The sequence below is a fragment of the Pinus tabuliformis genome, chromosome 1_1 (genome assembly GCF_031772625.1).
Source record: "Pinus tabuliformis cultivar Carrire ecotype Pingquan chromosome 1_1, CPIR1, whole genome shotgun sequence".
In the NCBI taxonomy this organism is placed as follows: domain Eukaryota; kingdom Viridiplantae; phylum Streptophyta; class Pinopsida; order Pinales; family Pinaceae; genus Pinus; species Pinus tabuliformis.
Window position 1 is genome coordinate 340,157,008 of NC_142297.1, and position 144,179 is coordinate 340,301,186.

Genomic DNA, 144,179 nt, shown 5'->3' on the forward strand with positions numbered 1-144,179 from the left:
TTAGAACAACAATAGATTGAGGAAAATTGCTTGGGAAAATTTGCAAAGGAGTTGCAAACTAAGTTCAAATGAGGCAATAGCTTTGAATGTATGTAGCTATCATAAAAGAGGAAAATTTGCAGAGTTTTGAAAGGCTTCTCTCTTCTCTGATGAATTCAATGGATTAAAGACTGTAAGGGAAAATTTTAGAAGGAATGGGGATTATTTTGGCCAAATTACTGAAGTTTTTGCAGTGGAATGTGGCAAAAGGGGAGCAATGCTGAGCTGCTATGGAGTTCTTGTCAGGAATACGAGCTTAAAAACAGTTTTCAATAGTGAAATAGTAAGTGGGCACAAGTTTACACAGTTTCCTTTGAGCTGGAGATTTATCAGTGAATTTTAGGCAGCATTTAGGTGCGGTAGAGTCTTTAATTTGGGAATTTGCAGGTAATCAAGCGAGTGAAATGGAGAAAATGGCGAAAACAGGGGTAAACAGGTGAAAATTAGGCAAACACTTGGTTTTTAGTCGTTGAGGGTGGTCGAGCTGATACAATGGCAGGCAATGGAGCTGAAATCGCAGGCGGTAGCTGCTCAATTTGTTGAATTTGAACTTTGGAGGCAAAATGACATAAAATAACATGCGCAACACTCCCAACTCGGCCAATAAACATGAACTAAAATGGTCGAATTCACATGTTTTTTATAAAAGTTTAGGACTTTGGCTCTTTTCTGTGATGACATCAGCATGATGTCATCGACAGGTACTGGGTACGACAGGGTGACGTGGTAGCTGAATCGGGCGACGACGTGGCAGAGGACATGCTGGCGGGGTAAGGACGCAAGCAGGCGAGGTGGCGGTGACATGAGGCAACGGCAGGTCGAGGCGGAGGTGACGTCATGGTGACATGATATTGACGTCACTAGCGGATGGCGGTTTCTGGTTTCATCCCGCACCACCTTTGGGCATAAGCGGTATCAGGGAGGGGGCCTTCGAACACGCCGGGAGGATGACGGGTGGTGAGGGTACGGCAGGCAAACCGCCCATCCCCCGGAAGCTAACCTTTGACGGATCGGGGCATGAAAATGACCGCCCACTGTTGATCTATGGCTTGGAAGATCGGACGGAGGATGGGGCGGGCGAAGTGACAGTTGGTTAGGCATGGGACCCACCCGAATATAAAATGAAAATGCTCCATGAGGGGGGGTTGAAAACTTAGGTTTATGCGGGTTTATGGGTATGTGGGAGTAAAAAAGTTTAATGTTTAATTAAACATTTAAACACCAAGCCTTTGAAAAATGAATGCGGAGGGGTAGAATGGTAAGATTTTATGAGCGAGGGGCTGGACAATGGTTATTAATTTAACTAGAGGTTAAATTAACTCAGGGTTTAGGATGCGAAAGGGTTCACAATAGTCCCACATGGACTATTATTTCGCAAAACTATGTTACATAACTATAGTGCTATAAGGTAGGATATTTAGTATTTTTTGGTGTTTTTATATGATTTTTTGTAGAATTAGCGGTGGGAACATAGGTTAGGGAGCTATATAATAAAATTAGAAGTTAATATGATTTTGAGGAGTGAAAGTGTAGGGGAGAGGCTAAGTTTATGAAAAGAAAATTAGGCAGATAAATTGAATGGAATGTGGAGAAATGATTTTTACACAAGAAATGTGGCTTCTTTTCATTGAGAAAAGCCAAAACTTGACTTGATATTTTACAAGAATGAGGTGAAAACAGGACTGGTTGGGCAGATCCCAAGGTCCTCAAGGAGTGTTAGTAAGAGACTTTTAGGGGGAGTGAAGGGGAATTAGACATGCTTCCAAAGTTCTGCCACCAAACAAATGCTTTGACACTTCTGTCATTGATGAGACAAGTTTTGTTTGACCATACAAAAAGAGATCAAAACCATGCTTTTGCAACCTCAAACTACCTACCCAGCCTAATACACCTAGCATTTTTTCTTCCTTTTGATTGGGTGCACTAGACTAGCCAACCCTGATTGTCCTCTTTCCTTTTGACTGCCCTCCTATCTGCATCTACCCTTATGTCATCCAAGGACCCAGATTAAGCAGTTGGGCTCCTTATTTTCTCTATCTGTCACTCATCTGCCAAGCTTGAACTGTTTGGATAGATATTCTTTCTCTATTCTACAACAAGCAATTTAAACATGGCATGGTCCAGATTGAACTGTTGGGGCACCCATCAAGTGTAATAACCAACAATACTTGCACATTGTGGACTTGCAAGTAAGATAGTAATGGCATTTTGACTGCCACTTTCCTGGTCTTTCTTTGGGGTTCATTTTTATTTTTCTTTCTGAACAATTTACTCTTTTTGCCCTTTGATTATTCTTTTAGGGCATACCCTCTTTACATTTTTTAATTTTCTCTATCTGTACACAAAATATGGAACCTCTGCAGCTTGGAAAGATGAACATATTTGGCACTTCCACTGTCAATCATAAAAAATGAAACCTATTGGTATAGGAACCTAACAGTGGCTCCACTTGGGGATGGCTTTTCCAGGTGAAAAGCCAATAACAACAGGTTAGATTGACTTATTTTTCAATTCTGGCTGTAGCCTGGAATTTCCTTATCTTGAAGACCAATGATCTGAACCTTTGTATCCTGTATGCAGTCCTTATGTGCTGCTCTGTGCAAAATTACAGCTATGCTTTTGCTGGTTTCTCTGAGTATTTATCATCATCTTTATACTTCCCTAGTGCTTTTCTTGAGATAAACTCAAAATATATATCAAAAGTGATTCAATTCTGTGATTTTTCCTCACAATTTGTTGCATTTGGTTCCTTATCTATCTGCTGTAAATAAAAACTGCTGGAAATACAAATATCTATGTACAATATACAGTTGTGCTATGCTCATCAAAGGGGATCAAAATAATTTTTGAGCATTCTCCCATTGACTGGGCCGTCTTCAGTGTTTGTGCGATCCAAACTCTTCAAAAAATAAGTGTTGTTACCTTGTACAACATGAATAACATAAGGTCCCTTCCACAGGAAATCAAATTTGCCATGCTTCCCTTTATCTTCCCTCCTAGAGTCCCATCTCAGCACTTTGTTTCCTATGAAGAAGTCTTCAGCTTTTGTTCTTTTGTCAAACATCTTTTTCAGCTTTTCTTGTAAAACTTGGGTTCTCTGATATACTTCTTCTCTTGTTTGCTACAAATGAATAGTCTGATTGATCCTTCTCTGCATATCATTAGGTTCTGCTTGTATTTCTTGTAGCAATTTTAACACTGGGATTCCCAAAGATGAAGGGAACCTTGCCTCCAAACCATACACCAATTCATATGGACTTGTACCAATAGATCTTTTAGTGGTCAATCTATCTGCCCACAGTGCATTTACCAGCTTCTTATGCCAGTTCTTTTTATTCTCTTCCAAGACCTTTTTAATGATGTTGATGAGGCTTTTGTTGGAGGACTCAGCTAGGCCATTACCTTGAGGGTAATAAGCTGTGGAATGGCCCAAAGTAATATGGTATTTGTGACAAAATTTGATCATTTTTTTGGATTTGAAAGTAGCAGCGTTGTCTGTAATAATCTTTTCTGGATAGCCAAACCTTGACAAGATATTGGTTTCTAAAAACTGCATGATAATTGAGTCATTGGCTTGCCTACAAGGGATGGCTTCTATCCATTTGGTAAAGTAGTTTGTGGCAGTCAAAATCCACCTATGTTGGCCAAAAGATGAAGGGTGGATTTCACCAATGAAGTCTAAAGCCCATTGTTGAAATGGTCTTTCAGTTGAGATAGGTTTGAGGGGTAGAGGTAATATCTTTCTCTTGCCTTCAAAGATCTGGCATTTATGGCAAGACATTGCAAATTTTTTCACATCAGCAAACAGGGACGGCTAATAAAAACCAGCCCTTAGGATCTTAACACCTCTTGATTTCCAATATAAGTGTCCTCCACAATCTCATGTATGAAATTCCTTGAGAACTTTGTCAGTTTCATTCAATATTAAACAACTAAGCAAAATACCTTCATGATTTTTCCAAAACAAGGCATTGCCTATAATACAAAACTTTGATGCTTTCATTTTTAAGAATCTCTTTTTAGTCCTGGATAACCCTGGAGGAGCTTGTAGGTTTAGCAATACAAAACATATGTCAGCATACCAAGGTGATTGTAGAAAGGCTTGATTGATCTGTGGAGTCGCCATGTCCTGTTCGTTGTCTAGTTGATTGATATCAAGGGTTTGAAAATTGGTTTCAGTCATCAGTTTGGCTAGCCCTTGTCCTTTTATCAGTTTTGTAGGCTTGATTTCGATGTCATACTCTAAGATGTTGGCTATCCAATTGCCCCTTTTACCTTCAATTCCTTCTTGTGTTAAAATGTCTTTTACCACAACATTTGGAACATAGGCAATCGCATGTGAGTACAAAATGTAAACTCTGAAATCTTTGATGGCCTTTACAAGGGCATAAGCTTGTTTTTCCATAATCTGATACTTTAAGGGAGCATCTCTAAGTGCTTTACTGAAGAAAGCAATTGGCTTCTCACACCCTTGGTCATCTTTTTGCAATAGGACAACAACAATTGTATGCTCAGAGGCAAAGGAAAAAATGATGAAATCTCTATCAAACTTGGGGCTTGTGAGAACTGGTGTTTTTTTCAAAGTTGTTTTGATATCCTCAAAGGCTTGTTTAGCTTCCATGGTCCATTTGACTTTAGAATCTTTCTTCAACATATCATTCAACAGTCTTATTAGCTCAGCCAAATTGGGAATGGACCTTCTTAAGAAATTGATCTTTCCTAAAAAAGCTTGCAGTTCTTTGATGTTTCTTGGATGAGGCACTTGAAGGATAGCTTGAATTCTGTCTGGATCAATCCTAATGCCATCTTTTGAAATGATGTGACCTAGGAGCTTGCCTTCTTCTAGGCCAAACAATAATTTCTTTGGGTTTAAAGATATTCCACATTTTCTACAAGTTAAGAACACTTGTCTCAGATGCTTTAAATGTTCTTGGTCAGATTTTGAAAATGGAGTAAGATCATCAAGGTATATTACTAATAAATTATGGATCTCTTTGGCAAAGGCTATATCCATTGCTCTTTGAAATGTGGCACCTGCATTTTTGAGTCCAAAAGGCATTTTGACATATTTGAAGGTTCCCCAAGGTGTTTTAAAGGCAGTTTTGTCTTGATCATCCGGGTGCACTAAGATCTGATTGAATCTTGAGAATCCATCTAACAATGAAATCCTAGAGGCTTCCACTACCCTTTGTAGGATATGATCCATTTTTGGTAAAGGATAGTGGTATTTGAGAGAGACTTTTTTCAAATTTCTTAGATCGACACACAATCTTATCTCTCCCGTTTTCTTCCTAGTAGGTACTAGATTTGACATCCATTCTAAGAACCTGATAGGTTCAATTATTCTAGCTTCATACATACGCTTCACTTCTTTTTCAATTAGGGGAAGGAGGACATGATTCACTCTTCTAAGCTTCTGTTTAAAAGGTTTTTGATTCTCTTTCAAGGGTATAGTATGTTGGATGACCGAATGTTCATAGGACTTGAGGTCCTCATAACTCCAAGCAAACACATCTTGGAATTCCTTAAACAAGTCTATGTATTTCAATTTCTGATCAGCAGGCAAGGTTTTGGAGAGTTTTGCCATTTTGGGATTTTCTGTAGTTCCAATGTTGCAATCTTCCATTTCAGCATTCAATGGTTGCATTTTTGGCTTCCTTGAAATGTAATTTGAATCGAATAAATCCTCCAAAGGGATCAAGCCTATGGGCAGGAAGTTGTCTTTTAGTTCAATTACTTCAGCTTCTGCCTCTGCTATTTCATCAAAATCTGTTTTCTCGAGCTCTTGTACATTTTTTTCATCAAAAGTGGTTGGGTGCAAAATCAGATTTGCTGTTTCAGCTGATGTATTTTGTTTAATTCTGTCTATCTGTTATTGATCATCCACAATACTTGTATCAATGTTAATACTGGAAAATTCCTCTTGCAAAGTCAGGAAATTATTTATTTGTGTGTCACTTTCAAAGACTTGCCAATTCTTGAAATTATCTGGGACAACAGGCCTATGTTTAATTTCAGCAGTAAAATGGTGATTGGGCTCAAATAGAAGCTTGCAAGTGCTAGCAAAGGTTGCCAAGCTATGTGCATGTAAATTGTTATCACTGAAAAGTCTGTTGTAAAATATTTTTTAGCCTAGCTTAAAGACAGGGTGTTTTCGCAGCGCATAAATTCTTTAGCAGTTTCGCAGCGCCATCTGTTTTAGTGATTTCGTAGCGAAAACACTGACCTTGCACTGGCTGCGCTACCAAATTGGGAATTTGTCCGAAACCATTGCCATTTTCACCCAGCTGTCAAGTTTATCAAAATCCATTGGGTTATGCATGAGTACAGGCTTGAAAATAAACAACTCAGACATTCCGATGATGTTCTGGACTCCTATGTAATCTTCAAACTATATGAGAGGCAGTTAATGATGTTCAAGTTATTTATCTGCAGGAACATGCTCAAATGGAAGAGAGAATTGTTTTCCCTACTCTGGAAAGGGCCGAGAGAGGTATCACTGAAGTTGCAAATGATGAACATGCACAAGATTTTCCACTAATGAATGGCATCCGTGGAAGGTTGAAAATATTAACAGTTTTGGAAGTTAGTAGCCCAGATCGTAGTCAAGCTCTACTTAGGCTTTCTGTAAAGCTAAGGACATTACAGGCTCACCGTATGGAACACTGCAATGTTGTTTATAAAAAATCCTCGTCGCACAGACAATCTGATTCTCAATTTGCTGAAGGCTATGCAAACCTTGCCTCTGCCTACCAAGACAGTGGTCATGTGGAAGTTGCTATTAAGAGTTACAAACCAGCCTTGGCGCTACGCCCTGATTTTCTAGAAACTACATGCAATCTTTTGCAATACCATACAGTGTGTATGTAGTTGGGAAGACCGTGAAAGAAAAGTTTACAGAAAGTATTGACGGTGCAGCAAAGATCCAAATCAGTTGAACAGAGATGGAGAGATGTCAAAAGCGGCGTGTTAAGAAGGTAAAGTGAATTTGACATTTGGCAGCTGATGCAACAAATGTCAGATCTGCAATCGCGAAAAGAATCTCACAACTGTCTCTCAAAGGATTTGCGGGAGACACAGCAAAAGCGCATGCAAGAACAAGTCTGGTATAAAGCCCCTAGCTTCTGAATCTCAAACAAAGCCATCAAAGTTAATATCACATAGAGATGAGGATGATACGTTGGAGTATGGAGGAAGGTTTCTAAGTGTTTGACAAAATGGTCAAACGAGAAAAGGTGATCTGGCTGTTATGAGGTGTGCTGTAAGACAAAGACGCAATCCAAAAGAAACCGCAGATTTGACAAGTATCCAATAATTGGTAAATGATATCGACTGCAATACTTATTCAGGCTTGCTGGATATCATTAAACAATGTACCCAAAGCTAAGACAAAGGAACGGGAGGGCATTTGATATTTGGAGTTGCAGGGGTGCAAAGCATGGCTATGGAAATGGCGATCATGCGAAAAATCTCCAGTTCACCCTTGTTTAGGCCCGGATCGGCTATGCTATAAAGAGCTCTGCAATCTACTGTTGCTCTTTCCAACGAGGCCGACTACTCTCGTCTCGAAAAACAAAAGTCCCATGTCACTTGTCCAAAGCAGCTGAATGCTCCACTGGAGGAGGTCGATCCCGAGATTGCGAATATCATAGAACTTGAAAAAATCGATAATGGAAGGGTTTTGAACTTATCCCTTCAGAGAACTTTACTTCATTATCAGTCATGCAGGCTGTAGGATCAGTCATGACCAATAAATACAGTGAAGGCTATCCTGGTGCAAAATACTATGGAGGAAATGAATTCATTGACATGGCAGAGTCGTTATGTCAGAAAAGAGCATTGGAAGCATTTGGTTTGGATCCAGATAAATGGGGAGTTAATGTACAACCCTTGTCAGGCTCTCCAGCTAATTTTCAAGTTTACACTGCTTTGTTGAAGCCCCATGATCGTATCATGGCACTTGATCTTCCACATGGTGGTCATCTGTCTCATGGTTACCAGACCGATACTAAAAAGATCTCAGCAGTTTCAATTTTTTTGAAACAATGCCTTATAGGTTGGATGAATCTACAGGCTATATTGATTATGTCCAGCTGGAGAAAAGTGCAGTCCTATTCAGGCCTAAACTCATGATTGCTGGTGCTAGTGCTTATGCACGCCATTATGACTATGCTCAGATGCGCAAGGTTTGTGACAAGCAAAAGGCTGTGTTGTTGGCGGACATGGCACACATAAATGGACTTGTTGCAGCTGGTGTAGTTCCATCTCCTTTTGAGTTTGCAGATGTAGTGACCACTACTACACACAAGTCACTCCGTGGTCCTCGTGGTGCAATGATATTTTATAGAAAGGGCATCAAAGAAATTAACAAGCAGGGGCAAGAGGTTAAGTATGATTATGAGAAAAAGATTAATGCAGCTGTGTTTCCTGGTCTTCAAGGTGGTCCTCACAATCATACCATAACTGGCTTAGCTGTTGCTCTTAAACAGGCAACTACCTCAGAGTATAAAGCATATCAAGGGCAGGTTCTCAGTAATTGTGCTCATTTTGCTAAGTGTCTAAGTGAAAGAGGTTATGAACTTGTTTATAAGGTTTTGATATTAAAAGTTCGGCAAAGGATCAAAGATGTATTTAGAATGGCAATCTGGACGTCAGCTGAAGAAGACAATGCTTTTTCTTTACCAAGTTTTAGTGCCTACCTTCAGCTATATGTTACCAGCATTGGTTTGGCAATACCACAAGTTCAGCATGCAATTCAAGTTGTTGATAAAGTAAGAGGGATGGAGTGGCCTCCTGATGTGTTACAAGTCTCATTGGATGCCACTGTTGGAAAAAGTGCAGCCATAAGCACAGTGTTAGCAGAAACCAGTGAGGAAGACTGTGCTTTTAAATTACACAGCAGTTTCGTAGCGCGCTACGAAACTGCTGTAGGTGATGTTTTCAATACAGAATAAACAGTTTGACCGGGAATATTAGAAGAGAGATACCTGTACATTAATACAGCCTACACAGCCTACAGCTCATCTGGAGACATGGTATTTGGTAGCAGCGTTCAATAATTTGAGTTATTAAAGTTTGGGAACATGCTGCTACATTTTCGGAGAATGTTGGGAGACAGAGACCGTAAAAACAGAGCACATCTCTTGGTCAATTAATGAGCCATCCACGCAAATAGAATCCAAAGCTAGTTCGTTCAGTGTACTTTCCTTCAAGATACTTCAACCCAAGCAGCAAAGGGACATGTGTCAAGAGCCAGAAAAGCATCATGCTACGAGGAGCAAAGATTTTGGATTTTGATTAAATGAAAACCATTTGTAATTTCAGTTTAGCCATTATGTAATTAATAAATTAGTTATGCACTAGATAGGGATAGTCAATAGCCACCTTCGAGGCTCCCCTCATGCTGGAGGAGGAAGCTCGAGGTGGTTAAGCTTGTTTGCCTATATATGGATCAATCTTGGATGTAGAAAGGGTTGGACATTTTATACAAAAACAGAGTTATTTGGGCCAATGTAAAGACTTGTTACAGTAATATTAAAACAGTGGTTGTTTCTTCTCAAGATTCTCAATGGATTATTTTGTTCAAATATCATGGTGGTGTTTTCTCTTATATGTTCTTTCACAGCCTTGTTATAACATAATCACTCAGAATTCATTTCTAATGCTCTGACTTCCTGTATGTTTGGCAAGCTGTGGTTTGTGTGAGATATGTTTGAACATCTAATGCAAAGAGCCTTGACTTCCATGAAATGACTGTGCTTTTGTTTATTAAATGTGTAAGACTCCATAGCCCAATGAAGACCAATTTGATATGTGTTCAACCATCTTTGTTTTCATGAATTTGTAAAGAGTTAGCCATCTGTTGTTGTGATTGATTTTTATCAAAAGTCTGTGAGAGAGCCCTCTCTGATCAAGGAGGCTAATCCTTGGTCTAAAGTCTGGTTGAAAGAGTTACATGAAATCTTGCTTGGCTGCAGCCCTTAGTACTGATTTTGTGATAACATAAATTATGCTTTCTAGGAATTTTGGTGGGTTAAGATTCTGAGAAGGTTTTAAGTATTTCAATAGCTACCCCTCTGTAAGCCCTCAACCTAAGATTGTTTGTGACAAAATTTCCCTTCATTTGTTGAATAATCAGATCTGAATCACCTAAAATTGAAACTTTGGTTGCTCCTAGAGCTCTGATCAGTTTGAGACCTAGTAAAAGGGCTTCATACTCAGCCATATTGTTTGTACATCTAAAGTTTAATCTATATGCATGACCTTCAGCATGGTCATTTTGCACATTGTGTACCCAAATCCCTGCCCCTGCTCCTAATTTGTTGACAGAGCCATCAAACTCTAAGTATCGTAAGATTTCTTGGCCATGATTAGCCTTAAGAGTTTTAGGAGCTTGTTCAGTGGGCAGATTTGGCTTATATAATTCATGTGATATGTTACTTTCCTTTGTTGTATCAATCACATCAATAGTTTTTTGATCTTGGGGACTAGATTGTTCATCTATGCTTTGTGCTTGTGCTCCTTCTAGGAGTTTGACATAAGTTTTGGGACATATCTCGGCATTATATAGAATGAATGAATCCATGTCGGAATGTGTAGAATAAATGGGGAATTTTTGGGATTTGTCTTGACTGCTAACCACATATTTGATTAGTGTTTCATGGTATAATCTCTTTGGCTATCCAAAGACTAAAATAGTGGCATAGGACATGTCTAGTTGCAAAGATCCTTGGAGTTTTGCACCCCAATATCTGGACAAAAGCATACCGTACTTGGGTGGAATGTCAACTACCACCACATCCATTAAGATTGTCTTAGCTGGATATTGGACTAAGGATACACAAAGGTCTTTGATTAGGCCTAGACACCTGACTTGACTGGAATCAAATGAGGATAAATCTTTGTAGGGCCTTGTGATGTCTAGGTCTAGTCTCTCCATCACAGATTTAGGCATTAGATTGTGGGAAGAACCAGAATCAAACATTGCATTATGCAGCACTTTGTCATGAATGTTTAAGATCACATAGAATGGAGGAATCCCTCCATCAACAGTTTTACCATTGACTTCAAGACTGAAAATTAACTCTGGTTGATCATCAAGAATATTAACTGCATCCCTATTCTCTGGTATTTGCAGTGACCTATTGATTTGTTGTCTGTAAAATTCATGTTTGGCCAATTCAGAAAGAGGAATAACTATTTTCATCTTGCCAATTTATGTTTCTAAGTTAAAAGGTTTTTCTATCTAAATCTTTGTATTATGAGCAGCAAATTTTTCCTTTTCAGCTGAATTTTCAGCGACCTTTTCTTCATCATGAGTGTGGTTTTTAACTAGGTCTGTTTTGGGATTGTTTTTAGGAGAGGTAGTTACGTTTTCTTTTGAGGGATGAAGTATTGATGACTGATCTCTTAAAAGCTGTAGATCTGATATGTCTTCCATAGTAGCTTCTTTTGGATCATAATTCAATTCAACAGGGAGCTTTGTGATGATAGGTTTGTTTTTTGTTTTCTTTGGTTCCTTGATATCTTTTGGCTTGGGAGTGTCAGGGACATCTGTGGTTCTACTTCTCAATTTGTACTGTTTGTGAACCTCATAAACTGCTGCATCATAGCCTTCTCTAGAGTCAAATGATTCTCCGGATTTGGTTTGGAATTGATTGAAATTATGGGCCTCTTGATCTTCTTGTGTTAGAAAGACTTTGTGTTCATCGTCTAAACCCATTAAGTTGATGTGAGGGTCCTCTATTGGTTCACTAGATGTTGAGGCTTCGGCATAGTTTTCTTGAAAGGGAGGTCTGATGTTCTGGTTGGGGCCAACCCTTCCAACATTCCGATTTTGATTTTTTCTAAAGTTTGGGTTTCTTGTTGTGTTACTTTGGTGGCCTTCCCATGATGATTTTCTTTCAATGGTTTCCACTCTATCTCCAAGTCTGTCCATACCTTTGATGATTGCATCCAATTTCTGTTCAAATGTTGAAGACTCTTCTTTAAAAGTTTTTTTTCTTTCAGCTCTTGCTCGGTTTCGTTTAGCAATGAGGTTTGCCTCCACACTGACAGCTATATTCTGCATGTCTGCTAAGGTTTGAGGGGCTCTTTCCCTCAATTGATATGCCATGTTAGAATCAAATCCATCACGGAATTTGATCAAAGCTAAATCAGGTGGAGGTCTTAGATTTTGAGGTATAACATTATAAACATTGTTGAATCTAGCACAATAGTCTAGGACAGATTCCTGTGGGCCTCTTTTTATAGTGTCATACTCTGATAAAATGTGTAGTGGATATTTTTTCTTTTCCCATCTATTGAGGAAGGATTGGTAAAGAGCATCCAAATTGGCTATGGAATTTGCAGCAAGCGCTCTAAACCAAGTTCTTACTTCACCAGTTAGACTTTGGACAAAAATCTTCATTCTTACATCATCATCATCTATTTCATAATTCTCAAAATAATCCTGCATTTTCTTAGTGTGTTGTTGGGCTGTGTAAGATCCAGTAGCATCAAAATATGTGATCTTACTTTGATAATCCTGAGGCAAAGCCCCTGGATTTGTAGGTAGCTGTAAAGGGGCATAACTATTCGCCATATTTATAAGGATAAATGGGACAACAAGAAGAAATGGGAGAGCTGGAACAACAGGGACATTGGTAGAAATATGTGCAGTGGATGGAGGAGTGGAGAATGTGCTTTGGGAAGTGGATGAAGAACTAGGGGAAGCAACAGTGATGTGAGGGTGTACTGAAGCTTTAGCAGGGGTTGGAATATAATGTTGTTAAACTGTTTCAGGACTTGAATCAACAAAATCTTCTTGAACTTCTTGTTTCCTAAGGGTTTTGGGGATCAAGTTAGGGTTTTCAAAAACAGCAGGAGGGTCTGGGTCAGGGTTTGACCTGGTGTACCGAGTTTTCTTCTTTGGAGCCAACTTCTAAATCACTTTTTTGGTATTTTCTAGGAATGTTTTATGATCACAGTTTTTCACAATATTCTACAAGAGTTCCTTTGAAATAGGGGAGGCTTTGGTATTTTCTTTGAATATGTTGAAATGAGGAAAACTAATTAAATATTTGGAACAATTGTCTAAATCCTAAAACTTAGAAAATGGACAGCAGTGGCAAACAGTTATATAGTCCCAAGTGGAGTCGCCAATGATGTTATCACTCAGGTTGTTCCCTACCTCCTGAAGGGAATATGGCCGAGGTAACCACTAACGAATCTTTTAGCTGCAGGTCCTAGCCTACCTGCAACTAGAGAGGGCTCTCTCTTTGTAATTTAGCTTTGTTTTGAAGTATTTTAGGCTAGTTATTATGCACAGGGTTTTGTTTTAAATTTGGTTGGATGATGATTTCAGGCAGAACTGGGATGCAGTCTCAGAACAGTCTAGACTATTGGGCAATGGAGTCAATGATGGTGTACTACTGAAAGTATTTCTTGCGGAAAAGGTAATGCTACAGAGCCAGACAAGCATCTATGGAACAATTCTTCAAATCTGGGAATCAATGGCATGCAATCAGGGAATAGGCAGTCAAGGATCTATCACTATGCTGATAGAGGGAAAATATCAGAATATTATCTAGGAGAAATTAAGATTCCTAAAGAACATTGATAATGAGAGAATCAGTGCAAACATGAGCAATTAAGAATTCATATTTCTGACCAACTCTGAAGAAAACACAGTTAGAAACAGAGATTGAGCAGAGGGTGTATTCAAATAAGTCTTGAGCTATTCTTCTTCTCGATTACTAAGATCATGTAACATAGGTTAATTTTGCAAACACAGAAAGGACAAAACACGGTTTAGGAAAACTTATTCTTCCATTAAACGACACAGGAATTCTGTAGCAGAAAGCAATTCATTACTTTCACATCCAGACAGCGTAGAGACCATGAAATTCACCAGCCATTTGTATTAAAAAGTCTGAAAATTTACAGCGTAGCTCTTAGAGAAAATCACCAACCCCAAATACAATCTATGGGGAGGTATATATACAAAAATAAGATACAAAAGATCTAGATGATGAGTCTTCACGCAATAAAGTACATCACCAACTCTTCCAAGGGAGTAAATGAAGAATTAAATGCTGCAGCAAATATTAGCTTTCTAGCTGTCCATTTTTCAGAAAATTTTGACTTTTTGGACCAACAAATGGCTGTGGCTACGTCTTTAATTTGTGATTTTTTGGGCTTGCTGTTCCAGTGCTTTGCTGAGTCATTGCTTTGACTTGCTCTGCCTGTTGTCTTTATGCTTTGTCTGGTGCCTGCATACTCAACTCTGCTAACCTGTAGTTCTTTGTCTGGTGCCTGCGTACTCAACTCTGCTGAGCTGTAGTTAACTTGTAGCTGACCAAAATCTGAAGCTGAACGAAGAGGAAAAAGACTGAAATTACCTGGGCAAAATTTCCAGCATTGCCTGCCACCAATATTCTCTAGGCAGCTGATGTCTTTGTATATTTATGAGTGTTTCATCAGCTTCTGTGTATTTGTAGAAATTGGGTGGAACCTCAAACAAATGATTAATTTCATGTTCAATGTAAAACAGGCTTTCTAATTTATCATAAAGAGATTGTCTAGAGGGAGGTCCTGCTTCTTCTGAGGAACTTGAAGATGCTGTAATCTGATTTGTAACATAATTGTTCACCCTGGTGGCATATTGTTCAAGGGTCAGTAGTTTTCCATCGTTGGTTTTCAAGCGGGGCAATCCTCTGTTCTGCAATGCTGCAAGCTTCAGCTTGAAATCATCTACTTCTGCCTGCATTTCCTGACACTTTCTTTCCAGACTTTGCACAAAATTTCTTAGGGTCAGCACCTTTTTTGCCATTAGAACAGTATCTGTCCTGTTACTGATGTCTAATGATGCCAACTCCTCTTTGGTATGAGTGTTTAGGAAATGAATCATTTTACTGGCCTGCTTGGGCATATTTCCCAATGTTTCTCTAGCCCTGTGAGTCTCAAATTGGGCTAGACCTATCAATTCTATCTGTTCATGCATGGTTTGGATCGGTTTCCATTGCTCAGTGATTGATTGGCTGATTTTGGCCCACAAAATCTTCTTTATTTCAGCTAGAGTCTTGTCCAAAGTCAGCTCCTTCTCTAAGGTTTTTATTTTTTCATTCAAGGCGTTAATTTCCCTTGTTTTCTCAGCTACCGTCATCTTCGACTTATCGTATTTTTATTCCGGTTTGGCCAACTTTTCCTTGGCCTATTTTATCTCTATTGCCTGACCTTCTAGCACTTTGATAGCTTTCATCATTTCATCCATGCTCATGCTGGATTCGGGTGTTGTTGTTGTTGCTGGGATAATAGGAGGGATCACCGTTGCTTGTGTAGGAGGAATAGTAGCAACAGTTGGAGTTGTTTGAGGTGGCTGGGAGGTCGACTCTCTCTGCTTGCCTTGCATTTCTCTCTCCAACTCTCCCTCCATTTGAATTATTCTCTGGTTCATTTGCATAAGTAGATCCATTGTATCCTTAGCTTCTTTCTCTTGCACGAGTTCTGTTGTTTGTGGGTGCATAGTTGAGGACAGCATCATCTATTTTTTTAGAGCAACAATATCATCTTATTTTTTCTTCATAAGGGCCTTGACACTCTTGGGATTCTTAGGATCATGTCCTAGGTCCACAATAATGTCCTCCAATGTTTTTATTCTGTTGTCTTTGGCTGAGGAGGACATTCTTTCCAAATCTAGCTGAGTATTTTTATTCTTCAAAGATTCCTTCAATTCATGGGCCAACATGGCCTTATCTGCTAGAGTGGCATAGCCCATTTCCCCTGTTTGCTTGTGCAATTCTATTTGGTCCATGGGGTGAATGTCCTTGGCAAGGACCTCTAAATTTTTCTTCACATAATCTGCAGGTGACTGGGGCTGCTATATCTTCGACTTGAAATGGCTAAGAATCATTTTTTGTTCTTTGAAGTCATAAGCTGCCATCAAGCTTTGTTGTTTGGCAGGTGTTGTCTTAAGAAATTGATCATATAATTGTACTCTTAACAGTTCATTCCGAGCTTTAATTTCCATGAAAGCTGATTTGATGCTAGGCGATTGTTTGGTTTTCTGCCTTGAGGAAGATATATCCATACCATGCTGCCTCTCTTGTTCTTGCTGGAATGAGCTGGTAGCTGTTTGCTGACTTGTTTCTCTTCTCGGTCTTTCTATGACTTCTTTAGTAATTTCTTCCTCAACTTGAGGATCCACTCTTTGTCTTTTGGCTTCCGGTTGTTGTGTAGACCCACTAGCAGGTGTGGAGTCTTCTCGGTCTCGCTTCTTGCCTCTTTCTTCATTGGTAGGAGTTTGTAAAGCTGGCACTTGTAGTGCCTCTGTTTGTTGTGGAGGGGCCTGCCCTTGAGCTTGCTCCATTGAAGTGGCAGGCTGTTCTGTGACCATTCCTTGTTCTGTATCCATTGGCTCCTTTCCTTTAGATGTACCTCTTGCTGTTGTAGATGCTTCTTGGGCAGCTTGTGAAGCTGCAACAGTGGATGTGCCCTCTCCATCTTGGTGTTGCAACTTGAATGTTACCTGTTGAAAAGAATCCAAGTCAAGAGTTTTTTCTAAATCTTTGACATTTTGCTCCATAATTTCTTCTCGGGTAAATTCCTCAACTAGTGTCCCTGCCACACACTCATCTTGGTTGGCATATTGTTCTATTTGTGGGATTTTACAATGCTCATAGGCTGTCAGCCTATATTTAACTTTTCTGGCACTGATAAAACCATCCAGGTCATAAGGGACCCACCAGAAACTCCTTTTTAACTTAAATTTCTCCCTCAATATTAGATCAACATCTTGCCAACCTTCTTTCTTGTTCATAATAAAGGGGCCTAGATGGTCTTTAAATTTCAGGCAAGCTTTCTTCTTGGCACTATGAAAATGAGTGAGATCTGAATTGATGAGTTGCCTATAATATTCCAAGGCAAACAATCCCATTGGTACATATCTGGGGAGCCTGTAGGGACAGAGCTCACAGCCGTAGATCCTAATGACAGTGTGATTTTGGTAAAAATACCAATCACCTATTTTGTAATTCTTGGACAACTGCAATATCTTTTACATGTCATAAGATATTCTAGCAGGAGGAGTTCTCATTAGAAGACAAGAGACTAGATAGACAAACTGGTCAATGAACTCACAGTAGGAATATGGAGAGTTTTGGACCTCATGAAAGACTGATGACCAAAAGATAATAGACCTTCTTTCACCCTTTGAATCTAACTTCTTGATGGGACATTGGAAACATTCAAACTGGTAATACATGAACAAATGATAGATATATGATGAATATTTAAAAACTCTCTCCCTATCCAGTTTCACTAGCTGGTCATGTATTTTGTTGGAGATGAATTTGGCATAATTATACTTGACAGCAGGGGGCTGTCCTGGACTATATGCAGACAATAAGACCAGAATGGTTTTATCAATGTGCTCACTTGTTTTGAAGCCTAGTACATAGGAGATCATATCAACTAGCAACTTGCCCACTTCATTGAGATGGACATATAGGAATGGAGGTGGTTCTGTAGGCTGGCGGTCTGCCCTCATGAATGTCTTGGAAATTCTTGCAATCTCAGAGATGGAGAGCTTGGAGCCTTCATCCAACAGGTATTTCATAGAAAAGGGACTAGAAGCTGAGTCTTCTTGAAATTTAGCATTTGGTTGATAGAATCAGGAGTGATATGGAAGACTATGCTCCCAGATGGAGACTTGATAGCTCTCTGAGTTGGATCATAGTTCTTAGCACATAGACGGATAATCTCAGGAAAAATATTAATAGAAGGAAGAAAGTAAAAAGGAAAATTAGATTCCCATATGTCATACATGTCACTGTTGCTCAAAAATCTGTTTCTCAACTGGCAGAAGGTCTGCAAGTGATTCTTGTTCCCTACCAAATCCTGAATGAGTTAATCCTTATCAGCTAGAGGCATTGCTTCATGCTCTTTGTTGGGTGGGTTCATAGGAGTGATGTTTAGAGCTGTTGGAGTGGCCATCTTGAAATTTTTCTGTGCTTGAGCTTGGAATAATGTTTAGAACAACAACGATTGAGGAAAACTGCTTGGGAAAATTTGCAAAGGAGTTGCAAACTAAGTTCAAATGAGGCAATAGCTTTGAATGTCTGTAGCTATCATAAAAGAGGCAAATTTGCAGAGTTTTGAAAGGCTTCTCTCTTCTCTGATGAATTCACTGGATTAAAGACTGTAAGGGAAAATTGCAGAAGGAATGGGGATTATTTTGGCCAAATTACTGAAGTTTTTGCAGTGGAATGTGGCAAAAGGGGATAATGCTGAGCTGTTATGGAGTTCTTGCCGGGAATACGAGCTTAAAAACGGTTTTCAATAGTGAAATTGTAAGTGGGCACGAGTTTACACAGTTTCCTTTGAGCTGGAGATTTATCAGTGAATTTTAGGCAGCATTTAGGTGTGGCAGAGTTTTTAGTTTTGGAATTTGTAGGTAATCAAGTGAGTGAAATGGAGAAAATGGCGAAAACAAGGGTAAACAGGTGAAAATTAGGCAAATACCTGGTTTTTACTCGCTGAGGGTGGTCGAGCTGGTACAATGGCAAGCAACAGAGGTGAAATCGCAGGCGGCATCGCTCAATTTGTTGAATTTGAAATTTGGAGGCAAAATGACATAAAATAGCATGTGCAAAACTCCCAACTCGGCCAATAAAAATGAACTAAAATGGTCGAATTCGCATGTTTTTTATAAAAAAATTAGGACTTTGGCGCTTTTCTGCGATGACGTTAGCATGACATCATCGACAGGTACCGGGTACGACAGGGTGATGTGGCAGCTGACTCAAGCGATAACGTGGCAGAGGACACGCTAGCGGGGTAAGGACGCTAGCAGGCTAGGTGGCGGTGACACGGGGCAGCGGCGGGTCGAGTTGGAGGTGACATTATGGTGACGTGGTACTAACGTCACTAGCGGATGGCGGTTTCTGGTTTCATCCCGCACCACCTTTGGGCATAAGCGGTATTGGGGAGGGGGCCTTCGAACATGCTGGGAGGATGACGCGTGGCGAGGGTACGGTAGGGAAACCGCCCATCCGCCGGACGCTAACCTCCGGCGGATCGGGGCATGAAAATGACCGCCCACTATTGATTTGTGGCTTGGAAGATCGGACGGAGGACGGGGCAGGGGAAGCGACAATTGGCTAGGCGCGGGACCCGCCCAAATATAAAATGAAAATGTGCCATGGGGGGGGGTTGAAAACTTAGGTTTATGCGGGTTTATGGGTATGCGGGAGTAAAACAGTTTAATGTTTAAGTAAACATTTAAACACCAAACCTTTGAAAAATGAACGCGGAGGGGTAGAATGGTAAGATTTTATGTGCGAGGGTGTGGACAATGGTTATTAATTTAACTAGAGGTTAAATTAACTCCGGGTTTAGGACACAGAAGGGTTCATAATAGTCCCGGATGGACTATTATTTCCCAAAACTATGTTACATAGCTATAGTGCTATAAGGTAGGATATTTAGTATTCTTGGGTGTTTTTATATGATTTTTTGTAGAAGTAGGGGTGGGAACATAGGTTAGGGAGCTATATAATAAAATTAGAAGTTAATATGATTTTGTGGAGTGAAAGTGTAGGCGAGAGGCTAAGTTTATGAAATGAAACTTGGGCATAGAAATTGAATGGAATGTGGAGAAATGATTTTTACACAAGAAATGTGGCTTCTTTTCATTGAGAAAAGCCAAAACTTGACTTGATATTTTACAAGAATGAGGTGAAAACAAGACTGGTTGGGCAGATCCCAAGGTCCTCAAGGAGTGTTAGTAAGAGACTTTTAGGGGGAGTGAAGGGGAATTAGACATGCTTCCAAAGTTCTGCCACCAAACAACTGCTTTGACACTTCTATCATTGATGAGACAAGTTTTGTTTGACCATACAAAACGAGATCAAAACCTTGCTTCTGCAACCTCAAACTACCTACCCAGCCTAATACACCTAGCATTTTTTCTTCCTTTTGATTGGGTGCACTTAGACTAGAAAACCCTGATTGTCCTCTTTTCTTTTGACTGCCCTCCTATCTGCATCTACCCTTATGTCATCCAAGGGCCCAGATTAAGCAGTTGGGCTCCTTATTTTCTTTATCTGTCGCTCATCTGCCAAGCTTGAACTGTTTGGACAGATATTCTTTTTCTATTCTACAACAAGCAATTTAAACATGGCATGGTCCAGATTGAACTGTTGGGCCACCCATCAAGTGTAATAACAAACAATACTTGCATATTATGGACTTGCAAGTAAGATAGTAGTGGCATTTTGACTGCCACTTTCCTGGTCTTTCTTTGGGGTTCATTTTTATTTTTCTTTCTGACAAATTTACTCTTTTTTCCCTTTGATTATTCTTTTAGGGCATACCCTCTTTACATTTTTTAATTTTCTCTATCTGTACACAAAATATGGAACATTTGCAGCTTGAAAAGATGAACATATTTGGCACTTCCACTATCAATCATGAAAAATGAAACCTATTGGTATAGGAACCTAACAAAAGGCAAAGCACAAAGAAGGGTAGATGATATTTAATGCTCAACGTATCAAACAATAATGAATGTTAAATACCCTGTAGTGAAAGGCAAAGCAAAACAAATAATTGTGGACTCAATTGTCCATAATACCCAAGTGCAATTTACCCTTGTAGAAGGCCCCACATAGTTGGACATCATATAATAACTAAAAAAAATAATAACCTGAATGGCTTGAATACAAACACCCCATGTAAGACTAGCGATAAAACAACCCAGAGTGCACCAGGACATTTTCAATTCATTTGGAGACTGATTTCTGCAGTCTCATGAAAGAAAAAAAGTTTTGCAGCTGGCTCCCATTTCTAACATTTAACATAACTAGAGATGAATAGCCAAAAGAGAGCAGCTCAATGCACCCTTTAAAAATTTCACTTTGTTTTCCAATTTTCTCCATTATATCATATAGACATGTTATGCTCAATTGAAAAAATGATTCATCACCACCGCGACAACAAAATCTCACTGTTTCAATCCACTCCAAACTTATTTCATCAAATACATAGGTTTACACACATATGCATCTTATGGTAGAAGAGAAAAAGGCTCTGCTAGGTACTGGAAACTTTAGATTCAATCTCAGAGAGAAAAATTAGAAGGAAAAAATAAAATCCAGTGCTGCAACATTGCTATATAAGTGGGGAAAGGGAAAACAAAAGTGATACAATGAATCTGGTTCTTCCTCAATTGAATGAAACTATGAAATTACAAATATGTAATGTAGGAATACTCTGATTCTCATCCAGAATCCAACTTAAACTCTATCCACTAATTCCTCCAAGAAAGATTTCTTCCAACTAATAAAAAGATGAATGTAAGAATAAGCCAACTGTCAACAACCATATAGGTAAGGCAACTCTACCCTTCCTTAAGGGCAGGTGCTGAATAGAATTGCGAGCTTTTGCCATTAAGTCCAGCAACCTTGTTAGATTCTTTTGGGGTAGTGACTAGGTTGAGAGTGCCCGAGGTGACCAGGCCACTATGACCTTATCATAAACATGCAGACTGTAATTGAGACCAAAAGGGATTTAGGATTACAGCATACTACATTGAGAGAGCCTCAGGTCACCAGGTCATTATGAACCTAATCATAAACAAGAAGACTATAACTGATCAAGAATTGTCACATAAAATATTAGATTTGTTGAACCCCGAGATTTACCAACTCATGCCCAAAAAAACTGAAATAACTAATTTGAGGATGTTCTAGTTTCAATTTTTCCTTGAAATAATTTGACCGACATTATTGGAAAAATAATATATGTAAACCAATCAAAATTTCCATATCCAAAAGACTGAAAGAATATGAAGATGAAGTGTGGGTTTACTGAAAAAACCTCTCTTTTCCTCAAACCCGCTGTTAAGGGCTGTAACAAATCATTCTCAAGCATCCCACGGACAAGAAAAAATTCAATGAATCCACAGATGCACCAACAAATCAAAAAAATAATACATAGAGAAAGGAATGGGCAAATTTTTTTAAAAAAAGATAAGAAAAAAACCAATTTAAAAATAAATAAATAAAATAAAATAACCCCAAAAAGCAGTTTTCAGAGTGCATGAGAACTTAACCTCTCAAGCTCATCCTGGATTTCCTGCAACCTTTCAATGGAGAGAACAAGCTTTCTGTGTATGTGCTCTTCCTCTTCCCCTTTTGATCTCTTGGACTTGTCCATCCTACCCAGTCCTTCTGACCCAAAAGTCCTAAAAATCCAACAGAGTCGAAGGTGTAGGCAGAGTGGTGGAGGGGGAATGGTCCTAGCATTCATTATTACCTCCAGAAACATTGCACGCTCCATCTTGCCATCCTCAATGAAGAAAAATTTGAAATATTAAAATTTAGATCCTATCATTCATTATGACGTCCATGAATGTTGCACGCTCCATCCTGCCATCCTCAGTGAAGAAAACTTCAAATGAAATATTATCATTAAAATACCAAACCAGTTGTTGATTATTTTTTACTTCCACCTACAAAAGAGCATTTGCCAGTCCAGGAGATATGTTTTGAAATAGTACCATTGGTAGTAGTGTGTGTGTTGAGCTACCAGGCTGCAATGGTGGCACCTAATTTACAAGGAATGGAACTTAGGAAAAGGACTCAAAATAGATGTGCATATACATCCTATTAAACTAGCAATATTTACAGTAAATAGAACTAATATCTCAACTATTTTCATATTTTATGAAATGTACCTGAAGAGGTCCAACAGTTGCAAGACCAAAAGAGTTATTCTAAAGCTTCAAGCTGTAAAAAATTTGACCATTGTGCCATATAAGTTTCCTATTGATCTGAAGGCCTTGACATATTGATGTTGCAAGTAAAACATGCAATGGAGGCCTGCACAAAGCATTAACCAAATATCATAAGTTGCTTTAATCAGGTTGACGCTTATCATAGTAAATATAGTTCACATCTAACAACAATAAAGCCAATTTTTCCATTTGTTATTTACAAAATGAAATGGAATTGACTATCTAATACCCACCCAGAGCCTACTGCTCACTAATCTCTAGGGACAAGTGGATTGCCTAAACCTATAAAATAATCAAGAAGATCTAGGACAGGAGGTGGAGTTGTTGCTATGGGTATTGCTTTTGATTGAACATTGGGACATTTCGCATTTGAAACATTGATTTCTGTCTCAGTGGCTGATAATTCTTCATATGGAAGGTAACAATTTACTTGCAAGTTTGGAGGTAACAAGGTACATTGGGAGGTAACAAGGTACAAGGTACATATGGAAAGGAATATGGGAGGTAACCTATACAAGCATAAAAAGTGCTTAGAAGAATATATGTGTTCTTTGACTTCTCTTCAACATCAAGGAAAGACTTAATTTCAAAAATAAATTCTTTAATGATCTCTGTACCTATTACTTACCACTTTAGATAGAAGTGTTGAGTGTGACAACTGGAAAAAAAACATATTATTATTAGACATATTGGAAGAAAACTCCTTGAACTAAGCATAAAATATAATAATTATACTAGAAAAACCTATACAAATGCAAACATCTCAAACAGTGACAGATAAACTTAAGCATTTTTATTGAAATAACTTACCACTTCTCTGGTATCCATTTTAGAATCCTAACTAAATCCCAAAACTTAGAAGACTAGCCATTCTTGAACTTCTTTCCTTCTGATTCTCCAACTGAAAATGGTGAGCCCCATGCTTGTGATCATAGGGCATAATAGAAATGGCATCCAACAATCCAGATGATGCCATCTGCTGCAAATCCTTCTATGCTAAGTATTTATTGTAGCTTTTCTGGAGGATATAGAGATTGTACCATGCATAATGTTAGGCCCCTATACTACTAGTGTAACCCCTTATTGTTATTAGTACAACCCACTTATTATATTTATGTACCCATGTACTGTCCATATTGTTACTCTTGTACCTCATAGAAGCCCACTATTATTATTATTGTGCCCTTACATTATTATTGTTATGGCGGCTTTGATTATGTTATGACCCCTTAGACTCCTATATATAGAAAGTGGTCTTTTCATTTGTATCAATGAAGAATTGTTCATTTATGTAATGTAAAGGAGGTTTCCGCCTTGAAGAGGCTAAATTCTAAGGTGTGGATTTATCTTTTCTATCTTTTCTTGAGCTGGTTTCATAACATTTGGTATCAGAGCTTTGGATTTTAGGGTTTCGCTACTCCAAACAGGACATCATGGCATTTTCGCTATAACTTTTTTCTGTGATGTTTCAGAAGCTAAAACAAAAACCCATTTGAGAAAAACTAGCGCTGAATCTATGTTCCAAATTTCGGAGCTTTTTGAGCTATATTTACGGAGATATGATCTGAGGAAGTTTGTCTTTTTATCGACTCCTGAATTACACTCCAAATAGGTGACCTGGGGAAAATCGTCATAACTTTCTCTCTGAGCATCGGATTGAAATTTTGTAAGATGGTGCAGAAAGAGCACATATTTTAGTTTCTTGTATATATTTTTCAGAGCCAAAGGTCGAAACAGTGACTCGTGGCATGTCATACAAGTTCGCTCTACTGAACTAGTCTATAATCAAGTCACTGTGGGAGATTTCGCATAACTCTTCCTTGGAGAATCCAATTTGGATCAGACTAGTGGCATTGGAAAGAGGACATAGAGGGCTACTACAAGTAGCAATTTTAGAGCTTAAATCTTTGAAAGTACAGAGTTACAGTCATTTCAAGATCGAGGTCGTAAAATCAAGATGAGGAAGTTTGATGGCAAGGATCCGGTAAATTGGATACTTCAGATAGAGCAATATTTTGATCTACATGGTGTACCAATGTTACAAAAGGTATGTATTGCATATTAATATTTAGAACCGGATCAATTTTTATGGTATAAAGAGCTTTGTTCTCGTAAACAACTTGTTATGTGGTCAATTTTCACGGAGGAAATGATAGCACATTATGAGGATACAAAGAGCAACACCTTCTTTAGAGCAACACCACAACAATTGGAAAGAGTAAAAGGGTTTTGTGAAATATTGGAAAGTAAAATTATGGCAACAAGGAAGTCTAGCCCTCACAACTATAAACATGGAAGTGTTGTTTCTCCTAGCCTTCCACAACCTACAAGGGTTACACCACAACAATTGGAAGAAAAAAGAGAAAAAGGGCTTTGTTACAATTGTGATAGAAAATGCACTAAAGGTCATAAGTTTATTGAGAAGAAATTATTTTACATAGAGTGAAGAGGAGGAAGAAAAGGATCAAGAAACATCAAAAGAAGAGGATATATGCCAGGTCCCAATCCCAGAGAAAGAAGAAATGAATCAGACCATCTCTTGTAAACTATTGGCAAGAATGACTACTTTTCAAACTCTCAAGATAGAAGGACATATCAAGAAGAAAAAGGTGCAAGAAGTGAAATATCACATCAAGAAAGAAGAAATGAATCCAACCATATCTTGTAATTCATTGGTCGGAATTACCACTCCTCAAACTATCAAGATAGAAGGACGTAAAAAGAAGAAAAATGTTCAAGAAGTGAAAGATCACATCGAGCATCAAGAAATGAATCCAACCATATCTTGTAAAGGATTGGAAGAAATTACCACTCCTAAAAATATAAAGATAGAAGGACATATCAAGAAGAAAAAGGTTCAAGCAGTGAAAGATCACATCGAGCATCAACAACAAGTTCTCCAACTTTTAAAGGATAACGCCATTTCAGTGAAAAATCAAATGAAACAACAGGTAGATCAACGTCATAGTGAAAAATGTTTTGATGTAGGTGATTGGGTATTGTTACTGCTACATCTAAAGCAAGCTATTTATGAGAAGTAAATGTTGGCGATACTACATGCACTTAAAAAATGGCGACCTTACCAAATGGGAAGACTCTTCAAGGATGAGGATGTGGAAGCATTGTTTTGTGCTATTTCTGTTATCCCACCAAATTGGATAAACGAAGCAAGGGATGAATGGAAGAAGGACAAAGAAGTATGGCCACTTATTCAAAAGTTTCAAAAGATACCAATTCAAACAATATTGCCAGAAATTGAAGAGGAAGGAAAAATCATATTGGAACCTGGAGTAGTCACAGAAACAAGAACCTGACAGCTACGAAATCGATCAATTTCAGAGTATCTCATCAAGTGGAAGAACTTACCTGCTGAAGATTCCACATGGGAGGAAAAGAATTTTATACAGAAGCATCAAGAACTACTCGAGCGTTGAGGACAATGATTTTTGAAGGAGAGGGGCATGTTAGGCCCCTATACTACTAATGTAACCCCTTATTGTTATTAGTACAACCCACTTATTATATTGATGTACCCATGTAGTGCCCATATTGTTACTCTTGTGCCCCATAGAAGCTCACGATTGTTATTATTGTGCCCTTACATTATTATTGTTATGTCGGCTCTGATTATGTTATGACCCCTTAGACTCCTATATATAGAAAGGAGGTCTTTTCATTTGTATCATCGAAGAATTGTTCATTTACGTAATGTAAAGGAGGTTGCCCCCTCGAAGAGGCTGAATTATAAGGCGTGGATTTATCTTTTCTATCTTTTCTTGAGCTGGTTTCATAACACATAAGCATGATACAAATGACTTTCTAATATCTAAAATATCTTTGTTAACTTTGAATAGTAGATTGTTGTCATTTGAGATTTAGGAATATTCTTGACCATACACAAGGCCATGAATATCTTCTGTAGAGTGAAAAGATTCCTACATATCATACGCCATCTGTGATAAGAAATAGTATAAGGCAGAAAATATATTAAAAATAAAAATAATTTAGCTCACAGATTCTATAGTAGGTTCATGAAATTTCATTCAAACCAAAGCTTCGTCTACAATAGGGTATTCTCCAATAATTAATTCCTACAAGATCAAACTATATCAACCTTCCCATCTAGACCAATATAATCCTATATCTAATTCAATAGATAACATTTTAGGTTTCTGGCCCCCATTCAATAGTGACACCTTCTTAAAGGTGTGCGAAAAATCTACTCAACATGACATTATAACTATTTACATCATGAGCAATATGGGTAAACTTCCAACCAAAGGTAAATGGTTTCTAGAATATGATTTTTCTACACATTTCCCTCATCCCATTTCACAATGGTAGCGAACAATCCAAATGATGCCATCAACTACAAATCCTTCTATGCTAAGTATTTATTGTAGCTTTTCTGGAGAATATAGAGCTTGTACCATGCATAAGCATGATACAAATGACTTTCTAATATCCAAAATATCTTTGTTAGCTTTGAATAGCATATTGTCATCATTTGAGGTTTAGGAATCTTCTTGACCATACACAAGGCCATGAATATCTTCTATAGAGTGAAAAGCTTCCTACATATCATATGCCATCCATCATAAGAAATAGTATAAGGCAGATATATATTAAAAATAAAAAATTTAGCTCACATATACTATAGTAGGTTCATCAAATTTCATTCAACCCAAAGCTTCCTTTGCAATAGGGTATTCTCCAATAATTAATTCCTACAAGCTCAAACTATATCAACCTTCCCCGCTAGACAAATATAATCCTATATCTAATTCAATGGATAACATTTTACCTTCTTAAAGGTGTGCCAAAAATCTACTCAACATGACATTATAACTATTTACATCATGGGCAATATGGATAAACTCCCAACTAAAGATAAGTGTGTTATGCCCTCTTCCCATAAGAATCTATTATCATACCCTTTTTAGTAGAGAGAAGATCCTTTGGATAGTGGGATACAATCTTTAGTTCTTGTGAGGGCATCCAAAAATCACCCTTGGACAATTGACTACTAGCATCTTTACAACATTTTTTGCTCACTGAATTGATACTTGTCTCAGGGGAGTTCTCCTTGAGGGTCTTTTGCCCAACACTTTTCCTTAAGGTAAAAGTGTGTATACATTTTTGTATGTAATATTGATATTCTATATTATCAATACAAGAAGATACAGATCCACCAGTTGAATATGCAATAAGTGCGAAATTAGACAGCTCAAAATGTTCACAATTTGTGTTTTCATCGAAGTTGGCTAATGTTGCATGTTCTTCATCAGAATTTGTCCATACTATTGTATTTTCTTTTTCTACAGTACAACTTTCATCCACACTGCCCCTTGAATGCGATTTTTCCTCATTATACATCATACTGGACAATCATCATTCTAGTACAAAACAACCTCTGGATATTATTGGTGAATAATTGTAGTTAATGGGTTCTCATGTAATGGTTCCCAATACCAATGGAACAACATATAATTTGAATCACTCAAGTAATGAATCTCAATTTAACAACATTATAATATAATTACATTCTACCATAAATAGACATCAAGAATGCTTTGCCTTGTAGATTTCAACACCCATGTATTCGATGGATTTATGGGAATGAAGGGAAATTGGGAAGCCAATGATCTCCTATAGTTATGTATGGCCTTGTCTAGTACCTATGGCCTCTTAGAAAACCAAGATTGAGCTCAAACTCACCCCAGCAAATTAAAATAATGCCCAGGGGAGACAGAAACGACTCTAGTAAGTAGAAATCCACCCAAGAATGCTTAATAACACTTTAGGTAAGGAGAGAGAAATTCTTAACAGTCGTACAAAAACCAAATTAGCAACTCCTTGAGGAAATTCAACATCTCTAGAACCGTGGAAGTTGATCTCTAACTCAACAAGAAAGTGGATTATGAGTAACCCAGAGCTGATGCATTTAGTAGAGCATCAATCAATCAAGAGTTTCTGAATGATGCTAATAGAAATTCAATGGAGAGTTATTTATTTCAGCCATGAGCACAAAGACATGGAGCACATATAATATAACTAAGGAGTAAGAATGATGTTAACTCATACATCATAAGTTTATTATATCTTAGGAACATATATTAGATGAGAGCCTAGCACATTTCCTTCATTATCAAAAGAGAGGTGCCCATGTGCAAATTAACCCTTGCTCCATGTGAGACTATTGCAGCATAGCTGCTATGGGAAAATGAAGGAATTGGTCATGGCAGTTAAACACTGAATTGAGCTAGTTTCAGCGTTGTCCAATTAGGGCTATTACATCTTATCACAGGCAAATATTGAAAGACATTTCAACATTACAAAGGCAACAATCCAGGCATAGTCACTCTTTGTTTAGTTAAATCAAAGCTCATGGAGAATGATATCTAGGTGTTTGAGCCTATATTGGACCTATTTTGGGTAGCAACCAAGAAAGAGAAAAAGCTCGAAATCTGTAATCCAATGGGAGAAGAAAAACTGAGGATAAAAAGAAGTCTACAAAACTTGAAGAAGCCGAAGTTTGTGACTAAGCCAAATCTCAATCTAAAGCTACCTATTTGCAGTAGGATCTAAATATTTGTGGTAAAGAGTCAAGGGTTTGCTATAGTAGTCGAAGATCAGTAATAGAAGGCAAAGAATCTGTAATTGGCAGTCAGTGTGTTATAATAAGAGACTAAACCTGCAATAAGGACAGAAATTTAGAAGCTGCTTCTGACTTTGACTAGGTAGAGACTCAACTATTAACCTTGAATTAAAGAGGAGGGCTTACTTGGAGGGACTCTTTGGTCTTGTGTTGGATATCTCATTTTGAATAAATTCAATAAGAGGAGGATTGTTTGGTTTTCCCCTATTGAGAGGTTTTTCCCTATCTTGAAAGCCTAAATCTTTGTGTCTCGTACTTCCTTGTGTTCTTGGAAGAACAATTTGTGTAATTACTTGATGAAAGAGAAATATTAACTAACAAAGAAAAGAATACTTATATAGGAGTTTACTTCCAACTATGAAGGAATACAATGAGGACATAAAATTTGTAAATCTTAAACTTGGCTAGGCCACTGCACCTCCAAAAACTTGACTCATTAAGCCATAAACTAGAAACCTTCTGTGGAACTCCAAAAACAAATGAATTAGAATGAATTGTCAACCAGAATCAAGGGCCTTTACACTTTACATTTGACAATCTATTGGAGAATGAATATTGAGGTCACACCTATTCATTTATATTGCACTGTTGTAAGAAAGGATGATCATATTTATATATTTTCTCTAGTAAGGCCTGCACTTCACCATTTCCAGCTCTAACCAAGGTTTCATGTTCCCATTGTAATGAACAACAACTGCATTGCCAATCTCTGAACAATCCACGCTAGGATTATATCCTAAACCTAGCACATGCCAAGACTTGTCCAAAGGATGGGTCAAGCCATAAAACGTTCAATCCAGGGGGTAGCTTTCCAAGCTTCCACAACATTCTATCCTCATTCTGACATACAATAGAAGAAAAACTTAGAAATCGCACACAGAAAAACCCATTAAGTTTTCTAGCTAATTACTTTGGATTTACTTCAAATACTTTAAAGTAAGAATCAAAAGAATTAACATAAATAAACGACACTACACACTTACCGTGTTCTGCCACTTGTGATATATTCCAGTTATATCTTGTTTCTCCCATTCTTTGAGATCAAATACATTCATCCCATATGCCCAACCACAAGCATTAGGATCAAAGTGCCTGGATATGTGCGTATTGGAAAAATTAAGGTATTTGTCAAACCAGCGAAAGAATTCTCCACAAGTTTCCACTGAACCATTAACCTTTCCATGAAGATCTACTAACCACAAGGGCATCAAATCTTTCCACACCACAATATCATCATACAAGAAAAGGATCTTGTCCATTTTCAGATAAACTTGTGGAAGATAGAAATGAAGATGATTTAGCATGGATAAATATTTTGGATTTATATATTTCAAATTGGAGGAATGTGCTGAGAGTGTAGTCGAGTGAACTGCCTTGAAATAATACTCTTTCATAGCTGCGGATTCAAGTTGGCGAAGCATAGAGAAATAGGAGGAATTGAGCCATTTAAAATCATCAACATTTTCTACATGTATCGTAGCTTTCCCTGGGTGATTAGGTAAAAACCACATTTTCATGGCCCCAAAATTTAACTTGTCTGTGATGAGATGAAATACATGTTTCTTAGATTCCTGCAAACACATGTAAATCACCTACAATGAGATCCAAATATTAAATGTAAAATGCAGAAAAACTGTTGGACTTGCAAACTTTAGATTAATTTAAATTAATAACACTTCACCTTAGCATTCATGACAGTTGAATTCACAACCACAGATGTAGCCAATAAATTGTCAAAAAATAATGCATAGTGATAAAGAGTCGAATCCTCCAACTTGTCCTTTTTAGGAAATTATCGCTTTTCAAGAGTAATAAAGTAATAATCTATGGTCAATCGCATGGACAGATAGTGCAGGCCCTTGGGAATAGAATTTGTTGGCACCTGACTTAAAAATTTACTTTTCTTTTCCAAGGTCCTTACTTGCTCATCTGCAGACTGAAACATGGCTTGAAACTTCTTTGTTACTATCACACAACCATAAAAAATTTCTCTGGCCTTGGATAGGACATGACCCATAGCCTTGATCTTCTTAGGTGCACTAAAACATTCATATCAATTATCGGCTATGAAAAAGAGAATGAAAAGCAAAAAGATTGACACACAGACTGCAAATTTAAAAGAAACAAAAGATATGAACACCAAATGAAAATGGCAGCACTTACTACTCTTGATTTAGAAGCAGCCAATGCGAAAACTATTACCTTTGAGGTAGATCAGAATCTGCATTAGACTCACCCAATGTGCGCTGACATTCTTTAGTACGAAGCATCAATTCATGGTATAAATCAAGATTATTCCTAGCCTGGGAAATGCTTGAATACACCCTAGCCATGATCAGTTGGTATCACATCAATCTAACAATGGAGTCAAAATTATCGTCCTCATTCTCCCACCTCCAAATGCTATATTTTCCAGGGTGTCAAATATTTCTGCACCACAATATCATCATCCCAGAAAAGGATCTTTTCCAGTTTGGGATAAACTTGTGGAATATAGAAACGAAGATGATTTAGCTAAATATTTTGGATTTATATATTTCAAATTGGAGGAACGTGCTAAGAGTGTAGTTGAGTGATCTACCTTGAAATAATACTCTTTCATAGCTGTAGATTCAAGTTGGCGAAGCACAGGGCAATAGGAGGAATTGAGCCATTTAAAATCATCAACATTTTCTACATGTATCGCAACTCTCCTTGGGGGATTAAGTAAAAACCACATTTTCGTGGCCCCAAAATATAACTTGTCTATGACGAGATGAAATACATGTTTCTGAGGTTCCTCCAAACACAAGTAAATCACCTACAATGAGATCCAAATATTAAATGTAAAATGCAGCAAAACTGTTGGACTTCCAAACTTTAGAGTATTTTAAATTAATAACACTTCACCTTAGCATTCATGATAGTTGAATTCAAAACCATAGATGCAGCCAATACATCTTCAAAAAATAATGCATAGTGATAAAGAGGTGGATCCTGCAACTTGCCCATTTTAGGAAATTTTGCTTTTCAAGTGCAAGGAAGTAATAATCCATGGTCAATCGCATGGACAGACAATGTAGGCCCTTGGGAACAGTCTTTTCTACCAGCTGACCTAAAAATGTACTTTTCTTTTTCAAGGTCCTTTCTTGCTCGTCTGCAGACTGAAGCATGGCTTGCAACTTCTTTGTTACTGTCTCACAATCATAAAATTGTTCTCTAACCTTAGATAGGACATGACCCATAGGCTTGATATTCTAGGGTGCACTGAAACATTCATATCAATTATCGGCTATGAAAAAGAGAATGAAAAGCAGAAAGATTGACACACAGACTGCAGCTTTAAAAGAAACAAAAGATCTGAACACTAAATGCAAATGGTAGCACTTACTACTCTTGATTTAGAAGCAGCCAATGTGAAAACTATTACCTTTGAGGTAGATCAGAATTTTCATTAGACTCACCCAATGTGCGCTGACATTCTTTAGTACGAAGCATCAATTCATAGTATAAATCAAGATTATTCCTAGCCTGGGAAATTCTTGAATACACCCTAGCCATGATCAGTTGGTCTCACATCAATCTAACAATGGAGTCAGAATTCTCATCCTCATTCTCCCACCTCCAAATGATTTATTTTCCCACAACAACAGAATCTACCCCGTTGGAACATTTAATTGCTGCGTTTTCAAGCTCAACTCGTTTTTCTTCATCCTGTTGAATCAGTGTTGTTGACCTCTTCTCCCTCCTCTTTTGTCTCAATTGATGTAAGCATTAAACTACTATAAATTAAAGCATACTATGCTAAATCTAAGCAATATAAAAATTTTCTATTGGAGAAGTAACATTCAAAAAGGATTTTGGAAAATAATACAACAATTCCCTTTTCCATGAGAACAAAAAGTAGCAATCTAGTGCAGCAAATAATTTTACCCTCCGTGAAACTTTTGTTGGAATTTCTTCAAGCTGCAAATGGTCTGCATTATAACAACCATTTTCCTGGGAGTTTGACTAGACATTACCTTACAGTAGTGTTATAGACATTTTTGGGCATTGCAACCCCAATCATAAATATCCAAAAACCAAGGGCTCTTAAGTCCCTAAAAGTGTTGTTCCAACCCCTAAAAGAACAAGGTCAACTGATTACAGCATCTCCCAGAAGTTCTCCATGAAAAACTACTCAGAACTGGTCAAAACTGGACCATCTCACGTGCTCCATGGTCAAAGTGCGCTGCATCCCACCTAAATACACACGGGAGGTGCGATGCATCTTGAAAAGCCCTTCTATGGGGTGCGATGGGCGAGAGTGGACAAATGACAAGGTCAATCTGCAAGGTGGAGGATCATTGAATCTTCTAGAAACTTCTCCTGTGACACTTGCCTCTCTGCATTCACCAAGGGATGAGTAAGAGATCATCAATCTCCAAGTGGAATCAAGAACTATCATAGAGAGGACACTAATCAAATCTCAAAAGCTGACTCACCCCCCTTGCAAACATCTATATATGGATCCCTCATCCCAGAGATCCAGAGGCTAGCATTTTGTATCTTGTAAGGAAGTGTTGTTGGTTTCTTGGTGTAACATCATAGTGTTGGGTGATCTAAGCTTTTCATGAGGTGAAGAAGGGCTTTCTTGCTGAGAGGATTATGCTGGGTCAGAAAAATTGGTTGTAATCCTCTTTGCTATTCTTGATTATTAATAAAGCTATTCAAGTTTTCCTCCACATTCTTGTATGATTGATGATATATGCATTTGTGTGGTCAATATATATATGGTCCTATATTGTTTATGATAATAGATCTATGTTCTTGGATAGTGTTATGCTGCTTTGATTCTACAGGTTCTCTTTGAAGCTAGGTAGATGAAGAAGCGAGTGGAAAAGATCTATCAGAAGGGAGAGGAATCAAGCTAGGAACCAAGCGCAAGATAGAGGTTGGTCTCCTTTATTCCTCTCTTATCTATTTCTCATAAAGGAAAACGGAAGTAGTTTTAGTTTGTTTGTTTCTAAGGTAGCTACCAGCCTTAGTGGGACTAGCAGCTCTGCATAGACACTAGATTTCCCGATAACAAAATGGCGACTCCACTGGGGATTGATGATCTCTTACTCATCCCTGGGCGAATGCAGAGAGGCAAGTGTCATAGGAGAAGTTTTTTGAAGATTCCATGATCCTCAGCGGAGTCTCCATTTTGTTACCAGGAAATCTAGTGTCTATGCAGAGCTTCTAGTCCCACTAAGGCTGGTAGCTACCTTAGAAACAAACAAACTAAAACTACTTTCGTTTTCCTTTATGAGAAATAGATAAGAGGGGAATAAAGGAGATCAACCTCTGTCTTGCGCTTGGTTCCTAGCTTGATTCCTCTCCCTTCTGATAGATCTTTACTACTCGCTTCCTCGTCTACCTAGCTTCAAAGAGCACCTGTAGAATCAAAGTAGCATAACACTATCCAAGAACATAGATCTATTATCATAAACAATATAGGACCAGATATATATTGACCACACAAATGCATATATCATCAATCATACAAGAATGTGGAGGAAAAATTGAATAGCTTTATTAATAATCAAGAATAGCAAAGAGGATTACAACCAATTGTTCTGACCCAACATCATCCTCTTAGCAAGAAAGCCCTTCTTCACCTCATGAAAATCTTAGAAATGCTTTATCATGAGGATTTGAAGTTTTTTCGAGCTGGAAGGCAACCTGTAATAAGATACAATACAATACATTATCTTCATAATATTTTCATGATCTAGCTGAGGTGGGCATTCCCATGCTCAGCTTTATAAATTCATTTTCATGTACATAAGACAGAAAATTGTATGAGTGTAGACTGATGATTCTGGTAGAGCCATCATTCCTTAGGTTGGATGATTATCTGTGCAGTAATGATGTACATTTGACGTCTTTATTTTCTTGAATATATATCACAGCTCGGATGGATGAAACTAGATCCGGGGTCTTCAATCTCATTTGTTCCTGCAATGCTGAAAGAGTCTCGGCCACATCAAGGTTGCGAAGGATAGCCCTTCCCACAGCCTCTCCTGCTGGAGTGGCAGCTGGCAGTGTCAGGCATACTACTGGCCGAACTGGTCCAACATCTACATGAGCACATGAGTTTTGATTAGTCTTGATAGAAGAAAGCACAAGAACATTATAAAAGGGAACGATAGACAAAGATATGGTCCGAGAATTTACCGATGACACCCCACTGCTCGCCAGCCGGCAGTACCAAATTCGGATCACTCCGGAAGTCCATACCGGCATATGGATACTTGGAAAAAACCATCTCCTGAGGATTGAACCACTCAAAAAAGGTATCAGAAAAGGAAACCTGGGACTGACCAGCATGTATGGCCATAAGGTCAACCCATCTCTGCATCCGTGGCTCAGTCAATGGAGGTAAACCAAGTGAAACATATAGCGGTTGCATCAGCGTGATCTTTTCCAAGGCGAAAGCTGTCAAGATAGAACCATATCCAAAGTACTTCAACCTTCCATTTTTCACCTTGGTCAGTTGTTCTTTCATCACAAAGAGTACTGCATCACACCAGTTGAACACCCTTGGTTCAAGGCATTCCAAGGCGTACTGCATATAAGACCTACTGGCCACGTGAAGTGCCGCACTACCAGCCAATCTAGCAAAAGTAAACATAATGGTCCTCAGGGACCTGTCAGTGACATCTCAGATAATGATCTTACCATCCTTACTCGGCTGAGATCCCTCTCTGCAATACCTGCGAATGTAATCTCTCACAGATTCACCCCCACGGGCCGAACCTGATAATGAGATAGGGTCGCGCTGCCTTGATAAGCCGGTCAGAAAATAGATGTCCATGACAGTTAAGGGGATGAAATTTCCCCTCATCTGGAACACCTGGGTGGTAGGATCCCATGCATCGAGAAAATATTGCAACAGGTTGATTTGTTGCCTCATGCAAGAGATGCGGAAAAACTTGAACATGCCATAGTTCCGCAGTGCATTTACCGTAACCGGATCATGTAAAGAAAGCATGTCCTCTTTGCTTGGTCATATGTTGAAATGCCGGGCATTGACTCGAGTATAGTTGAACACGAAATAAAGATGTATCCAGATGTCAAACCAGTACGACAACGGCTACGGAAGGTGCACCCCAAGAAAGTCGCTGCCATCAAGGCAGAAGTTGAAAAACTTCTCCACGCTTGTTTTATTTACCTGGTTCCTCTAACCAATTGGGCATCAAACATTGTTCCTGTGATGAAAAAACAAGGAATGATTAGAGTGTGCGTCGATTATAGGGATGTAAATCAAGCTTGTCCAAAAGACAACTACCCTACACCCTTTATTGACTAGATAATTGATGAATGCACCAGATGTGACATCTTTTCATTTATGGATGGATTCTCCCGATATAATCAAATAAATATCCACCCACATGACCAGTCAAATACTGCATTTATTTGTCCGTGGGGCACATTTGTATATCGCAAATTACCCTTTGGTTTAAAGAATGCAGGGGAAACATTTCAGAGGGAAATGAATTATGACTTCCATGACATCAAAAACATCGTTCAACCATATCTCGATGACCTTCCGGCTCATTCGCAAAAGCAGACCGATCATCCGCAGCATTTGAGAGCGATATTTCTACGTTGTCGACACTACAAGATACGACTCAATCCACACAAATGTGTGTTCTATGTTAGTTTTGGTCATTTGCTTGGCTTTGTAGTCTCAAAGGATGGGATTTGTGTCGACCCATGTAAGGTTCAGGCAATCATGAATTTGCCTCCACCTTCAAATTTGCTTCAGATTTAGAAACTCCAAGGGAAAGCAAACTTTCTGAGGAGGTTCATTCCAAATTACTCCAAACTTGCTAAAGGTTATACACATCTATTGAAAAAAGAATTACCCTTCGTCTGGGATCAGGTTGCACAAGCTTCCTTTAATGCTTTAAAAGAATCCCTAATGAAAGCATCATTAATGTATGCTCCTGATTATCAAAAAGACTTTAACCTGTATCTGGCTGCAACAGATACAACCATCGCAATGGTTTTAGTTCAAGAAGACAACGGAATTGAACATCCTATATATTATTTGAGTAGGAACTTAAATGATACAGAAAGCAAGTATTCCTATGTTGAAAAGTTGGCTCTCGCAGCTGTTCAAGCGATACAGAGATTTCGACACTATGTCCTCTTTCGAAAAACTACCATTTTGTTAGATTGCAACCCCATGAATTATATATTGTCACGACAGTTGCTGGCGGGCAAATATTCAAAATGGATAGCAATTCTTCAAGAGTTTGACCTGGAATTCGTAAAATCCAAATCAAAGAAATCCCTGGTTTTCGCGGAATTACTATGCAATCTCCCATCATCGTCCAACGATGAAACATCCGAAGAAACCATCGTGGATGAATCTTTGTTTCTGATATCTTCAAGCAACCCGTGGTATGGAGATATAATCATCTATCTCCAAACCCAAAAATATAGGCCTAATACCTCTCACTCGGAACAAAAACGTATTTGATACCAATCAAAAGACTACATGATCGTCAGTGATACATTTTATCGTCGTGGTGTCGATACAGTTCTGAGGAAGTGCCTCACCCATGAGGAGGCTGAGAAAGTCCTGAATGATTGCCATTCAGGCGCGTGTGGGGGGCATCAATCTGGTTACATTACGGCGCAAATTTTTTTATGAGCAAGATACTTCTGGCCAACAATGTTCAAAGATTACATAACCACAGTCAGGAGTTTCCATGCATGTCAAATTTTCGATAGCAAAACCCGAAAACCACCTGCACCTCTGCAACCGATAGTTGCTGTTAGGCCATTCACCAAATGGGGCATTGATTTCATGACATGTAACCCCACCTCATCAAGACTAATCAAAACTCATGTGCTCATGAGATGTTGGACCAATTCAGCCAGTAGTATGCCTGAGAGTGCCAGCTGCCGCTACAGCAGGAGAGGCTGTGGGAACGGCTGTCCTTTGCGACCTCGATGTGGCTGAGACTCTTTCAACGTTGCAGGATCATACCGAAGGCCTCACTCTTGGTATTCCGGATGTGAGGACTGACGAGCTGCCTCTGAGGTTGCAGTGACATACTACCGGCGTGCCGAGTCAATGGACTAGGTTTTTACGCATGATTGCACAGGCAGTGACTTGTTATCACCAGCATCATTAGACTAGGGTGCCCCCTAGAATCTTGAGTTTTGGGTCATTTGACCAATTTTGTCTTGGTTACAGAACATTATGTGTAAACCATAAACAGTTATATATAAATTTTTGATTTTCGGAGTTTTATTTTGGTTAAGTTACATGATCCTGATTTGGTAAAAAATAGGAAAAAATTTCCATGAGAAACTGTGCATAAATTTCCCTCTTTGCGCCCATTGCACCCCCAACAGTGTTCTAGGTGGGATGCATGCTGACTGGCCAATGGCCAAGCCAGCATGCATTGCACCTTTCGATATAGAAGAGGTGCGATGGAGCCAGGACGGGTTTTTCAAACCCCAGAGGCTCAGAAAAGCCAAAAAACATGCTCAGAATTCAAAAAGGAACGGATGAAATTAAAGAGCTTAGGTTTAGCTCCTACCTAGTCCAGACAACACTGAGAATCATCCACAGAATCTCTCGGAATCAACTAGTGAAAATCAAAGGGGAAAGCACCTCCAAAGCTCCAACAAACCAAAGTTCAAATGAAATGGTAAAATGAGAGGTAAAAAGAATTTTTAAATTACTTTTCACGTAATTCAAGTAAAATATTAGTGTTTTAACTCATTTTCAAACGTATATTGTCCGTTTCTAACTAGTTTGATGAAGCAATTGAGCAGGCAGTACAACCTTTGAAAGAACAAAGTTGTCAATGGTAAGATCAAGATAATCAATGACCATTATATCGAGCAGTTTTAACGCGGAATTCAAGCTCGTTAAAAAATAAACATAAGCAATGAGCAAATGTTCCCCCAGAGTTTAAGCTCATTAAAAAATGAACCAATTTTCGATAAATAAGCATCGTGAATGTATTATCATCAGCCTTTGAAGCCTTGGTCGTGTTCTCATCATCACCTCCACTCTGTATTGGCCGATCATTCGCCTCCATTTTATTGTTTACCATTTTTTAGGAACAACTGCAAAGAGTGATCCTGTTAGGCATCCTTGTGACACTACCGTGATTGGAAAATTCCAAACCTTACCTGGAATTAGCTGCTACCCAAATTTATCACTCGTTCCTCAAAAAACGAGTCTCCTTTAAGCTCTTTTCAACTGACTCGTAAAATATGAAAAAATTGCCGAGAAATTGACCTCTCCAGCTCATTAAAGGGACCGGAAGTGCTATCCCTCCTTTAGATTTTAATCTTTTTGGACTTGAGGGATTATTACACAAAAAGATCGAGCGCTTGTTTTGTTCGGCTCGTTAAAAGTACCGAAAATTCATTCCTTTTGTATTGTTTTATACTTTTTCGGACTCAAGGGATTATATGACGAAAAAGGATTATTGGAGTTTTCTTTATGTCCCTTTTTCAGACTCTCTAAAATTGAAAAGGACCGAGTTATCCTTGTCGTTAAACTCGTTAAAACTGTATAGCGACAAACTTGTTCATATAGACAAGAACGAGTTTCACTATCGCTAGGCTCATTAAAACATAGTGATGGGTTTGCCCGAAGGGCAGATTATAGAACAAGCATATGTTATCCTCCTCAAGCTTGACAAAAATAAAGAGGTACTGGTCAGCAATGACTGGGGAAAAATTGGGAAGAAAACTTGAAGAAACTTTATTGGTAGCAAGTCGTTCTTGAACATGACACTTTCACTCCGCATCCGAGTCGGGTTGGGTTGTTTCGTTCACTGGTCATATCAACATTGGTCCATCGCACCATCCATATTTGGGGTTAACGCTACCAGTCCATCATGTCAGTTTCACAGATATGTTCAAGAGAATTCGCTCAGAGAATTCACCTGTGTCTCATCCACTACAATACATTTACGCTCCATTCTTTCATGGCTGCCACCTTGAACCTTATGTCATCAGATCGTTTTCACCTCCATTAAAATCATTTGCTCCATTCCGTGTCATTGATGTGGGAGTCACTACGGCCCTCCTATGACGGATCGCTTCTTGTCGACATCATCTCATTATCTGAGAAGTCGATCTAGGAACAACCCTTTTAGTACTTTGAAGCTTGCATGCCTCAATGGCAAGTTTCTCACTTCCGGCGACAAGTTTATATCAATGACCTTCAACTGAAAGATTTTGCGTGGTGTTCGACACCAAGTCCGTTATTCACACCACGTGAATTGTACTGTAGTACCTTGAGGGTCATCATCATTATCAATGATTCCTCTCACGTCTGTTAACAACTTACATCATTGGCTAGTAATCAGGCGATGTCTTTCCATGTTCGACTCCAGAACATCTCTCACATAGATCGACTTGTACTTTGAGTGAAGATCAAACGAGATTGAAGACCCTGTATCTAGTTTCATCCATCTGGGCTGCGATATATATTCAGGAAAATAAAGACATCAAATGTACATCATTACTGCAGAGATAATCATCCAACCTAATGGATGATGGCTCTACCAGAATCATCAGTCTACACTCAGACGATTTTCTGTCTTATGTACATGAAAATGAATCTATAAAGCTGAGCATGGGAATGCCCGCCTCAGCTAGATCATGAAAATATTATGAAGATAATGTATTGTATTGTATTTTATTACAGGTCGCCTTCCAGCTTGAAAAAACTTCAGATCCTCATGATAAATAATTTCACCCGACATCAACAGATTAAAAACGTCATGCTTTAGGGGGCAACTGTTATAGACATTTTTGGGCACTGCAACCCCAATCATAAATGTCCATAAACCAAGGGCTCTTATGTCCCTAAAAGTTTTGTTCCAACCCCTAAAAGAACAAGGTCAACTGATTACAGCATCTCCCAAAAGTTCTCCATGAAAAGCTACTTAGAACTGGTCAAAACTGGACCATCTCACCTGCTCCATGGTCAAAGTGCGCTGCATCCCACCTAAATACACACGGGAGGTGCGATGAATCTTGAAAAGCCCTTCTATGGGGTGGGATGGGCGAGAGTGGACAAATGGCAAGGTCAATCTGCAAGGTGGAGGATGATGGAATCTTCTAGAAACTTCTCCTGTGACACTTGCCTCTCTGCATTCACCCAGGGATGAGTAAGAGATCATCAATTTCCAAGTGGAATCAAGAACTATTAGAGAGAGGACACTAATCAAATCTCAAAAGCTGACTCACCCCCGTCACAAACATCTATGTATGGATCCCTCATCCCAGAGATCCAGAGGCTGGAATTTTGTATCTTGTAAGGAAGTGTTGTTGGTTTCTTGGGGTAAAATCATAGTGTTGGGTGATATAAGCTTTTCATGAGGTGAAGAAGGGCTTTCTTGCTGAGAGGATGATGCTGGGTCAGAACAATTGGTTGTAATCCTCTTTGCTATTCTTGATTATTAATAAATCTATTCATGTTTTCCTCCACGTTCTTGTATGATTGATGATATATGCATTTGTGTGGTCAATATATATATGGTCCTGTATTGTTTATGATAATAGATCTATGTTCTTGGATAGTGTTATGCTGCTTTGATTCTACAGGTGCTCTTTGAAGCTGGGTAGACGAAGAAGCGAGTGGCAAAGATCTATCAGAAGGGAGAGGAATCAAGCTAGGTGTCGAGTGGTAAAATAGGTCTTTTTAACTCCTAATTATCTTCACATTAATTTTCAACCCAGGGACGAATTTTTATTTCGCGAGTGTACTCAGTCTGAGGCGGCTATTTATTCAATAGTAATGTTTTGCAGTATAGTGCTTAAAAGTAAATGGATGCTTGAAAAGAAATCTAACTACAACAAAATAAGCTCAAATGATCTGAAATCCAACTATTCACTCAGCAAACATCAATCGAGGATACTGTAGCAATAACTCATTCCTCTAGAGATTGATACAATTGAAATCAAACTAGAACAAGACAATCAATCTAAGAATGAGGAAGAAGTAACCAATGTTCTCTATAGTTGACAGCCCTGCTTAAAACAATCAAAAGGAAATAGAAATTGAACTAAAGCTGCTATTGAAAGTAAACTATGAAAACTCTTTTAAAAGAAAACTCTTTGCAATTAATCAACCAAACTGAATAACAAAGTAAATGGACAGTAAACTTATAATTGAAGGAATTAAACAATGACTCCTATTTAATAAATCTGAACAACAAACTCCAATTAATAGAAATGAACAACAACAAAGCCAAATTAATAGCAATATGTAATGAATAGCAAAACCTTAGTCTAAGGAAATAAATGTAGCAATCATATCCTACATGAATCAGATAACAACCTTTACTCTAAGGATAAATCAGATAGCAAACGGAAATAGAATGGAAACTAATTAGAAATGAAATATAGAACAACACTTAAGATCAAATATAAATGTACAGTGATCCAAAATACACACGGCACACCTTAATAGTAATCTGATCTTGGTAATCCAATTATCAGTCTTAGCTATAAAGAAGACGACTGTATTTTAGACTGGAACAACAACGTTCATAGATTCAACAATCGCAAGGAAATATAATCTCTAAGATGAATTCAGTAATACCAATTAATAAGTGTTACAACACAGATACGCTGTAATTGAACAAAAATACATTCTGTAAGGATCAACAACATTATATCAATGATTAAAAGAACAACAATGCGTTGCCAAGTCAAGATGAATCAATACGATATTCCTGTCATACAGAACGATATTACTCAATTGAACATAAATCAGATATAACAGAACCGTGATGTAAAATAATAGAACATACCAGATTACTGAATAAAGCTAATAATTAAAACCACGCATAAACCAAAAAGATAATATACAACAGCAACACAATCCACCAGAGGCTGGACCCTTAGCCGCCAGCGGATGCTTCTAGGCTACTTCAGACGAGAGGAATGAACAACAACTCCCAAATCATATATTAATCATCAAATTGTAAAATCATTACAAATGCAAAAGCTTGAGAATTATGACATGCAACAATCCCTATCCTATCATGAATAATCCACCATCATTTTTGAATTTCCAATTCTAAATCCTCAATTCTCCCTCATTTTTCCATCATTTTTCCATCCCCATCTCTGATCTCTGTTTTCATTTAAATAGAGAGAGATCAGAGAGAAGTTACAATAAAGATAAGTACAGCATGATTTCTATTATAAAATTGGTTTGCTTCTAACCAATTGATCAACAAGAGCAAGGAAAATTTGGCTTTACAGCTGAGATTTGGAGGACGGCTGCAACAACAAATCTGAGAAAATTGTGCTCAAAGAACCATGTGTTTCTCTCAGTACAAGCCGAATTTGGGTAAACCGTTCTTCAATTAGGTTAATTTGGTCCGTTCTGGACAAAACCGATGTTCCAGATTTTCCAGATTCTGCTTCATTTGCTCAGAATCTCAACCGCAAAACTGTGACTTCTTATTCCAGCGAATTTCTGAGTTGGCACTTTTAATGATCAAATCTTCAATCTGGAAATTATCTTGGAGGCTAAAAATGGTGAATAGTGTTACAACCAATTTATTAAAACTATCATTGATAAAATCATGCATAATCATCAATTTATTAGAAATAAATGAGAATAAATAATATTCATTCATAAGAGCATAAATCATTATAAATTGGATTTATATAATAAATTATAATAAATGACATGATAAAGAAGAGTAAAAATGCATAAAATAAGTGTTTAAAAAGTGTTCGTATTCACGGCCCAACATACTCCCATACTGAATATATTGCATGTCCTCATGCAACAAAAATTGAATACATTGCATGTCCTCATGCAACCCAAAGACAAAACTGATGTGTTAACCAAGCAATAAAAAATTTGTTCATCTCAGCTCATAGAACAAATGAATTCTTCCTCAATTAATAAATATTCAATTTTAGCAATCTTGATGAAGGCATAGTAATGAAGTTGCAGCAAAATATGATATAAGTGACAACAACCTTCATTAACCATTTTCCCAAAAACTACAAACCAGCTTTTGTTGAAATGTTGCAAGTAAATTTGTAATATATGAATGCCTCTATGATCCAAAAATTAGATCGTTTTGATGCACAGATCATGAGATATAAACAAAATGGTTGTAGGTGAGAGTGCATGATTTCCGAAATTTTATGAACCAATATTACTTGAAATTGTCTAGGTTTTTATATTTCAATGATATGTCTGTGTTTTCCAAAAATCACAAGAATTGAGTTCATAGTTGTTAAAAATATGTGGAAATCAATTTTTGCACTGAAATTGTATGCCTTAAGAAAGAAAGTAGAAAACATCCATCATGCGTAGCAATTCCTCCCCCTCTTTGAAGAATTAGCATGCCCTCATGCAATGCTAGAAAAAAATTGAGGTGGTTGCTACCATCTGTTGAATTGTATGTCGGGTGTAAAACAACATGGAATAAGGGAGGCGTTGAGAATGAATAAGAATAAAAATCAATGATAAAGAATATGAATTACATGGTCATAAGAAAGAAATGAATGAAAGAAAGACTCCCCCAAACTGAAAGATGATATGCCGCTGAAAAAGGGGAAGTGGTAAATATGTGGAATGAAGGATGATAAATAATGCTCAAAATGGATTTTCATTAAATTCTCCTAAATTCGTAATAAATCAGAAAATTATGCTATTTTACCTCAAGTTTTACCTCCAAAAAGAAAAGTGTGGAATGACATATATGTATTGGCAGTTGTTGAAGCTGATGTAGGCAAAGTTGGTGCTGAAATTGATGCAAAATGTGGAATCCAGGCAAGCACATCATGTCTGAAGAATTGTTCACGTTCGCGAGTTGCTCGAGCCTCTTCTGTTAGTTGCAATAGTGTGGTCATTCTGTGAATAGAACACTGCCCATACTTGTTGTTCTCCTGCAAATAAATCACTATGTTGCATACAATGTTCTGGAATCCATAGTGTTAGTTTTGAATAGCAACAGATTAAGATGCTTGCAAAAATTTCAATTAGAAAAACTTTTGTATACATGCAATACTAATAGTTTGTCAAATCAACAAGTTATGGCAGATTGCAGTAATCATATTGCATGCTATCCCATAATGCATACATTCCCCCCTCCAATTAGAAAAGGAATTCCATGACCATAAAATATATGAAAGGTGTTGTGCTGACGACAAGGCAAGGGAATGAAAAATACAGCAGTAAATGAAGCAGAGTACACATATCAACGATAGGAAAGCGAGAGTTATGGTTATAATGAGAGCAGAGTGTGTAAAGATAGTTATGAATAAGAGATAGGACGCTTTGGATTAATGATAAGTTATGCGAAAAAGAAAAAGAAGAACAATATGCCAAAAAGATGCTTTACTGACGGTATTCTAGCTGAAAAATGATGTGATTGATCATAAAACAATTTCTCATGCATAAAGGTTCAAAAGAGGGAAAATTAAGGAAATAGCTTCTCTGATAAAAATAAAAAATAAGAAAAGGGTATTATAGTAATAATTGACGATAAGATATAACTTCAATACCATAAGCAGAGCCTCTGCTGCCAGCAGGCATCCATAGCCTCGGCATGGTTGTTTTTTAACCCATATGAGCTAGGATCCTCAATTTATACATGGAGAGTTCCAATGTTGTTCTACAGAAGAGATCATTGTGCTGGCATGGTAACCAGATAACCACACTGCCATTCACTGGGATGTAGCAAAAGTGATCAAACCAGCTCGTGATGAGACCTCCTGTTCCAAGGATAATTTGGCTATCTAATGGATCATAACCTTGCTGTGGTGGCCATAATGGGAATGCCACTTTGTTACAGCCTTATGAACATGGTAGGCTGGCTCGTAATGAGATCCACTATCCTCCATCTGCAAACAAAATTTTGTTGTTATTACACATTTTTATGATAAAAAGAGGGAGGCTCAACACTCCTTAAGAGTAGGAATGGTGGAAGAAGTTGAACATGTCAATAGAGAAAAAAATATACCCATAATCTCATTTATTATAGGCAGAAAGGGTTATAACTAGGAAGGGTGGAACCAGCATGGTATTAAGATGATCAATCAATATCATGTACATCAGAAAACAATACAGTAAAGTGGTATTTAAATAATTGTGTCCATTTTAAAAATAAGCTATCATCAACGAGTTGTCCTGTTAAAGATCATAACGTGAATGATATTAACTCACTTCAAAAGAATCCATAATTCTTGTCCTCATAAAAGTAGTGTACTTCATGCATGAAAGGGAATCAGTAAAATGTGGTTGGGATGAACTAGGAATAATCCCACAAAAGGAAGAAATGATTGCTCTCGAAAATATTCCCAAAGTGTTGTTTTTTTTTTTTTAAGGAAGAGTAAAAACACTCAAAAAGTGTTGTTCCCTCTAGGGAACAACGAAAAAATGCATGTGAAAAAATATTGTTCCTTAAGAGGAACAAAAAATGCAAAAATGTTGTTCCTTTGAAAAGGAACAACAAAAGTGTGAAAGTGTTGTTCCTTCGGAAAGGAACAACAAAAATGTGAAAGTGCAGAAGTGTTGTTCCATTCGGAAAGGAACAACAAAACGTGAAAGTGCAAAAGTGTTCTTCCATTTAGAAAGGAACAACAAAAAGTGAAAGTGCAGAAGCGCTGTTCCATTTAGAAAGGAACAACAAAATGTGAAAGTGCAGAAATGTTGTTCTATTCGGAAAGGAACAACAAAACATGAAAGTGCAGAAGTATTGTTCCATTCGGAAAGGAACAACGAATCGTGAAAAAGGAACAACAAAAAGTGAAAAAGGAACAGCAAAATAAAATTGAAAAAGGAACGACTGATACAAAAGGTGTTATTCTTTTGAAAAAGGAAAAAAAAAATGAAAATGCTGTCCCTTTGGAAAAGGAACAGCAGAAACAACAAAAGTGCACACAAATGTTGTCCCTTCAGAAAAGGAACAACAAAATGCACAAGCATAAAATGCAAGCGCGCAAAGAATGAATTAGCTATTCACTGTATTGATGCTGAGGATGGGTTTCGATTTGAATGAAGCAACACCTAAAACACAAAATATAAGAGATATCAGAAAGGAAACAACATTTTATTTAAAAACAACATGTAAATAAATAAATTAAGTTACAACAACTATGATGTTATGTCAAAAAAAATGATCTCTTCGAAAAATGTCTTGGCGACAGTGATAAGACATGAATCTTCAAATGGAAATCAATTCTTCATTTCTTCTATTATGAATCCGTTGCGTAATGAACTGGATGAAATGCCCTTGTTTCACTAAAATTCCTCTAAAGAATCGCTCGTCCATAAATTGACCTTCTTTTTCTCCTAGGACCTGCAAAAAACATGTTTTTATCTGTAATAAAACATTAAATCATGGAGAAAGAGAGGTGCCCAGGCTCCCCTAATCCAATAATTATGCAAAAAACTAACAAGTAGTTACTCTTTAAAACAAATATATGGAGAAAATAACAAAGTAAAATTTATTTGTCACCCGCGGGAGAGCAGTGATCGACCATACTAACCAGCAGTGTTTTAATCACAACTTTTTTTTTTGTCCAAATTGAGTGATTCCAAAGCCAGATGAGAGCTAATTCAAAGGTGTATCTCCAATAGAAATAGGTTTTAAAAATTCAATGATATGATATGTCAATTTTAGTTAGAACAACCTGCATAACAGAGTCATCTTCGATTACCCAGCTTAAACCAATAATTGATATTTCAAGCATAAAGTTTTCGTTTGATGTCAGATTCGAATGATTAAAATTGGAAATGAAATTAGATTCATTAATTTATCTCCAATATAAATAGGTTTTGAAGAAATGAAGAATTGATAGATCAAATATTCTAAGGAACAACCGGAAAGACAGAGTTTTAAGGGTGTTGATTTACGATAGATAGCCAGTATGTTGATCATAACTTCCCCATACGATATCGAAATTGAGTGATTCCAATTGTGTTGTAAACTAGATTCATAGGGTAATATACTATAGAAACACGTTTTAAAAATTCATTCATTTATGCCTCCAAAAACCAACTGTCCCAACTCTGTTCTTGAGCTGCCCGTTAGACACCCTGTCAATTTTTTGGTTCTGAATTTTTCGTTTCAAATCCAAATTGAGTGATTAAAATTGGGTTGGAAAGTATACATCAAGGGCTACTTAGGATAGAAAAATGTTTTAAAAATATCTTCATTTGGTCCCTCAAAAAATGATTGTCCCGACTGTTTTTCCAGAAAGTTCATCAATCCCGCAAGCCAAAAAAATGATATTCAAGCATTTTTTCAAATTGGTGAAAAAAATGAAAATGAGTGTTTGTAGACCTTATTATTTCCATTATGATTCACCTACATACACAAATGAATTAAAAAAAATTATCACCGATGTTGATTTCGATAGCGTGTTGTAACAAAAAACAACTGGTTTACATAAAAAAAAAATGCATTTATTTATTTCCTTATTTATTTTATTTTCTACACTAACCTATTTTGTTTTGAAAAATGAATATGAATACGTATATGAGTACCTCCAGTGGAGCCATTTTCAAAATAAGGCTTCATGTATACACATACCCAAATTTCAAAAATGCATATTAATGAATATTAGGGTATGAGAAGCCAACTTCCCTTGAAAAGATGGTCTCAAAAATTGTTGAAGTATGGAGTGATGCTGCAAACAAATGATGGAGTGAAACCAATCTTCAATGTATCTATTACTTTCTTGATTTCCCATAGCCATCGTATCATGAAGTTCTTGAGCTTTTCAAAATGGCTTGTTGATGCAAACTAAAAGAAAGCTCATTTTCTTCCATATCTTCTACAATTTTTTAATTTAAAACATTTTGAATCTCATTGTAAATTTTCTCTAATGGCACATGTGAGATAGAATGGGTGGGAAGGGTAGGTAAATTTGGCAGTTCAACATTGTAAGCATGTTGTATTGATTTATTATGGTGAGGGGGTGGAATTAGTTGAGCAGAAAATTGTGTATGGAATGGAGCATTTTGATGATGTGGTTGATTGGGTTGTGTGGATGGTTTTGATATGCAAGGAGGATGTTGTGGAAGAGTCGGTGAAAAATATGGAGAATGTGCCTGTGCTACAAGGTGAGAGAGAGTAGTCATGCAATCATAAGGTGAACCATGCCAAACTTGTAGACAAGATTGATGGTGGTTATATTGAGATTGCCATGGCTGGCCTAACACATTAGTATTCCCTAATAGATTATGCAAGTAAGAGAATGAAGAGGAAGTGTTTTGAACCATACCTGTAGGCCATGATTTTCATGGTTTTGACCTTGTTGCAGCTTCCTCATCTCTTTGATATGATACTTCCAAATTAGATAAGGAAGAACAACCATCTATGGTATGCTCCTTTCGGTCATGAGTGAAAAACACTTCATCAAATTCTTGATTTTTATGAACCTGCAAAACATCCAATTTTGCATTTAGACGGTTAATAAAATGAACTTTAAAATTTTCAAATAAGGCATTGATTTCAGCTCTTATGTCTCCTATTCTTGTAGCAGATTTGGAAAAGAAATAATAAACATCTCTAGAATTCTTATCAGCATTGGAGATTCCTCTTGAATACCTTATGCACAATTCACAAATATCATCATATGATAACTAAAAAACATCATCTTTTCCTATCAGATTTAAGAGTTCTAAAAATTCATCTTTGATCCCTTTAAGAAGAACTGTTTTTAAGATTTCTTTTTCCAAATGCTTATGTTTTAATTTTTGAAGGTTGTATTGAAATCGATCTACATAGTCCTCCAAGCTTTCATCTTCCCCTTGTATCATATTGAAAATATCTTCATTGGTCTTGCAATAGTCTTGGTACTTCTTCAAGAATATGTTCTTCATGTCCTCCCATGTTTGGATGTAGTTCCCTCCTAGGCTCATGAACCATCGGAGAGCTGCTCCTTTTAGAGTAAGAGGAAACACTTTCAACCTTTGATCGTTAGTACAATAATCATATCCTCTACAAAGTATTTCGAACTCAAATAAGAATGTATCTGGATCTTCATTTTTCAAACCATGAAAATTTGGTAGAGAAGATGGGGGAATTATGTGCATTTGTGTCACTCCTCCTAGATCTTTGATAAGAAATTCAAAAGTAGAAATGTAAGCCATTTCTTACCATAATAGAAGATGTTCTTCATGTGTTTCTTCAAGGCTCCTTCTTCAAATGTTCCTGTCAATCGGTTAGTGAAATGGGTGGTGCTTACATAACCACTTGAGAAAAATCATGTGATTCAGTTTTCAAAATTTCTATTTTTTTCCTAGTCATTCACACAAAAGTTCAAACATATATTTCTACTCTAGGTTCTTTAACAGTTTTGTTGGAAAGTGGGCGGGGGAGCAGGGCTTCTACATGCTCCATATGCAGGTTCTTACCTTCCATTTTTAATACCCAATTCTTCCCTAACAGGCACTCATCAGATGCACACTACTCTTTAAAAATGGCTACACTCTCCCCGGCAACGGCGCCAAAATTTCGAGTGGTAAAAAACGTCTTTTTAACTCCTAATTACATTCACATTAATTGTCAACTCAGGGACGACTTTTTATTTCAAGAGTGTACTCAGTCTGAGGCGGCTACTTATTCAAGAGTAATGTTTTGCAGTATAGTGCTTAAAAGTAAATGGATGCTTGAAAAGAAATCTAACTACAACAACATAAACTCAAATGCTCTGAAATCCAACTATTCACCCAGCAAACATCAATCGAGGATATAGTAGCAATAACTCATTCCTATAGAGATTGATACAATTGAAATCAAACTAGAACAAAACAATCAATCTGAGAACAAGGAAGCAGTAACCAATGTTCTCTACAGTTGATAGCCCTGCTTAAAACAATCAAAAGGAAATAGAAATTGAACTAAAGCTGCTATTGAAAGTAAACTATGAAAACACTTTTAAAAGGGAACTCTTTGCAATTAATCAACCAAACTGAATAACAAAGTAAATGGACAACAAACTTATAATTGAAGGAATTAAACAACGAGTCCTATTTAATAAATCTGAACGACAAACTCCAATTAATAGAAATGAACAACAAAAAAGCCAAATTAATAGCAATCTGTAATGAATAGCAAAACCTTAGTCTAAGGAAATAAATGTAGCAATTATATCCTACAGGAATCAAATAACAACCTTTGAAGCAAACACACAATATAGTTAGAAAACCACTTTATGTGCTCTTTTAAACTCAATATGAAATGATGTTGACAGCTTATGAGGTCTAGGTGGATGGAAAAAGTTTAGAAAAATGTATAGGAAAAGTGTGGTTTTGGGGTTCAACACATACATAGATCCTTCATCTACTATCTCGTCATGTACCATTCCATATGATGCATATGTGAACCTTCTTTCTCAGGTTCATGCACTAGGTACCGTGACGCATGATGTAGTCAATATTTGTCTCGTCTACTCATCTTCCATTTTGATGAGGACATCATGGAATCTATGTATACCCCTAATTACCCTTGCACTTAGGCAAGGGGGAATATTTACTGGAGGATTCTAAAGGCCATTTCCTGCCTAATAATCCCAATGCAATCTACCTAAAGAAATCTTTCTCATAGCTTATCTCTTTGATTTGCATGTCTTTATTTCTGTCATGAAGTTAGGTAGGATGCATCATCTCATCTGTCGTCTTTTGCACCTTCCAGATGGATCCATCATTCACACCATATATCATTCATGTTGATGGTGCAATTCACTTCTCCATGAATATAGCCTCGACAGCCTGGGCCATTTTTACCCCCTTGCATACATTAGTCCTTTCGAATGATGTGTGCATTGGATCTGCTACCAATAACCAGGCCGAATATGATGCAGTGATAGGTTTGTTAGTCGATTCCCTTTCTCATCGCATCCTTCATCTTCATGTTCGTTTATATTCCTTGATACTTGTCATGCAATTGAATGGTGTGTATCATGTGGATAACCAAGTCATATTTAGAAAATATCTGCGTGTTAAGCTGTTGGTACATGAATTTGAAACCATTACTTTTAGGTAAGTTCATAGAGCCCAAAATAACTATGTAGATACCATTGCAAATAATATTCTAGATTGGCATTTATCACATGTATACCATAGAATACAACCATAAACAAAACACATGGTGAACTATCATCGTCATATAAAAATGCATAATCATATTATGTATCATATAAGTGTTCGGAGCCCATAGCTCTAAATACATCCAACATGCCCATAACATGTTACAAAAATCAAAATCAAAAGGACTCACATGTCCCCATATCTATTTACTATCCGAAGGATCACACACCAAAGGCTCTGGCCCACCTCCACGGAGATCACATACTGCATGACCATCCATCACCATGCACCGAATGATACCTCGCCACTCTAAGGGTAGGCCGTTGCAATCATATATGTATCAATCGTCTAGCTCATGCCATCCGCGCTCAGAAACTCTGGTCAAGAGTACCCCACATCTACGGTGTAGATAAATGAGTAGCACACTATCCTATAGACCCTGACAAGATGATGATGTTCCCCAATCTACAGCCACAGGCGTTGCGACTCGTCCTACATTTCTTGCCAGTTTTACCGGTGTTATGTTTGCATACCACATATTTACACTTAGTACCATATACATGCGATAAAAATATGAAATGCACCATAAAAATAGCAACTTAACAATTACTGTTTGGTCCCCATGCTTGCCTGAGTGAAAGTGGCAAGTCAGGATCTCCCTGGTAGTTCATCCCACTATAAGGATAATCGTCAATCTAGAGGGGCATCTGATCCCAATGTTCAAAACATGTGGGTTGGAACACCTGTCCAACTCGTCGTCCTCCTCTCCGTAGTAGCTGCCCCTAGTGGTGGATCCTGGGCTCCTGTGAGTCCCCATATCGGATCTATACATGACGAAGGATGGTGGGTATCTTCTCAAAGAATAATGCGCACAGTACTATACCAAAAACATAGTCATGGCTCACCTGCATAGACTTAACTATCATTTCACTGACGATAGCATCATCTCAGCCCACCCATAGTAGGTCCTCGAAAAAACACTCTCAACCAACATCATCTACCCACCAGTGATGTGGTGTAACGCATGGCTATCCAAGACTCGTATCACATCTATGGAAACAACCTATGTCTCTAGCCATTCTAAATTACCAATCAGGATAGTCATTCCCTTCACATGCACATCTTGTGGACAATGGCACCCCACAAACTTTGTAATGTTCCTCCCACAGGGAAACACTAGATGTATATCCCCCACCACTCTAAGGGGAGGGAGTCCGGTGAAGAAATAAATATCTTGTAATGTGAGCTCAATATTGTGCCCCTGCACAACAAATACCTCATGGTCTGGATCCCAATAGCTCACAATTCTCAATAGCAAGGGCTCACCTACCCTCATCAATGGGTTCTCTACCAACTTGAGAACCCCATAACAAGCCAATGACCCTTAAACCCCCTGATCCATATGAATCTCGGATCAAAGGGTATCCAAGTCTCACTCACACCAGTTGATTTTTAGCTTTGTCATGCTTGCAAAACAACACATGTCTTGTCAGTTGAGAGAAGAAAACACTGGTCTACACTAATCAACCTACAACCCCCACCAAGCAAGCAAACCACCCCTCTTTTCCACCCCAAATCGCAGTTCTATGCCCAGAAAGTGTGAGCTCGTAGGTTTTCACCTATTTCTCGTGATCCAAATAGCACTTCTAGGCACAAAATGTGTGATTAGATAGTGAAGAGGAGCAAGGGTCTCCCAGGGAGCAGCCAAGAGCCAAAAATCATGAAATAAATAACTGAAATTGAAGATATGAGTAAGGCCACCTACCTGAAAGTCACAGATCCTGATTCTGATGGCCAGTTTGTCCACTATGATCTCCACAAGATTTAGGGCCTTTTCCTCCTCTCGAAATTTACCACAACTCACATAAAAAAAGAATTCCAATTGGAGGGAAAATGTCCTTTCATAGAAAAATCCACAATTTTTCTGTCACCCACTGTGACCAAATAGTAGCTCAGCTTGACGAACCATCAACATCATTGAAAATCTCTCATCCAGTACTATAATGAGTCTCTTTGCCTCTCAAAATCGGATTTCTTCATATGCGATGCTTGTAATTTGGGGACCACCTTCCCTTGGAACTTGTCATCTCACGTGTCAATTTTCATCATGTGTAACCATCATTTACTCATTTTTCCATGGTCCCCACTAGGCCTATTCTGTGTGGCAGCATCATCGAGTCACCCTTGTTCAGAGCATCCGCGATGAGTCACCCTTGCATCCATGGAGTCTGTTTTGTATCCCATTATATCATATCATAGTATTCCATCCATATTTTGATATTTTTCATCCCGTCTTGCCCATTTTGGCCTCCAGTCATACTGTCTGCATCCCATCTAGATTCGAGTCAGTTGCTACCAGGTCAACCATGCAATAAATGCTCTGACAAGGGAAGTCATCTATTTGTCCCTCAATCCATCATTTTCCATTATACTTGGTGTCAGCCCGTCAGTCACACTACTATTTTCCCTCATACCTTAGTTGAGGATCCTCATTGCCTCACCTATCGTGGGCCTATTCTGTCGACATCAAGTCGTTTATTCCATAAGAATGACCCAGAGGGCGATTTATCTTGGTTCCAGCTTGCATTCTTGTTCAGTACTTTGGATCGAGTAGAGGGACTCATTATTGCCCTTTGACTTGGTTGTTTCATGTTCATGATCCATACACTCGATGGTCGAGTGATGCAGCAGATTGTACCAGTGGTTCCTAGATGTGCGTGAGATGTTTGAGACCTCGTGAGGGGGTGGCCCTTCAAGTAGGCCCCCACATGCTTGGATGCATTCCTATTATGCTACAGCCTTAGATGTAGTTCCACAAATATAATGGGTTCGGTTCCTACCAATCACAGTGTTCATAGCATGCACATCTCCTTTAGATGATCCATTTAGTTTTGCAGATCCCTTCCTTGTTCAACAGGGCTTCTTCTGTTGTTCTACCCTCACTCCAACCCAATTTTTGAGGGAAGGGCCATTATATCTCATGTAATCAATTCATATTATATTCAATCTTGGCTCATATTTTTCCAGGTGCATTACGTATATGGGACACATTGTATTATTTTCTGACTTAGTTATGCCAACATGTCATGTACCATTCAACATGTACTTCATTGCATTGTTTGATGTTTCTCAGCACACCATTATTTTTGTACTAAGTTATCTCAGTGGGTATATGTATGCCTCCCCCACCTCATTGATGTTCGGTACCACAACATAAAAGGTGACTTGCATTGGCCTTGCCCCCTCTATCCCTATCCTCCTGCTTTAGTTGTATTGGTCTCTCTCTCTCTCTCTCTCTCTCTCTCTCTCTCTCTCTCTCCACTTTGTTGTGTAGTGATGTGTCTTTACAACACAGTTCGGTCATATGTTTTCCTCCTAACACTCGTACGTTTGGGGGAAATCTATTATCACCAAAATATTGATCATCTAGCCTAATTTACTAGATGGATCAAACTACACCATGTAATGCGAATTTTACAATAGTAAAATTTCTTTCACTGTCAAAACTTACTTAATAAACCACCTTTGTTAAGTAATTTATAATTAAACTCACGCAAAATAATTAAATAAATCACTATTTATTTGATTTCCTTCTAGATATAATTAATTAAACCATTGTTCAATTATTATTCCATGTCACATTTGACCCAATTATGAAAAATCAACAGATAAATTATTAATTATCTTATTTTTTTCTAGGAATAATTAATTATTATTGCTTGTCAAATTTGAAAAATCCCTTGGGAATAATTAAATAAATAATTATTTTATTATTATTCCTTAACCAATTTGTTTAGATGATTAAATAAATCATTTATTTATTTATTATTTCTAAATAAAAGTTTAAATATTTTTCCCTCCTAACCAAATATAATAAAATATTCCAAGTGGTTATTCCAAGAATAGGGTTAATAATATTTTATTTTTACCCATTATTCGAGGATCACTCAATATTTTGTTATAAATAGAAGGGTTTTCCATTCATTATTCACTTTTGGTTATTTTCATTGTTGCACTCACTACTGTAACTCTGATTATTTTCATTGATGCACTCCATTTCTCTGCCATTTGAGTTCCCATTAAGCTCAAACATTTTATTTGTTGGGTTTTCACATTATAAAGGAGAGAGACTCTAAAGAAGATGAAGACATTTGAGGATAGCCAAGAACCCATCCCATAGAGGGGGACAACTAACATTTATTTGTTCCCTTCACAGGTGTTATAATAAAATCTATTCTTGGTATATATAGTTTCCATTGGATTATTTGAGTTATTACTGTTTCTTTTTGTTGTTTAATTATGATTGTGGCATAGATTAGGACTTTCGTAGGTTTTTTTTTGTCATTTGTTGCATATCTACAAGTCTTAGCAGCCATTTATATTATTGATATTGTTTATCATCCACAGCCTTAAGTGGGTTCTTTTCGTACATCTTTGTGAAGAAAACACTACAAGAAAAAGAATTCTAGAAAATGCATGGAGCAAGAACACTTGAAACCCTCAGTCTTTGGAAAAGAAATGTGGCCTCCAAGTGATCAATCTCCAAGTTTGGTGATGGGTTCAACCTCAATCCTAGGATGATCTTGATTAAACAATTTATATTCTTCCTTGGGATCAAGTTTAGAAACTCGACCTTCCAAACTTTGCAATTTGACCTCTTTTACCTCCAATGACATCAATCCACAATTATTTCAAAGAGACACTTTAGATATATGAGCAAGTTAAAATGGCACCAAAAGGCAAGGTCTCCTCCTTAGATTTAAATGATCCAACCTCTTTCCAATATAGATTACAAAAATATATTCATACCATTGATCTTGAAATGAAACATATATAATTGATATGATACTTTTTCTCAGAATTTAGCCTTTGAACCCTTGGTGTTTGACCCATTAGAAGGAGATGAACTCTACCGTTGGATTTCTATAGACCTGTAATCAAATTATAGTCAAGATGGTAGTATTTCCTACAACAAATGTCACAGCCTTGCAATACAATTGAAAAGAGACCCTCAAATCTGATAGGGATTCAATCTCGAACCCATAAACTTGAATGGATAAATATGGTAAAATAGACCTAGGTCCAATCTAAAAACTTGGCAAAGTAATGTTTTCTCTTTTGTTTGCAATAAAATAATAACTCTCAAAATAATGCAGAAAATTTTCCTTGCAATCAACTGAAAAATAGAACCAACTAGGATGATACGAAATTCCATCGAAGATGGAAATGTTGGCTAGGGTGAACATACATTCCACCAAAGTTTCCTGCATGAAACCTCCAAATAACCCTACAAATAATTTAGAATTTTCCAATAAAACCCTCAAGCTAGCGGGATGCGTAGCTCTGATACCACTGTAATTTCCCAATCATCAAAATTTTAATCAGTTCTGGTACATTTTAGGTGTTCTAATAAAATTATTGCTGTAAAAACACCGAACACAATAAAGATCTGAGAATGTAACATCTTATTTATGTAAATAAATATAAAAAAAATTACATGCCCACAGAACCACTACTAAGGCTCATGCCTTGGCATGTATGGCATCTCATCAATAGAGAAATTAAAGATGATGAAGCACAATCTTAGATCCTTGATGGATCCACTAGAGAAATTACTCCCATGGGGTTTTCATCCTTGGGATCAACTAGAACCTGCCTTGACAAGCTCTCAACAAAAGAAAAATAGATAAATAACTCTCGATGGTTACATTGTTAGGCTCCTATCCCATTTTATATGCTTCATTGAATCTCTAGAGACTTTATTTGATTGTTTTCACTCGAAAAACAAAGGAAAATACCATTTGTCAATGCCATGGGAAACTACCATGGTAAATACCATGGGTATATTCTGTCCACTTTAACCATATCCACAAAAAAAAGAATATTACAAATCGATCGCACTTATTTAGTCTAAGAAGTTTATGTTTAGGAATTCCCCAAGATCCATAAAAGTATAAACTTAATAGAAATTACTCATCAACACCACAAAGTATGCTATTTTTATTGAGAATATTGAGCACATGGAAAGATGCTTTTTAAAGTGGATGTTAGAGAAATCCCTAATGCATAGGTCTAACAATAACAAGAATTGTGTTACCTTTTGGGTAATTTTCTTAAGAATCCTAACTATGTCTTAAAAATGTAGCTTGGGGCATTAAAATTAAATGATGTTCCTTATTGATTTTGGGATTGGGATGAGAGAGATATAGGAAATATTGTTTATTCTAAAAATAAACATCTTTTCACTTGTATCTTTCAATACATAATGTCTCTTTTTCATCAATTAAATGGATAACCTTATTTCCTTAATTCTTCAGGAGAAACCATCCGTCCAAGAGGCATTAAGGCCATTTCTAGACAAGTAAGGCCACCTACTAAGTCAAAGATTTGAAATCCTACGACTCTGCTACGAGCTCACCAAGATTTAGTACCTCTTACTCTTCTCTAAATTCTCCAACAAATCGACATAAAAATGAATTGGAATTGGGGGCAAGAAGCCCTTTTATAGGTGTTACAGGGAAAAGTGTCTATATAGAATTGCTCTATCCCACTAAGGTGTGACAGCTGCCTTAGAAACAAACAGAGAAAAACTACTTTTGTCTTTCCTTTATGAATTATAGATAGAGAGGAACAGAAAGACCAACCTATGTCTTGCGCCAATCCTTCGATTCGATCCCTCTCTTCTTTGATAGTCCTCAGCTACCTGCTCCCTTGCACGCCTAGCTTCACAAAGTACCTGTAAGATCACAGAAGCATAGCACTATACAAAGACATGGATCTATATTCATAAAAAATCTAGGATCAGATATAAATTGACCATACAAATGTAACAAGCATCAATGATACAAATGCATGGAGGAAAACTCAAATAGTTTTTATTGATAAACAAGAAAAGATCCAAGAGGAGTTACAACCAGTTGTTCCGACCCAGCATCAACCTCCCAACAAAGAAGCCCCTCTTCAACTCAAACAAAGCATAGATCACCCAACAATCTGATGTTTGTCTCAAAAAACCAACAACAATTCCTTACAATATGCAAAATTCCAGCCCTTGGATCTCTGGGATGAGGGATCCATATATAGATATTTGTAAGGGGGATGAGTCAGCTTGTGATTTGATTAGTGTCTTCTCTCTGATAGTTCTTGCTTCCACTTGGAGACTGAATGCCTCTTACTCATCCTTGGTCGAATTCAGTGAGGCAAGTGTCACAGGAGAAGATTCTAGAATCTTCCATTGTCTCTCCACCTCGCGGAATGACACTGCCATTTGTCATTTCTCTCCCATCACACCCCACAGAAGGGACTTTTGAAATGCAATGCACCCTCACAGTGTATTTAGGTGCAATGCAACGCACCTAGCCAGTGGAGCAGCTGAAATGATCCTGTTTTGACCAATTCTGAGCATTTTCTCATGGAGAACTTCTGGGAGAAGCTGTAATCTGTTGACCTTGTTCCTTTAGGAGTTAGAACAACACTTTTAGGGACTTAGGAGCCCTTGTTTTATGGACATTTCATGCTTTTGGTTGCAGGGCACAAAAATGTCTATAACAGTTGCCCCCTAAAGTATGAGGCCGTTAACCTTTTGCTGTCGGGTGAAATGCTTTGTTATGAGGATCCAAAGTTTTTTCAATGCTGGGAGGAGACCTGTAATAAGATACAATACAATACGTTATCTTCATACTATTTTTCATGATATAGCTGAGGCGGGCATTCGCATGCTCATCTTTATAAATTCATTTTCATGTACATAGGATAGACAACCGTCTGAGTGTAGACTGATGATTCTGATAGAGCCATCATCCTTTTGAGTGGATGATTATCTGTGCAGCAATGATGTGCATTTTCCCTGAATATATATCGCAGCCCGGATGGATGAAACTAGATCCGGGGTCTTCAATCTCATCCGATCTTCACTCGGAGTACAAGTCGATCCATGTGAGAAATGTTCTGAAGTCGAACATGGAAAGACATCGCTTGATTACCAGTCAATGATGTAAACTGTTAACAAGCGCGAGAGGGATCACCGATAATGATAATGACCCTCAAGGTACTGCAATACAATTCACGTGGTGTGAATAAAGGACTTGGCATCGAACACCACGTAAAATCTTTCGGTCGAAGGCCATTGATGTAAACCTGTCACCGGAAGTGAGAAACTTGCCATTGAGGCATGCAAGCTTCAAAGTACTGAATGGGGTGTTCCTAGATCAACTTCTTGGATAATGAGCTGATGTCGACAAGAAGTGATCCGTCACAGGAGGGCCTTAATGAATCCCACATCAATGACATGGAACAGAGCAAATGATTTTAATGGAGGTGAAAACGATCTGGTGATATAAGGTTCAGGGTGGCAGTCATGAAAGAATGGAGTATAATGTATGGTAGTGGGTGAGACACAGGTGAATTCTCTGAATGACTTCTCTTGAACATATCAGTGACACTGATGTGATGGATTGGTAGAATTAACCCAAAATGTGGATGGTATAGCGTGACCATGGTGATGTGACCGATGAATGAAACAACCCAACCCGACTCGGACATGGAGCGGAAGTGTCATGTTCAAGAGCGACTTGCTACCAATAAAGTTTCCTTGAGTTTTCCTCCCAATTTTCCCTAGTCATTGCTAACGAGTACCTCTTTATTTTTGTCAAGCTTGAGGAGGATAACATATGCTTGTTCTATAATTTTCCCTTCGGGCAAACCCCTCGCTATGTTTTAACGAGCCTAGCGATAGTGAAACTCATTCTCGTCTATAGACAAGTTTGTTGCTACTAATATTTTTAACAAGTTTAAAGACAAAGATAACTCGGTCCTTTTCAATTTTACAGAGTCTAAAAAGGAACATAAAGGTAACTCCAAAATTCCTTTTTCGTCATCTAATCCCTTAAGTCCGAAAAAGTATAAAACAATACAGAAGGGATGAATTTTCGATACTTTTAACGAGCCGAGCAAAACAAGCACTCGATATTTTTGTGTAATAATCCCTCAGGTCCAAAAAGATTAAAATCTAGAGGAGGGATAGCACTTCCTGTCCCTTTAACGAGCTGGAAATGCCAATGACTCGGCAATCTTTTCATATTTTACGAGTCAGTTGAAAAGAGCTTAAAGGAGACTCGTCTTTTGAGGAACGAGTGATAACATGGGTAGCAGCTGATTCCAAGTACGGTTTGGAATTTTCCAATCACGGCAGTGTCACAAGGATGGCTAGTGAGATCACTTTCGCAGCTGTTCCTCAAAATGGGTAAACAATCAAATGGAGGTGAATGATCGGCCAATGAAACAGTGGCGGTGACGATGCAAACACGACCAAGGATTTAATGGTTGAAGTACTACATTCACGATGGTTATTTATCGGGGAATAGTTCATTTTTTAATGAGCTTAAACGCGGGTGGAAACATTTGCTCATGTCTTATGTTTATTTTTTAACGAGCTTGAACTATGTGCTAAAACTGCTCGATGCGGGTTTATTTTTTAACGAGCTTGAACCCTGCGGTAACACTGCTCGTGATAAGTTTGCATGCCCGAACATAATAACGCAAATCGAGGTGCATGCCCCCCAAGCTTCATTGCATCCAACACGGTGGTTGGAATGAAGGTTTACCTTCGAGATCTTTGAAATACTCGACTTGGATTTTATGAGATCGTAGTCAAAGACTCGATTTGGAAAGGGAGTTGTTTCATTTTTTAATGAGGTTGACACAGTAAAAGAACTATCCTCATTACTCCTTGTTTCATTTTTTAACGAGGTTGACACGAGATAAAAACCACCCTCGAAATCCACTGTATTTACAGTATTTGATAGAAATTCAAAAGCTAAAGGATGATTAAGGTTACAGGAACTATCTTCCTTATAATTCGGAAGATGGGAGTGATGGTGGTAATCTTCCCATGGTGCCTCTCCTATCATCATTGATTGAATGATTCCTTCATCTGTAGAATGTACATGCGACCAAGGATCTGAAGAGGTCCCATATTCCTTAGACCTATCTATCCAAACACTCGATGAGCGTTTATTTGGATTTTCCCCCCAGTCCAAGAAAATTGATTGCTACAATATTTCTAAAATGGCGATGATCCATGCTGACAAAATGTTTAGGAATCTTCTGAATCCATTAGATATAGAAGATTTCATATTGCGGGTTTCCACTGTGGCCACTTCCACTAGATTACTTGGAGGCGGTAGGGCAAAAGTACCCATTAAGGCAGGGTCTTTTAGGAGACCTACTCCGATATTTTGAAGCGAATGATTGCTTCCATGGATCATTGGAATGCTTCCCATAACTTGTGAACTGTTGGGGAGAAATGTTTGTTGGTCGACGATTGTAATTCCTCCTTGAAAGGGAAATGCAATCTTCCTGAGGTAGGTCGACACAACTGCGGCCATGGAATATATCCAGGGCCTTCCCAGTAGGATGTTGTAATCGAGGTTTCCGTCGATTACTTCAACATTAATTTCTACTGTTTTGCCCCCCAGTTGAACTTGCAAGTTACTTAAAATCCCGTATGGAGTGTATGATCGTCCATCAAATGCTTTCAACGTCATTGACGATCTCGACAAGGGTGGTGAGCCTAAATTTTTCCAGCAACTCATCGACATAATACATGTAGATGACCCCTCATCAATAATTGTTCGATGAACAATTTTGTCGAGGGCTTTCACTTGAATAAGGAAAGCTATTTGAGCGGTAATTGAGGGTCATATCCTTTATGATCAAAGGCCACAAGATTGGAATCCATTAGGTCAATCCCACCTATTGCTGATAATAAAGCCTGCTTTTGGGCGAGGTAATTTTGCAGTACCTCAAGTGTCGACATAGCGGATGGTGATTAGGCCAAGTCCTCTACTATATTATAATTTTGTGCTACTTTGGCACAAGGATTAAATGTCGATTTGTGTACTACTCCCTTTGGCGGCTTTATCATTGGTTCAAGAATGATGGGTGGCACAACTTCGGTCAAAGTTGTTATCGAACTACTAGGTTGTTCATTAGCCTTGTTATTCGACAGTTGTGGATTCTCGTAATCTTTATTCCTTGTCAAAACATCATTTTGCTTCTTTGAGATAGACAACATAAGCACTTAGGATCGGGAAGCATTTTGATTAGCAACCAGTTTGGTTCCCGGGTTTGGAAATGGATCAGTCAATACTGCTGAGGTTTTTGAACTCTTAAAGAGTTTCTTAACTTCAGCTTTATGTGGACAATCTCTCATCCGATGATCCTCATCGCATATATGACACCCTGCAGGGGGTTTCCTTTGCCCAGAAGGGTTTGCAGAAGGTTTTTCAGGAGATGACTCATCCCGTTTCTTCTTCTTCCCTTTCTTTTTCTTCTTGCCCCCTGGTTGCTTCAGTCGTTTGCCCTTGTCGGTCGACACGACATTTACCTCCGAGGCAAGAAGTTCCTCTTTTGCATTTTGACCAGAAATCTTACGGGCCTTTTTAGATGTAGCCTTTGTCGATTTCGTGTCTGTTGCGCCAATCACGCCATCGCCGACATGAGAGTCATTGTTTGATTTAGGAGGGGGAGGGACTGAGAATTCCGGTCTAGGAGCATCAGGTATTTTATCATAGAGCGTGCCAGACTGAGTGTAAATCAAGTCCAGATATTGCGCACGAGTGATAACTTGCTCTTCTGTTACGACTTCCCCCCTTTGCCACATCTTCCGTGATGGAAGGCAGTAATGACTTGATAAACCATTCAGCTAAGAGCTGATCGGGGACATAGGTTTTTACCATCCTACGACGACGTCGCCACTCATGTATATGATCAGATATGTGAGTGTCCGTTGTCTTCTTGAAGTTGGTAAGAAGTTCTGTTCTCGTTTCGTACCTTATTGGTAACTGAAAATGGGTTAAAAAGGTTGTGGCTAGGGTACTGAAGTTGTCGAACGAAGCTTTAGGCAATTCGATGTACCATTTTGCCGTCGGACCCGTTAACGTCCTCTGAAAAAGGCGAAGTCTTATCGAATCATCATTTAGGGTGTTCGATGAACACCATAGATGAAAGGTCATCACGTGATTCAATGGATCTTCACCCGGATTTCCATTAAATTTAGGAATATCTGATGGAAGTTTATGCAAAATCGTTGGCCACCAAGGGGCGTAAGCGATTAGATCGTTTGTTAACCGATTTAAATCAGGTAACTCTAAAGTTGCCACAAAGGGTAACTGCTGATTCAGGTTAGGTGAAGCATACCCAGGATAAGATGGGATTGCCTGAGAAGTTGGTCTTTGCATACCGGCATAATGCATTTGATGCTGGTATGTTTGGTAAGGTTGGTGGGCATGACCATTTTAAAATGGTTGATTTTGACCGTTTTGAATGTACAGCTGTCCACTGTTAGCAAAGATTTGTTGCTCAGAACCTTGGTATACTTGCTGGAATTGTGGTTGTTAGTATTGTACTAGCCATGGTTGTGAAGCCATGTGTTGTTGACCGATACTAACAGTTTGACCAAGATGAGGGGTAATTGTACCCGTCTGAACCTGTGTCATTCCACTAGTCGGCGATTGTGGTTGAGTCGCAGGGTCAAGGGGCTGTTGCATTACAACTTGAGAAACCTGAGGTTGGCATACAACAGGCATCGCTTGGACTTGCGACACCGTCACAATAGCTGGCGTAGTTGGGATATTTGACATAGGTAAGCATTGTTGCATCGAGTATACAATTCTTGGTTGTTGAGGTAGTATAGGTACCCAACCGCTTGACGTAATTCCAGTATAACCTGAATTTTGTTGTGAACTCCCATATGGATATCCTCCCGGAGGGGATAATGAAAGGGTATACTGCCCCCCATACGGTGGTAATCCAGAACTCAAGGGAATTTTTTGCCCTTGGGGGCCGGACTGCCCAAATTGACCTCCAAATGGATCAACTTGTTGAGACTCAACATAAGAGTTTCCGGATATTATTCCGAATGAACAAAAAGGAACAGACCATACTGTTGAAATAGCCCCTGAGTGGACTCCTTCTAGCGGTTGAGAGCTAGTTGGGACAGATGGTATACCGGTAAACATTGTCGAAGTGATAGTAGGGAGTTCTGCCGTCGCTATGTCAGATGACACAGTCCTAGATGTTGATGGTTTTTCAGACATTTGTAGTCTATCCAAAAGATTACCTAGCGATTCTACAGGAGCTTCCACTGGTGGTAGACTAACTTCTGATGAAGAAGGATATAGAGTGACCCCGACTCCAAATTGCGTTGGAGTAGTTGTTGAAGGATCTTCTACAATTTCTTCTATGGAAATCAGACCAGGTGGAAGGGGAAGACCGTCAGGTCCGTAGAATATTTCTGGGGCCGAAGAAGGTGTGAAATCGGCAGCGACAGATGTCTGAAGAGTAAGACTCTCCGAACCGGTTGTAGATGGAACTGGTTCGGTAACACAAGTGTTTACTCTCAGACTAGGATCAGTATCATTGTCCTTCTGTGGCTGCTGAACTTCTTCTGTAGAGGCAAGGATTCCAGAAATGTTTGGATTAACCGGAGTCTATGATGTCGTTGGAACACTTGTTCTAACTTTAATAGGAGATTTGGAACCGGTTAAACGAGTTTTCTTTGTCCGTACTAGCTTCGGTTCCGGAGACAAAGACGGTTGACTCGTAAGCCTCCGCAAACGACGGGGTTTCAATTGACTTTCTTCCACGATTGCGGATTACTCGATCAACTAAAATAAAGGGGAAGTATGTTTCCGAATTAAATGAATTTGAGACGCTTTGACACAACTTGTTTTTTCAGTTTTTAAGAGTCGAGAAAAAACAAAAGATGACTCTAGTCTCCTTCGATTTTTAATGAGCCTGAAGTGACAAGTGCTCAGATGGACCTTTTTCGTTAAGGAGTCTGAAAAGGAACGAAAGGGACTGCTCTGGAAGTCTAGGTAGAGGGAGTACAAAACCAATCGCAAAATTGCAGAATGCATTTTACGGTACGACAGTCAATCTTCCTGAATGCTATGTTCAGTGCATTACAATCGATAGGGCGACAGACACAGCTTCCTATGGATAAAGGATTTAAGCCTATAGGGGCCTCCCAAAATATACTCGACGATACGTGGGAGCACAAGTCCGTACTGGCACTTATCATCTCAAAGTGGAGGAATCACCCAACCATCAGTGAGAACAACAGTTACCAGGCTTTACGACGCCGGAATACGTCTCTAGCCTAGACCTCTAAATGTTGTGTGTTAAGTTCCAAAGCGTTGTTAGATTCATTGAATTTATTTTAAGTTGATCTTGTTAATGAAGTTTGCCTTTTGGGTTCACCACGAGATGTAGATGTAATTCCTAAAATGCAATCTAATGATTATAAACAAACTTTTTATCTCTTTTATGCAATGAAAATCCAAGCTACTAGGGAAAAGAAAGACAGAATATTTTCACAAAGAGCACACTATAAATGCACTTTCCTAAATCAAGCCAAACAGACTGTCTATATGCAAATGCATGTGCATGTATTTTTTTTTGACTTTCTTAGTATATGGATGCTAAAAAGAAAGTTGATGCACAAATCTGAATTTCTTTTCAAGCGACAAATATAAACAAGCTTCTTTTTGAAATCAAAAATAGAGATGATTACGACACCTTACGATTTTGAAATGAAGACTTGTTTTTGACACTAGAAAATTATAAATTCAAACCAAAAGCAATAGTAATAGGATAATCAGCCATCAACAACAATCAAACTCTTTCCTACTATTGAAATCGACACTTGCGACAGATTCAAATCAAAGGACGACAATACGATTATGCTAATTTTGCAAAGGAGAACTATAAATGACTCAACAAACACACAAAAACATCTACAGTTCTTTTGTACAAAGGAGGCGGAATAACAGTAAGGAAAGAGAGTTTCAAACAGACATACACTGATCACAGGCAGCAAAATTCAGGCATAGAACTGGAAAGAATGAAGCACAGAAGCCACAACTGCACAGAGCTAGTCTGATCAGCGCACCTGTAACACAGAGAATCTGAAATGTAGCGCAGGTTGTCCACTCGGGAAGTGCACTAAAATTCAGAATCTCTTAACAATACCTGCGCTGGGCCAGAAACAAGACTCTGTTCGGGTTTCGGGTTACAGTTTGCAGTTCAGTTCTTGGTTTTTGGCCGAGTAAAAAGCAATCAGTAATTCAACAATTAGGGGTAGATCTAAGGAGGATCTAAGAGCTATCACAAGGGCAATCAGATAGTTTGTGAATCAGTTGTTTAAATCATAAACAGATCCAGTGAATGGATTGAAGCAGCAGTTGTCTACTTTGCATTTGTTATGGCAAATGCAGTTTGAATGCTACTTATAAGTTTATGAAACAAACAAACAAAGAATTATAAACAAACAAACTAATTAATTCCCCAGCGGAGTCGCTATTTTGTTACAGGGAAAAGTGTCTATATAGAACTGCTCTATCCCACTAAGGTGTGACAGCTGCCTTAGAAACAAACAGAGAAAAACTACTTTTGTCTTTCCTTTATGAATTATAGATAGAGAGGAACAGAAAGACCAACCTCTATCTTGCGTTAATCCTTCGATTCAATCCCTCTCTTCTTTGATAGTCCTCAGCTACCTGCTCCCTTGCACGCCCAGCTTCACAAAGTACCTGTAAGATCACAGAAGCATAGCACTATAAAAAGAAATGGATCTATATTCATAAACAATCTAGGATCAGATATAAATTGACCATGCAAATGTAACAAGCATCAATGATACAAATGCATGGAGGAAAACTCAAATAGTTTTTATTGATAAAAAAGAAAAGATCCAGTAGGAGTTACAACCAGTTGTTCCGATCCAGCATCAACCTCCCAACAAAGAAGCCCCTCTTCACCTCAAACAAAGCATAGATCACCCAACAATCTGATGTTTGTCTCAAAAAACCAACAACAATTCCTTACAATATACAAAATTCCTGCCTCTGGATATCTGGGATGAGGGATCCATATATAGATATCTGTAAGGGGGATGAGTCAGCTTGTGATTTGATTAGTGTCTTCTCTCTGATAGTTCTTGCTTCCACTTGGAGACTGAAGGCCTCTTACTCATCGTTGGTCGAATTCAGTGAGGCAAGTGTCTCTCCACCTCGCGGAATGACACTTCCATTTGTCATTTCTCGCCCATCGCACCCCACAGAAGGGACTTTTGAAATGCAATGCACCCTCACAGTGTATTTAGGTGCAATGCAACGCACCTAGCGAGTGGAGAAACTGAAATGATCCTGTTTTGACCAATTCTGAGCATTTTCTCATGGATAACTTCTGGGAGAAGCTGTAATCTGTTGACCTTGTTCCTTTAGGAGTTAGAACAACACTTTTAGGGACTTAGGAGCCCTTGGTTTATGGACATTTCATGCTTGTGGTTGCAGGGCACAAAAATGTCTATAACAATAGGACAAACTCTAGTTTTTTTTGGCCATTAGGAGTAAATGGTAGCTCGGTTTGACAAACTGTCGACACTGTTGGAATTCTCTCACCGATCTCTACAATGGGTCTCCATGTTTCTCTTAATTTGAAACTTCGCCATAGAGCCATATTTTCCATGAGGTCTCACTTTGGCGCATTAAATCAAATCTCTAAATATGAGTCACCCCTACATCTATGGAGTCTGTTCAAAGTCCCATTGAGTGTTGTTACAATATATTATCCATCTATGTGTCGCATTCATCCCATTTTTCTTATATTTGACCTCCATCTATACTCATGTGCCTTTGAAAATCCTAAGTCTGAGTAATTTACCATCCCTTATGGAATTATGTCAGACACTACGAGGTAAACCTTGCATGTTATGCTTTGACAAGGTAAATCATAACTCCACGAGTCCCCATATCTTCCAAATATCACCCCCGGTGTTAGTCGTTATTAGCCATAATACTAGTTGCCTAAACTCTAGTGGGCCTGCTTTTGTTAACATCAACACATTTATTCTAGGAGAGTAGTCTGGAGGACAGTATACCTTGGTTTCATCTTTCATCCTTTCTTGATGCCTCTAATCAAGAAAGGTGAATCATTATTTCCCTTTTACTTGTTTTTTTCTCACATGCTCGAATTCAACTTATTATCGCATGATCAAGAAACATACACTTGGTGGTTTAGTGATCTAGCAGATTTTCCTAGATTTTCTGAGGTGTGTGTGAGATGTTCTAGACCTCATGAGGGTATGTCCCTTCAAGTAGCCCCTCACATGCCTAGATGTCAGAAAATTATGATCTAGCCTCAGAAGAAGTTATTTTTATTTGAATGGCTTTGTTTCTGCCGATTTCATAACTCACAACTCACAACATGAACCTCTATTTAAAATGGTCCATTGAGATATTTAAATACCTCCCCTATTCATTAGGGCTTCTTTTGTTGTGATCTTCCCCCGCCCCCACCCCCCCTTCACCACACCAAGTTGGGGGAATTATGTCTCATGTCCTCAAATCAACATACTTAATTGTATCAATCTTGGCCACTATATTCATGGAAATTATGTATATGGGGATCATTATCTCATTGTATCATTTTTTGCCCCATTGATGCCAGCATATCACGTATCATGTACTATGTACATCATACCTAGATTGTTAGGCACACCATTATCATTTGTACTTGGTTATCTCATAGGTATGGGTATATCTCCCCCACCTTATTGAGATCTTGTACTCATCAATAAAGGAAACTTTTATCTCACAGGTAGGTTTCACCCCCTCCAACTTCACTCCTTCCTATTACTTGAGTGATCTCTCTCTCTCTCCCTATGACTTCCCTTCGGTGTTTTGTGAAATTGAAACTACAACATATTTCCATCATGCGTTGTGCTCCTCAAACTCTTATGTTGGGCAACAATCTGTTATCACCCAAAAAATGATCACCTATTCATGTATTACTAGGTTGATCAAAATGCACCATGTAGGATAGGTTTTTACATATTTAAACCTTCTTTTACCTTAGGCAATAATTTAGTGAACCAATTTCCTAAAGTATGTCGTTGCATTCTAGACTACTACGTGGAGGGGAATTTTAAGACAATTTTTTAAGACAAAACAAATATTTTGTCTTAAAATTTTCAATATGATGTGCTAGTAAAAATGGTAAAGGATTAGGGGTTCGTCTTTATGCTATTGATGGTTTCTTTGGGAAGTGGAGTGATGGAGGTTGACAACAACTAATGGGATTTAGGGCGATGGACGCTGAAAACAGAGGTGTGCGTCATGAGAGGAGCGATGGAGGCACTTTCAAAGAACATTAATGGGTGGTAACATAGTTGGAGTACTTTTCGGGGTCTGCATCGATTGTGTTTTAATATGTGCTTTTTTACTGTTTTATTTATTTTGAACGCTACTTATATACATTGGTTGTTGTTATTAGAAAATTATTGTGCTAGATTGGAAACATGCATTAGATTAACTTAAAGGATTGTTGAAAAATGAGGCAAGAAATTCTCAATTTGATTTTGCCTTGATTAAATTAAGAAAATTTGAATTTCCACATCAACAGACAACTTGGATGCAATTATCTTGCATGACATGGTTTGTGTCACCCATTTTACACAATCAATTTGAGTTGGAGGAGTTAGAGTTCAGTTAAGCATGTGTGATTTCTAATTGGTAGCAGTCAAAGTTAGTTATCTCAAGTTGTTTTTAGTTAAACTAGGTCTAACCATTGGAGGAACTAGCAGAATGCTAGATGTGTAGTGAAACTTCAGTCAAATGCAATGATCATCTAGTTAAGTGATCAATCATCCCAAAATTGCTAGTGCATGCAAACAATTCAAATTCGCGAGCTATGGTGGAGATTCCAAGGCAGTTTAATATTAGTTGTAGACTAGTCTTGAGCGTACAGGTGTTCCATGAAGTCAAATGATAAACCTTAGGAATTGTGCAATCCATTTTGAAAAAAACCTAAATAATAGGGTCCTAATTTCTCAAGGAATTTCACAAGGAAATAGGGGCTCAAGCAGAGGTAGAAATTGAAAAAGTTTGGGTTTGAGATTCTTAGTGAGTAGAGGGATAAGTTATTCACTTACGGGTTGTGCACAGTTGAGTAAATCAATTGTAATACATCTATACTCATAAGATTGATGCAAGAAGGCATTGGAGTTATTAGAAGATTTCTTTCCCCATGAAAAATATTGTGTGCATGTATTTTATTTCTTATTGCATGTCTGAATCTTTTGTTCGAAAATGTGAATCAACTTTCATAGAGTAGTAGATTAGGTCAGTGTCTTATGATTTTGAAAAAACTTCATGATGAGTTGCAAATCTACACCATAATCTCTACATCGTATCATAGCAGGATTCACACTAGAGAATGAATTTCGAATTTGTTTCTCAGGAGGTTCGAATTTGCAGTTCAATGTAGCAAGATCTCTTAGGAACTAAAAATATGACCTTCAATGGGCTGAGGCTAGAGTATTCCTTGGAAGGCAACTCTAATTTCATTGACTGCAAGGATTGCATGGAGGAGGTATTCGATGACAATGGATTGCTAGAATACATCAAGAGAGATGTTACAAAACCAGCAGAATCTCCAAAACCTTTCTCGGTCAAAGAAATTTGTAGCCAAGGTGTAGATAATAATATTGGAGGGAGTACGAGACCACATTGTCAGCAATCTCCATGGGAAAGAAAATCCTTATGGAATGTGGGGGTCACTCACTAATCTATTCCAGAATAGTAGTGACCACAAAAAGTTGGTGCTCAAGGATAGACTTTGAAATATCAAGATGTAGAAGAATGACTTTACCCTGTAATATCTAAGGAGGTTCACACAATTTCATGACGAGCTTGTAGGAGTTGGTGTTACTCTTTCAAAGGATGACTTGGTAAGAATATCCCTTCTAGGCCTTCCCAAGAGTTGGCATACCTATCAAAATTAAGTGAACGGGAGGGAGAAGCTACCAAATTGGGAACACTTATGGTACGAAATGGTACAAGAGGAAATAAGGCAGAATACTAGAGATGGGACCTCATCCAAGGGAAAGGATGAAGAAAAATTTGCATTGGTTGGAAAGGGAAAGAAGGGAAAAGGGGAAGAAATCTCAAACCAAAGTAGAATCCATGAAGTGCCCACAGAAAGAGGCAAGTGAGAAGACCTTAGGAGGAGCAGTGGGTGAAGCCTTGGATTCATGGTTCGACCTTGAATTTACCCTTATTGCATGCATGTCCAACATAGTGATGGGGAATGTGTGGTACTAGGACTTAGGGGCATTGTTCCACATGACAGGGTGTAGAGACTTTTCAGTGACTTGGAGGAGAAATATCTCCATATGTACATCAAGCTAGGGGATGACGGAAGATACAACATGACTAGTATTGGTATAGTCAACTTTCAGAGGGAGTCAGGCTTCCCTCTCAAGATCAAGGATGTCATGTTTTTTGTAGGCTTAAAGAAAAATCTCATCTTTGTTTCAGTTTTGGAAGACCGTGGTTATGACTTGATCTTCAAAAAAGGAAAAACATTCTTGAGACACATAGCCACGAGACAAGTGAAGAAGATCGAGGTTTGTATGAAGAATCTCTATAAGTTAGATGTGGAATATTGTGTTGCATTAAAAACTAAGGAAGAGAAAGTGCAGGGCCATGATGTAGGTGAAATTTAGCACACAAGACTTGGCCATTTGCATCATGGAACTAGAAATAGTATACAACAAATATCTACTACCCTCCCTAAAGGAGCACTTGAGCAGCAGCATGTATGCAAAGGATGTACCTTGGGGAAGCACATAAAATCTAAATTTCATGATAGGGAAAAAAAAGCACATGCATTCCAAGAAAGGGTCCACTTTGTTGTCTGTGGACCTTTCTTTATAGCCTCCACTGCCCGACACAAATATTTTGTCCTTTTTATTGATGACTTCTCACATAAGTGTTGGATCTCTTCATGCGGAAGAAAGATGGGACATTCTCCAAGTTCATAGAAGTCAAGGCACTGATTGAGAAAGAAACCAACAATAAGGGGAAGGCTCCCTAGAGAAATCATGGAGGTGAGTATGTGTTGAATGAATTTAAAAATTTATGTGTGAAAGAAGGTGTTCGACGAGAGTTGACAACACCCCACAATCCACATCAGACTGCGATGGTTGAGAGAAATATCCATAGCATTTTAGGACCAACAAGGGTGATGTTGCATGACCAAGGCCTACCTCTGCATTTGTGGATTGAGGCATGCAATACAACATTTTGTTTGTAGAACTGAAGTTCTCGTCAGATTCTTGGCATGATATTACAATGGAGGAGGCTTTCTCGGGAAGAAAGTCAGATGTGTCGCACTTCAAGATTTTTGGAGCCTCTGTTTACTGTCATGTCTCCAAAGAATCAAGGAAGAAGCTTTAGTCAATAGAAAAATTTGGGGTATTTGTGGGTTACACAAAAACTCCCCACAACTAACATGTGTACTTGTCGTCACTCATAATGATAGTTATGTGAAGGGCTGTAAATTTTGATGAGGATAAATCTATGTGATGCTCTCTTGAGAGGGAGATTTAGATGCCACCAAAAGATGAGATTTTAGCTCAAAAAGAGGAACCTCAAGAAGTTATAGAGAAACCACAAATTGTGGAGCAGAGAGTGGAGAAATTCACTAAAGAAAAACCTCCAGAGAAGGCAGAAAAATAACTAAGGAAGTTGATAGACTTGTGCAAGATGCGAGGGAGAATGTGGGAGATCCTTCAAATTTGCGTAAGAAAAGGAGGTCACCTAAGAGGTACACTGGCGACATGGCTCTTATGACTGAGCTTATAGAGATTGAGCCATCCTATTTTGAGGAAGAAATAGAGAGACCTGTATGGGTTGATGCAATGGTGGAGGAATATGAATCCATTGCAAAGAACCATGTTTGGGAAAAGATCCCAAGAACAACATATAAATCAATAGTGGGTTTGAGATGGATCTTCAAGGTGAAGCAGGCAACAAATGAAAGAATAGGGAAGTATAAGGCCATATTTGTGGTAAGGGGTACTCTCAAGTTGAGGGAATTGACTAGGAGGAGACATTTTCTCTTGTAGTAAGGTACTCATCTGTTAGATCAATTCTTCATCTCGCTACATAGATGGGGTGGATTATCCACCAGATGGGTGTAAAAACAACATTTTTGAATGGGGTTATTAAGGATGAGGTGTACATAGAGTAACAAAAAGGTTTTGAGACATTTTATCAAGAGTCTCATGTGTGTAAACTCAAGTGAGCACTCTATGATCTCAAGCAAGCACCTCGTGCTTGGTATACCAAGATCAATAGTTATCTCACTGGTTTGAGCTTCACCATAAGTGAACCAAATGTAAACCTCATCACGTATGGATAAAAGGTAAATTTCTTATTAATGTCTTATATGTTGATAATTTTATTTTAACTAGTGATGAGACGTTGACCATATCTTGCAAGGAGGACCTTGCAAGGGAATTCTAAATGAAGGATATGGGTCTCTTGCACTACTTTCTCAGGTTGGAAGTATGACAAGGTGATGGGAAATTATTTGTCTCTCACGGTAAATATGAAAATGAGATACTGTAGATATTCTACATAGAGAGTTGTAAACCCATGGAAACAGCTCTAACAAACAACTAGAGGAAGCAAGATTCCACTTCAGGTGAAGTGGATGCTACCATTTATCGACAACTAGTGGGTCCACTCATGTATATTGTCAACACATGACCAGATATGTGATGTGCAGTCAACGAGCTAGGAAATGCTATGGTTAGGTCAACCAAACTATTTTGAAAGCCAACTAAGCATGTTTTACGGTACCTCATAGGCAACTACCCAGTTTGGGCCATGGTATTTACGAGCAGAGGGAATGAAGTTGTGCGGCTTCACAGATGCAGGTTGGGCACTGTTACACTAAAAAATGTCACCTTGACTACTTACAGTTAGTATGGCTCAAATCAACAGTCATGCTACCCTCCTAGGAAAGTCTTATGCCTCTGTTATCCATCTCAAACTCAAAGAAGAGAGAAAGTCTTGTTAAAACTATGTTTATCTCTGGGGTCGCAGGTTCTCTCTAGCCTTACCTGCGGGGACGCTGACCATGTTCACAAAAGCTACGTCCATGGACGCTCTGTATGTTAAAGGACAGGTGCGTCCTTCTGTAAAAGGCAAAATGCGCAAGTTTTATCTTGAAAAAGTTACTTGTGGTTACTTCTAGAACATTCTAGAGGTCGGTTTGATGAAATGGATGCGCCTCCAGTTGGTTCATGTATCTCTATTAAGAGGGAACTTATCCCATCAATAAGGGAGCTATCCCACCCAAAGAGGGGGATTATCCCATTGATGGTGGACCTGAATAACCTCTTTACAGCACTATAAATAAAGACATTGAGCCAGAAGGAGGGGAGGTTGGAGCTATACATTTTCTTTGGGTAAATGCTGCAGGATTTAGGTCTTCCATTAGAACCTTTGTGAGGAGAGATTGTCTTTACATGATTCTACTTGGAAGAGGGTGAGCTTTGTCAAAGTAGAGGAAAACACTTGATGGACCCTGGGAGGAACTTGCACAACACCAAGGCCAGGTTGTAAGAGTTTCTTTGTTTCGTTATTAATACAAACTGGTTTATTTTTCTCAATAGCTTGTGTTAATGAGTTATTTCATGTGTTCCTTGGTCTGCATGTTGAATGTATGTTTTATTATATGAAATACAAGTGCTTGGTAATTGTTTGATTGTTTGTGGTTGCAGGAATTGACTTGAAGGAGGAGCTCATCCGGATCGGCAAGGACGGACTACAACAACAGCGTTTTGGAATAAGGTAAGCCTAAACACTTGTAGTTTTCATGTTGTAAAAGGTATATTTAGAGAAAGATTACTCCATTTTGTCTTGTTTGTCGCTAGAGAGTTTAGGCTCCTAGGGAGGTCAGTTGTGTCAGCCCAAATGACTTTTTCCGCCACGACAAATTGGCGACTCCGCTGGGGATTCCATTAATGAGAGAGTCTTTTCCTTTATATGAACTTTGCTTTGAGAAAATCATTTTTATTTTTTGGTTTTTGACTGTGAGAATTAGTATTTGGGTGGCTTAGCTTTAGATTTAGTTAGCTTAGGTTTTTCTTCCTTTTTCCAGACGGACGCACTCTTTGTATACTGCACAGTGCGTCTTTGGACGCGCAGTTGCCGTTTGCACAGAGCGGGCCCGCACCTGTGACAACGGGTGGCCTACGTCTTCCTGTAAAATTCAAGAAAATTCCATTTTTGCTTTAAATTGCTTTTAGATTTTGATTTTACTTAGTGTTTTCTGCCCAGATCCTTTAGTACCCTGTCAAGAATTCTCACCTGAACTTGTTTTGTGAGCTTTGAGTGTTTTAGTGGATTTCAACGAAATTTAGACCTAGGGTTTGATTTTTGGATAGGTTCTGTAGTGACTTTGATAGTAGAAAGTTGTCCAGCCTTAGATCTCTCTGGTTAGTCAACCTTCTTAGAAGTCGGGCCTGTCGTAAAGTCTCCTTGTTTGAGCAGCTTACCATTTGAGTTGTTTTGGGTCAAATTTCGAATTACTTGTTCATAAAGTATTGATTTCCATTTTACAAAAAAGACAAAAAGATTAGAGTTTTGTTTTGGCTAGTTTTTGGTTCTGCAACAAGCTAGTCCTTGATTTGATTGTAATCAAGTAAAACGCCTTAGAATAATCATTGTTAGTTTTGGCCTCATTTAAATTGATTAGAATAAATTTGCCTTTAGTTTGCTTATGAGTGGATTTTCATAGATTTTAATAGTTGTTAAAGATTGATTTTTGGTTATATTAGTTTTATTTGCTTTATTAAAAGAAAAATACAAAAACATCTTCTTTACAAGTCTTGTTTCAAGTAGCTTTTGTTTTGAAAGAAGAAAAGAGTTTTTTCGTGCATGTAAAGAGAAGTTATGTTTTTATGCTTGGAAAAGACAAACGAATTGTTTCTTTGATTGTCTTCAATTAAGAAGTTGCTTTTATAAAGATTGCATTCTCTCAACTTTTTAGTTAAAACAATTCATCGAAAGCAAAAGTAGTGGATAAATCATCCTAGGTGCATTTTGTAGTGGTTTCGAGTCGAGTCAACACACCACTAGTTTCACTTCCATCACCTTTTGACTTAAGCAACAACCTTAAAAGTAACGCTTAAATTAAAATTGAACTAGTAACTTTTATTTTCTAGGGCTCTGAAGCACCAACATAGCTTAGGCTAGGGTCTTGGAGTAGGTGAGTACTTAACTCTCCAAGACTACAAAACCAAACAGTTAGTCTATCTTGAGTAGAACAAATCCAATTGTTTCAGTTACATTCTGGGAAAGCTCCTCTTAAAGGAGAAGCACGAGCTCGTGTCCGAACCAGTGAGGGGATCATTCCTCCCTCGTTGGGAACGACGCCAGACAGTACGTATTACAAACGGTAAACCTCGGATTAACCATTGTCGAGGAGCCAGGGGTCACTTATCGGTAAACCTTGGATTACTGTCAAGGAGCCGGTAAGGGGATTGAGCTTGTTACTCTGCCCTTGCGTGCTGTCGGAGTTTAGACTGTTCCCCCAGGTGTAATTGTTGTGATTGGTAACCTTAGTGGCCATAATATCTAGGATTCTACCCAAGGTGACGGTGGAGGGAAGGTCCCACTGTACCTGGAGCAGACGTCGGCTATACTCACTTGGATTTTCTGGGGGGTTCGCTTCACTTCGAGATGGTTAAAGTGGAGGAACTTGGTCCAGTCTATTCATTAAGCAAGTTGTCGGCGTAACTGTTCCACCCGCCATTTCTGTACTGAATCCTGCGAGGTTGGACCTAATCACCAACTAGCGCTTTTGGTCCGGAAGATACTGTTTGTGTGTGCTTTGACACTCTAGATTCTTTAGGCGTGTGCTTCAAATTTGTTTGGTTCTTTAGAAGACTTTAGGTGGTTTGATTTGAAATTTTTTACTTTGTTTTCGTGTGTTGTAGTTAAAAATCATTAATTGTGGCGGAATTACCGAGACGGTCCCGTCGAATTGCGGGCCAGTCTCCTGAAGTTGTTTCTGTGGCCGAATTGTTGAGAAGATCCCGTGAACTTAGGGGTTCACCTCCTCGAGACGACCCCAGTAATTTAGAAGGTTTAAAGGTCCTTGTAACTCCTCCTAGTGGCAGTAGAGTAGGTTCACCTGAAGAAGGAGAATTTTCCTTGGTAGTCCATCCAGATTACCAAAGTTTAGAAACAGGTTACAATCCCGAAGCTGTTACAGTTTTCGAGCTTACTGGTAGTTTTTCATCTGCCAGTGAAACAGGCGAAGAACCTGAAATTTCCGAACCTGTTACTCCAACTCCTAGTGTTCCTGGTTCACCAAGAATAGAAAGAATTATCACCGAAAATCTTCCTGTTGGATTGATTGCTATAGAAGAACTTGTTCCAGAGGAAGAAATAGGCGTTTCTGATTCTGAAGATCAAATTACCCTTGACTTAAGGGAGCGTGAATCCATCTTTTACAGTCCTCCTAGAAGTGAACCTTGGTACCTTGCATTAACCAATTTTTTAGACAACTCAGTAGGTTTTTCTACACCTCGTACTCCCTTTCCACCCGGAGGAATTCATACTCCTGTAAATATGTCTGGTCAGTCATCTGTGTTTACGCAAAGTCCTGAATCATTTTTACATGGTGGTCCTTCTGTTCCTACTGGGTATCAATCACTTTCTGGTACCTTTGCGGGAGCATCTCCTCGACCCATTGATCATGGGTTATTAGTTGGAAACAGTGGTAATGTACCATTGAGTATAGGTGATGTTTATATGATGTCAGGTTCAACTCCCGTTAACCAACCTCAAGGTGGCCAATTACCGCCTGGGGGGCAACCTTCGTTAATGCCTGGGGGGCAACCTCAAGGTACTTCATTCATGTCTGGGGGGCAACCTCAAGGGTATCAACCCCAAGGGTATCAACCCCAGCCTCAATATGTACCCCAAAGTCAACCTCAGTATCAATATCAACCTCAAGGATGGCAACCTCAAGGATGGCAACCTCAAGGGTATCAACCCCAAGGGTATCAACCCCAAGGGTACCAACCTCAAGAGTATCAACCTCAAGGCTACCAACCTCAAGGTCAAGGTCAACCCCAATACTCGTATTTACCTCAAGGTTATCAACCTACAGGTCAATACCCTGGTCAAAGTTATCAACCACCTCAAGGGCAATCATATGGGACTGCACCTTACAGTTATCAACCCTATCCTCAATACGGCTATGGATCTCAGTATCCTCAACCTGTTACGAGTCAGTACCCTGGATTTTTAACATGGGATCCGTCACAGGGTCAACAGATGTTGCAGCCAAGTATACAGTCGGCACCTCAAGCAGGAAAACCTGTAGTTCCTGGTCCACCCCAGCAACCGCAACCTGTCCAGTCAAGTGTTCAAACCCCTGTAACTTCGGTAGTTACTCAGCCGCCAATTGCACCTGGTACTCCATCTCACACGGCTGCAGCAACTACCGCTACATCTACCATGCTTACTTCTGGAGTATCGATAGCTCCGGTTTCTACTGTCCCTGTAACCACTCCTCAGACATCTGTACCGTTGTCTGGATCTACGGTTCAAACCACAGTCCAGATGCCTGTAGGCCAACCTGGTACAAGTACGGTTGTTACTACTCAACCTCAATTTGTTCAACCTCCGTACCAGGGACCGTATCAACCTGGGCAAGCTGCCCAACAACCGGTTTACCAGTATCAACCGTATCCTGGGTACACTTATCATCAACCTCAGCAACCCCAGTACGGTCCGGTTAATCCTGGTTTTCCAGGAGGATATAATATCCCAAATGCGACTCCTGTTCCTAGTTATCCTGGATATCCTCCTCCTGGGGCTGGTATTGTGACTCAGAATTTTAGAGATCCTAACCGGCAGTTACCGTTTATTGCAACTTTAGATTTACCCGACTTGACGCGCCTAACGAACGATCCAATTCAATATCTTCAGTTCTGGCCGCCAATGCCAAATAAGTTGCCCAGCGATATACCCAAGTTCGAAGGTAAGTCTGGAGAGGATCCATCCAATCACGTGATGACTTACCACCTCTGGTGTGCATCAAATTCCATCTCAGATGATTCCATCCGCTTACGTCTTTTCCAGCGTACACTCATTGGTCTCGCGGCCAAGTGGTACATTGAGTTGCCACGGGCCTCTTTTTACAACTTTAGCCAGTTAGCTACCTCGTTCTTAACTCATTTTCAGTTACCAGTCAGATACGATAATGGTACAGAATTATTAACTTCGCTAAAACAATCGACATCCACGTACATTTCTGATCACATCCATGAGTGGAGACGTCGAAGAAGATTAGTGAAAGTTTTTATCCCGGACCAAATCTTAGCTGAATGGTTTGTCAAATCATTATTACCAAGAATTACTGAAGATGTAGCTAAGGCCGGAGTAGTTACTGAGGAGCAAGTCATTGCTCAAGCACAATACCTTGACTTAGTTTACACTCAGTCGGGTACGTTACACGAGAAAATTCCGGATCTTCCAAAGTCAAACCAAATCGCTGCTGCTCCTTCGGGATCTCATGCCGCTGATGGTATGATTGGTATCGTGACTACGAAGAGTAAGAAGAAGTCTTCCAAGGCTTCAACTACTCCAATTATCACTTTGCCTGATTCTCCGACAGGAGAGTCTTCTCCTGAACTCACCGCCGACATTCACGCCGTAGAGTCATCTACGGCCAAACCCAAAAACGGTGGAAAGAAGAAAGGAAAGAAGAAGGCTAAAGCAGACAAGGCTCCAAAGGAGAAAACGGAAAAGTCGGAAACCAATGACGAAAAGCGCAAACCTCGCTATCCTTGTCTCATTTGTGAAGAAGATCATTTTACGAGAGACTGCCCTCATCGGGCCGAGGTAGTGAAAATAGTCAAAGGTTCTCCCACTCCTGCTGTGTTAAAGAATCCATTTCCAGAGCAGGAGAATAAGATGATAGGTTCTTCTTCGAATGCCAGTGAAGAACCCATTTTGATGATGTCTCATGTCAGGATTGCGACTCGATCGCAAGATTATGGTAGTAAGGCTCCTGTTGATGGTAAAGAAGCAGAATCTTCTCACTCTAACCCATCAACCTCAGCTCCTGGTTCCGATCCACTACAGATCGAAAAACCTAACCCAGACTTAGTGATTAAGCCGCCCGCCAAGGGTGTACTTCGAAGGTCTGCTTTCAATCCACATGCGAGAGCAGCCCAGAATTACAACATTGTTGAAGACTTAGCTGTTTCACCTTCAGCAATGTCGGCACTCGAAGTGCTGCAATCATGTCCAGCGCAACGAAAATTGCTTTTGTCGGCTATTGGAGCTGTCGATGTTCAGGACCCGAACCTAATGATCTTTGATCTAGAAAATAGTACACCACGTCTCCCCCATCAAATGGCTTTCCAAATTCCAGTGATAGTCAAAAACAGGCCTATTCATCGGACTGTGATTGATGAGGGAGCTTCTACGTGTATTATGTCGATTCAATGTTGGAGATCGCTTGGTTCTCCTTCGTTGAACCAATCCCCCACCATCCTTAAGGCCTTTGATGGCCGTGGGTTCCGTCCGTTTGGTATTCTACAAGAATTGCCTATAGGGGTCGAAGGTAAAACCGTTAGTCTGGATGTGGAAGTGGTTGATGCCCCTCTAGACTACAACCTTCTTTTGGGTCGAAGTTGGTCATATGCTATGACAGCGGTCGTTTCATCGGTCTTCAGAGTCATTAAGTTTCCACATAACGGTAAGATCGTGACTATTGATCAGCTGACATACTTTTCATCCGACCCATCCTCTTCAGAAACTATCCAACATGTTGGTAAAACGACAATCCCTTATAGGGACATTGGTGTAGGTTTAGTTAAGGATTCCGGTTTACTGGGAACTTTTCCTCTCCCTCCACTCAATGTAGACCCTTCGTTTGCAACGATTCATATGATCACGTCAGAAAACATTATTCATGATGATCCTTGGTATGTTCCCTCTGACTCTGAGCTAGATTCACTCGGTGATGTTATGCCGTTGAGTCCGTATGAAATTGCTTATGAAGCTCTTATGTCTTTTACCGATTTTCATTCAACCGAAACCGACCAAATGAATGTGGTCAGTGAAGAGTCACTTTTCACCTCACCTTTAGAACGGATAACGTTTCCCGAAGACGTGTCATCTGACGAACAACTTCGCGAAATCCTAAGTGTAGATGATCTACCATGGGAAGATCTCCATCACAGATCTTCGTTTTTACCTAAGGGCGATGCATTTGAAAATGATTTTTCATCTATCTTTACCGCTGAATATGTCAAAGACGCTCAGGATCCAACGAAACATTCTGATTCAGAGCTGAATTTAGGGAATATTTCTCGTACTATTCCCATTGATATATTAGTGAAGCCCGGAATCGAGGAGAACATTCATATAGGTGCCGCATGTACTGAAGAAGAAATCCAAACTTACAAGGCCCTATTCCAAGAATTCCGCGACGTGTTTGCCTGGTCTTACGAGGAAATGCCAGGAATCGATCCTGCCATTGTTGTTCATGAAATCAAAACCTACCCGGATGCTAAACCCATTCGGCAACGGTTGCGTCAGATTCACCCTCGAAAAGCAGCTGCAATTAAAGCAGAAGTCGAAAAGCTGTTGAAAGCAGGTTTCATTTATCCGATCCCGTTAACGGATTGGGTATCGAATATTGTTCCCGTCAATAAAAAACAAGGAACAATAAGAATCTGTATCGACTATAGGGATATCAATCGAGCTTGTCCAAAAGACAACTATCCTACGCCTTATATCGATCAAATAATTGATGATTGTGCCGGAAGTGAGATGTTTTCCTTCATGGATGGTTTCTCAGGCTATAATCAAATCAATATTCTACCTGCCGACCAACCAAAAACGGCATTCATTTGTCCATGGGGGACATTTGCTTATTGCAAATTACCTTTTGGGCTTAAGAATGCCGGCGCTACTTTTCAACGGGCCATGTCTTATGCATTTCATGACATCAAGCACATTGTGCAACCCTATCTCGATGATTTGCCTGCTCATTCTTTACATCGAGCTGATCACCTTGTCCATTTACGAGCAATCTTTATGAGGTGTAGGCATTATCGAATTCGGTTGAATCCCCACAAGTGTGTTTTCTGTATAGAAACAGGTCGATTGCTGGGATTTGTTGTTTCCAAAGCCGGCATTCGCGTCGATCCCTCGAAAGTCGAGGCTATCATCCAATTGCCTCCTCCTTCGAGTTTGCGCCAACTCCAAAGTTTGCAAGGGAAAGCGAACTTTTTACGCCGATTCATCCCAAACTACGCCGAGGTCACTAAAGGTTTTACACGGTTGTTGAAACAGAACGTACAATTCTTTTGGGACGAGATTGCCCAACAATCTTTTGATGCATTAAAACACGCGTTGACCCATGCACCGTTATTGCATCCTCCCAACTACAACCAGGACTACTTCTTATACCTCGCAGCTTCGCATTCCACCATTGGAATGGTGTTAGTTCAAGAAGATGAATTCAAGGCAGAGCATGTGATATATTATCTTAGCAGAACCTTAAATCCCACTGAGTTAAAATATTCGCATGTGGAGAAATTGGCCCTGGCAGCCGTTCAAGCTGTCCAGCGTTTTCGTCACTACATTCTTCTCCGCAAAACTACAGTTATTTCGGATTGCAACCCTATGATTTATATTTTGACAAAACAACTGCTAGGGGGCAAGTACTCTAAATGGATCGTCATCCTGCAAGAGTTCGACTTGGAGTTTGAGAAGTCCAAGTCTAAGAAATCTTTAGTCTTCGCGGAATTGATGTGTGATTTCCCGAGTGCTGACACAGAGACTGTGGCAGAGGAGTCCATTGCGGACGAATCTTTGTTTCTTATTAGCACTTTAGATCCGTGGTATGGGGATATAATCATCTATCTCCAAACCCAAACCTTTCGGCCTGAAGCTTCCAAGGAAGACCGTCGAAAAATTCGGTTTCAATCCCAGCAATACAGAATTATTGGAGATACACTTTATCGCCTGGGGGCAGACTTAGTTTTTCGACGTTGTTTAACTCACGACGAGGCTGAGAGAGTTTTGAATGATTGTCACTCTGGAGCATGTGGCGGTCATATGTCTGGGTATGCCACAGCTCAGAAGGTGTTGCGCGCTGGCTATTTCTGGCCGTCTATGTTTAAAGATTGTATCCTTGCCGTCAGAAAATGCCACAACTGTCAAGTGTTTGATCGAAAGATGCGCGCTCCACCTGCTCCTCTCCACCCTATAATTGCCGCTGGTCCATTCGCCAAATGGGGCATTGACTTTATTACTTGTAACCCTCACTCGGCCGGGGGGCATGCGTATATCATCCTCGCGGTTGATTATTTTACTAAGTGGGCCGAGGCGATGCCTACATTCGACGCAAGCGGCAAGACAGCTGCACTTTTCGTATTCAATCATATCATAACTAGGTTTGGTGTCCCACAAGCAATCATTACTGACCATGGGAGCCATTTTCGAAATGTCATGATGACTGAGCTTACAAGCCAGCTTGGTTTGCGCCACGATAGCTCTACTCCTTATTATCCGCAAGCCAACGGTTTGGTTGAGTCAATCAACAAAGTTCTAGTCATCATGATTCGACGGATCATTGGTATCCATCGAACGAATTGGCATAACATGTTATTTTCGGCGCTATGGGCATATCGAACTTCAGTGAAAAATTCAACAGGTTTCACCCCTTTCCAGCTAGTTTATGGCTTAGAAGCTGTGTTACCTATTGAATGCGAAATCCCATCACTTCAAATGGCTGTCGAATTACTTCCAGCTACTTCCGAAGAGGAGAAACGGTTGTTATACTTAGCTAAATTAGATGAGACTCGACGTGACGCTACTTTAGCTATCGAGACTCACGCGAAACGAATGAAAGCTCAGTACGATAAAAATGTAACCCCTCGAAGTTTTTCGGAAGGAGACCTAGTACTATTATATGATCAAGCTAACGATAAGCTAGGTGCCGGAAAATTCGTTCCCATGTGGCATGGGCCCTACATTGTAAAGCGAAAGCTAGCAAAAGGGGCTTATGAGTTAGTTGATTTTGATGGGGACTCTTTGGGCAAACCCAGAAATGGACTTTACCTAAAGAGGTATTATGCTTAAAATGATGGGTATGGAGAAATTTTTAGATAGGTTAGATTTTCTTTCTAGCTAGCAAGTGTGTTAGTTTAGTCAGTGTGCTTAGTTTAGCGAGTGTGGTTTTCGTCATTATTCTGGCTTATCTTGGTTTTACTCTTGATATTGTAGATGTCGACGCCTCTCCAAACATACATTGGATTTGCTGATGGTGCTTGTCGTAGTACACGGAATATCTCTTCCGCAGCTTGGGTTATCTATTCGCCCTCTGACGAGTTAGTTTCTATGCATGGGGTAAGCCTCGGTCAAACAACGAATAACATTGCAGAATACAGTGCAGTGGTTGAATTATTATCCGAATCTATTTCATTTGGAATTCGACGTTTGATAGTGAGGTTAGATTCTGAACTTGTTGTATTACAGCTTAATAGAGTTTATGCCATTAGAAATCCTGTGTTATTAAGGTTGTTTTTGAGAGTGCGTCTCTTGGAACGTGAATTTGATTACATTGAATATCAACATATTCCAAGGTCCTTGAATACATTAGCAGATGCAATTGCTTCTCGAGTGTTGGACAGACATTTATAATAATCATGCAAGTAAATTTAAAAACATTTCATCATACATGTTAAACAAGATAAGCCGGTAATAGTGATATATATAGATAGAAGTGTGTCCAAAAAATATATACATCGTCTTCGATCATAGGTTGAAAACACCTTATGATCGGCAAAATGATAGTACAAAAAGTCAAAAATGTCACATGTGACTACAAAAGTGACTAGTCAATCACTGGTGGTGCTCTCTGTACGACACCACTGCGCGGGCTACCTTACGCAAAAATCTCCTAAACGGTCCAGGGACCGCGACTACAAAACGCTGAAGCCTGATAGGAATGTCGTCCATAGTAGTCTCAGGTATGTCTGCCGTGAGACGCTCTAGATCATGCTCCAACTCAGCTAGTACGTCTGCAGCCGCGTCCTGTGGGGCCGGTACCGGTGCAGCTGGATGTCGTCTATCATAAGGCCGGAGATTGGCTGGACGCTGTGGACCAACATCTGCATTTTGAAAATTTTACTGTTAGTTTGAGACGATATATATGAAAAATAAAAAAATACATAATTAGAAAACTTGTGAAAATAAAAGTACCTCTGTCATCCCATTGTTCTCCCTGTGGAAGAACCATGTCCGGATCACCTCTGAAATCCATTCCGGCATACGGAAAGTCCTGTATCACAAAAAGCTGGCCCTCTAACCAGTCAAAGTAACTGTCTGAGAATCGAACCACTGCCGCGCCCTCGTCAGGATGCCGGGCCATCACCGCAACCCATCGTATCAACTTTGGCTCCCGAGGACCCAAGTCATCAACAGTGAGTTGCTGAGGGATCAGCATTGGAACTCTCTCCAAGGCAAAGCTCACGACTATAGGCCCATATCTAAAAGTCTTTAGTCGTCCGTTCTTTGCCTTGGTCAGTTGGCTCTTCATATGAGCCGACACAGCTTCACACCAGTTGAAGATGGTGCCTTGGTAACAGTCAACTGCCATCCGCATTTGGGATCCGGAAGCAATGTGTAAAGCGGCCGCGCCGCAAATTCTGGTGACCGTGAACGCAATAACTTTGAGTTCAGGCAGAGTGATGTGTTTTATCTCTACGCCTTTTTTATGGCGAGTCCCAGGTCTGCACCATTCCTCGCGGAGATCATCAAGGGATTGGCCACCCGGCCTGGTCCCCACAAGGTTGAGTTGCTCACCTCTGTTTGGCAAGCCAGTGAGAAAGTATACATCCGAGGGCTCTATCTCGAGCTGGTGCCCTCCTATGTAAAAGCATTGATCTTGAACGTTCCATCGCTCAACCAGCCATTCCAAGAATCTTACCTGGCCCCTCATGCCCGGTATGGTCCAATATTTGTATAACCCGCATGTTCTTAAGGCATCCAGAGAAGGTTGGTGGTTTATTGCAGCTTCGTCTTCCTCTACATGCTCTCTCTCTCTCCAGTCTAACATGATTAATGCCCTGCATATCAAAAAAGACAGTTAGAAATTAATTTGAAGTTTTTTGGTGGTTTTTTGAGGGAGTTGGGGTTTTCAAATGCGCACTTCCCGGAAGACGCACCCCAGCTTTGTAGCACAGGGCGTCCAGACGCAGCTGGCCTGAAGGCGGGCTACGTCCCCCGACCATTTTCCCGTGTGAGAAAAAGTCGGGGGACGCAGGTCACCCGAAGGGCACCTGCGTCCGCCGAGAGGCGCATTAGAAAACCCAAACCCCCCCCCCAAAAAATGAAACTAAAGCCTAAAACTTAATTCTAAACGGATAGAAATGCAGAGTAGGATGTGTAAAATACCTGGATGAAGCGGCGTTCGATTCCGACGGTCAGATTTTCCGCAGCGACCACGGGAAGTTTCTTGTCAAAAGCTCCTTTTTCAACCTCCAAAGTCAAACGGTAAAAATGACATGGTAAAAGGTCTTTTTATAGGTTTTTTTGGGTCAATGAGTTCATTTTTTACCATGAAAAGATGTTTTTCGACGTATTTTTGCCTATTTTAAGCAGGTATGAGTAATGTGTCACTTTTGTGCAGGACAAAGGGATTTCGAGGGAAATTGTAATTTTCTCAAATAAAAATATCAGAGTCATCTTTTAAGCCCTTTTCTGACTCCTAAAACATGAAAAGATCGCCGAGTGTTTCTTTTACATTCGTTAAAACGGAATTAAAAGACGGTCCCCTTTTAGCTCTTTTCTGACCGTAAAATCAGGAAAAGATTGCCGGGTTTTTGTCGTTTCAAACTCGATAAGGAAATAAAACGACGTGTCTTTGATCGCTTTTTACTTTTCAGGTCGACGATACTATTATGAAAGTACTCCTTGGTCGCAAGATCAAGCGGTTCCCCCAGGTATTATTTTATACTTTTTCGGGCTTGAGGGACACAAATTTACGAAAAAGTTCAACGTGGAGTTTCCTTAAGTTTTTTCAGACTCTCTAAAATTGAAAAACGCCGAGTTTCTCCTATACTGGGCTCGTTAAACTTTTTACAGTAAAGGACCTGTTCAATTAAAAACAGGAACGAACCATTCCTTCCAAGGGTTCGAATTTAAACTAGGTTGGACTCGTCCGAAGGATGAGCTTATAACCAAGCATATGTTATCCTCCTCAAGCTTGTTAAAAATAAAGAGGTACTTGCCAGAAATGGTGGGGGAAAAGAGAGAAAAATGAACCTATTTGTCACCTTTTGTCTCAAACGAAACTTTATTACCACTCTTGAACACGACACTTTTGCATTTCACCTGGGTTGGGAAATCTTTTACCTCACAGTTGACCAAATCACTTTGAAAATCTTTAACCGGGTTTCGGGATTGACTTTGAGTTATTCGTCACCAAACCATCTGTCGTGTCGTTATGTGTTCAAGAGGTCTGCAAGCAAAACTTTCATCTGCAAAATACTTATCATCCATTTAACCATCCCTGAGTCAGTCCTTACAGCAACATTTCTTCAACTTGAACAATGATTTCGTGTTGCAGGCTTGCCTGCAACGAGTCGCTTTCTATCGACATCGACACATTATCTAGAAAGATGACTTAGGAATCGACAGTACCTTGAAGTCTGCATGCATCAATGGCAGATTTCTCGCCTTTGATGACAGTTTACATCATTGACTTTCGATCAAAGGATTCCGTGAAGTGTTCGACATCAAAACATCTATTCACATTTCACGGGTTGTGCTTGGTACTTTGAGAACCATTGACATTACTGGTGGTCTCTCTCACGCTTGTTAATAGTTTACATCATCGACTGGTAATCAAGTGGTTTCTAAACATGTTCGACATCAAATCATTTAATCACATGGTTAGAATCGTACCAATTCGGGAAGTAGAAGTGAAGACCCTGGATCTAGTTTCTACCATCCAGGCTGCGAGGAGTTTTGTATTCATTATCTATGTAGACTAATCATAAACAGATGGCTGCGTCCATACTGTGTCTACAAAAGTCTATAAAAATGATGTACTACAAGATCATTCCTGTATCAGAATAGTTAGTCCATTAGTTAAAGTTTTGAATCTGAGTATGGGAATGCCTACCTCAGTGATGATATAATCTTATACATGTATTTTGTGTTGAAAATTGCAGGTTCCAACCAGGTCACCCACAAGTCAATCCTTGAAATGATAAAGCGCTTCACCCTTCCTAGAATTACAAAACCCTAATCTATTCCAGGCTTCGCACTTTAGGGGGCAATCTGTTACACTAAAAAATGTCACCTTGACTACTTACAGTTAGTATGGCTCAAATCAACAGTCATGCTACCCTCCTAGGCAAGTCTTATGCCTCTGTTATCCATCTCAAACTCAAAGAAGAGAGAAAGTCTTGTTAAAACTATGTTTATCTCTGGGGTCGCAGGTTCTCTCTAGCCTTACCTGCGGGGACGCTGACCATGTTCACAAAAGCTGCGTCCATGGACACTCTGTATGTTAAAGGACAGGTGCGTCCTTCTGTAAAAGGTAAAATGCGCAAGTTTTATCTTGAAAAAGTTACTTGTGGTTACTTCTAGAACATTCTAGAGGTCGGTTTGATGAAATGGATGCGCCTCCAGTTGGTTCATGTATCTCTATTAAGAGGGAACTTATCCCATCAATAAGGGAGCTATCCCACCCAAAGAGGGGGACTATCCCATTGATGGTGGACCTGAATAACCTCTTTACAGCACTATAAATAAAGACATTGAGCCAGAAGGAGGGGAGGTTGGAGCTATAAATTTTCTTTGGGTAAATGCTGCAGGATTTAGGTCTTCCATTAGAACCCTTGTGAGGAGAGATTGTCTTTACATGATTCTACTTGGAAGAGGGTGAGCTTTGTCAAAGTAGAGGAAAACACTTGATGGACCCTGGGAGGAACTTGCACAACACCAAGGCCAGGTTGTAAGAGTTTCTTTGTTTCGTTATTAATACAAACTGGTTTATTTTTCTCAATAGCTTGTGTTAATGAGTTATTTCATGTGTTCCTTGGTCTGCATGTTGAATGTATGTTTTATTATATGAAATACAAGTGCTTGGTAATTGTTTGATTGTTTGTGGTTGCAGGAATTGACTTGAAGGAGGAGCTCATCCGGATCGGCAAGGACGGACTACAACAACAGCGTTTTGGAATAAGGTAAGCCTAAACACTTGTAGTTTTCATGTTGTAAAAGGTATATTTAGAGAAAGATTACTCCATTTTGTCTTGTTTGTCGCTAGAGAGTTTAGGCTCCTAGGGAGGTCAGTTGTGTCAGCCCAAATGACTTTTTCTGCCACGACAGGCACGAAGTCCATTAGAACGAAAGAGTACATCAAGTGTAATTTAGTGTTGGGTTTTTAATTGTTTCTTGGTATGACAGGAAGTAAAGATCTGTGGTGCTCAGCTAGACAGAAGCATAATACATGGCTGTAAGTCAAGAAACATGTGAGGCGATATGGATGAGAAAGATACTTGTTGGACTATTTGGTCAGATGATGGATCCAATTGTGATAATCAAAGTTGCATCAATCTCTATGATAATCTTATATTTCATGATCAATCCAAGCATATATATATCCAATATCACCACTTACGAGACTGTGTCTAGAGGCAGATGATGTTGCTACACTCCATTCTGATAGAGGTGTAAGATGTCGACATTTTGACAAAATCTTTGTCAAGAGGGAAGTTCAAATTCCTTAGGTGCAGGATAGGGGTGGTTGATAATCCATTTCTTGCAAAGATGGAGTCTTAAAAAATGTAGCAAGAAATTCTCAATTTGATTTTTCCTTGGATAAATTGAGAAAAATTGAATTTCCACATCAATAGATAGCTTAGATGTAGTTAACTTGTGTGACATGGCTTGTGTCACCTAGTTCACACAGTAGATTTGATTTGGAGGAGTTATAGTTCATTTAAGCATGTATGATTTTTAATTTGTAGCAATCAAAGTCAGTTATCTCAAGTTATTTTCAGTTAAACTAGTTCCAACTGCTTGAGGAACTAGTGGAAGGCCAATTGTGCAGTGGGACTTCAGTCAAACTCATTGATCATCTAGTTAACTAATCAATCAACCCAAAATAGTTAATGCATGGAGAATTCAAATTCCCCAGCTGTGGGGGAGATTCCAAGGTAGTGTAACATCAACTGTAGACTAGCCTTGAGTGTACAGGTGTTGGATACAATTAGATGATCAACCTTGGGAATTTCACAATCCATTTTGTAAAAATTCCTAAATAATAGGGGCCTAATTTCTCAAGGAATTGCGCAAGGAAATATGGGCTCAAGCAGAGTAGAAATTTACTAAGTCTGGCTTAGCGCTTCTCAGTGAGTAGAGAGACAAGTTATTCACTTGTAGGTTGTGCTCAGTTAAGAAAATAAATTGCAATACATTTCTATTGATCATATAAGTGCAAACAAACATTTGAGTTTTTAGCATATTGTTTTCTTTAGGAAAACGTTTGTGTGCATATGCGTTATTTCTTATTTCACGTATGAAATTTTGGTTCTAAATTGTGAATTAACTTCCAGAGAGCAGTAGAGTAGGCTTGTGTCTTATGATTTTGATTAAAACTTCATGAGTAGTTGCAACTCTACACCATAATTTCTACAAGGATGGTGGAGGCAAATTACAAAATATTCGTTAGTAAACAATATACCTACTTCAAAATATCTATGACAACTTTTGGGAGAAGAAGACGCTGAGGATAAAAGATTAGATTTTCGAAGAGTTAGTCACAAAATTCACAAGGGCAGTAATTTTGGTTGCAGGTGTGGAGGTAGATGCATTAATTGTGATTTTGGCTGCATGTGTGTAGGTATACAAGTCACAGTTACTCCTTTGATTTTTGTTGATGATGTGTTACTATTTGGTAGATTGACCTCTTTTGATCGGTCTTTGGACCCCTTATGAATAATATTAAATCTCATATGATTTATTCTTACCCAGATGATGCATTGGTACTGGAGATTTATCATATTTTCGGTGTTATCTCCACTGCATTGGATGCAGACTTTAAATATCTTAGATTTATGCTCCAAACTAATTGTTATGGAATTAAGAATTGAAGCTGAATTATAGAGAAAATCCATTGTATACTTTTATCATGGGCACACAAGAGGCTCTCCCTACGAGGCAAGTTGACTCTTGTTCGAGTAGTCCTTGAGAGCATCTCTTTATATTGGCTTCATATTTTCGCTCTACCTAAGAATATCAGTAAATGTATCTTTTGGATTCATCTTGGCATGGGAAAATCTGTGGCATAAAGGATAGATGGGGCCTGGTTGTTGTTTGCTCTATATGCAGGCGATGGATGACCAAAATCATCTATTTCTTTGATTCTCTAGAGTAAAATGAATTTGGAATGGTCTATCTAATATGTTCCATTTACAGATAGATTAGAACTACTTTTTTTGTGGTTTACTGTATTTGACACTATATTATTGAATATAAAACATTTGTAGCACATCCAATATACATTGGGGGTTCAACCCAAAGAATGCATGACTATCCCAAGCTCCTTCGTTGAGATACATCCACCTCCGTCCTTGTCAAAAAAGTTAAAGGCCTCCTTGAACTTAGACATAACCTCCATCCCATATTCCTTTAGTAGATAAAACCCTTCTCTCATTTTCTGACCATGCCAATCTACCCTTTATCCCATATTCTCTCACAAGCCCTGTGTAAACCACCATTTCATTCAAGGATGGGGATTTTGATGCCTACTCTAACCATATTTTTTAGATACTTTCCCCCTTTTCTTGCTTATGGTTTCTTGAGTTTTCCTCCTCTAAATATTACCTACTCTCCTTAAATTATTTGAAAGGTATCCTTTGGCTACTAACCCCATTTTACCAGAGATCCTTGACATGTCCCTTGAAATTTTGATTCGGCCCCATGAACTATTTTATGTCAGTGAGTTGAAAGCTTTAGATTTCTTTTCCACATATTCATTCATGACCAAACACTATACCACTAGTTCTAAGAATCTTGTGGTTACTATCACCACAATAAACGTATATTGTATTTTAGAGGAGATAAGAATTGTATATTTCCATTTGGGACACACAAAGAATGTTTTGATGCACCCTATTTGTCTAACACTCTAGTATACTTTATGACCTTAATTCCCATTCCATGTTCATCCATGTGGATGCAATTTATAATGTTCTAGGACAACCTAATGTCCTTATCAACTCCCTCTCATCTTCCTTGTCATGTTTTCTAGGACTTGTGTATCCAACAAGAAATTTGGGAGATGAATGACATCAAGGTAGAAAATCAAGGGGTTTTGAAGTCATTTATTTAGGGTTCCCACTAGCATAGTCCCACCATTGATTCACCCAATCCCTAAATTGGGGTTTAGTGCTATTTCAATTAATTATTAGATGATCATGGTGGGCCATAATTCTAGGTTAAATGTTATGACTCTTCATAGGATATTATTGGAGATAATTTAGGAGACACCTCTTTGGCTAAAGGGTCAAGGAATGATTGTGACTTCAATATCAAACCATCAACCATATCCTCAACATTTGTCCCATCAACCATATCCTCAACATATCGAACCAACAATCAAGAAGACAACTGAGGTGAAGCATGGGAATCCTCTCTCGCCCACATTGTTCAGGATATATATCAATCTATTAATGCCTCTACACTCCACCAACTGTGCATCAATAAAAATTTTGTTTGCCCCATTGTCCACCAAGATGGATACACATTGTCCCAACATTATGCCTCTAATTGCCAAAATTGTAAAATTGGCATTTTCCATGTCAAAATTTTAATTCAAGACTGACGATGCATTGGAAGGCCATTAACACAATATTAGGACATAAAAATTGAATAATTGACACAATACCAAATAAAATACATACATTGAGTTTTGTCTCACAAGGTATCTAGATGCTAATTGAGCAAGTTCACGCAAAGGACACTGCTTCTGGAAGGACTCACATCTGAGTAAAAATCGTAGATGGAAGTATTCTTTCGAGTCTTGACAGTGAAGTGAAACCATGAGTTTATCATCCCAGGTCGGAACAAGTTGATAGAATCCCATCTCCCATTTGCCTCCCCATGTTGCTTCCCAGGCAGGGACATGGGGTAGCAAAAAAAGAGATAAAGGCAATGTCATGATACATTGTTCAATTTGTAATCAAGAGCATTATCTTGGATAAGGGAGAAGTAACAATTAGTTTCTTTCTCATATACAAAGGCAAAATTATGAATCAATGTCAAATGCCTTTTGTGAAGAAATGCTGTTCTAAAGGGTGTTAGAAAGATTGCATTATAGGAAAGGCCCTCACACCATACTAGATTGTGTTAACCAAAGCATGCTAACCATGTCCCATGATCTAAAATTTCATGGGCATGTTCAATGAGTGACCATAAATGAGGGGTGTCAGAATGCCTAATAATCATAGCTTCTAGTGGATGATTGTCATCGTACATAACATCTGTGGTCCAAGTCATTTGTTTGGTGCCCAATATTGGTGAATCATTGTATTACATCATGGTAGCATATCTTGCCCTTTTTAAAGAAAAAATATATTGAAAATAAAATAAGTTATGTCTCATGCAAATGTTCAATATTGTTATGTTGTGATTGGTTTTCATATTATATGTATCATATATCTATAATCACTTATTTCAAGCCTACCTTAAGAAATAAATGAAGAGGTGCAGGGCCTTTTCATAATAAGGACTCCCACCAACTCCTCTCCTTGTAGCAATCTTTCAAATGTTAGCCCATAAATCAAACACATGCCCTTGTTTCTCTAGTTTGGAAACCCTTGGATGGATATGATAATGAACTCCTACCAACCACTTCTTTAATCATCTATTGAATGCCTTTGATTGGTATGTGCAAATGATTTTGATTGATTCCTGGAGAGGTGTGAAATCTAATTTTGCATTGACATAATACAAACACCAAACTTAACCCTTGGTAGCCAAAATTTCAGCCTTACAACTCTCTCATCCAATATTAAATATTTCACTAATCAGTCAAGGGGTAATCTCCTTAATAATATATTAAATATTAGAAGCATTCATATTAATTGAAAAAATAAGAATATTATTTAATATTAAGTTATAATGCAGGTAGCTGCCAAGTTGACATATGAGACCCCTTTGTTTGTGAGACAAGGGATGCCCTCCATTCAATGCTTTAACTATTTAATATATGGATGTGTACATACCTTAATTTCCATTTGATCGAATCATGTGACCTTTAAAGAGGAAAAACTTTAACACAAATCGAACATGTAAATACAAACTTAATTTGTATATGTATTAGTGACATGTTAGGTTGGATATTAATATGTATTTTTGATTAACATTATCTAGGAGATTAACTGAATCAACATGCATGTTTGACTACAATTGTGGGAGATATGTTAGATAGGTCAACCCCATCAACAACATTTATGTTAAATTGCACATGTTAGAGGCATGACACAATGGTCAATTGATTAATAACATGTACATTTTGGTTATCTCTATTAAAGTTTTGTTAGGTTGGTTAACTTTTTCAACAACTTGTATGTTTCGTTACAGTTATTAAAGCCTCACTTGATTGTTTAATGCAGTAAATGGAGTGTAAGTCTAGCTACCATTGTCAAAGGCGTGTTTTGTTGGTTAAATTAGTTAACATCATATACATTCAACTATGATTGTTAGAGCCATCCAATGCTATTAAATCCATTTAAAATAGTGCATAACATCAATGGGGGCTTGTTTATTGCATTGTGTGTGCTTGTTTATTGCATTAATAAAAAAGAATGTACAAGGGCGTCAAAATGCATGGCTTATAATTATTTATATATTTAATGTAATGTGCCTTTCATTAAGAAGAGGAAACAGATTTTTGGGGATAGGGGAAGTGGCATTGTCTTGGGGAAATGTCGATCCCATCTATTTCATCTTCACTCTCCCTTCCCTATCATTAGTATCCCTCTCCTTTTTTTCTTTATCGACCAACACGAATAATAGACTTTTTGTGAAGAAGTAGCATTGGACGACTCAGGACGAGGGTTAGAGCTCATACGTTTATCTTGGGTTTCTCCTTGGGGTTTCTAAGCTTACGTATCTTGCTTTAAATTCTTCTTAAACGTCCCAACAATATCCTTTCCCATCTCTTGTTCATGAAACTTCAACTTGCGAGCACAGTATTCATCCTAAATTTGCTTTGAAGATTCATGTAGCCATTTTGCACCAAGGCCTATTCCTGGGGGGGGAGATTGGGAGGATCTACATTTGTCAACATACCGTTTTATTGTTGTCCCATGCCGCCCCAAACTTTATAGCCCATGTTTGTAGCCAAGATATACCCTCTTCCATATGTAAACTATTTATCAGATTGATAAAAAGAGAAGACTGAGCTCTTCCATGAGATTTTATTTGAAGATGAGAATGACAGTGAAATGTTCATTTTTAACTGTACACCTAAACAAGCTTAGAGACCCTTCCACCTCACTGGCTTAAAATCTGGACTCAAACCATGGAAAAATGTGACATTTTGAAGCGTGTCACTCTAGTCCCTTTGACAAGGAGTGACATGACACCTTTTTTGAAAGAGCAACAAGAGACTGTCACCTCTTGCCCCTTTGGAAGTGGTGAAACTTTTTAGAAAAAGGGTAAATGTCTAAAAACATCATGGAAAAAGGTTTCCAAAAATTTAAGAACGATTCCATTTTATTGAATCACTACTACAAGAGACTATCGCCTCTTCCCCATTTGAAAAAGGTGAAACTGTCTAGAAAAAAAAAATATCTTAAAACATCGTGAAGAAAAGTTTCCAAAGTATTTAAAAATGATTCCCTTCCATTGAATCACTACTACATGAATTCATCTTAAAATTTCATTTTATTTATTAAATTTATCATAATCAAAATTTCCCATGGAATACCTTGAGAGGCATTAGAAGATATATATATATATATATATATAGACATAGATATATTTCATAAGAGCTTGTTAAAACATACCATGGAAATTTAATAACTTTATTTAAAAGACATTTTCTCTCCCATGTACCAGTCACCAAATAAAATTTTGAGGTGGGCGACACAATTTTGTTCATACCCTGGATTTTTGAATTTTGGTGAAGGTTTCAACAATTTTGTTCAAACCATGAATTTTTGGATTTTGGATGAGTATCCTATTTTTCCCTTCCACTTTGATAGAGGCAGGGGATTGTTGGGGTTTTTTGCAGGGAACGAGACACCTAACTGGAACTTGTGTAGCTCCTCGATTTCGCTATGGAACCCCAGACCCACATAAGGTTCAAACATGGCTTTTCCTTTCCACCATCACCCAAAAACTACCCCTCTCTCTATAGGTTGTCACCTTCTCCTCCAAGGTAGTGAAAGAGGTTGATAGACCTATTCCATAAATTCTGGACTCAATTAACTAATGAAAAAGCTTCAGTTGTTGGACATCCCCTTCAGAACCATACATTTTCCCCAGCACAGGCAACAAAAACCCCTCTGAGGTTGCTGCAGCAAAGGTCGTTGATAAATTTGAGGAAGACGGAAAAAAAAAATCATGGAGCCCATCGACCCACCAAGCCTTGGGAAAGAACTTTCGACTGTATCCATTTCTCACAGCGGTAAGTCTCTATTTGACTCTAGTTCTATTATTGAATTTGTCTTTGGAATATTTGATGGTTATTGAAACTAGAGTAAATTAAAGGAGAGGAAAAACCATAGTAAATTAAAGTCAGTTTGAATCCATCAAATAAAATAAACTTCTTTGACTAAGACTAATTCTATCCTAGCTTTAACTGATGGAATGAAAATTTGGAAGCTATGAAAAATAATGTGCAGCATGCACCGAGCATGGGTACTAGAAATTACTAATTAGAGTATCTAAAGGTTTTTTAAACCCAAGAAGTAAAAATCATATAAAAAGTGATGGCTCTATGCTAAACCCATGTGTGTGTCCCGATTGCCTCAATAAGTTGATATGAGAAGAATTGTTGAGATGCATTTGGCTTACACACCAATAACAGTGATACCTATTTAAATGATATTTTAGAACATTGTGTTTCAGATTTCAAGATCCTTGAAATGATCTTTATTTGTCATGAACCCCCTTTCCTTTGATACCAGAATCTCAGAGACGCACAAAGGTTGATCCTTTCTATTTTTCAAACACTCTTGATTGATGTCCAAGGGCCGAGGATACTTCACCTTTTATGAAAGGTCTGTGAGACAGACAAAGCCCTAATACAAGGCCAAATGCATGTCAATGAGCTTAAGAATAATATTATATATATGAGCTTAGATTCCAGGAACTTTATAGCTTCAGATATGATTTTATATAAACCTACAACAAAGAAGGAATTCTGAGTGAGACACTATCTCCAAACCAAATTCAATTCAAGGGTGATTTCATAATAGAAGATTTGACCCTAAAGCAACCAAAGCTTCCTGGCTTTGCAACCTAGAATTTTTCAGTAGGAGATTCAGTGCTTCACGATCACTGATCTTTGAAGAGGAAGGAGATCAGTGTTGTCAAAAAACTTCTTGTGATTTCTTTCTTCCTTGCTTGGGCTTGCCCTCACCTTAGCTCTGATACCTTGCCCTCACCTTAACTTTGATACCATTCTGGTAGGGTGTTGTGGGGAAAAGTATCCGATGCGGATGACCCTATCCCTACTCTAAAGGTGACAGTCTTTAGCAACAACTGAAAGTAAAGTTCTGATGTTTCACTTTATGAAAGTACAGAGAGAAGGACAAATAGATTAACCAACCTGGTGTCTTTCGCTTAGTCGATCCTTATCCTCTCTCCTTGTCTCTTGTTCCCAGCTCCTAGCTCTCTTTGCCGGTCCAGCTACACACAGATCCTGCACAAAACAAGAGAGGAAACTACAAGATACAAGTACTCATAACTGATGCATGGATTAGGGTGAATCAAATATACATGTAAATACAATACATCAATGCAATACAAGTATATAGGAGAACATGCAAAACTTTATTGATAGAAGTAACAGGGTTCTGAGAAGGTTACAACCATAGATGGCTCCAATCCAGCAGCACCTCCCCAGCAGCAAGAACTCTCCTCTTCACCTCTAGTAAAACAATCACCCAATAGCTCTGACTGCAAACCACCAGCACTTCCTTGCTTTACACAAAATTCTAGCCTCCTTAGACCTCATAGAAGAGCTCTATATATAGGAGAGAAGATGAGAGGATGAGTCAGCTTGAGACTGACATGAAGCTGCCTTGTGTCCTCTCCCTCTTCAGTTAAACTTCAGTTCTTGTGTCCACTTGGAGATCCTTGCTTACACATGGTGATCAAGTACCTCTTACTCATCACAGGGCGAATCTCATGAACCAAGTGTCAGTTTGGAAGCTTCCTCGGTAGTTGACACCTTGCATAATGACTGTGCCACTTGGCCAATCTCGCCCAGCGCAGGTAGCCTTCATTAGTTTTGACTTCCAGCGCAGGTACAAGGAGGGACAGTTGCATTCCAGTGCAGAAGCTCAGTGGAGCAGCTGACATGATCCAAAATAAGCCTGTTTTGAAGTGTTTTCAGGTGGAGAACTGATTGGAAGTGCTGTTGTTTGATGACCTTGTTCTTTTAGGGGTAAGAACAACATGTTTAGGGACTGAGGATCCCTGTAATTATTGACATTCCATGCTCCATGACGTGAGGCACAAAAATGTCTATAACAGTTGCCCCCTAAAGTATGAGGCCGTTTATCGGGTGAAATGCTTTAGCTAGAGGGTCCGAAGTTCATTCCAGGGCTGAGGAGGTGCCCTGTAATACAATACAATACAATACATTATTTTTCATTCAATTTTCATGATCTAGCTGAGGCGGGCATTCCCATGCTCAGCTTTATAAATACATTTTGGTACATATGACAGATGATCGTTTGAAAGTAGACTGATAATTTTCCGCTGAAATTATCATCCTTTGAATAGGATGATCATCTGCTGCAATGATGTACGTGGCAAATGTTTTTATATTTCCTGAATATATATCGCAGCCCGGATGGATGAAACTAGATCCGGGGTCTTCAAATTCGTTCGATCTTCACTCTAAGTACAAGTAAATCCATGTGAGAATTGCGCTGAAGTCGAACATGGAAAGACATCGCTTGATTACCGGTCAATAATGAAAACCGTTAACAAGCGCGAGAGGAATCACCAATAATGACGATGACCCTCAAGGTACTGCAGTACAATTCACGTGGCGTGAATAAAGGACTTGGCGTCGAACGCCACGCAAAATCTTCTGGTCGAAGGTCATTGATGTATACCTGTCGCCGGAAGTGAGAAACTTGCCATTGAGGCATCCAAGCTTCAAAGTACTGATGGGGGTGTTCCTAGATCAACTTCTTGGATAATGAGCTGAAGTCGACAAGAAGCGATCCGTCAAAGGAGGGCCTTAATGAATCCCACATCAATGACACGGAACGGAGCTAATGACTTTAGTGGAGGTGAAAACAAACTGTGACATATGATTCAGGGTGGCGATCATGAATGGATGAAGGATAATGTATGGTAGTGGATGGGACACGGTTGACACTTTCAGAATGACCCCTCTTGAACATATAACGACACTGATGCGATGGATCGGTAGCATTACCCCAAAAGCGGATGGTGTGGCGAGGACCATGGTGATGAGACCGGTGAATGAAACAACCCAACCTGATGTAGTACGGAGGAAAAGTGTCATGTTCAAGAGTGACTTGCTACCATTAAACTTTGATGTTCTCCCAATTTTTCCCCAGTCATTTCTGACCAGTACCTCTTTATTTTTGTCAAGCTTGAGGAGGATAACATATGCTTGTTCTATAACCTGCCCTTCGGGCAAGCCCATCGCTAAGATTTAACGAGCCTAGCGATAGGGAAACTCGTTCTCGTCTAAAGACAAGTTTGTCGCTATTTAATCATTTTAACGAGTCTAACGACAAAGAAAACTCGGTCCTTTTCATTTTTAGAGAGTCTGAAAAGGTACAGAAAGTTAACTCCATAGTTCCTTTTTCGTCATCTAATCCCTTAAGTCCGAAAAAGTATAAAACAATACAGAAGGGATGGCTGTTCGGTACTTTTACGAGCCGAACAAGACAAGCGCTCGATCTTTTTGTGCAATAATCCCTCAGGTCCAAAAAGATTAAAATCTAGAGGAGGGATAGCGTTCCGGTCTTTTAACGAGCTGGAAGGCCAAAACTCGGCAAACTTTTCATATTTTACGAGTCAGTGAAAAGAGCTCAAAGAAGACTCGTCTTTTGAGGAACGAGTGATAAACAGGGATAGCAACGGATTCCAGGTACAAATTGGAATTTTCCAATCATGGTAGTGTCACAAGGATGGCTAGGTGAAATCACTCTTTGCAGATGTTCCTCAAAAATGGGTAAACACACATATGGGGGTGGACGATCGGCCAAATGACAGTGGAGGTGATGGATGAAAACACGACCAAGGTTTTTTAAGGCTGATAGCTTTACGATCGCAATGGTTGTTTACCGGGATAGGTTCATTTTTTAATGAGCTTGGACTCTGCTGGAAACTTTGCTCACACTTTTCTATTTTTTAACGAGCATAAATTCCGTGGTAAAACTGCTCGATTCATGGTCAAATTTAATTTTTTACTTTTACTAGCTTTTCTCTTTTCAAATGTAGTACTTCATCATCAATTGCTGCAACAAATTTTGTTAGAAATGGACAATATTTGCATGAAAACGAGATTATAACCCTAATATTTAACTTTAAACTGTGTAAAAAGTCATAAAAAGGGGTTTTTACCTCTCATTTACCATTTCATTTGCATTTTGCTTGTTGGAGCTCTGGAGGTGCCTCTTCTTCCTTGATTTTCACCAGCTGATTCCGGGAGATTCTGTGGACGATTTTCGGCGCCGTTTGGACCAGGTAGGAGCTAAACCTTAGCCCTTCACTTTCATGGTTTCCTTTTTCAGTTTCATGCATGTTTTTCAGAGTTTCTGAGCCCCAGGGGTTTCATCAGGGCGCCCTGGCATCAGCGCAGGTTCCCCTTTCGAAAATTGCGCTGTATTTCAGGCAGCCTTAAGGCAGACTGCGTTCCAGAGCAGGGGGAAGACTCTCTGCCTGCGCTGGGCCTAGAAAAGCTGATTTTGCATGAGATTTTTGATGATTTTTCGCCAGATTTTCATCAAAATCAGGAACTTACTCATTCTCTTGTTTGATTGCAGGGAACTTCTACCAAAATGTCCCTTACATGGCGAGAACGAGAACATGAAGCAGAGGACATGGTTGCACTCCATGACCCAGTTACGGTGAACGCGCTTCGGAACTGTGGACTGCTGAAGTTCTTCCGTATCTCTAGCATGAGAGCACAGATTTCTTTACTGCAGTATATGCTTGATGCTTGGGATCCTGTTAACCAAGTATTCCAGATTAGGGGGAAAACCATCCCCTTGACCATAGAGGACATGTACTTCTTGACTGGGTTGTCAAGGCGGGGTGCCCCCATTTCTTTGTCAGGTACGGTCCGAGGGACTAATTCCACCAGAGATTACATTCGTCAGTATTGCAGGGAAGGTTCATAGCCGAGCAAAGACGGCAAGATCAATATCCGTGACATCACTGACAGGTCTCTCAGGTCCATTCTGTTTACCATTGGTAGGATGGCAGGTAGTGCAGCTTTGCATGTTGCCAACAGATCTTATATGCAGCACGCTTTGGAGTGTCTCCAACCGAAAGTGTTTAACTGGTGTGATGCAGTACTTGTTCAGATGAAAAGTCAATTGACCAAGGTAAAGGACGGGGGGCTGAAGAACTTTGGATTTGGTTCTATCTTGACTGCCTTTGTCTTGGAGAAAATCCCATTGATGCAACCTCAGTACATCATGCTTGATTTGCCTTCTCCGACCGAGCCACGCATGCAGAGGTGGGTTGACCATATGTCCCGGCATGCTGGTCAACCTCATATTACTTTCACTGAGTCCTTCTTTAGGTGGTTCGAGTGTCAGGAGATGGCATTTTCTGAGTATCCATATGTGGGTATGGACTACCGAGGTGATCCGGACTTAGTGCTTCCGGATGGCGAGCAATGGGGTGCTATTGGTAAAATCTCTGACCATATCACTGTTTATTGTTTTTATTCATGATGTTACTGTTCAAAACTGATTAAACTCTTGGGTGCATGCAGATGTTGGTCCTGTTCGTCCAGTAGCTCGTCCGCGATCGCCAGTTGCTGCCCCAGCAGCAAAGCCTGCTAGGAGAGTTGTTATTCGCGACCTTGGTGATACTGAGATACTTGCAGTTGTGCAGGAGCAGGTTGAGAGCCTTACTCGTGGTCTTCCGGATGTACAGATTGACGAGTTACCTTTACAGTTGCAGCGGCACACTATTGGCGTGCCTAGACGATGGACTCGTCTCTTGCGCATGATTGCACAGACCGTGACGTACTTTCATGAGCACCACTAGGCTAGGGTGCCCCCTAGCGTCTTTTTGAGTTCTAGGTCATATGACCAATTTTGTTTTGATTATAGCACCCTATGTACAAACTATAAACAGCTTTATATATTTTGATTTTCGGAGTTTATTTCAGTTTATTTGTGATCCACTTGCATAGCACCGATGCATCTCTTTTTATATATGTCGTAGATGTCTATTTAATACATAGTTTGCTAATGAATCTGTTAATGTGTTCAAGTTTCTGGAAATATGTTGGTACTGAATTGAATCAAACTCTCTTTCCAAAATCTTAACCCTTAGAAACATTCGATAAATAGCTGGATTGCGGACTGAATATATACCAGTGAGTTGTAGTATCACAAGTTGTGAGTCTAGCCTAACAATTAGTTGGCGTATACCATGAGCAATGGTATCAGAGAGGAGTTCAATCAACGCACTATACTCAGCGATATTGTTTGTTGATCGTCCAATACACACACCTCTGAAACTCACTAACTCGCCGCTTGGATCAAAAATGGCCCAGGCTACGGAGGACAAATTCCGCGTACTACGACTCGCTCCGTCGGCATATCCCACATATGTCTCAGAATAATTCGACATCTGCAACAAGCGAGAAAGGTGGATTACTTAACCGAAACAAACATTTTAGCGAAAACAAAATACAACAAAAGCACTCAGGTTACTATTTAGGCATAGTAACGCTTGAGGTACAACCCGTTGCGGGGTTGCGCCAGTGGTATTCCGTCATAATCCATTAACTCGTAGGCTCCTTTTGCTAACACCATTTTAACAATATAGGGACCCATCCATAAGGACTGAAATTTTCCTGCTCCTAATTTGTCGGATTCTTGGTCATAAAGCAAAACCAAGTCACCCTCAGAGAAGATGCGAGGTTTGACATTCTTGTCGAACTGTGCTTTGACTCATTTCTTATGGGCTTCGTTCGCCAAAGCGGCGTCACGACGGTTTTCATCCAATTGGAACAATTCCAAGAAACGAGCCTCTTCTTCTGAGGTTCCGGGGAGGAGGTCAATTGCGAGTTTAAGAGACGAAATTTCGCACTGGATCGGCAAAACTGCCTCCAGGCCATACACCAATTGGAATGGTGTGAACCCAGTGGCGTTTTTCACCGAGGTTCGGTAAGCCCATAATGCTGAGTACAGGATTAGATGCCATCTTCTCTTGTGAACCCCGATCATCCTTTGCAACATACGCTTCAGGACCTTGTTGATTGCCTCAACTTGTCCGTTGGCTTGTGGATAATATGGGGTAGAGCTGTCATGAGATAGCCCTAGTTTGGCAGCTAATTCAACCATCATGTGATTGCGAAAATGCGATCCATGATCTGTCACTATAGCTTGCGGAACGCCGAACCTGGCGACTACATGATTGAAAAAGAAAAGGGCAGCTGTTTCGCCAGTGCTGTCCAATGTAGGCATCGCCTCGGCCCATTTGGTAAAATAGTCAACAGCGACTATAATATACCCATGCCCCCCGGTCGAGGTGGGGTTACATTGCATGAAATCGATGCCCCACTTGGCGAAGGGCCCAACAGCAACTATCGGCTGTAAGGGTGCGGGCGGTTTTCTGGTTTTGCTATCAAAGATCTGACATGCATGGCAACTTTTGACAGCTATTATGCAATCTTTAAACATAGTTGGCCAGAAATATCCTGCTCGTAAGATTCTTTGTGTTGTTGCATATCCAGATTGATGCCCCCCGCACGCGCCTGAATGACAATCATTCAGGGCTTTTTCAGCCTCCTCATGGGTAAGGCACCTCCTCAGAACTGTATCGATGCCACGACGGTAAAGTGTATCACCGACGATCATGTAGTCTTTTGATTGGTATCGTATACGTTTCCGTTCTGACTGTGAGGTATTAGACCTAAATTTTTGGGTTTGGAGATAAACAATGATGTCTCCATACCACTCATCGCTTACTGATATCAGAAACAAATTTTCATTCACGATTGACTCTTCTGATGTTTCATCGTTGGACGACGATGGGAGATCGCATAATAATTCCGCGAAAACTAGAGCTTTCTTCGATTTGGATTTTACAAAATCTAAATCAAACTCTTGAAGGATCGCTATCCATTTTGAATATTTGCCCCCAAGCAACTGTCGCGACAGTATATATCTCATGGGATTACAATCTGACAAAACGGTAGTTTTCCTAAAGAGGACATAATGTCGAAACCTTTGAATCGCTTGAACAGCAGCAAGCGCTAGTTTTTCAACATAGGAATATTTACTTTCTGTGTCATTTAAGTTTTTACTTAAATAATAAATAGGATGTTCGATTCCATCGACTTCTTGCACTAAAACCATCGCAATGGTCATATCTGCTGCAGCTAGATACAGGTTAAAATCTCTTTGATAGTCCGGGGCGTACATTAATGATGCTCTTACTAGACAATCTTTCAGAGCGTCAAAGGAAGCTTGCGCAACCTGGTCCCAGACAAAAAGTACATCCTTTTTCAAAATATGAGTATAACCTTTGGCAAGTTCTGCGTAATTTGGAATGAACCTCCTCAGAAAGTTTGCTTTCCCTTGGAGTTTCTGAATCTGAAGCAAATTTGAAGGTGGAGGCAAATTAATGATTGCCTGAACCTTACAGGGGTCGAGACGAATCCCGTCCTTAGAGACCACAAAGCCAAGTAAACGACCAGAACCGACGCAAAACACACACTTGTGTGGATTGAGTCTTATCTTGTAATGTCGGCAACGTAGAAATATTGCTCTCAAATGCCGCGGATGATCAGTCCGCGTTCGCGAATGAGCCGGAAGATCATCGAGGTAGGGTTGAACGATGTTCTTGATGTCATGGAAGGCATAATTCATTGCCCTCTGAAACGTCGCCCCTGTGTTCTTCAATCCAAAGGGTAATTTTCGATAAGCGAATGTGCCCCACGGACAAATAAATGCAGTCTTAGACTGGTCCTGTGGGCAGATATTTATTTGATTATACCCGGAAAATCCATCCATAAAGGAAAAGATTTCACATCCGGCGCATTCATCAATTATCTGGTCGATGAAGGGTGTAGGGTAGTTGTCCTTTGGACAAGCTTTGTTTACATCCCTATAGTCGACGCACACTCTTATCGTCCCTTGTTTTTTCATAACAGGGACAATATTCGATACCCAATCGGTTAGAGGAACCGGGTAGATGAACCCAGCATGGAGAAGTTTTTCAACTTCTGCCTTAATGGCAGCGGCTTTCTTCGGATGTACCTGCCGAAGCCGTTGTCTTACTGGTTTGACATCAGGATACATTTTAATTTCATGTTCAACTATGCTCGAGTCAATGCCTGGCATTTCATCATATGACCATGCAAAGACATCTCTAAATTCGCGAAAGAGAGCACTATATATTTCCATTTCTGAAGGGGAACAACTTTTGCCGACATGAATATTCTCAACAACATCAGATTTTGTCGAGATATTTATGGCTACGGTCTCTTCAATATTGGATAGGTTTCTCTCTGAATCCACCGTATTTACAGTATTTGTTAGGAATTCAAACACTGAAGGGTGGTATAGGTCGTGATGAGTTTCTTCTTCACCATCTGGAAGAAGGGAACGATGGTGGTGATCATTCCATGGTGCCCCCTCAATCATCATTGATTGTAAGATTCCTTCGTCAGTCCCATGAACTTTTGACCATGGATCTAATGGGGTACCATATTCTTCGGACCTATCTACCCAAACGCTTGACGAGCGTTCATTTGGGCTCGCCTCCCATGCCTGAAACATTGATTGCTACAATATTTCAATAGGGCTAGGTGGCAACACCACTTGATGATCCATGACGACTTTGTCTTTTGCGACCTTCGACGAAGATACCATGTTGCATGTTGCTACAAACGGGATATTCCCTTCATGGAAAGGAGGTGGCAACGCGAAAGTTCCCATCATTGTGGGATCTTTTAGCAAGCCTACTCCTATATCTTGTATTGAATGGTCGCTCCCATGGATCAGGGGAATGCTTCCAGTAACTTGTGAACCATTAGGGAGGAAACTCTGTTGGTCGACGATCGTAATCCCTCCTTCAAACGGGAATGCGATCTTCCTAAAATATGTCGACACTACAGCTGCCATGGCGTATATCCATGGTCTTCCCAGTAGGATGTTATAGTCGAGATTGCCATCAATGACTTCAACATCAATTTCCACTGTTTTTCCTCCTAGTTCAACCTTAAAGTTATTTAGGATACCGTACGGAGTGTACGACCTACCGTCAAATGCCTTCAATGTCGTCGAAGATCGCGACAAGGTTGGAGATCCAAGAGTTTTCTAGCAACTCATCGACATGATACATGTCGATGCTCCCTCATCAATAATTGTTCTATGAACAGTTTTGTTGAGTGCTTTCACTTGAATAAGAAAAGCTAATTGCGCTGGCAACTGAGGATCATATCCTTTGTGATAAAAGGATACAAGATTGGAATCTTTAGGATCCACTCCACCAATTGCTGATAACAATGCCTGTCTTTGGGATGGGCAATTTTGTAGTACCTCAAGAGTTGACATAGCAGATGGCGATTGGGCCAAATCCTCCACTATATTATAGTGTTGCGCCACTCTGGCGCAAGGGTTGAATGTCGACTTGTGGACTACTCCCTTAGGTGGCTTTATTGTTAATTCATGCGTGAGGGGGGGTACAACTTCTGCCGAAGTTGTTGTCGACCTACTGGGTTGATCTTTCCCTTTGTCGTTCGACACCGTTGGATTTCCATAATCTTTATTCCTAGTCGAGATCAAAGCATCATTTTTCTTAGAAACCGACAGCATAAGCACTTGAGACAGAGAAGCATTTCCATTATCAACCATATTTTGACCTGGGGTAGGAAATGGATCAGTCAACACAGCTGAAGTTTGGGAACTTTTAAAGAACCTCTTTAACTCAGCTTTGAACGGACAGTTCTTTGTCGAATGATTTTCATCGCATATTTGACATCGAGGAAATTGTTTCCTTTGCCCAGGAGGGTTTGAAGAAGTTTTTTGAGGGGATGACCCACCTTGTTTCTTCTTCTTCCCTTTGTTTTGTTTCTTCTTGCTTCCTGGTTGATTGGAGTTTTTGTCTTTATCCGTAGATACAGCATTTACCTGCGAAGCAAGAATCTCTTGATTTGCTTTTTGATTCGAAGTCTTACGGGCTTTCTTATTCGAATCCCTTGTCGACTTAGCGTTTGCAGTTCCAATCACGCCATCACCGGCATGAGAGTCACTATTCGATCCGGGAGGAGGAGGGATTGAAAATTCCGGTCTGGGGGCATCAGGTATCTTATCATAGAGCGTGCCTGACTGAGTATATACTAAGTCCAAATATTGAGCACGAGCAATAACCTGCTCCTCTGTTACGACGCCTCCCTTGGCCACATCTTCTGTTATTGCCGGCAGAAGCGACTTTATAAACCACTCAGCTAATAGCTGATCTGGAACATAGGTTTTTACCATTCTGCGACGACGACGCCACTCATGTATATGATCAGATATATGTGTGGCCGTTGTCTGCTTGAAATTGGTCAAGATCTCTGTTCCAGTTTCGTACCTTATAGGTAACTGAAAGTGTGTTAAGAAAGTCGTGGCTAGGGAACTAAAATTGTCGAAAGAGGCTCTAGGTAATTCAATATACCATTTAGCCGCCGGACCAGTCAATGTCCTCTGGAAAAGGCGAAGCCTTATTGAATCATCATTCAAGGTATTCGACGAACACCACAGATGGAATGTCATCACATGATTCGACGGGTCTTCGCCCGGATTTCCATTGAATTTAGGAATGTCCGAAGGAAGTTTGTGAGGAATCGCTGGCCACCAATGGGCATAGGCGATTGGATCGTTCGTCAATCTGGTAATTCTAAGGTCGCCACGAATGGCAACTGCTGATTCAGGTTTGGCGAGGCGTATCCAGGATACGATGGAATCGCTTGAGCAATAGGTCTTTGCACACCAGCATAATGCAACTGATGTTGATATGACTGATATGGCTGGTGGGCTTGGCCACTGTAAGGTGGTTGATTTAACCCGTTCTGAATATAGGGTTGCCCACTATTTGCAAAGATCTGTTGCTCAGACCCCTGGTACACCTGTTGAAACTGAGGTTGTTGGTATTGCACCATCCATGGTTGTGAAGCCATGTTTTGCTGTGCGACACTAACCGGCGGACCAAGATGCGGGGTTATGGTTCCCGTTTGTATCTGTGTCGTCCCGGCAGTTGGCGATTGTGGTTGTGTTGCAGGGTCAATTGGCTTTTGCATTACAACTTGGGGTTGACATACAACAGGCATCGATTGAACTTGCGACACGGTTACAATTGCTGGCGTCGTCGGGATACTAGACATAGGTACACATTGTTGCATGGAATATACAACTCTTGGTTGTTGGGGTAACATAGGCACCCAACTACTCGTCGTTACTTCAGTCAAACCTGAATTTGGTTGAAAACTGCCGTATGGGTATCCTCCCGGAAGAGGAAGTGAAAGGGCATATTGCCCCCCATACGGTAACAATCCGGAGCTCAAAGGTATAGATTGCCTTTGAGGACTGGATGGCCTAAACTGATTCCCAAAGGGATCAATTTGTCTAGTTTCAACATAAGAATTACCGGGTATTATACCGGTAGAACAAACTGGAACAGACCAAGTTGTCATAATAGTCCCTGGGTGGACTCCTTCTAGTTGATGAGAACTAGTTGGGACGGATGGTATGCCGGCAAACATCGTTGGAGTGACAGCAGGAGCTTCTGCTATCGCTGTGTCATTTGGCACAGTCCTAGATGTCGACGGTTTTTCAGACATTTTAAGTCTATCCAATAAACTTCCTAACGATTCTTCAGGAACTTTCGGTGGCGATAGACAAACTTCTGATGCAGAAGGAAAAAGAGTGGTACCTACTCCAAAATGAATTGGAGTATTTGCTTGCTGGTCCTCTACAATTTCCTCTATTGCAATCAGACCAGGAGGAAGAGGAAGACCGTCAGGTCCGTAAAAGATTTCTGGTGCCGAAGAAGGGGTTGCTTCGACAGTGACAGTTGTTTGAACAACAAGACTCTGTGGACCGGTTTCAGATGGAACTGGTTCAGTTATGCAAGTACTTGTTTTCAGACTAGGATCAGTACAACTGTCCTTCTGTTGCTGTTGAACTTCTTCAATAGAGGCAGGGATTCCAGAAATATCGGGAGTGACCAGAATCTCAGATGTTGTTGGAACTTCCGTTCTAACTTTAAAAGGAGATTTTGACCTGGTCCAGTGAGTTCGCTTTGCTCGTACTACTTTCGGTTCTGGAGACAAAGACGGTTGACTCGCAAGTCTCCCCGAACGACGGAGTTTTAATTGACTTTCCTCCACGGTTGCGGATAACTTGATCAACTAAAATACAAAAAGGGGAATTATGTTTCCGTATTGAATGAATTTTATTAGACGCTTTTAGACACAACTTTGCTTTTTCATGTTTTAAGAGTCGAGAAAAAGCTAAAGATGACTCTAGTCGCCTTCGATGTATTAACGAGCCCGAAGTGACAAATGCTCGGCTGGACCTTTTCAGTTATAGAGTTTGAAAAGGGCCAAAAGAAACTGCTCTGGAGATCTAGGCAGAGGGTGTGCCAAACCTCTCGCGAAACCACAAAATACGTTTTACGGTACGGGTGGTCGATCTTCGTGAATGCTGTGTTCACTGCATCGCGATCAGTAGGGCGGTCGACACGGCTTCCTAAGGATAAAGGATAATTGCCTATAGGGGTCTCCCAATATACGCGACGGTACGCGGGAGCTCAAATCCGTATTAGTGCTATCGTCCCTCAGGAGGAATCACCCACCTTCGTAGAGATCGACAGTCACTACGTTTAACGACGCCGGAACACGTCTCTACCTAGACCTCTATTGTGAGCGTTATGTTACAATGCGTTTTTAGATTCATTCAATATATTTTAAGTTGATCTTGTTTATCAGTTTGTCTTTCAGGATCACCACTGAGATGTATTGGTACAAATTCCTAAATGCAGCTAAAATGATAAGCAAGCTTTCACTATCTTTTTAGCTTTGAAAATCCTAACTACTGAGGGGAGAGAAAACAATATCTTTCCACACAGAGCACAAAGCACAAACTAATGCACTTTCTCCTAGATCAAACACCCAAACTTATCAAAAATGCAAATGCAAGATGCATGTATTTCTTTTCTTTTCCTTTAATGTTGATGTAGACAAAAGGAAATTGTTGTATAATTTTCGAATTCAATTTGAAGAGTAAACAAACAAGTTTCGTCTAAAATGAAAAGACACCTTACAGGTACTTGTTTTAACACTAAAAATATGTGAATTCAAACCATAATATGAAAAACAAACAAACTCAAACAGCCATGAACAATAATAAAACTATCTCATAAGATCACAAAGACACTTTTACAGTTCAGGATCTAAGAGGCCACAGCTATACTGGTTCGCTTTTCACAATGGGAAACTGGAACTGAAACAAGAAATACTGAAAGAACGTTCACAGTTTCATCACACAACTGAGGTGGAATAATGTCAAGGAAAGTGGTCTACAGCAAGTACAATGACCAGCAAGCAATCAGCCAAAAATCAGTGAAAAGAGGGCCAAGACACAAAGGAAAAGCTGAGCAAGACAAAGGCTAACTGGACCAGCGCAGGTTCTAGTCTGCCAGTTTGACTCTCAGCGCAGTTCCCGAAGGGAGCACCTGCGCTGTAATGCAGACTGCCTATGGACAGCCTGCACTGACACACGAGAGTTGTGTCTACAAAGTTTTCCGGGTCATAAAAAGCTCAAAAATGCACTGTTTTTGCTGAAATAAAAAGCTATAGGTCAAGTACAGGCTAAGGGATGATCAAGAGGATGAAGATCTATCACAAAGAGTAAAGAGTCTTTTGTAGATTAGCTCTTCAAATCTTGAATTTGCTCAACAAATGAGCAAGAGTAACAGACCCTCTACTTCGCTTTTGATATAGTCAAAAGCTTTTCGATTTGGTACTCTTTTCTTCAAGAAATGAATAGCAAAATACTACAAACACCAACAAGATACTAGGCTCCCCAGCGGAGTCGCCAGTTTGTTGTGGGGAAAAGTATCCGATGCGGATGACCCTATCCCTACTCTAAAGGTGACAGTCTTTAGCAACAACTGAAAGTAAAGTTCTGATGTTTCACTTTATGAAAGTACAGAGAGATGGACAAATAGATTAACCAACCTGGTGTCTTTCGCTTAGTCGATCCTTATCCTCTCTCCTTGTCTCTTGTTCCCAGCTCCTAGCTCTCTTTGCCGGTCCAGCTACACACAGATCCTGCACAAAACAAGAGAGGAAACTACAAGATACAAGTACTCATAACTGATACATGGATTAGGGTGAATCAAATATACATGTAAATACAATACATCAATGCAATACAAGTATATAGGAGAACATGCAAAACTTTATTGATAGAAAGTAACAGGGTTCTAAGAAGGTTACAACCATAGATGGCTCCAATCCAGCAGCACCTCCCCAGCAGCAAGAACTCTCCTCTTCACCTCTAGTAAAACAATCACCCAATAGCTCTGACTGCAAACCACCAGCACTTCCTTGCTTTACACAAAATTCCCGCCTCCTTAGACCTCATAGAAGAGCTCTATATATAGGAGAGAAGATGAGAGGATGAGTCAGCTTGAGACTGACATGAAGCTGCCTTGTGTCCTCTCCCTCTTCAGTTAAACTTCAGTTCTTGTGTCCACTTGGAGATCCTTGCTTACACATGGTGATCAAGTACCTCTTACTCATCACAGGGCGAATCTCATGAACCAAGTGTCAGTTTGGAAGCTTCCTGGGCAGTTGACACCTTGCAGAATGACTGTGCCACTTGGCCAATCTCGCCCAGTGCAGGTAGCCTTCATTAGTTTTGACTTCCAGCGCAGGTACAAGGAGGGACAGTTGCATTCCAGCGCAGAAGCTCAGTGGAGTAGCTGACATGATCCAAAATAAGCCTGTTTTGAAGTGTTTTCAGGTGGAGAACTGATTGGAAGTGTTGTTGTTTGATGACCTTGTTCTTTTAGGGGTAAGAACAACATGTTTAGGGACTGAGGATCCCTGTAATTATTGACATTCCATGCTCCATGACGTGAGGCACAAAAATGTCTATAACATAGGGCAAGCTAAACATGACAACAATAGAGGTAAGAAGTTGTAGATTCCTGTGTTGTCTGTCTTTTAGCTTCTATAACATCATATGTTTTATTGCCAATTTATGCTAAAAATTGACATACTGATCTGGGAAGAGGTTTTGCAATGCTAATAACCTCTTCTTCAGTCCATGTTGGCACACTCAAGTCTTGTTAAAGGAACAACTGTTTCTTGTGCAAAATTCGAAGTAGACGACAACATACAACATGTTTTCTGAGAATAAAAACAACTTCTAGAAGTGCTATGAGTGGAATCGAGGGTGGCAGGGCTACCAACATGGTAGAAATGGAGGAGGGGGAGGTCGGGGTTTTCATCATCGAATAGCCTTGGTGGGCTTCCTTGTTATCTTTGTGGTCATGCCATTGGTTTTTCTAGCAGCTAGGTTTCGTCACTCTGCATCTACATCTGCAACTGGTAAGCTTCTTCCTTCCCTCCTCCCTCGCTGGTAAGCTTCTTCCTGCCCTCCTTCATCACTGGTAAGCTTCTTCCTACCCTCCTCCATCGTTAGGTTGCTTCTGTCTCTTTTTTTGGGGTGGGTCAGCATTTAATTTATCTTTATTGGCACGCATGCCCTTTCTTAATCTGGTGGTATTACAATGAATTATAGACTTCTTACAACATTCAAGTAGGATCTCCATTACAATGAAGTGTAGTCGTCTTATATATTTTAGAAAGATCCCTTTCATTGAGAACCCATTGAATAGTGTATTTATGTGATTTGAGCCATGGCAGGGAATTATCATCACCCCCGGTTAACCATTGAACAAAGACCCCATGGACCTGCTTCAAAATTTGATTTGCCTTCACCACCCCCGGTTAACTAGTGAACCAAAACCCCATGGAGCTACTTTGGAAATTGATTTTCCTTTTAGCTTTTTTCGTAGGATCTGAAGGCGCAGATGTTATCAAACTTACTTTCCATGGTTATTGTCAAAAGTTTAGCACCTCTAACATTTTCCCAGACATTTTGTGAGTTCTCTTTATAAGTTTCCTTTCATTTGATCTGTGTGAATCTGTGAACTCCATCTCTGCATTAACATGGTACAATACATACCAAGAGAAAGATTCAAAGTTTGTACCTCTGTCATGCAAGAGCAAAGGTTTTACCAACTGCCCCTAGGGAAATTTCCCTTGCCAAAGATAATGAAACCATTCATCCTGATAGCAAGAAATGAAAATGCTCTTTCCATTTTTTAACAAAAGGAAATGCATATGACAAGTAAATTCGTTGGGCAATTGCTCTGTGAATTCACTGGGCACCCCTCATTCTGAGTAGGATGGTACTAAGTGTGCGCTAGATTCTACATAAGCTGGATGGGTATTATAAAAATATATTTGTTAAGAGTTCAGTTCAACATCTTACTCATGGGAATTGAATCTGCGTGGGAAGGGTGACAATCATTCTTCTTGTCCACTGACAATCATTCTTCCTGTCCACTCACTATCCAAACCAGACCCACTTTCCATCCATAAAGCTAAATCCACTTCTCATCACTCAAGCTAAAACCAGTTATGATCCACCCAACCTAGACCCAATTCAAAACGACAATCTTGTTCACCAACTACTTTCTGCTATACATATCATTTTCACACTGTTCCCATAGTGTTCAAAGTACATTGGCCAAAACAAATGATAGATATTATACATACCATTTTATTATTGATGTGTAATGAAATCTCGGTCTTAGCATATGCATGATACCAATGCAACCCCCTTTTTAGCATTTCAGTATTTTTATAGATATTCTTCTCCATCAAGTCTGTCTACCTAACCTTTTATGCGTTTTTTGTCATTTAAAATAGCAGGGCACAACTTCTCAGGAGATGGATCTTTTAGAATGGTATTCTCTTTTGACATCTTGAAAACCAATTCTATTTTTCTATGGCCATTTTGTTCTTTTTCAAGATCTCGGCAATGCACTTGCACTTACGTTAGTCTAATCCCAGAAAATAAATAGTGTCCCTAAACTGAAATTTAATCGACCTGAGTAGATTGAAATAGAGAGGAATTATTGAGGATACTAGAGCTCTGTCATATGTTTAAAATCACTCTTATCTATTTATCTATGGGGTTCACAGGAATAGGCAGATGACTAGAGAAAGCAGAGTTTAACAGAGAGCATTGACTCTCTCTTCCTAAACGAGGCAAGTATAAGAAACCTACTGCGTTGGATATCTTAAATTTGATTTCTACCCTATTGAGCAGAGAAGTAAAAATAAATTTTAATCACTGGGTAGGTGATTGATGTCATAATAGCTAACACAGAGGAGTCGAGAACTCTAAACTTAAATATTGTTGGATGGAATGATTTATCTTCCTCATGGGTATTAGAAAAGCCCTCCAAAGTAAACCAAAGGGATATCACTAACTCTGAGGTACGATTGGTGAAGATTTTGGTTATTTTCTCTATTGAACATGCAAGGAAACATATGTGATGATGTAACGAGGTAAAAACTAACATTGATAGGGGTGCTTCTCTATTTCTAACGGTGTATGTCAAGCAGAGGTAAATGACTTTTGAGACAGCTCAGAAAAGCTACATTCTCAATAAGATGGTGTGATCTTCAATGAAGACGGCAAGGAAAATCCCGAGGGGGGTAAATGAATGATGAGGTGCAAAAAAAAACTTCCAATGACAAAAAACTTCTTACGAGGTTTCAAGAGGATGACATAAGAAGTGAACATCGAGACGTCAAGGAGAATGCTCTTGATGGTAGGTTTTGATTTTTGCTGGTTAACTGATCTATGATGTTGGTAGCCTACTGTGAGGTAATGTCTAGTCAAACTCCCAGGACAATGGTTGTTGTAATGCATACCATTTGCAGCTTGAAGAAAGTCCAACAAAAGTTTCACAGAGGGTAAAATTCTTTGCTACACTAGATCGCTACTTTTTGTTCTCATGGAAAAGGGAATTGTTATATTATTTTCCAAAATCCTTTTTGAATGTTACTTCTCCAACAGAAAATTTTTATATTTCTTAGATTTTAGCATAGTATTCTTTAATTTATAGTAGTTTAATGCTTACAACAATTGAGACAAAAGAGGAGGAAGAAAAGGTCAACGGAGCTGATTCAACAGGATGAAAAAAAACGAGTAGAGATTGAAAGCACAACAATTAAACGTTCCATGGAGGAAAATTCTGCCGTCCTGGGAAAATACAGCATTTGGAGGTGGGAGAATGAGAACGAGAATTCTCACTCCACTGTTAGATTGATGCGAGACCAACTGATCATGGCTAGGGTGTATTCAAGCATTTCCCAGGCTAGGAATAATCTTGATTTATACCATGAATTGATGCTTCGTATTAAAGAATGTTAGCGTACATTGGGTGAGGCTAATGCAGATTCTGATCTACATAGTTTTCGCATTGGCTGCTTCTAAATCAAGAGTAGTAAGTGCTTCCATTTGCATTTGGTGTTCATATCCTTTGTTTCTTTTAAAGTTGCAGTCTATGTGTCAATCTTTCTGCTTTTCATTCTCTTTTTCATGGCCGATAATTGATATGAATGTTTCAGTGGACCTGAGAAGATCAAGGTTATGGGTCATGTCCTATCCAAGGCTAGAGAACAATTTATGATTGTGCAACAGTAGAAAAGAAGTTGCAAGCCATGCTTCAGTCTGCATACGAGAAAATAAGAACCTTGAAAAAGCAAAGTACATTTTTAGGTCAGCTAGCAGCAAACACCGTTCCCAAGGGTTTGCGCTGTCTATCCATGTGATTGACCATGGATTATTACTTGCCTGCCCTTGAAAAGTGAAATTTCCTGAAAAGGACAAGTTGGAGGATCCAACTCTTTATCACTATGCATTATTTTCTGACAATGTATTGGCTGCATCTGTGGTTGTGAATTCAATTGTCATGAATGCTAAGGTGAAGTGTTATTAATTTGAAATAGTATAAAGTTTGGAAATCCAACAGTTTTGCTGCATTTTAAATTTAATATTTGGATCTCATTGTAGGTGATTTACTTGTGTTTGCAGGAACCTCAAAAACATGTATTTCATCTCGTCACAGGCAAGTTAAATATTGGGGCCATGAAATTATGGTTTTTACTTAATCCCCCAAGGAAAGCTATGATATACATAGAAAATGTTGATGATTTTAAATGGCTCAATTCCTCCTATTGCCCCGTGCTTAACCAACTTAAATCCACAACTATGAAAGTGTATTATTTCAAGGCAGATCACTCGACTACACTCTCAGCACGTTCCTCCAAAATATTTATCCATGCTAAATCATTTTCACTTCTATCTTCCACAATTTTATCCCAAACTGGAAAAGATCATTTTCTGGGATGATGATATTATAGTGTAGAAAGATTTGATTCCCTTGTGGTTAGTAGATCTTCACGGAAAGGTTAATGGTTCAGTGGAAACTTGTGGAGGAAGCTTTCGTCGGTTTGACAAATACCTTAATTTTTCCAATCCGCACATAGCGAGGCACTTTGATCGTAATGCTTGTGGTTGGGCATATGGGATGAATGTATTTGATCTCAAAGAATGGGTGAAACAAGATATTATTGGAATATATCATAGTGGAAAAACACGGTAAGTGTGTAGTGTGGTTTATTTATGTTAATTCCTGTGATGCTTACTTTAAAGTATTTGAAGTAAATCTGAAGTAATGAGCTAGAAAACTTAATGGGTTTTTCTTTGTTTGATTTCTAAGTTTTTCTTTTATTGTATATCAGAATGAGGATAGAATGTTGTGGAAGCTTGGAACACTACCCTCTTGATTGAACATTTTATGGCTTGACCCATCCTTTGGACAAGTCTTGGCATCTATTGGGTTTAGGATATAATCCTAGCGTGGACTGTTCGGAGATTGGCAATGCAGCTGTTGTTCATTACAATGGGAAGATGAAACCTTGGTTAGAGCTGGCAATGATGAAGTGCAAGCCTTACTAGGCAAAATATATAAAATATGATCATCCTTTCTAGAAACAGTACAATATAAATGAATAGTTGTGACCTCAATATTCATACTGCAATAGATTGCCGAATGTAAAGTGTCAAGGCCCTTGATTCTGATTGATAATTCATTCTAATTCATTTGTTTCTGGATTTCCCCAGAAGGTTTCTATTTTATGGCTTAATGAGTCATGTTTTTGTAGGTGCAATGGCCTAGCCAAGTTTAAGATTTACAAATTTTATGTCCTCATTGTATTCCCTCATAGTTGGAAGTAAACTCCTATATAAGTATTATTTTCTTTGTTAGTTAATATTTCTCTTTCATCAAGTAATTACACAAATTGTTCTTCCAAGAACACAAACAAGTACAAGACACAAATATTTAGGCTTTCAAGGCAGGGAAAAACCTCTCAATAGGGGAAAACTCAACAATCCTCCTCTTATTGAATTTATTCAAAATGAGATATCCAACACAAGACCAAAGAGTCCCTCCAAGTTAGCCCTCCTCTTTAAGTCAAGGTCAATAGTTGAGTCCCTGCCCAGTCAAATTCAGAGGAAGCTTATGAATTTATGTCCTTATTGCAGGTTTAGTCTCTTATTATAATACACTCACTTCCAATTACAGACTCTTTGCCTTCTATTACTAATCTTTGTCTACTACAACAAACCATTGACTCTTTACCAGAGATATTTAGATCCTGCTGCAAATAGATAGATTTAGATTGAGATTTGGCTTAGTCATAGACTTCGGTTTCTTCAAGTGTTGTACACCTCTTTTTATCCATGGTTTTTCTTCTCCAGTTGGATTACAGAGTTCGAGATTTTTCACTTTCTTGGTTACTACGCAAAAGACGTCAAATATAGGCTAAAACACCTGGATATCATTCTCCATGAGCTTTGACTTAACTAAACAAAGAGTGACTATGCCTGGATTGTTGCCCTTGTAATGTTGAAATGTCCTGCAATCTTTACCTGTGACAAGATGTGATAACCCTAATTGGACAACACTGAAACTAGCTAAATTCAATGTTTAACTGCCATGACCAATTCCTTCATTTTCTAATAGCAGCTATGCTACAATAGTCTCACATGGAGCGAGGGCTAATTTTCACATGGACATCTCTCTTTTGACAATGAAGGAAATGTGCGAGGCTCTCATCTAATATATGTTCTTAAGATATAATAAACTTATGGCGTATGAATTATCATCATTCTTACTCCTTAGTTATATTATATGTGCTCCCTGTCTTTGTGCTCATGGCTGAAATAAATAAGTCTCCATTGAATTTCTATTAGCATCATTCAGAAACTCTTGATTGATTAAAGCTCTATGAAATGCATCAGCTTTGAGTTACTCATAATCCACTTTCTTGTTGAGTTAGAGATCAATTGCCACGGTTTTGGAGATGTTGCATTTCCTCAAGGAGTTTCTAATTTGGTTTCCGTATGACTATAAAGAATTTTTCTCTCCTTACCTGGAGTGTTCTTAAGCGTTCTTGGGTGGATCTCCACTTACTAGAGACGTTTCCCTCTCCCCTGAGAATTCTTTTCATTTGCTGGGGTGAGTTTGAGCTCAATTTTGGTTGTCTAAGAGGCCGTAGGTACTAGACAAGGCCATACATAACTGTAGGAGATGATTGGCTTTCCAATTTCCCTTCATTCCCATAAATCCATCGAATACATGGGTGTTGAAATCTACAAGGCAAAGCATTCTTGACGTCTATTTTTGGTAGAATGTAATTATATTATAATGTTGTTAAATTGAGATTCATTACTTGAGTGATTCAAATTATATGTTGTTCCATTGGTATTGGGAATCATTACATGAGAACCCATTAACTACAATTATTCACCAATAATATCTAGTGGTTGTTTTGTACTAGAATGATGATTGTCTAGTATGATGTGTAATGAGGATAAGGTTGAAGAAATGAGTGAGCAGAAATCGCATTCAAGGGGCATTGTGGATGAAAGTTGTATTGTAGAAAAAGAAAATACATTAGTATGGAAAAATATGGACGAATTCTGATGAAGAACATGTAACATCAACGAACTTCAATGAAAGCACAAAGTGTGAACAGCTTGAGCTATCTAATTTCACACTTATTGCATATTCAACTAGTGGATCTATATCTTCTTGTATTGATAGTATGGAAGATCAAGATTACATACAACAATGTATACACACTTTTACATTAAGGCAAAGTGTTGGGCAAAAGACCCTCAAGGAGAACTCCCCTAAGACAAGTATCAATTCAGTGAGCAAAAACTGTTGTAAAGATGCTAGCAGTCAATTGTCCAAGGGTGATTTTTTGATGTCCTCACAAGAACTAAAGATTGTATCCCACTATCCAAAGGATCTTCTCTCAACTAAAAAGGGTATGTTAATAAATGCTTATTGGAAAAAGGCACAACACATTTATCTTTGGTTGGGAGTTTATCCATATTGCCCATGATGTAAATAGTTATAATGTCATGTTGAGTAGATTTTTGTCACACCTTTAAGAAGGTATCATTATCGAATGGGGGCTAGAAATATAAAATGTTATCCATTGAATTAGATATAGGATTATATTTGTCTAGATGGGAAGGTTGTTATAGTTTGAGTTTGTAGGAATTAATTATTGGAGAATACCCTATTGCAGAGGAAGCTTTGGGTTGAATGAAATTTGATGAAGCTACTGTAGAATATGTGAGCTAAATTTTTTATTTTTAATATATTTTTGCCTTACACTATTTCCTATGACAGATGGCATATGATATCTAGAAGCTTTTCACTCTATAGAAGATATTCATGGCTTTTTTTATGGTCAAGAAGATTCATAAACCTCAAATGACCACAATCTGCTATTCAAAGTTAACAAAAATATTTTGGATATTAGAAAGTCATTTGTATCATGCTTATGCATGGTACAAGCTCTATATACTCAAGAAAAGCTACAATAAATACTTAGCATAGAAGGATTTGTAGCTGATGGCATCATCTAGATTGTTGGCTGCCATTGTGAAATGGGATGAGGGAAATGTGTAGAAAAATCATATTCTAGAAACCATTTATCTTTGGTTGGGAGTTTACCCATATTTCCCATGACGTACATAGTTATAATGTCATGTTGAGTAGATTTTTGGCACACCTTTATCAAGGTATCACTATCGAATGGTTGCCAGAAATCTAAAATGTTATCTATTGAATTAGATATAGGATATATTTGTCTATATGGGAAGGTTGATATAGTTTGATCTTGTAGGAATTAATTATTAGAGAATACCCTATTGCATAGGAAGCTTTGGGTTGAAATAAATTTCATGAACCTACTATAGAACCTATGAGATAAATTATTTTTATTTTTTATATATTTTTACCTTATACTATTTCTTATGATAGATGGCATATGATATGTAGGAAGCTTTTCACTCTATAGAAGATATTCATGGCCTTGTGTATAGTCAAGAATATTCCTAAACCTCAAATGATGAAAATCTACTATTCAAAGTTAACAAAGATATTTTAGATAATAGAAAGTCATTTGTATCATGATTATGCATGTTACAAGCTCTATATCCTTTAGAAAAGCTACAATAAATACTTAGCATAGAAGGATTTGCAGCTAATGGCATCATCTAGATTGTTGGATGCCATTTCTATTATGCCCTATGATCACAAGCATGGGACTCACCATTTTGAGCTGGAGAATGAGAAGCAAAGAAGTTCAAGAGTGGCTAGTCTTCTAAGTTTTGGGATTTAATTTGAATTCTAAAATGGATACCAGAGAAGTGGTAAGTTATTTCAATGAAAAGGCTTAAATTCATGTTATTTCAATGAAAAGGCTTAAATTCATCTGTCATTGTTTGAGATGTTTTCATTTGTATAGGTTTTCCTAGTATAAGTATTATATTTTATGATTAGTTCAAGGAGTTTTTTTCCAATATGCCTAATAATAATATGTTTTTTTGGCAGTTTTCATGCTCAACAATTCTACCTGAAGTGGTAAGTAATAGGTACAAAGATCATTAAAGAATTTATTTTTGAAATTAAGTCTTTCCTTGATGTTGCTGAGAAGTCAGTGTCAGGCGGAAAGAGTCGATAGTGCGGACACAAATCAACCTCCCTAGGAGCCTAAGACTCTCTAGTGACAAACAAGACAAACGAGAGCGATCCTTCTCTAAACATGCATTTACTAGACAAGAAATCAAGTGTTTAGATCCTACCTGTAGTCCAGCGCTCTTGTAGTAGTCCAGCCTCGCCGATCCGGATGAGCTCCTCCTTCACTTCGAAACCTGCATCCACTAACAATCAAACGATTAAATAGCACTTGATAATCTCATAGAATAAAACATATTTAACATATAGACCAAGGAGTATATGAAACAACTCATAAATAACAAGTTATTGAGAAGAATGGACTCATTTGCATTAATAGGAAACAAAAGGAACAATTACAACCTGAGCCTTGGTGTTGTGCAAGTGTTATAGACATTTTTGTGCCTTACAGCATGAAGCATGAAATTTCCATAATCTAAGGGATCCAAAGTCCCTAAACATGTTGTTCCTACCCCTAGAGGAACAAGGTCAGCAAACCACGACACTGAATATCAGTTCTCCACCTGAAAACACTCAAAAACAAGCTAATTCTGGATCATGTCAACTGCTCCACTGAGCATCTGCGCTGAATGTCAACTGCTCCACTGTGTACCTGCGCTGAATGTCAACTGCAAAGAAGGCTACCTGCGCTGGGCGAGTTTGGCCAAGTGGCACAGTCATTCCTCAAGGTGTCAATGCCCAGGAAGCTTCCAAAATGACACTTGGATCAAAGAATTCAACTGGTGATGAGTAAGAGGGTCTAGATCTCCAAGTGGAAGCAAGAACCTCCAAGTGGACTCAAGAACTGAAGACTAACTAAAGTGGGAGAGGACACTAGTCAGCTTCATGCCAGCCTCAAGCTAACTCATCCTTTCTCCAAAACTCCTATATATAGAGCTCTCTCATGAGGTCTAGAGAGGCTGGAATCTTGTGAATGTAAGGAAGTGCTGTTGGTTTGAGTATAGAACTATTGGGTGATTTGCTTTGAAGGAGGTGAAGAGGAGATTTCTTTCTGCTGGGAGGTGATGCTGGATTGGGCCTTTTATGGTTGTATCACTTCCTGAACTTTACTTCTTCCATTAATAAAGCATTTGAGGTTCTTCTATACGCATGTGTCTCAATGGTGTATTGTTATACTTGTGTATTTGATTTATTCTAATCCTTGAATCAATTATAAATGTATGCTTCTTGTAGTTTCCCTCTCTTGTGATTTTGCAGGATCTTAGTGTAGCTGGGCCGGTGAAAGAGCAAGGAGCTGGGAGCAAGCAACAAGGAGAGAAGATTCGATCAATCATTAGCGGAAGACACCGGTTAGTGGATCTCTTTCTCCCCTCTCTTACATCTCATAAAGAAGTAATCTCAAATAGCTTTGCTTTGATTGTTGCTGAGGTACTATCACCCTTAGAATGGGATAGGGTCATTCCGTATTGGATACTTTTCCCAACAACAAATTGGGGACTCCGCTGGGGATCGTATCTTGTTGGTTGTTTGTGTTTTTTCTATTCATTTCATAAACACAGGGAGTACCGAATCGAACTGCATTTGGATCCTTCAAATGCAAAGTAGAGGGCAGCTACTCTAGCTCAGTTTCTGGGCATGTTTATGATTTGAAGAGCTGATCCACAAGGACTCTGAACAACTCTTAGTGATAGCTTTTCATCCTCCTTTTCATCCCTTAGTGTGTACTTGATTGATAGCTTCTGATTTGGCCAAAAACTGTGAATTTTTTAGCAATCTGTGACCCGGAAACTGAGAAAAATGAAAGTTTATCTCTTCAGTGCAGGCACTGTGAAGGCAGTCCGCATTTCAGCGCAGATCCCGAAGGGGCTACCTGCGCTGAATGTCAAACTGACAGTGTACCACCTGCGCTGAACCAGTTTTGCCTTGTGCTACTGGGGTTCCCTGCTATTTATTGCCCTGTTTTCATCCTTGTTTTTGTAGCCTATTGTCAGTCAATGTACCTATATGAAACCAACTTTCCTTGCCACTATTCTGCCTCGGTTGTATAAAGAAACTGTACTTGTTCTTTGTGTATTTCTTATATCATTTGCAGTTTCCCATAACGAAAAGTGAACTAGTCTTGTTGTGGCCTCTTAGATCTAGACATGTGATAAGTGTCGTTTTGATCTTAAGAGTTAGTTTGTTTGCTGTTCATAGCTGATTGAGCTTTTTCTTTCATCATATGGTTTGAATTTATATATTTCTAGTGTCGAAACAAGTAAATCTTAAGGTGTCTTTTGATTTTGGACAAGCTTGTTTGCTTTCACTTGAAATTGAATTCAAAATTATACAACAGCTTTCTTTTTGTATTACATCAACATTAAGAAAGAGAAAAGAAATACCTGCATTTTTCATTTTGCATTTGATAAGTTTGCATGTTGATTTAAGGAAAAGTGCATTAGTGTATGCTCTTTGATCTGTATGAAAAGATGATGTCTTTCTTTTCCCTCAGTAGTTAAGATTTTCATAAGTTGAAAAGATTGAAAAAGCTTGCTTCTCATCTTAGACTGCATTTAGGAATTTGTATCAAACATCTCGTGGTGAACCTTGAAAGGCAAACTTTAAAAATATCAACTTAAAATATATTGAATGAACCTAACAACGCTTTGAAACATAACGCAAACACATAGAGGTCTAAGCTAGAGACGTGTTCCAGCGTCGTTAAACGTAGTGACTGTCGATCTCGAAGAAGGTGGGTGATTCCTCCTGAGAGTCGGTGGCACTAATACGGACTTGTGCTCCCACGTAACATCACGTATATATTGGGAGACCCCTATAGGAACAAAGCCTTTATCCATAGGAAGTCGTGTCAGCCGCCCTACTGATCGCAATGCAGTGAACACAGCATTCACGAAGATCGACCACTCGTACCGTAAAACGTATTATGTGGTTTTGCGAAAGGTTTTGCACACCCTCTGCCTAGATCTCCAGAGCAGTTTCTTTTGGCCTTTTTCAAACTTTATAATAGAAAAAGTCCATCCGAGCATTTGTCACTTCGGGCTCGTTAAAACATCGAAGGAGACTAGAGTCATCTTTAGCTTTTTCTCGACTCTTAAAAAGTGAAAAAGCAAGTTGTGTCTAAACGCGTCTAATAAAATTCATTCAATTCGGAAACACAAATTTTCCCTTTTAATATTTTGGTTGATCGAGTAATCCGCAATCGTGGAAGAAAGTCAATTAAAACCCCGTCTTTTGTGGAGGCTTACGATTCAACCGTCTTTGTCTCCGGAATCGAAAACAGTACGGACAAAGTGAACTCGTTTAACCGGTTCAAAATATCCTACAAAAGTTAGAACAAGTGTTCCAACTACATCTGAGGTTCCGGTTACTCCAAACATTTCTGGAAACCCTGTCTCTATAGAAGAAGTTCAACAGCTACAGAAGGACAGTAATACTGATCCTAGTCTGGGGGCAAATACTTGTATAACTGAACCAGTTCCATCTGTAACCGATCTAGAGAGTTTTGTTCCTCAAACCACTGTCGCTGTCGAAACAACCACTTCTTCGGCACCAGAAATATTTTACGGACCTGACGGTCTTCCCCTTCCACCGGGTTTGATTGCGATAGAGGAAATTGCAGAGGATCCGCAAGCAAGTACTCCAACCCATTTTGGAGTCGGGGTCACTCTATTTCCTTCATCAGAAGTTAATTCACCACAAGTGGAAGTTCCTGTAGAATCGCTAGGCAATCTATTGGATAGACTTAAAAAGTCTGAACAACTGTCATCATCTAGGACTGTGTCAAATGACACAACGACAGCAGAAGCCCCTGCCTTCGCTCCGACGATGTTTGCCGGCATACCAGCGGTCCCAACTAGCTCTCAACCGCTAGAAGGAGTCCACCAAGGGACTATTTCGACAGTATGGTCTGTTCCAGTTTGTTCATCCGGAGTAATATCCGGCAACTCTTACGTTGAAACTCGACAGATTGATCCTCATGGAGGTCAATTTGGGCCATCCAGTCCTCAAGGACTAACAATCCCTCTGAGTTCCAGATTGCTACCGTATCGGGGGCAGTATGCTCTTTCATTACCTCCTCCGGAAGGATATCCATATGGCAGTTCTCAACAGTATTCAGGTTATACTGGAATTGCATCAAGTAGTTGGGTACCTATGCTACCTCAGCAACCAAAGGTTGTATATTCTATGCAACAGTGTGTACCTATGACAAACATCCCAACCACACCGGCCATTGTAACAGTGTCACAAGTTCAAGCGATACCTGTTGCATGCCAACCTCAGATTTCTTAGGTTGTAATGCAACAACCACTTGATCATGGGTCACAACCACAATCGCCAACTGGTGGGGCGACACAGGTCCAAACGGGTACAATTACCCCACACCTTGGTCCAACGGTTAGCATAGCACAACAGAACATGGCTTCACAACCATGGCTTGTGCAATACCAACAACCGCAATTCCAGCAGGTATATCAAGGTTCTGAGCAGCATATCTTTGCGAACAGTGGACAACCGTATATCCAAAACGGTCAAAACCAATCACTCTATAGTGGTCAAATCCACCAACCGTATCAGTCATACCAACATCAATTACATTATGCTGGTATGCAAAGGCCCACTGCTCAAGCGATTCCATCGTACCCTGGTTATGCTTCGCCTAACCTGAATCAACAGTTACCATTCGTGGCAACTTTAGAGTTACTCGATTTACACCGGTTAACCAACGATCCAATTGCTTATGCCCCTTGGTGGCCAGCGATTCCTCATAAACTTCCATCTGACATTCCTAAATTCAATGGAAATCCAGGTGAAGACCCATCGAATCACGTGATGACTTTTCATCTGTGGTGTTCGTCGAACACCCTCAACGATGATTCGATAAGGCTTCGCCTTTTTCAGAGGACATTGATAGGTCCAGCGGCTAAATGGTATATTGAATTGCCAAGAGCCTCTTTCGACAATTTTAGTTCCCTAGCCACGACTTTCTTAACCCATTTTCAATTACCGATAAGGTATGAAATGGGAACAGAAATATTAACCAACTTCAAGCAGACAACTGCCACCCATATATCTGATCATATACATGAGTGGCGTCGTCGTCGTAGGATGGTGAAAACATACGTTCCCGATCAGCTGTTAGCTGAATGGTTTATAAAGTCGTTACTTTCCACCATAACGGAAGATGTGGCCAAGGGGGGAGTCGTAACAGAGGAGGAGGTTATTGGTCGTGCACAGTATTTGGACTTAGTTTATACTCAGTCCGGCACGCTCTACGACAAAATACCCGACGCCCCTAGACCAGAATTTTCAATTCCTCCTCCTAAATCAAATAGTGACTCTCATGCCGGTGACGGTGTGATTGGCACGGCAAACGCGAAATCGATAAAGGCTTCGTCAAAGAAAGCCCGTAAGAATTCGGATCAAAATGCAAAAGAAGAAATTCTTGCTTCGGAATTAAATGTCATATCAGCAGATAAGGGCAAAGAAACCAATCAACCAGGAAGCAAGAAGAAACAAAACAAAGGGAAGAAGAAAAAACAGGGTGAGTCATCCCCTGGAAAACATTCTTCAAACCCTCCTGGGAAAGGGAAACAAAATTATCCATGTCTAATATGTGATGATAAGGATCATAACACAAAGAATTGCCCATTCAAAGCTGAGTTAAAGAGGTTCTTTAAAAGTTCCCAAACCTCAGCTGTGTTAATTGATCCATTTCCCAACCCAGGTCAAAATCTGGTTGATAGTGGAAATGCTTCCCCGTCGCAAGTACTTATGTTGTCGGTTTCAAAACAGCAGAATGATGCTTTGATTTTGACAAGGAACAAAGATTATGGAAATCCTCAGCTGTCGAACGAAAAAGGTAAAGATCAACCAAGTAGTTCGACAACAACTTTGACAGAAGTTGTACCACCCATCATCCCTGAATTAACAATAAAACCGCCAAAGGGTGTAGTACACAAATCGACATTTAATCCTCACGCCAGAGCGGCGCAGCATTATAACATAGTGGAAGATTTGGCACAATCGCCATCCGCGATGTCGACTCTTGAAGTACTACAAAATTGTCCATCCCAAAGGCAGGCGTTGTTATCAGCTATTGGTGGGGTTGATCCTCAGGATTCCAATCTTGTATCCTTTGATCACAAAGGATATGATCCTCAGTTACCAGCTCAACTAGCTTTCCTTATTCAAGTGAAAGCCCTCAACAAAACTGTTCACAGAACGATTATTGATGAGGGAGCATCAACATGTATTATGTCGATGAGCTGCTGGAAAACTTTAGGATCTCCGACCTTGTCGCGATCATCGACGACATTAAAAGCATTTGACGGAAGGACTTATACCCCATATGGAATCCTTAATAACTTGAAGGTTGAACTAGGAGGAAAAACAATAGAAATTGATGTTGAGGTCATCGATGGAAATCTTGACTACAACATCCTACTGGGTAGACCATGGATTTATGTGTTGTTGGGAAAAGTATCCAATACGGAATGACCCTATCCCACTCTAAAGGGTGATAGTACCTCAGCAACAATCAAAGCAAAGCTATTCAATATTACTTCTTTATGAGATGTAAGAGAGAGGAGGAAGAGATCCACTAACCGATGTCTTCCGCTAATGATTGATCCAATCTTCTCTCTTTGCTGCTTGCTCCCAGCTCCTTGCTCTTTCACTGACCCAGCTACACCAAGATCCTGCAAAATCACAAGAGAGGGAAACTACAAGAAGCATACATTCATAATTGATTCAAGGATTAGAATAAATCAAATATACAAGTATCAATACGCCATTGAGACACATGCATATAGAAGAACCTCAAATGCTTTATTAATGGAAGAAGTAAAGTTCAGGAAGTAATACAACCATAAAAGGCCCAATCCAGCATCACCTCCCAGCAGAAAGAAATCTCCTCTTCACCTCCTTCAAGAAAATCACCCAACAGTTCTATACTCAAACCAACAACACTTCCTTATAGTCACAAGATTCCAGCCTCCCTAGACCTCATGAGAGAGATCTATATATAGGAGTTTTGGAGAAAGGATGAGTCAGCTTGAGGTTGGTATGAAGCTGACTAGTGTCCTCTCCCACTTCAGTTATTCTTCTGTTCTTGAGTCCACTTGGAGGTTCTTGCTTCCACTTGGAGATCTAGACCCTCTTACTCATCACTAGGCGAATTCCCTGATCCAAGTGTCATTTTGGAAGCTTCCTGGGCATTGACACCTTGAGGAATGACTGTGCCACTTGGCCAATCTCACCCAGCGCAGGTATCCTTCATTGGAGTTGACATTCAGCGCAGGTACCGAGTGGAGCAGTTAACATTCAGCGTAGATGCTCAGTGGAGCAGTTGACATGATCCAGAAATAGCTTGTTTTTGAGTGTTTTCAGGTGGAGAACTGATTTTCAGTGTTGTGGTTTGCTGACCTTGTTCCTCTAGGGGTAGGAACAACATGTTTAGGGACTTTGGATCCCTTATATTACTGACATTTCATGCTTCATGCTGTAAGGCACAAAAATGTCTATAACATTATGCCATGGCAGCTGTCGTGTCGACTTATTTTAGGAAGATCGCATTCCCGTTTGAAGGAGGGATTACGGTCGTCGACCAACAGAACTTCCTCCCTAATGGTTCACAAGTTACAGGAAGCATTCCCATGATCCATGAGAGCAACCATTCGCTTCAAGACATCAGAGTAGGATTATTGAAAGACCCCACATTGATGGGAACTTTCGTGCTACCACCTCCTATTTATATGGGAAATGTACCATTTGTAGCAACCTGTAATATGATATCTTCTACGAAGGTCGACATGGATCGTGCAGTTGTTTTGACCCCAAGCCCTTTGGAAATATTGTAGCAATCAATGTTTCAAGCATGGGAGGCGAACCCAAATCAACGCTCGTCAAGCGTTTGGGTAGATAGGTCTCGAGAATATGGAACCCCATTAGATCCTTGGTCGAAAGTACATGGGACTAACGAAGGAATCTTACAATCAATGTTGATTGAGGGGGAACCATGGAATGATCACCACCGTCGTTCCCTTCTTCCAGAATATGAAGAAGATACTCAAAGTGACCTTATCACCCTTCAGTTTTTGAATTCCTAACAAATGTTGTAAATACGGTGGATTCCGAGCGAAACTTATCCAATATTGAAGAGACTATAGCCATAAATATCTCGACAAAAACAGATGCTGTAGAGAATATTTATGTCGGCAAAGGTTGTTCCCCTTCAGAACTGAAAATATATAACGCTCTTTTTCGCGAATTCAGAGATGTCTTTGCTTGGTCATATGATGAAATTCCAGGCATTGACTCGAGTATCGTTGAACATGAAATAAAAATGTATCCTGATGTCAAACCAGTAAGACAACGGCTTCGGCAGGTGCACCCCAAGAAAGCCGCTGCCATTAAGGCAGAAGTTGAAAAACTTCTACATGCTGGATTCATCTACCCGGTTCCTCTAACCGATTGGGTATCGAATATTGTCCCTGTTATGATGAAACAAGGGACGATTAGAGTGTGTGTCGATTATAGGGATGTAAACCAAGCTTGTCCGAAGGACAACTACCCTACACCCTTCATCGACCAGATAATTGATGAATGCGCTGGATGTGAAATCTTTTCATTTATGGATGGATTTTCCGGGTATAATCAAATAAATATCCGCCCACAGGACCAGTCAAAGACTACATTTATTTGTCCGTGGGGCACATTCGCTTATCGAAAATTACCCTTTGGTTTAAAGAACGCAGGGGCGACATTTTAGAGGGCAATGAATTATTCCTTCCATGACATCAAGAACATTGTTCAACCTTATATCGACGATCTTCCGGCTCATTCGCGAAAGCGGACTGATCATCCGCAGCATTTAAGAGCGATATTTCTACGTTGCCGACACTACAAGATAAGACTCAATCCGCATAAATGTGTGTTTTGCGTCGGTTCTGGTCGTTTACTTGGTTTTGTAGTCTCTAAGGATGGGATTCGTCTCGACCCCTACAAGGTTCAGGCAATCATTAATTTTCCTCCACCTTCAAATTTGCTTCAGATTCAGAAAATCCAAGGGAAAGCAAACTTTCTGAGGAGGTTCATTCCAAATTACGCAGAACTTGCTAAGGGTTATACTCGTCTTTTGAAAAAGGATGTACCTTTTGTCTGGGACTAGGTGGCGCAAGCTTCCTTTGATGCTCTGAAAGATTGTCTAGTAAAAGCATCATTAATGTACGCCTCGGACTATCAAAGAGATTTTAACCTGTATCTAGCTGCAACAGATACGACCATTGCGATGGTTTTAGTTCAAGAGGTCGATGGAATTGAACATCCTATCTATTATTTAAGTAAAAACTTAAATGATACAGAAAGTAAATATTCTTATGTTGAAAAACTAGCGCTTGCAGCTGTTCAAGCGATTCAAAGGTTTCGACATTATGTCCTCTTTCAGAAAACTACCATCTTGTCAGATTGCAACCCCATGACTTATATACTGTCGCGACAGTTGCTGGGGGGCAAATATTCAAAATGGATAGCGATCCTTCAAGAGTTTGATCTAGAATTTGTAAAATCCAAATCAAAGAAAGCCCTAGTTTTCGCAGAATTATTGTGCGATCTCCCATCGTCGTCCAACGATGAAACATCAGAAGAGTCAATCGTGGACGAAAGTTTGTTTCTGATATCTGCAAGCGATGAGTGGTATGGAGATATCATAGTTTATCTCCAAACCCAAAAATTCAAGTCAAACACCTCTCACTCCGAACAAAAATGTATACGATACCAAGCAAAAGACTACATGATCATCGGTGATACACTTTACCGTCGTGGTATCGATACATTTCTGAGGAGGTGCCTTACCCATGAGGAGGCCGAAAAAACCCTGAATGAATGTCATTCTGGCACGTGTGGGGAGCATCAATCTGGATATGCAACAACACAAAAAATCTTACGAGCAGGATACTTCTGGCCAACCATGTTCAAAGATTGCATAACCGCAGTCAGAAGTTTCCATGCTTGTCAAATTTTTGATAGCAAAACCAGACGACCACCCGCACCTTTACAGCCGATAGTTGCTGTTGGGCCCTTCGCCAAGTGGGGCATCGATTTCATGCAATGTAACCCCACCTCGACCGGGGGGCATGGGTATATTATAGTCGCTATTGACTATTTTACCAAATGGGTCGAGGCGATGCGTACATTCGATAACACTGGTGAAACAGCTGCCCTTTTCTTTTTCAATCATGTAGTCGCCAGGTTCGACGTACCACAGGCTATAGTTACAGATCATGGGTCGCATTTTCGCAATCACATGATGGTCGAATTAGCTGCCAAGCTAGGGCTATCTCACGACAGCTCTACCCCATATTATCCGCAAGCCAATGGACAAGTTGAAGCAATCAACAAGGTCCTGAAGCGTATGTTGCAAAGGATTATCGGGGTTCATAAAAGAAGGTGGCACCTAATCCTGTACTCAGCCTTGTGGGCTTACCGAACGTCGGTAAAGAACGCAACCGGGTTCACACCTTTTCAACTGGTGTATGGCCTGGAAGCAGTCTTGCCAATCCAGTGCGAAATTTCGTCGCTTAAACTCGCAATCGATCTTCTCCCCGGAACTTCAGAAGAAGAGGCTCGTTTCTTGGAACTAATCCAATTGGATGAAACCCATCGTGATGCCGCTTTGGTTAACGAAGCCCATAAGAAACGAGTCAAGGCTCAGTTCGACAAAAGTGTCAAACCCCGTGTCTTCTCAGAAGGTGATTTGGTCTTGCTTTATGACCAAGAATCCGATAAATTGGGAGCAGGTAAATTCAAGTCCTTATGGATGGGCCCCTATATTGTTAAAAGGGTGTTAGCAAAAGGAGCCTACGAGTTAATGGATTACGACGGAATTCCACTGTCGCAGCCCCGCAATGGGGTGTACCTCAAGCGTTACTATGCTTAAATAGTAACCTGCATGCTTTTGTTGTATTTTGTTTTCGTTAAAGTATTTGTTCTAGTCGAGTGATCCACCTTTTTCATTTGTTCCAGATGTCGAACCTTCTGGAGACATGTGTTGGATATGCCGATGGAGCGAGTCGTAGTTCGCGGAACCTATCCTCCACAGCTTGGGCCATTTTTTATCCAAGCGATGAGTTAGTAAGTTTCAAAGGGGTGTGTATTGGGAAATCAACGAATAACATCGCTGAGTATAGCGCGTTGATAGAACTACTCTCTGATGCCATCACACGTGGCATACGCCGACTAATTGTTAGGCTAGACTCATAGCTCGTAATACTACAACTCAATGGTATATATTCCGTTCGCAATCTAGCTATTTATCGCATGTTCCTAAGGGTTAAGATTTTGGAAAGGCAATTTGATTCAATTCAATATCAACATATTTCCAAAAACGTAAACACATTAACTGACTCATTAGCAAACTATGTGTTAGATAGACATTTGCAGCATTTATAAAAAGGACACATCATCAAAGATTGTACATATGGATCATATAACTCAATCAGAATAAAACTCGAAAATCAAAATATATATAAGCTTTTTATATAGTTCATGCATAATGTTCTGTAACCAAGACAAAATTGGTCATATGACCTAAAAACTCAAAAAGATGCTAGGGGGCACCCTAGCCTAGTGGTGCTCATGATAGCACGTCACGGCCTGTGCAATCATGCGCAAGAGACGAGTCCATCATCTAGGCACGCCAGTAGTGTGTCGCTGTAGCTGTAAAGGTAACTCATCAATCCTCACATCGGGAATGCCGAGAGTAAGGCTCTCAACCTGCTCCTGCACAGCTGTAAGGGTCTCAGTATCGTCAAGGTCGTGGAGGATAGCTCTCCTAGCACGCTCCACTGCCGGAGCAACAGCTAGCGGTATCGGACGAACTGCTGGACGAACAGGACCAACATCTGCATGCACCCAAGAGTATGATTAAAAGGCTTGATAGAATAAAGCACGACAACATTATAAATAAGAACAGTAAATAGTAATATGGTCAAAAAGTTTACCAATAGCACCCCACTGTTCGCCATCCGGTAGCACCAAATTCGGATCACCTCGGAAATGCATACCCACATATCAATACTCGGAGAAGACCATCTCCTCGCGCTCGAACCACCTGAAGAAGGCATCAGTAAAAGTAATCTGAGGTTGACCAGCATGCCTAGACATGTGATCAACCCACGTCTGCATACGTGGCTCGGAAGTCGAGTATAATGTACTGAGGCTGCATCAGTGGGATTTTCTCCAAGGCGAAGGCAGTCAGAATAGAACCAAACCCAAAGTTCTTCAGCTTCCCGTCCTTTACCTTGGTCAACTGACTTTTCATCTGAACAAGTACTGCATCACACCAGTTGAATACTTTCGGTTGGAGACACTCCAAGGCGTGTTGCATATAAGATCTGTTGGCAACATGTAGAGATGCGCTACCGGCCATCCTACCAAGGGTATACAGAATGGACCTGAGAGACCTGTCAGTAATCTCACGGATAACAATCTTGCCGTCTCTGCTCGGCTGAGAACCTTCCCTGCAATACTGGCGGACATAATCTCTGGTGGAATCAGTCCCCCGGGCCGTACCTGACAAGGAAATGGGGGCACCTCGTCTTGACAACCCAGTCAATAAGTACATGTCCTCTATGTTCAAGGGGATGGACTTTCCCCTAATCTGGAATACCTGGTTAACAGGATCCCAAGCATCAAGCATATACTGCAGCAAAGTAATCTGTGCTCTCATGCTAGAGATACGGAAAAACTTCAGCAGGCCACAGTTCCGCAACGCGTTCACCGTGACCAGGTCATGGAGGGCAATCATGTCCTCCTCTTCATGTTCTCGTTCTCGCCATGTAAGGGACATTTTGTTCAAAGTTCCCTGCAAAGCAAACAAGAGAAGGAGTAAGTTCCTGATTTTGATGAAAAACTGGCGAAAATTCATCGAAAAATGAGCTGGAAACTCAGTTTTCTGAGCCCAGCGCAGGCAGAAAGTGTCCCACCTGCGCTGAAGGTCAGGCTGCCTTAAGGCAGCTTGACATTCAGCGCAGGTTTCGAATGGGGAACCTGCGCTGAAGTTAGGGTGCTCTGGCAAAACCCCTGAGGCCCAGAAAGACTGAAAAACAGGCATAAAACTGGAAAATGAAACTGTGAAAAGAAATAACTAGGGTTTAGCTCCTACCTGGTCCAGACGGCGTCGAAAATCGTCCGCAGAATCTCCCGGAATCAGCTGGTGAAAATCAAGGGGGAAAAGGCACCTCCAGATCTCCAACAAACCAAATGCAAATGAAATGGTAAATGAGAGGTAAAAACACCTTTTAATGGCTTTTTACGTAGTTCAAAGTGAAATATTAGGGTTATAATCTCATTTTCATGCAAATATTATTCATTTCTAACAAAGTTTGTTGCAGCAATTGAGAATGCAGTACTATCCTTGAAAAGAGAAAAGGCAGTAATGGTAAAAAATCAAAATTTGACCATAAAATCGAGCAGTTTTACCACGGAATTTATGCTCGTTAAAAAATAGAAAAGTGAGATCCGAGCAGTTTTAGCACATAGTTCATGCTCGTTAAAAAATAAACATAAGATTGAGCAGTGTTTTGGCGCATTCAAGCTCGTTAAATAAAATGAACCTATCCCGGTAAATAACCATTGTGATCGTAAATTTACTAGCCATAAAAAGCCTTGGTCGTGTTTTGCACCTGCCACCTCCATTCCATTTGGCCGATCGTTCACCTCCATATGATTGTTTACCCATTTTGAGGAACAGCTGTGAAGAGTGATGTCACCTAGCCATCCTTGTGACACTGCCGTGATTGGAAAATTCCAACCTGTACCTGGAATCTGCTGCTATCCCTGTTTATCACTTGTTCCTCAAAAGACGAGTTTTCTTTAAGCTCTTTTCATTTGACTCGTAAAATATGAAAATTTTGCCGAGTTTTGGCCTTCCAGCTCGTTAAAATGACCGGAAAAGCTATCCCTCCTCTAGATTTTAATCTTTTTGGACCTGAGGGATTATTGCACAAAACGGTCGAGCGCTTGTTTTATTCGGCTCGTTAAAGTTATCAAAAACTCATCCCTTCTGTATTGTTTTATACTTTTTCGGAGTTAAGGGATTAGATGACGAAAAAGGAATTTTGGAGTTAACTTTCTGTACCTTTTCAGACTCTCTAAAAATGAAAAGGACCGAGTTTTCCTTGTCGTTAGACTCGTTAAAATGATTAAATAGCGACAAACTTGTCTTTAGACGAGAACGAGTTTCCCTATCGCTAAGCTCGTTAAAACATAGCGATGGGCTTGCCCGAAGGGCAGGTTATAGAACAAGCATATGTTATCCTCCTCAAGCTTGACAAAAATAAAGAGGTACTGGTCAGAAATGACTGGGGAAAAATTGGGAGAACCTCAAAGCTTTAATCGTAGCAAGTCGCTCTTGAACATGACACTTTTCCTCCGTATCACATCGGGTTGGGTTGTTTCATTCACCGGTCTCATCACCATGGTCTTCACCAAACCATCCACATTTGGGGTAATGCTACCGATCCATCGCATCAGTGTCGTTATATGTTCAAGAGATGTTGTTCAGAAAGAGTCAACCGTGTCCCATCCACTGCCATACATTATCCTTCATCCATCCATGATCGCCACCCTGAATCATATGTCACAGATTGTTTTCACCTCCATTAAAGTCATTAGCTCCGTTCCGTGTCACTGATGTGGGATTCATTAAGGCCCTCCTTTGACGGATCGCTTCTTGTCGACTTCAGCTCATTATCCAAGAAGTTGATCTAGGAACACCCCCTCAGTACTTTGAAGCTTGCATGCCTCAATGACAAGTTTCTCACTTTCGACGACAGGTATACATCAATGACCTTCGACCAGAAGATTTTGCGTGGTGTTCGACGCCAAGTCCTTTATTCACACCACGTGAATTGTACTGCAATACCTTGAGGGTCATTATCATTATCGGTGACTCCTCTCGTGCTTGTTAACGGTTTACATCATTGACCGGTAATCAAGCGATGTCTTTCCATGTTCGACTTCAGCGCAATTCTCACATGGATCGACTTGTACTTAGAGTGAAGATCGAACGAGTTTGAAGACCCCGGATCTAGTTTCATCCATCCGGGCTGCGATATATATTTAGGAAATATAAAAACATTTGACATATACATCATTGCAGCAGATGATCATCCCACCCAAAGGATGATAATTTCAGCAGAGAATTATCTATCTACCATCAAACGATCGTCTGTTCTATGTACCAAAATAGATTTATAAAGCTGAGCATGGGAATGCTCGCCTCAGCTAGATCATGAAAGAAGAATGAAAAATAATGTATTGTATTGTATCTTATTACATGTCACCTCTCAGCGATTGAATGAACTTCAGATCCTCCTGATAAAGCATTTCACCCGATAAACGACCTCATACTTTAGGGGGCAACTGTTATAGACATTTTTGTGCCTTACAGCATGAAGCATGAAATGTCCATAATCTAAGGGATCCAAAGTCCCTAAACATGTTGTTCCTACCCCTAGAGGAACAAGGTCGACAAACCACAGCACTGAATATCAGTTCTCCACCTGAAAACACTCAAAAACAAGCTAATTCTGGATCATGTCAACTGCTCCACTGAGCATCTGCGCTGAATGTCAACTGCTCCACTGTGTACCTGCGCTGAATGTCAACTTCAAAGAAGGCTACCTGCGCTGGGCGAGTTTGGCCAAGTGGCACAGTCATTCCTCAAGGTGTCAATGCCCAGGAAGCTTCCAAAATGACACTTGGATCAGAGAATTAGACTGGTGATGAGTAAGAGGGTCTAGATCTCCAAGTGGAAGCAAGAACCTCCAAGTGGACTCAAGAACTGGAGACTAACTGAAGTGGGAGAGGACACTAGTCAGCTTCATGCCAGCCTCAAGCTGACTCATCCTTTCTCCAAAACTCCTATATATAGAGCTCTCTCATGAGGTCTAGAGAGGCTGGAATCTTGTGAAGGTAAGGAAGTACTGTTGGTTTGAGTATAGAACTATTGGGTGATTTGCTTTGAAGGAGGTGAAGAGGAGATTTCTTTCTGCTGGGAGGTGATGCTGGATTGGGCCTTTTATGGTTGTATCACTTCCTAAACTTTACTTCTTCCATTAATAAAGCATTTGAGGTTCTTCTATATGCATGTGTCTCAATGGTGTATTGTTATACTTGTGTATTTGATTTATTCTAATCCTTGAATCAATTATAAATGTATGCTTCTTGTAGTTTCCATCTCTTGCCATTTTGCAGGATCTTGGTGTAGCTAGGCCAGTGAAAGAGCAAGGAGCTGGGAGCAAGCAGCAAGGAGAGGAGATTGGATCAATCATTAGCGGAAGACACCGGTTAGTGGATCTCTTTCTCCCCTCTCTTACATCTCATAAAGAAGTAATCTCAAATAGCTTTGCTTTGATTGTTGCTAAGGTACTATCACCCTTAGAGTGGGATAGGGTCATTCCGTATTGGATACTTTTCCCAACAACAGCAAGTCCCTCCCAGGGTCCATCAAGAGTTCTCCTTTACTTTGACAAAGCTCACCCACTTCCAAATAGAACAAGTAAAGATGACAATCTCTCCTCACAAGCTTCTAAATGGGAGTCCTAATTCCTGCAGCATCTACCCTTAGAAATGTTTAGCTTTCAACCTCCTCTCCTTCTGGCCCAATGCCTGTATTTATAGTGGTCTAGAGGAAGTTATTCGGGTCCACCATCAATGGGATAATCCCCTCTTTGGATGGGATAGCTCCCTCATTGATGGGATAAGTTCCTCTTTGGTAGGGGTACATGAACCATCTGGAGGCGCTCAATACACGTCGAACAACCTTCTAGAATGCTCTAGAAATGACCACAAGTAACTTTTTAAAGATTAAACTTGCGCATTTTGACCTTTACAAGGGGACGCACCTGCCCCTTTACATACAGAGCGTACAAGTACGCAGCTTTTGTGAACATTGGGTGCGTACCCGCATGTAAGGTTGAGAGAACCTGCGTACCCAGAGATAAATACATTTATAAATACTTTCTCTCTCTTTTGAAGTTTGACATGGAGAGCAGAGACTTAAGACTTGCCCAGGAGGATAGCATGACTGTTGATAGAGCCATACTAACTGTACATAGCCATGGTGACATTTTTTAGTGTAACAGATTGCCCCCTAAAGTGCGAAGCCTGTAGTAGATTTGGGTTTTGTAAATCTAGGAAGGGTGAAGCGCTTTGTCATTTCAAGGATTATCTCATGGAGAGCCTGGTCAGAACCTGCAATTTTCAACACAAAATACATGTATAAGATTATATCATCACTGAGGTAGGCATTCCCATACTCAGATCAAAACTTTAACTAATAGACTAACTACTCTGATACAGGAATGATCTTGTAGTACATCATAATCATAGACTTTTGTAGACACAGTATGGGCGCAGCCATCTGTTTATGATTAGTCTACTTAGATAATGAATACAAAACTCCTCGCAGCCTGGATGGTGGAAACTAGATCCAGGGTCTTCATTTCTGCTTCCCGAATTGGTACGATTCTAGCCATGCGAATAAATGAGTTGATGTCGAACATGGTAGAAACCACTTGATTACCAGTCGATGATGTAAACTGTAAACAAGTGTGAGAGAAACCACCAGTAATGTCAATGGTTCTCAAAGTACCCAGTACAATCCATGAGATGTGAATGAATGAGTTGATGTCGAACATTTCACGGAATCCTTTGATCAAAAGTCAATGATGTAAATTGATGTCAAAGGCGAGAAACCTACCATTGATGCATGCAAACTTCAAGGTACTGACGATTTCTAAGTCATCTTTCTAGATAATGTGCTGATGTCGATAGAAAGTGACCCGTTGCACGCAAGCCCGCAGCACAAAATCATAGTTCAAGTTGAAGAAATATTGCTGTAAGGACTGACTCAAGGATGGTCAAAAATGGATGACAAGTATTTTGCAGATGAAAGTTTTGCTTGCAGACCTCTTGAACACGTAACGACACGACAGGTGGCTTGGTGATAAACAACTCAAAGTTAATTCCCGGAACCCGGCTGAAGACTTTCAATGTGGTTTGATCAACTGTGAGGTAAAGGATTTCCCAACCCAGGTGAATGAAAAGTGTCGTGTCCAAGAGTGGTAATAAGGTTTCTTCTGAGACAAAGGATAACAAATAGGCTCATTCTTCTCTCTTTTCCCCAACCATTTCTGGCAAGTACCTCTTTATTTTTAACAAGCTTGAGGAGGATAACATATGCTTGATTATAAGCTCATCCTTCGGACGAGTCCAACCTAGTTTTGATTCGAACCCTAGGAAGGAGTGGTTCGTTCCTGTTTGTAATTGAACAAGTCCTTTCCCAGTGAAATTTTAACGAGCCCAATATAGGAGAAACTCGGCGTTTTTCAATTTTAGAGAGTCTGAAAAACTTAAGAAGACTCCAGGTTGAACTTTTTCGTAAATTTGTGTCCCCCAAGCCCGAAAAAGTATAAAATAATACCTGGGAGAATCGCTTGATCTTGCGACCAAGGAGTACTTTCATATTAGTGTCGTTGACCTGAAAAGTAAAAAGCGATCAAGGACACGTCGTTTTATTTCCAATATCGAGTTTGAAATGACAAAAACCCGGCAATCTTTTCGTGTTTTTATGGTCGGAAAAGGGCTATAAGGGGACCGTCTTTTAATTCTGTTTTAACGAGTGTAAAAGAAACGATCGGCAATCTTTTCATATTTTAGGAGTCAGAAAAGGGCTTAAAAGATGACTCTGATATTTTGGTTCGTGAAAAATGACAATTTTCCCTCTAAATCCCTTTGTCCTGCACAAAAACGACACATTACTCATACCTGTTTAAGATAGGCAAAAATACATTGAAAAATATCCTTCCATGGTGAAAAATAAACAAACCTAGCATTCATTTATCCAAAAAACCTATAAAAAGACTTTTTACCATGTCATTTTTACCATTTTACTGTTGAGGTTGAGAAAAGGGCTTTTGGCAAGAAACTTCCCGTGGTCATTGCGGAGAATCCGACTGTCAGAATCGAACGCCGTCTCTTCCAGGTATTTCACAACATCCTCCTCTTCAATTTCATCCGATTAAAATTTTGTTTTAGGTTTTAGTTTTAGTTTTTGGGGGGTTTTAGGTTTTAAAAACCGCTCTGCGGGGTACGCAGGTGCCCTAAGGGTGACCTGCGTCCCCCGACCTTTTCCTACACAGGAAAAAGGTCGGGGTACGCAGCCCACCTTCAGGCCAGCTGCGTACCGGCGCTCTGTGTCCTAAACACGAGGTGCGTCCCCCGTGAAGGGTGGAATTTGAAACCCCAAACCCAAAAAATAACCATTTAAATTTTCACAAATTAATTCTAATATTTATTTCTTGGTGTGTAGGGCACTCACCATGTTGGATTGGAGAGAAAAAGAGCACGAGGATGTTGATTTAGCAACAATCAATCATCAACCCTCCATTGATGCTTTGAAGGCATGCGGACTATATAAATACTGGGCGATACCTGGCATGAGGGCTCAGGTGAGATTCTTGGAGTGGCTGGTTGAGAGATGGAACATTCATGAGCAATGCTTTTACATAGGAGGGCACCAGCTCGAGATAGAGCGCTCTGACATATACTTTCTCACTGACTTGCCAAATAGGGGTGAGCAACTCAATCTAGCCAGGACTAGGCCGGGTGGCCAATCCCTTGCTAGTCTCCGGGCAGATTGGTGCATACCCAACCAAAACCATGTGAAAGGCATAGAAATCAAATACATCTCTCGGCGTAAACTCATGGTTATAGCTTTCACGGTTACCAGAATTTGCGGCGCAGCCGCTTTACATATTACCACCGGGTCCCAAATGCGGATGGCGATTGACTGTTTTCGAGGCACCATCTTCAACTGGTGCGATGCTGTGCCGGCCAACATGAAGGGCCAACTGACTAGGGTAAAGAACGGTCAACTGAAGACCTTTGGATATGGGCCTCTAGTTGTGAGCTTTGCCTTAGAGAGAGTTCCGATGTTGATCCCTCAGCATCTCACTGTTGATATCTTGGGTCCTCGGGAGCCAAAGCTGATACGATGGGTCACGGTGATGGCCTGGCATCCTGACGAGGGCGCGACAGTTGTTCAATTCCCTGCTGGTTATTTTCACCGGTTAGAGGACTAGGTCTTTGCTATTCAGGACTTTCCTTATGCCGGAATGGATTTTCGAAATGATCCGGACATGGTTCTTCCATAGGGAGAACAATGGGATGACAGAGGTACTTTATTTTTCACAAGTTTTTAAGTTATCTATTTTTTTTGTTTTTGATATATATCGTCTCAAAACTGACAGTGGAAAATTTTCAAAATGCAGATGTAGGTCCACGGTGTCCGGCCATTCTCCGGGCTTTTGAGAGAAGAGTACCAGCTGTACCAGCACCTGCCCCACAGGATGCGGCCGCAGAGGCCTTAGTTGAGCTGGAACGAGATCTAGAGCGTCTGACGGCGGATATACCAGAGACCACCATAGATGACATTCCTATTCGACTTCAGCGCTATGTGGTTGCAGTCCCAGGACCTATCAGAGGGTTCCTGTGTAGGGTAGCGCAGGCAGTGGTCTCGTATAGAGAGCACCACCAGTGATTGGCTAGTCACTTTCTAGACACATATGTCATTTTTGGTTTTTTGTACTTATCATTTTGCCGATCATAAGGTGTTTTTCAACCTATGATCGAAGACGATGTATATTTTTTGACACACTCTTATCTATATATATATATCATTATTACCGGCTTATCTTGTTTAACATATGTGATGAAATGTTTTTAAATTTACTTGCATGATCATCACAAATGTTTGTCCAACATTCGAGAAGCAATTGCATCTGCTAATGTATTTAAAGACCTTGGAATATGCTGATATTCAATGTAATCAAATACGCGTTCCAAGAGACGCACTCTCAAAAACAACCTTAATAACACAGGATTTCTAATGGCATATACTCTATTAAGTTGTACTACAACGAGTTTAGAATCTAACCTCACTATCAAACGTGGAATTCCGAATGAAATAGATTCAGACAATAATTCAACCACTGCATTGTATTCCGCAATGTTGTTTGTTGTTTGACCGAG

The 144,179-nt window shown here is 39.5% G+C and overlaps 3 pseudogenes; 2 read left to right on the forward strand and 1 right to left on the reverse strand.

The window, feature by feature from the left end:
* The first annotated feature begins 7,464 nt into the window (after positions 1–7,464).
* On the forward strand, positions 7,465–13,455 carry LOC149212959 (serine hydroxymethyltransferase, mitochondrial pseudogene; annotated as a pseudogene).
* A 16,586-nt stretch (positions 13,456–30,041) lies between these two features.
* On the reverse strand, positions 30,042–114,631 carry LOC149212960 (polygalacturonate 4-alpha-galacturonosyltransferase-like; annotated as a pseudogene).
* A 2,526-nt stretch (positions 114,632–117,157) lies between these two features.
* LOC149212961 (polygalacturonate 4-alpha-galacturonosyltransferase-like) lies at positions 117,158–119,071 on the forward strand (annotated as a pseudogene).
* The last annotated feature ends 25,108 nt before the right edge of the window (positions 119,072–144,179 follow it).